The sequence below is a fragment of the Convolutriloba macropyga genome, chromosome 5, assembly GCF_964194025.1.
Source record: "Convolutriloba macropyga chromosome 5, txConMacr16.3, whole genome shotgun sequence".
Lineage (NCBI taxonomy): Eukaryota > Metazoa > Xenacoelomorpha > Acoela > Convolutidae > Convolutriloba > Convolutriloba macropyga.
The window spans coordinates 75,119,212-75,263,390 of record NC_134472.1 but is presented as its reverse complement, the minus strand read 5'-3'; the positions used below and the strand labels follow the sequence as shown (position 1 = coordinate 75,263,390).

General features: G+C 36.1%; 2 protein-coding genes across 3 annotated transcripts; both read left to right on the top strand.

Moving 5' to 3' along the window:
• The first annotated feature begins 45,267 nt into the window (after positions 1 to 45,267).
• Positions 45,268 to 103,206, top strand: LOC142339654 (rab3 GTPase-activating protein non-catalytic subunit-like). Of its 2 annotated transcripts, none has more exons than XM_075389847.1 (14): positions 45,268 to 46,109; positions 46,499 to 46,711; positions 47,008 to 47,257; positions 49,639 to 49,770; positions 61,810 to 62,128; positions 62,557 to 62,739; positions 74,790 to 75,160; positions 75,612 to 75,950; positions 90,004 to 90,238; positions 94,798 to 94,985; positions 98,201 to 98,339; positions 98,661 to 99,414; positions 99,908 to 100,246; positions 102,462 to 103,206. In XM_075389847.1, exons 1-14 carry the CDS (start codon positions 45,339 to 45,341, stop codon positions 103,038 to 103,040), a joined length of 4,812 nt encoding a protein of 1,603 aa, XP_075245962.1. In that variant the 5' UTR covers positions 45,268 to 45,338; the 3' UTR covers positions 103,041 to 103,206. The 2 variants fall into 2 exon arrangements, with proteins under 2 accessions (XP_075245962.1, XP_075245961.1); XM_075389846.1 differs by having other exon boundaries at positions 98,159 to 98,339; positions 102,462 to 103,205.
• Positions 103,207 to 115,662: 12,456 nt separating this feature from the next.
• On the top strand, positions 115,663 to 128,651 carry LOC142339653 (uncharacterized). The gene is made up of 6 exons (XM_075389845.1): positions 115,663 to 116,623; positions 118,371 to 118,586; positions 120,750 to 120,962; positions 124,896 to 124,984; positions 125,673 to 126,118; positions 128,418 to 128,651. Exons 1-6 carry the CDS (start codon positions 115,664 to 115,666, stop codon positions 128,552 to 128,554), a joined length of 2,061 nt encoding a protein of 686 aa, XP_075245960.1. The 5' UTR covers position 115,663; the 3' UTR covers positions 128,555 to 128,651.
• The last annotated feature ends 15,528 nt before the right edge of the window (positions 128,652 to 144,179 follow it).

Here is a 144,179-nt window from a genome sequence, read left to right as displayed (position 1 = left end):
CGTTGTTTGAGTGAAATTCCCAATCAATTGCTGATGTTTGACATAGTTTTATCCCCCCGTTGGCTATGTTACTTGTTTACACGGACCAACTGTGAATGGCAGCTGTCTTTAGAACATATCAAAACCCTAGAAAAAATGTGAGAATGGCATTTCAGGAGTTTATTTCCTGAGAAAATTGTGTTTATATTCATTTAATTCAAATTTTCTGAAATTTTGTGTTCCGAATAACGGCGATTTGGCATTTTTTTTGGAGCAAGCAGTTAAGACCTTTCAACATAGATTACTAATAGACGAGCTAAGAAAAACTTAAAAGTAGCGTGAATTGTCTGCGTGTGAATATTGAATTAGTAGGCCAGAAATACGGAGCTCCTTTAAGAAAAGATTTAGCTCACTTATTTTTCAATTTCGTAACAAGGTTTGATCTTTGATAGAAAACAACTAAAAAAAGTTTGAAACAACTGATTGAAAAATTGTCCCATTGTCAAGATAGACCGCCAAGAGACAACGACGACGACGCAGTCAAAAGCCTAGTCGGAGTAGAGCTAGCAGTATTCGTCAGAGAAATTCTATTTTACGAAACCAAAACACCCAATTAGGCACAAAATTTTTTTTTGATAACCCATTTTTTGTTGACTTTAACAAGTTGGTGTGTTTTATGCAAAATAACAGAGTTTGCGATAAAGTACTTTGTGATGCAGAAGCACCTTCCAAATGGTACAGAAAATTTTTAAGATTGGGAAAAGATGTCAAAGAGAATGAACTTTTAGTTGTATCTTTTGATAAGCGTAATTAATTTTGTATCATGAAGAAAACAACCTATCAATCAAACATGAAGAAAATACTCTATGAGAAACTGCAGTAAACTGAAGTCATTTGGCATCACAAAGACAACCCAAAGAGCCTGCTCAACAAGCGAAGAAGGAAAACAATAAATGGGTAAGAACAAACGTAGAGCAAGACAGAAACGTCTTGCAAGGAAGAAACATTAATACCAACGGGTGTAATTGTCCTTAATTTGAGTGAAATTACCAGCAATGGCGCTGATTTCCGTCATAGTTCTAACCCCCAGTTGGTTGCTCTACATGTTGAATTGGAGTAGTTTTGAAAAGCAGTTTATTATAAAGCAAATCAAATATCTTTACAGACGCGAGAATGGCCGATGAAGAGTATACTTCTAAAATTGTGTAGATGATGATTTAATTTCTTTTCTCTAGTTTTGTGTTGCAAATAATGGCGTTTCCTCTGAGCAGACAGTTAAGACATATCAATGAATGTTACTAAAATACGATCAGAGGAAAGATAAGTATAGCGTGATTGACCTGCGTGAGAAAGCTGAGAATAGTATGTCAGAAAAAAAAGGCTCTATTAGGGCAAAAAATTTGGCAGCAGTAGTTATTTTGTACAAAAAAAAAGATTTGCTCTTGATCGAAAAGAATTTAAAAAATTCTATCAAAATCCGGAAAAAGTGTCGCATCATTAAGATAGACAGTTAACTGAAAATGACAACGCAGTCAGAAACCTAGAAGGGACAGAACCACTAGTATTTGTCGAAAATTAACTGTGTTAATTACCAAATTACTAAGGAGACACTTAAGGAAACTACTTTTGTCAGACATTAAAAAGATAAAGAGTAGTATGCTAAAACATGGTGCTTGAGGTGAAAAGATTTGTGAGGGAGAGGCATCTGCCAAATGTTACGCTAAAAATTTAAAAGAGACCCAAGCGGAAAGAAAATTATCAAGGGTGGCAAAATTTTTTAAAGAGGATGAACTTTTTAAAAATTAGCAAAAAGGCAATGAAAGAAAATGACTGGTGGACTGAATATACTAAAAAAACTGCCTGCCACAAATAAATTTTCCATTAAAACTTCTTGAACTTCGAACTCCCCCGGTTTTGATCAGTAAACATGCATAACGTTTCTTGAAAGCGGAAAATCAGATCAACTTTTCTTTGGTAAGCTCAGTTTGATCTTCTTTGTACATATATATATATATATATATATATATATATATATATATTTATATATGTATATATATATATATAAATATATATTTATATATATATATATATATAAAAATATATATATATATATATATACCTATATATATATATATATATATAAAATATATACAAATATATATATATATATATATATATATATAATTTTTTTATTATTTTAAATTTCATTTCATTTTCTTCTCAACAATTCTCATGCTGGGATAAGAGTTTTTGGTGGGTAAACTTATCGAAAGCTTTGCTGAACTCGCTACATAGGGCGAGCATTTCTCCGCATTTACTCGTCCATGCGCTTGAAAATCTCATCTAGAAAGAATACTAGTCGAATGACTACTGGTCGTGCAGGTCGAAAACAATATTGTTCGTCTTTGAGTAAGGCAGTAAGACATTGATGGAAACTGACTTGTGAAGTGAAATACCTTAAAAAAAACTGCCTATCCCAAGTTGGTCTTTGCTTACAGCTTCGTGAACATCTCCTTCCCCAACTTCTGAAAAAATGCATAAAATTTCTGAAAGCGCAAAATCGGATCACCTTTGGTTGATAAGTTTAGTTTGATCTTTTTTGTATTGATATATAATAATTTTAAATATTTGTTTTATCATTTTATTTCTCGAAACATCTACGCCTCAGCACCGATTAACATCAAAAAAGCAGAAAAAATGTTGAACAATCAGCTAAAACAAGATCAGGCGGATTTTTGATTCAATTTTTTAAGGTATATTTCCTAACATACAAAAGTACCTGAAATCTATATTCACATGCAATATATATTCGGAAACAATATCTTAACCGAATAACTCAATATTCGCTGATAGAGTGACCTACCGTTGAGTCCTTTTTTGATGCTCTGCAATCCAAAACACTTTGAAACTGTAGAAGAATTGAAATTTTAGCAGCCAGTTCACTCTTTCACGCTATTAAAACTTTTTGACAATAAGCGGTATCTGCTATCACGCATAACAGCGGTAGCAGGCTTGAACTTCACCCATACGCTTATAATCATCTAAGGGCATCAGAAATTGGAATCAAGCAACTAACTTAACAGAATAGATCTGGTACTCTGGCAACAAGCAGCCACCAACACCCTAAGAAAGCACAGATCGAACTCTAAACCCCGCAGCACCAATGATCTGTGCGAGTATTTGAAAGCAAAAAACTTTCCGATTCAAGCGGCTGTGTGCTGCCAGAAGGAGAACACAGAAGACATAATCAAGAGCAAACTGAGCACTGGCGTATTGGTCCTCGAGGCGACGAAGCACATTATCTTCAGGAGCGAGCAGAAGTCTGTATTTATCCTCAAACATTATCATCAACTCCGTCAGGAGGGGGGTAGAAAACTGCACACACTGATAGTTGTTTACTGAAGCAAAGACAAATTGAGGAGCCTGCACAACAAGGGAAAAGAAAAACCAAATTGGGTAAGAACCAACGTAGAATTAGACAGAATAAAATGTTAGAAAAGTAGTTGTCCGCTGTTCGAGTGAAATTGTTAATCGTAGCGCTGATGTCACGCATAGTTCTACCCCCGTCTATTATGTTTAATTAGTTTTTAATTAGTTGGAGTAATGAAAAAAGGAAACTAATTTCAAAAGCTATCAAAAACCAAATAAAACGTGAAACGGCAATTCAAGAGTATAGAAAACCAGAAAAAAAATTTTTATATAAATTAATTCCCAAATTCCTGCAATTTAATGTTCCGAAATTTGTTTTTTGGCATTTTTTTTAGCAGGCAGCCAAGTCCTTTTCTCTTATATTACAGAGAGACGAGCTGATAAAAGCTAAATATAACGTGATTGAACTGCGTCAGAGAACTGATATCTGTAGGTCAAAAATAAGGAGCTCCATTAAGGAAAAAAAATTAGTGCAGTAGTTTTCCTCGTTCGAAAAAAGATTTGCCCCTTGATAGAAAACAACTCAAATTGACCAAAAAGCTTGAAAAAACGTCGCATCTTCAAGATAGACTAGTAAAAGAAAACAACAGCGCAGTCAAAACCTTAGACGGAACAGAACTACCATTGTTCTTCAAAAAATTTCCAACTTACTGACCAAAATATTCAATTAAGGCCTATTTTAATGGAACTCATCTTTTGGCAGATATTAGGAAATTATCGATCAGTATGCAAAAAGTGGTGTTTGAGATAAAACCTTTGCGATGGAGAGGCATATGCCAATTGGTACGCTAAAATTTTAAGAGATACATCAGTGGTTAGAAGACTATCAAGATTGGCAGAAACTTATAATTATGGACAATTTTGTAGTTGTGCATTTAGACAAAAGTTATGGATTGTTTTTGTGTCACGAGGAAACCAATATATTAAATTAAACAAATTACACCCAACATCCTAAGAAAACACAGATCGATCTCGAAACCCCTCAGCATCAATGATCTGTTCAATTTTTTGAAAGCAAATAGTTTACGGAGTCAAGCGATTGTGTACTGCCAAAAGGAGGACACACCAGACATATTCAGGAGCATACTGAGCACTGGCCTATTGGTCCTCGAGGTGACGAAGCACCTTATCTCCAGGAGGAAGCAGAAGACTGCATTTATCCTCAAACATTATCGACAACTCCACCAGAACGCGGGTAGAGAACTGAACACACTGATAGTATTTTTCTGACGCAAAGACAACCTGAAGAGCCTGCTCAACAAGGAAAAGGAATACCAAATTGGATAGGAACCAACGTAGAGTTAGATGGAGTAAAATGATGGAAAAGTGGTTGTCGGCTGTTCGAGTGAAACTGCTTATCGTAGCTTTGATGTTCCGCATAATTCTACCCTCGTTGGCTACGTGAATTAGTCGGAGTGATGACAAATGGAAATTAATTTTAAAAGCTATCGAAAACCAATAAAAACGTGAGAACGGCAAATCAAGAGTCTAAAATCCCAGAAACGTTTTTATATAATAAAATAATTCCCAATTTCCTGCAATTTTATTTTCCGAATATTGTTTTTTGGCTTATTTGTTTAGCAGGCAGTTAAGTCCTTCCCTTTTAGATTACTAGGAGACGAGCTGATAAAACCTATATAAAAAGTGATTGAACTGCGTCAGAAAAATGATATCAGTAGGTCAAAAAAAGAGCTCCATCAAGGAAAAAAAATAGCGCAGTAGTTTTCTTAGTGAGAAACAAGATTTGCCCCTTGGTCGAAAAAGACTCAAAAAGGTTGACTAAAAAGATTGAAAAAATGTCGCATCCTCAAGATGGACCGGTAACAGAAAACAACACGCTGTCAAAACCTTAGACGGAACAGAACTACCAGTGTTCTTCAAAAAATTTCCAACTTACTGGCAAAAATATTCAATTGAGATCTATTTTAATGAATCTCATCTTTTGGCAGGTACTAGGAAGTTATCGATCAGTATGCGAAAATTGGTGTTTGGGATAAAACCTTTGCGATGGAGAGGCATCTGCCAATTGGTACGAATTATAGAAGAAAACCAAATACGAACGTATTTGTCCGTTACTGGAGTCAAATTCCCAATCAAACCGCTGATGTTTGGCATAGTTCTACTCCGAAGGTTGATACATTTTTTAATGTGACTGAATCTTGGGGAATGGAAGCTAATTATGACAAAAATCAAAAACCTATACAGACGTGAGAATGGCAACTCTTAAGTTAAATTCCCATAAAAAGTAAAATTAACAATGGCGATTTCTCTGAGCGGGCAAATATGACCTTTTAACGAAGATTCAAAAAAGACGGGCTCAAAAAAAATGAATATAGCATGATTGACCTGCACGGTTAAGCTGAGAACATTAGGTCAGAACTAAAAGGCTACAATTGGAAAAATACTTGGCGTCACTAGTTTTTCCTGTACGAGAAAAAAATGGTTATCGATAGAAAAAAATCAAAAAGATGGAATAAAAATCTAAAAATATTGTCACATCGTCAAGATGGACTGCCAATAAAAGCGACAAATCAGTCAAAACCCTAGACGGTACAAAACTACCAGTATTCGTCACAATAACATCTATCTTTTGGACAATAACACACAAACGAGGAAAAATTTAAGGAAACTAGTCTTTTGGCAGACATTAACAAATTAGTGAGTGGTATGCGAGGAAATGGTAATTGAGGTGAAAACTTTTTGAGTGAGAGGCATCTGCCAAATGTTACGCTGAAAAATTAAGAAAGACAACAGCTGATAGAGGATTATCAAATATGGCACAAATTCTTTAACGAGGATGAGATTTTAGCTGTACATTTTGTCGAGGGTGATGGCTTTTTGTCATGAAATAAACAACATATCAACCTTAAAGTAACAAAATGAGAACTGCATACACTGGAACTCATTGGGCGACACGAGTACAATTTGGGGGGTCTGCTTAATAAGGAAAGAAGAAAAACATATTGGCTAAGAAACAGCGTAGATCGATATAGAAGCGTCTTGCGAGGGAGAAAACTCCTAACTACGGACTTCTTTGTCCAATATTTGAATGAAATTCCTAATCAATCTGCTGATGTTTGGCTGAATTCTACACTCAATTGGTTACGATACAAGAAGAGTTGGAGCAATGGTGAAAGGAATCTGCTTATAAATATTATCAAAAATTTATCCAGACGTGAGAATGGCAAAACAAGAGGATACTTCCTAAAAAATGTGTAGGAAGTGATTTAGTTACCAATTGTTTGCAAATTTGCGTTTTATTGTTTTTTCTGAGCAGATAGTTAAGACCGTTCAACAAAGTTTACCAAAGTGCGGGCTGAGGAAAACTTAATAAAGCGTGATTGACGTGAGTGATAAAACTGAGATTAGTAGGTCAGACATCTAAGGCTCCATTAGGGAAAAAGTTTTGCACTCAGTAAATTTTGTTGTACAAAGAAAGAATTTTTTCTGATAGAAAACCATCCAAAATATTGAGTCAATGCTTGAAAAAGCATTCCATGGTCAACATGGACTGTTAAGAGAAAACGACAACGCATTCAAAACCCTACAAGGAACAAAACCACCAGTATTCATAAAAAAACATCTATCTTATGGACCAAAACACCCAATTAAGGACAAAATTAAGGAAACTCATCTTTTGGTAGACATTAAAAAAGTGAGTAGTATGCTAGAAAATGGTGTTTCAGCTGACTAACTTTGTGAGGAAGAGGCATCTGCCAAATTTTACGCTAAAAATCGTAAAATTTAAGATAGACGCCGCCAGATAAAGGACTATCAAGGTGGAAAATTTTTTTTTACGAGGATGAATATCTAGCTGAGCTAAAGATCATTAAAGGATGAGCTAAGAATTTCTTAAAGATAAAAATAGCGTGACTGAACAGAGTGATAAAGCTGAGAACTTTAACTCAGAAATGAAAAATTCCACTAGAGAAAAAATATTGCCTAATTAGTTTTTCTTGTACGAGAAAAGTTTGCTGTTTGATAGAAAACAATTCAAATAGATTGGATCAAAATCTTGAAAAAATGTCCCATAGTCAGAATAGACTGTTAAGAGAAAACAACAACGCTGTCAAAACCCTAGACGGAAAAGAACCAGCATTGATCATCCAAAAATTTTCATCATACGGAATAAACACGCAATCAAGGAAAAATTTAATGAAACTTGTGTTTTGGCAGACATTAAACAATTAATGAGTAGTATGCAAAAAGTAGGGTCAGACTGCATCTGCCAAATGGTACGCTAAAAATTTAAAAAATTATAGAGACGCCAAAAGATAGAGGACTATCAAGGGTGGCAACTTTTTATTAACGAAGATGAAATTTTAGCTGTACCTTTGGACAAGGGTAATTAATTTTGTGTCGCGAAGAAAATAACATATCAATCTAAAACAGATTATACTATACATAACTGCAAAACCTTGAACTCATTGGGCGACACAATAACAATTTGGGCAGTCTATCATTAAAGAAAGACGAAAACCATATTGGTAAAGATCCAGCGTATATCGATACATACGCGACTTGCAAGGGGAAAAAACGTGTAATTACGGACATATTTGTCCAATTTTTGAATTAAATTCCTAATCAAGGTGCCAATGTTTGGCAGAATTCTAACCTCGATTGATTACGATACATGATGAGTCTGAGTAATGGCGAACAGAAGCTGATTATGAAACATATCAAAAGCCTATGCAGCCATGAGAATGGCAGCTCAAGATTATACCTCCAATAAAATGTGGACATTATGATTTTTAGCCAAATTTTCTGCATTTTCTTGTTCCGAAAATTGGCAATTTCTCCGGTCAGGCAGTTAAGTTTTTTCAGCAAAATTACTAAAGGACGGGGTGACAAAAATTCAATATGGCAAAATCGAGCAGCGTAATAAAGTTGAGAATATTAGGTCAGAGCTAAAAAGCTCCAATGGGGAAAAATAACAGGCCTGATTAGTTTTTCCTGTAAGAGAAAAGCTTGGCTTTTTGATGTAATAAAATTCAAAAAGACTGAATCAAAATTTTTACAAAGTCGTCAGGACAGAATGTTAAGAGAAATGCATTCAAAACTCTACGCGGAAGAAACACGCCAATATATGTACACGGAAGTAAACACCTATCTGATGGACCAAAACACCCATATAAAGACAAACTTAAGGAAACTCATCTTTTGGCAGACATTAAAAAGTTAATGTGTAAAATCCTAGAAAATGGTGTTTGAGCTGACGAAATTTGTGAGGGCGAGGCAACTGCTAAATTGTACGCTAAAAGTATTAAACTTTAAAAGAGACGCCGGCTTGTATAGGAATATCAAGGGTGGCAAAAATTGGTTAACGAGGATGAATTTCTAGCTGAACAAAAATCACAAAAGATTGAGCTGAGGAAATGTAGAAATAGCGTGACTGACCTGAGTGATAAAGCTGAGAGAATTAGGTTATAAATAAAAAATTCACAACAAAAAAATATATGGCCTCAGCAGTTTTTCTTGTACGAGAAAAGGGTTGTTTTTTGATAGGAAACAATTCAAAAAGATTGAATCAAAATCTTGAAAAACTGTACCGTCGTCAGGATAGACTGTTAAGAGAACACAACAACGCTGTCGAAACCCTAGACGGAACAGAACCGCCATTAATCGTTAAAAGCTTCTATCATACAGACCAAACACCCATTTAAGGACAAAATTAATGAAATTTATGTTTTGGCATACACTAAATATGTAATGAGTAGTATGCAAGAAAATAAGGTTTGAGTTGAAACAATTTGAGAGGGAGAAGAATCTGCCAATTGGTACGCTAAAAATCTAAAAAATTATGGAGACGCAAAAATATAGAGGACTATCGAAGGTGGCAACATTTTATAAGGGAAGATGAACTTTTAGCTGTACCTTTGGAAAAGGGTACCCGATTTTGTGTTGCGAGGAAAATAACATATCAATCTAAAACTAACAACTTACTCTAGAGATAACTGCAAACCCTGAAGCCTATTGGGCAACACAAAGACAATTTGGGGAACCTGTTCAACAAAGAAAGAAGAAAACCACCTTGGTTAGGAGCCAGTGTACATCGATACATACGCGTCTTGCGAGTGAAGAAAACTTTTAATTACGGACGTATTTGTCCAATGTGTGAATGAAATTCATAATCAAGGCGCTGATCTTCGTCAGAGTTCTACCTTCAATTGGTTACGGTACATGATGAGTTGGAGTAATGTTGAATGAAATTGGTTATAAAACTTATCAAAAACCTATCCAGATGTAAGAATGGCAACATAAGAAAATAATTCCTAGAAAACTTGTAGAAGGTGATTTAATTAATTGTTTGCAAAATTGTGTTTTCAAAAATGGCGTTTTGGAATTTTTTAGATAGATAATAATTTAGATTTTTTGGTCAGTAATATAAGGCTCCATTCGGTACAAATTTGTGCACTCAGTAGTTTTTCTTGTACGAAAAAAGAATTGATTTTGACTTTAAAAAAACACATTCAAAAGGATTGAGTGAATTCTTGAAAAAGTGCTCCATCGTCAAGATAGACTGTTCAGAGAAAACGACTTTGCATTCAAAACCCTACACGGAACAAAACCACCAGTATTTGTCAAAAAACATATATCTTATGGATCAAAACACCCAATTAAGGACAAACTTAAGGAATCTCATCTTTTGGCAGACATTAAAAATTAGAGAGTAAAATCCTAGAAAATGGTGTCAGAGCTAACAAACTTTGTGAGGGAGAGGCATCTGCTAAACTGTACGCTAAAAGTATTAAAGTTTAGGAGAGACCCCGGCATATATAGGAATATCAAGAGTGGCAAAAATTTATTAACGAGGATGAATTTACAGCTGCGCAAAGATCACTAAAGGACGAGCTCAGAAAAGCTCAGAAAAGCATAACTGACCTGAGTGATAAAGCTGAGAACATTAGGTCAGAAACAAAAAGTTCCACTATAGAAAAATATATGGCATGAAATCTTTCTTGTACGAGAAAAGTTTTGTTTTTTGATAGGAAACAATTCAAAAAGATTGAATCGAAATCTGGAAAAAGTGTCCCATCGTCAAGATGGACTTTGAAAGGAAAACAACAACGCTGTCAAAATCCTAGAAGGTACTGAACCACCATTAATCTTCATAAAATTTCAATCATACGGACAAAACACCCAATTAAGGACAAATTTCATGAATTTTTTGTTTTGGCTGATATTAAAAACTTAATTAGTAGTATGCAAAAAAATTTTTGACTTGAAAAAACTTCCGAGGGAGAAGCATCTGTCAAATGGTACACTAAAAATCTAAACATTTAAGCGAGACGCCAAAAGACAGAGGAATATCAAATATGGCAACATTTTTAAAGAAGATGAACTCTTAGCTGTACATTTGGACAAACGTAATGGATTTTGCCGCGAGGAAAATAATTTATCAATATAAAACTAACAAATTACTCTAAGGAAAACAGCAGACACCGGAATTCATTGGGCGACAAAAAGTCAATTTGTGGAGCCTGCTTGATAAAGAATGGGGAAAGCCATATTGGTTAAGAACCAGCGTACATCGGTATATAAGCGTCTTACAAGGGAAAATTTGCAATTAAGGACGTATTTGTCCGTTGTTCGAGTGAAATTCCTAATCAAGTCGCTGATGTTTGGCAGGATTCTACCCTCAATTGGTTATAATACATCGTGAATTGGAATAGTATTGAATGCAAATGGTTTAAAAAATTATTTATAAAAACCTATAAAGACTTGAGTATGGCAGCTCAAGAGTATGCGTCTAAAAACTGTGTAAAAAATGATTTCCCTACCAAAGTATTGCAAATTTGTGTTTTAAAAAAGGGCGTTGTGGCGTTTTTTCTGAGCAGGCAGTTTAGAGTTTTCAACAAATATTACTAAAGTACGGGCAGAGAAAAGTTAAATATAGAGTGATTGACCTGCGTTATAAAACTGCGAATATTAGGTCAGAACTGAAAGTTTCCAGTGTGGAAAAACAAGTAGCCTCAGTAGCTTTTCCAGTACAAAAAATGATTTCCACTATGATAGAAAAAAATTCAAAGAGATGGAACCAAAATCTTGAAAAGTTTCCTATCGTCAAGATGGACTGTTCAGAGAAAACAACAACGCTGTCAAAACCCTAGATGGAAGAAACCACCGTTATTTGTCACAAAAATATCTATCTTATAGACCAAAACATCCAATTGAGGACAAATTTAGGGAAACTCATTTTTTGGCAGATATATACAAGTTAGTGAGTAGTAAGCAAGAAAATGGTAATTGAGGTTAAAGCTTTGTGAGGAAGAAGCGTCAGCCAAATGTTATGCTGAGAGTTTAAGAAAGACACCAAGCTGATAGAGGAGTTTCAATGTTGGCAAAAATTCCTAACAAATGTGTAGAAATAGTTTAATTCCCAATTTTTGCAATTCTGTGTTCCCAATAACGGCGTTTTGGCGTTTTCTATGAGCAGGCAGTTAAAAAACTCCCACGTAGATTAATAATGGACGAGCTGATAAAAACTAAATATATAGCGTGGTTGACCTGCGTCAGGAAAACCCAGATTAGTAGGTAAGAAATAAGAAAAGCCATTCAGAAAAAATATTTAGCTCATTAATTTTTCTAGTAAGAAAGAAAATTTGCCCCTTGATAGGATATAATTCCAAAAGATTTAATCAAGATCTTGAAAAAATGTCGCATCGTCAAGATAGACTGTTAGGGAAAAACGACAACGCTATCAAAACCTTAGATGGAATAGAAATACCCTTAGCGGTCAAAAATCTTCTATCATACGGACCAAACAGCCAATTAGGGACAAATGTTAGGAAACTCACCTTCTGGCATACATTAAAAAGTTAGTGAGTAGCATGCAATAAATGTTTGAGGTGAAAAATTTTGCGAGGGAGAGGTGTCTGTCAAATGGTCAGAAATAAGGGGCTCAATTGAGGAAAATTTTTTAGCTCAGTAATTTTTCTAGTACGAAACAAGATCTGCTTTTTGATGGCAAACAACTCCAAAACATTGAATCAAAAGCTTGAAAGTTGTTGTATCGTCAACATAGACCGTTGAGAGAAAACGACAACGCAGTCAAACCCTAGAGGAAACAGAACCACCAGAAGGAATTTTAGAAAATAGAGCAAAACTCTCTTAGGTTTTGTCACATTATGCTTTTGTGCATGTTTAATACATATAATCAACTTTGCTGATTTTTTTATTTTATTGATTATTTTATTTCATGTAGTGTATTAGAGATTTTCAATTGCTGCGTTTAAGCAAACTATAAATTTATTTGGCTATGGCTTTTAATAATGATTGAAATATAAGCATTATCACATCTTGCGTCAGAGCATACTTATCGCATATATTTAATAATGCGTAATAACATTTTATGTAGTGGGTTCAAAAAAATCACATACTGCTTTATTGAGTTTTAATACATATAATAGAAAAAATCTGATTTTTTTTGAGGTTTAACATTGTCACATCCTGCGTTAGTGCAACACTAATGCATGCAATTGATTATTCCAAATATTAGTAAATGTGTTGTTTTAAACAATTTTACATCCTGCGTTTGTGCAAAAGTAAGACATGTAAGCGACTATGCCTAATAATATTATATGTTTTTGCTTTGGGCAGCTCAACTCTTTGAACCTATCGTGTGACGTCAGAGACATCTGTAGTGCTTTTTAGATCTCAATGTCGTTTTTTGTTGAGCATGGCTAGCAACATTAGAACATCGTGCACTTCAATATAGAGACAGCGATAAGAGGTTCAGTTGGACTAATCTTTTGCTTGGTCCGCTTTTGGACTTTTTCAAGTTGCTCAGAGACTACTTTGTTTCTCAGCCTTGTACGTGAGATGCAGGTTACAATGGGCTCTTTATAGCAGTTATAGGTGTTTAGTTTTTTTGTAAATTGAGCAGTTCTGTGAGAAAAATCTGTAAGAAGTTCTGTAAAATGGAAAAAAAACCAAAATTACTAGATGAAAAAGGTGATTTGAGCTATTTGATGGATATCTGCCATAGACATTTTAACCATTGTACGCTTTATCGTTAGTTTTATGAACAAATTACTTAGCTAATCTAGTTCGCTCAATGCTTTTCAGGAGCAACTTTTGTCTGAATTTCCCTCTTCTCTATAATTTTTAACTCCCGATAAAAGCCCCTTTGTATGACCGACAACAACAGGCAAAACATTGAAAGAACTTTTGTCACGTGTATTGAAACCGACCTCAAATTATTAGGTGGTGGTCAGCAACTTTCTTTAAGAAAGAAACGAAGAAGCCGTTCTTTTTTGAGAAATGAGTTTGAAAGCACAAATTTGTTAGCGAATTTGATATCGACGCCAAAGACACTTTCAGAATTCACAACCGTGTTTTTGCTTTACAAAGCATTGAAATTTTGTGCCCGTTTCTCTATTTTTCCATAGGTAATTCATATCGTGAACCATCTTATTTGCTTATTTACAAACGAACAAAATTCTATCAGAAATGTACAATCCAAGGTGATCCCCTTGCGACGTTGATGCGTGGAATTGCCACAATCCCTGTAGTTGAATTTCTTGACGGTTGCTTCACAATTTATAATTGGTATGCAGACAATGGTCACGCTGTTAGCTCTCGTAAACCTGAAAGAATTTTTCTGACTCCTTGAAGAAGTATGGTCCTGCTTTCGGATACCACCATACCAAACTCCATATATTTACCAAAAACATCACTTTGAAAAAGCACGGAAGATTCCTGTTTATGACAAAATAGAAACAGTTGACGGTAGTAGAAAACCTGGTATTGTAAAAGGTTCTGATAATGCAGAAGAAAAACTTGTAGGAAGATCAATAAAACAACAAACATTTTTTTAAAAATAATTTGTTGTTCATGCCAATGTTTCAACTGAAAGTGTTCATGAATCTCTCACTGCATCGATTAACTTTCTCGTCTCGTACAACTTCTAATAGTGAAGAACTGTAAAAAGAATGTGGGAAATCGATCAGCGTTGAGCTATTACCAAATCTATTAAGGAATCCCGCCAGCAAAAAAACGGAATATCATTTCACTGCGATGAGAGAGGGTGGTCTGAACATCCTGAAATCTGAACACCGATTTAAAAGAAATGAACCATCAGTTGAAATATCAAGTAACTTATCCCAATTTCTGCCATAAGCCGAACTAAAGCAACCAAAAATCATACATGAAAGAAAAAAGGAGGAAAGCGCGAAATCAAATCAAAAAAGAAGAACGTAAAGAGCGAATTAAGTAAAACCGAGATTCGATCACTTGAGTTAGCTGGTAAAAAAGGACGCATCAAGAAGCTGTGATGAGTTTGGTGATGGCATTGCCCTTCGCTAAGCTTGGGACCCAGAGATGTCATCACTATTAGATGCAATGAAACTTCGCTATGGCAAATGCCATCTTCTGACCGGAAGAAGGATACACCCATGGTGAACATTCAAAAATGCTTGTAAACAAACAAACAATATTATCTCAGGAAGGTACAACCCAATGCGGCCTCTTTGTGATGTCGATTAATGGCTTTGTCATGATCACCTTAATTGAACTTCTCGACAATTGATTCACAGTTAAAAAGCGGTATGCGGACAATAGTAACGCTGTCAGCTCTCTTGAATACCTGAAATAACGCTTGTCAATGGTTCACCTCAAAAGAATTTTAAATCATTTACTTCATCGGTTCAAAATAAATTGACATTCTCAGCTCGTACAACACATGATATTGAAGACGTGTAAAAAGAATTTGAGAAATTAATCAACAATGGGCTATTTTCTATTTTTTTCAAGAATCCCGCCGACAATCAAAAATAACGCAACATATTTTCGTTTCCTATAAGGATGGGTAGTCTGAACATCTTTAAACCTGAGGACATTTTTTGTTATCAACGATCAGTTGAACTACCAAGTCCTTTTTCCTTATATCTACCCAAAGCCCAACAAAAGCAACCAGAAATCATACATGAAAAGAAAAGCCGAAAGAGTTTGATATCAAATCGAAAAGGACTAGAATTGAAAAGGGAGCATCAAGCTCGTGGAAGGCTATGCCATTGAAACGATATCACTTTGATCTAACGAAAACCGGGTTTCGTGATGGTATTGTCCCTTGGTTTGGTTGGGACCATAAGTAGATGCCATCACTATGCGCATGCAATGAAAACTTCACAGTGGGACATGTCAGAAAAGCGCGAAGCTCCTACATAGACATAATGAACTTGGCGATTCACTTGCAAAATTGTTAAGTGGAGTCTGTCAGTATATAGATACCGAACCTCATCTTCAGCCGTTGCAGGAGGAAAACTTTTGATATTAAATCAACGGAAAGTGATAATGATGCAAAATTAGATATCAAGGACAACGGATTTTGGGAATCGACGCTCAAAGTTTTTTTTTATGTGAAAATATAAGGCGCTGCAGGGCGTTGCCCTGAAACCAAAACCGCAGCCTACAAGTACCATGAATCTATGAAAAGAACAAATATGATTAAAGAATAGTTGGTGTTAAGAACTAATTGGTTTTTTGAACTCTTGTCTGAGCATGCACTGTCGGAGCTGGCCCATAAGCTTCCTAAACGCTGGCTCAACAGCTTCAAATTGGTAGCAAAGCTCTCTTCGCGAAAGAGGACAGCTACACGGACATCATATATGTAGTAGTAGTAGTAGTAGTAGTAGTAGTAGTAGTAGTAGTAGTAGTAGTAGTAGTAGGAGAGTCTTTAGTGTCGGAGCCCTCGGGTGTGGAACCCTTCAGTTTTCGTTTGGCACGAGTTTTTTCATTGGTTTGCAGATTCCACAGTTGCATAGAAGTCTCCAGGTGCAGCTGTCGAGTTCGTTGTAGCTTCTGTGGAAATAGTTTTGGTACATCTCTGTCAGAAGTTTCTTCGTCATTGGCTTCTCCGTTGTCCTACTGATGATGTTGAATAGCTTTGTGGCTCTGAAGAAAAAATTTTCGTCTGATTTATGTAGTCGGTGTTTGGGGAGTTCAAATTCCTGCTTTTGTCTTGTTTCGTTTTCTTTTCGCTTTGGCAGTTTGTCTTCGGGGACGTAGTAATTGCCTTCTAGGATTGAGAGGAGATAGAGGACATCGTGCATTTCCATGTACATGGAGAGTGGGAGTATTTTCAGCGTTTCGAGTCTTTGATGGTATTCGTCGTTTCCACCGCATATCCACTTTGTTGCCTTTTGCTGGATCTTCTCGATTGATTTCATGTCAGTCTTCGAAGGGTACGAAGGGTATCTAAGGACAAAAATCAGTTTTGCTCTCCTAAGGAATTCCATCCTCTGCATACGAGGCTCAGGGATGCTTAGGAGGCGCGAAATTGTTAATGCCTCTATGGGAGCTGTGGTTGAAGAAGGAAGGCTGTTGGTTTGACTCATCTACTTTCGCCATTGTTTGATTGTTTTCTAATGCTGTCTGTCTGTTGTTTCCCTTTTCTCTCAGCTGTTTGTATATAGCAATTATTTGATAGATTTAAACAATACGAATTGCTTTATGAAGACGGTGTGCTGGGAGTGCCCCAGACCCACCAATATTCACCCAATGCTGAGGAGGGGCTTTTCTTAATTTAGCTTTCATTTTTTTCAAAGATGTTGCAATTTCCACATTTGCATAAGAGTCACCATGTGGATTTGTCTGACTCGATGTACGTCCTCTTGAATATGTTCTTATAGACGTGAGTTAGAGTCCGTTTAGCGTCTGCTTCGTGAAAGCTGGGACCGGCTCCGATATGTGCCACACTGAAGTTAGTTCTCAGTTCGTGCGAAGAATTTGTCAGTCCCTTGCAGTCTGGTTTTGGCTATTGGGATCTTTTCCGTTTGTGCCCCCCCCCCAGTACGTTATGCGCCCCCCAGTTACAGAGCACGTGCCATTACATAGTAAATCATTATGTAAAAATATGGCACGTGCGTCTGGGGGGTGCAAATAATATGCGCCCACTAAGCTGGGGGGGCACAAACGGAAAAGATCCGGCTATTGGCAGCTCACCTCTTTGAACCTGTCTTGTGACGTCATAGGCATTTGTAGAGCTTTCTCGATGTCATATTTTTCGTTGAGCATGGCTAGTAGCATTAGATCATCGTGCATTTCAATGTAGAGACAGCGGTAGGGTTTCATTTGGACTAATCTCTCGTATTAGCGTTTGTCGGGCCCGAAAACCCACCGGGTGGCCAGCTTATGGACTTTTTCCGGGTTGTTCACAGTTTGCTTTGTTTGGCAGCCATTTCTGTGAGGCGTAGGTTACGATAAGCAAAACGTAGCAGGTATATGTGTTTAGTATTGTATAGATTGAGCAGTTTGTGAGAAAAAGTCTGTGAGCAATTCTATCAAATGGAAAGAACCAACATTACTAGATGAAAAAGCTGAGCTATTTTATGGATGTCTGCCACAGAAATGTCAACCATTGTACGCGCTTTAGTGTTAGTATTATGAACAGAATAAATAGCTAATGTAGTTTACTCGTTGATTTTCAGGCTGAGCCATGCGTAAAAGACGATATAACCGTAAGAGGCCTCTTGAAAAAGAAAAGACATCTAACTGCAAAGACATTTTACCCTTCTGGCTACACGAATTTGAACCGAAATATCACCGTTCCTTAATCTCACAAGATCAGTGTGGTTTTCTCAACATGGACCTTCTCACCGTTGAACGTTCTGTCAAAATTGACAGAAAGCGGAACATGGATCTTTATTTCGAACCTCGACGCATTGTTGGTTACTTTGTACCAGTAGAGAGCCCAGACAGAGAGACTAAACCAGAGCCCATTAAAACAAGGAAGGGGCCCAAATATGGATATAGAGGGTATAGAAAACGTGGATATAGAAAATATCCGAAAGGGTCAGCATCCTTGACTCCTGCTAAGGTACTTACACCAAAAGAAGAACCCGCAAGTAAAGAAAAACTGCCATTTGAATTAAGCAAACGATCTCATTTCGAAATCAGTTCCTGCTCAATCTCACTTCCGTGTAGTCCAAATCCGGAGATGGACCCAAAATTGCGTTGTTCAGAACGAATGCGACTACGGAAGCAAGAGGAGGCACATACCGAGTTTTATACAACCAAATTTTTATCACCCCGAAATTCATCATCTTTTTTCTCATCTCGCAATTCTCTGTGCAAAATTTGTCTCTTTTCACCTCAAAGTGCCTTGCTGAGCTCAAAATGTGGGCGATGTTCATTCGACAGCAATTTCAATGTGACAAAAACTAGAAGTCAGTCCTTTTCCCCAAAATGCTTGACACCTTGCTTAGTGGTTTGAGCAGTGGTCCCCCAAGTCCTTAGCCATTAACAATAAGTCGGGAGGATCACTGCCTGACATCGCTTATGAGACTATTAAGTTACTTGGCATTTATTGATTTATAGATGACTTTTGCATTTGAGTGCTGTCATATATTGACCTTCGGTAGCATCTTTTTTTAATGGTGTTAAGTAGTAAGATGTTCATTATTGAAAATGATAGGCCAAACTATGTTCCTATCGCAACATCCTCGGCTGAGTTCAGAATATAGCTAGGTTGTTCTAGGGAGAAAAAACAGCGATATCATGTGATCCAATCGAAATCAATTTTGTTGCAGCGAGTTCACATCAGGGTGCTTTCTCAAATTCAAACTTTCCAAGGGCATATATCAAAAGCCCTGTTATGCGTGCAAAGCTAGTCTTACTTGCGTTAAATTGCCAAATTTGTTGTTAACTATTGAATTCCGTTTTAAAATCAACTACTGCTACTTGTTTGGATTGAGAATCCATGCATTTTGCTTAAATTTCTAGACGACCAAATAGCCTATAGATTGGTTGGTTGAGGTATGGTATCATTAATTCTCTATTTATACAATTTTTGAGATAGTTTTGTACAGTTTTCACAGTTTATATTCCAAGTTCTTTTAATTCCAGTAATCGTTCTATTTCAATTCTATATACTTGTTGTATCGTTTTAGTTCCTCCTTTTCCTCTGTTAAAGCTTTTAAACATCTATCCTGTCATTATTTTCGTATTTGTACATACTATAACTTTTTTCTTGAGTGTCTCATTTTGTCATGCATATGTCACCGCTGCTATTTGTTGATCTATTTTGTGACTGTGACTTTGTTGTTATCGATAAAAACTAGATGCTCATTTGAATCATTTCAAGTTAATGTATAATACATTGTTTTATTTTAATTGATATAGAATTCGTTCAATTTTTTTTATAAGAGGTAGGCGAGTGTGAAGAGCAAGTTGGGGGGCTGCATAGTATGGGAGTTTTGCAGAAATTATTGTTGGTTATTCCAAGAAAGTTCTGTTGGGCAATTAAAACTAGCTTAAGAATCCTTTAATCGAGCTCTTGATCGACTGTCAATTGAATTTGGTTTCTGTGGTAGTCTTCTGCCCCTGAAGATTATCAGTTTTTTTAGGTTTATTAAAGACAGATATAAACCGCTTATTGTAGACGCAACCTTTAGAATACACTCAACACATTCAGATTATTAATTGCTCTGAAACGAAGTCTGTGGCAATTATATTAGTCCTGTGGTTGTTTTCACGGGAGTTTTCGCTTCACCAGTTTGTCGTGTGATCTTTTTGACTTTTTGTCCTCAAACGGGATAAACAGGTAGCGCCCGAAGAGCATGAAGCAATGGTTGCGTGACTTGAAGTCATTGAGAACTTCTGGCGTTTATCGAGAACCGCGAAGTGGTTCGAGATATTAAGTCAGTATTTCGAAGTGACTTCTACATAGTCACGTAACCATGCTTAAAACTCGAAACGCTCACGTTTCAAAATGTCGGAAGGGAACTTCTGTCTAAGTAGGAACTTCTGGCAGTTTAAATTCTGGCAGTGCAGACTTTCGGCTTTTTAATAATGTGCACGTGAGTGTTTTAAGTAATGGTTAAGTGACTCTGCTTGAAGTCACTGAGAACTCCTGGCGTTTATCGAGAACCGCAAAGCGGTTCGATATATTAAGTCAGAATTTCGAACTGACTTCTACATAGTCGCGTAACCATGCTTAAAACTCGAAACGCTCACGTTTCAAAATGTCGGAAGGGAACTTCTGTCTAAGTAGGAACTTCTGGCAGTTTAAATTCTGGCAGTGCAGACTTTCGGTTTTTAATAATGTGCACGTGAGTGTTTTAAGTAATCGTTAAGTGACTCTGCTTGAAGTCACTGAGAACTCCTGGCGTTTATCGAGAACCGCAAAGCGGTTCGAGATATTAAGTCAGAATTTCGAAGTGACTTCTGCAGAGTCACTTAACCATGCTTAAAAGACGAAACGCGCACGTTTCAAAATGTCGAAAGTCGACGAAATTCAACTTCTGGCTAAGTAGCCACTTCTTGCATTTTGACTTCTGGCACTGCAGACTTTCGACATTTTAAAATGTGCACGTGAGTGTTTTAAGTTCTCTTAGAACTTTTCGGCTTATTTACTAGAATGTATGCGATTCACCGAAACGTTTGGAGTTTTAAGTCCATGGTGTGAAGGACGATTCTTAGAGTTTGACCCCCCGACCTACTTCACCCCCCCCCCCCAACACATCCCAGCTTAACCCCCGCCCACTGCACATCGTTCCACCCGTAACCCAACGCGCTCGACCTCACCCCATCAACCTCACGCCCCTTCATTTAAGCTGTAGCTAGCCTATCTCAACCGTAGCGAGCCACAAACGAAGCCAACCGCTCGACAGTCTTTTGAGAAGACTTCGCCGATGTTTGTCGGTTATATTCTTATTTTGAAACAAGATTGAAACAAGTCGGCTTAATTGAGTCCTTGAATGACACAAAGTGAGATCATAGCCATTCATTGAAAAAGATCTCATTTAACAGATTTTGACAGCTTTTTCTTGCAAGAGTTATTATTTGTTGGGTTATTGAAGAGTAATTTTGAGATATAATTTAAAAGCTTGCTATAGAATTCAATTATTGGATACTATTTTGCTGATTTCTTAAATAAAATTGGATTTTCACACACAGAAAAAAAACTGGAAAAGATATCAATTATTTAGTGAAGAATTTTTCTGACCTCCTTTTAAAACAGAGAAAAAAAACTGTAAGAAAGAAAACCTCGTCTAAAGTTAGCAAAATTGGCGCTGTTTTTTGAGCATGTGAGTGAAAAATTTGGTTTTCAATTTAAAAAAGGGTACAAATTGCATTCGCGTTGTTAACGAGCTTTAACATCGTTGCCTATATGGTAAAACATCAATTGGAATCGAAAAACGAGGTGACAAAATTGACCAATTTAAAGGCCAACAGAAACAAATTAATCAAACAAATGTGTAAAGAATGTGTTTTATTTATGGAGCCTTGAAAATTCTTTCTAGAATTTAAATGAAATCTGCGTGTCATAAGTTTTTTTAAGGTAAAATTCTTACCTAATTGTTCCGACCCCTCTTGAGGGGGGAGGAACTATATACTCAAATGGTTTTTTTGTTCAGAGAATTTTCGCCGCTCGATATATTCATCGTAGAGAGTTGTGAGTGGTATCGTTAGAAAGCTCGTCCATTTTAGAATCTGGAATTAAAAAGATTTTTTTATTTTCGTTTTTTACAGGGTGTTATCGAGGTTTCAACTTCTGAGAAAAATAGAGTGGATTCCGGTGTTTTTATTCACATTTTTCAGAATTTTTGCCTAAAAGTTTGTCAGTTTTGCTAAAATCTTGTTGAAACTTTGAATAATAGTGTTGTTGATTTTATTTCTAAAGACAAAAAAATGTTCTCGACTATATTGATTTTGGCTAAAAATTTCAAAATTCAACCTTTTTCCATAAAAAACTGCACGAAATAAGCTTCTTTAGTTCACTTTGATTAAATTTTCACGTAGTACACCCCAAACGCCACTAATACAATCTTTGTAGACTGAAAAGGGGGCTCTTCCTTCTTCAACTTCTATTGAGGTAATTAAAATTTTGCCGTTTTTTTTTTTAACTATACTCGCTGATTATCATAAACGCAGCTTTTAGTTTTCATTTTTTAACTAACAAATTATCTTTTTTCTGTAACATTCGAAAATGTAAGTGTTCCTAGTGGACGAACAGCATTTGTAGTGCTAGCTTTGGGCCAAGCTTGGACTGTTACAACCAAGAAAGAATTCGGAATATAATCAGTCTGTCCTCTTTTTAAAAAATTGGATCTTTTTCGTATTAATTAAACAACAGAACGTTTCAAATCAGAACTCAGTAGTGATACGTCTAATTGGCGTCATAAGCAGCTCCAAACTAGTGCATCTAGTTTTTTACTCGAAAGCTTATGGTCTTATTGACTTTAAAAAAATATTTCTTTTTTTTAAATAAGTAATGGCTTGTTGAACTTTGCCTATTTTCCTAATTTGGTCAACTTGTAGCTTAGTGTCAGCAAAGAGAGAATGCTTCTCCTTTGAACTGATTTAAAATTTAATGTTTTCTGCGCTTTTAAGCCGTATGTTATGGTTTTCTGGCTCCGCTTTTACTAGATTTCACATTTTTAGATAATTGCTCGTTTTTCACGTTTTCTAGTTTTGTCACATAATCACATTATTGACATTTCACATATCACATTATTGGCGTTCAAAATAAAGCACAATTGAACATATTAAAAATTTTGAAAGATGTCCATTTTAGTTTTATCGGCTTCGACATTACTTTCTTGAAGATTTTCGTTTTGGTCTTCAATTGTCATTTTTACTTGGTCTCTTTAGTCTTATGAAATTTCCTATATATGACAGGTTTGATTAGGCTTTTCAATGAAGAATAGATGAGCTGATATTCAGATATCAGTAGATAGCTGATCTCTTTTATGACTTTGAAAACAATTGTTTTCCAAAATAAAAAACTCTTTAACTTAAAAATTGTTCTTTTTTGTCTATTTGTTACCTAGTTTCGTTAATTACAGGTCTAATCTTTCATTATTGATGTCAAAAAACGTTTCAAATGGGATTGGTGTAACAAATGTTTTTTAGAGTTCGTTATGACTTTACTGGCTTCGACGAGAGTTTTGTCACGAAAAAAGTCAATTTTTTTAATTTTGTCATATTTGACGTTCTTTTGTAGACGTAAAACATATTCTGGATAATTGCAGGTCTCATGGGCTTCCTGTGGATGAATAAGTGAACCTAATTAATTATTTCATTTTGTGATTGATGGCTTTCATGACTTTTGAAGTAATTTTGTTTCGAAAAAAAAAACAAGTTTTTTTTTTAATTTTGCCCTTTTTTCTTTTGTCTGCAAGTTACCCTGTCTCCTTATTGAGAGGTCACATTCTGCATTATTGGCGTTTGAAAAAGGCGCAATCAATTATATTTCGAGGGCCAAATTAGCTTTACGGCTTCGACAGCGTTTTCTGGCACGTTTTAATTGAATTTTTGTTATGTTTTTGTTTCTTTAACCGCATAAACAATTGAGAAAGGACAGGTCTTAAATTCCTTCTATGAAAGCATTGGTAATGGTAAACCTATTGGATATTTTAGTTGATTTCTATTCGTTTTCATTACTTCAAAATTCAATTAAATATATAAATACTTTACTGTTTTTCTTCTTCAATTGTTACCAAGACTTAATATGGACTGGTCCCATATCTTGCCTGGTGAATTGCGAGTTATTTTGATTAGTTTAGGTTTCATCTGACGCTATGTTGACTTCTTTATTAAGTTTTGTTTTTTTAAAAAACGGACATAAAGTTTTCGATGTAATTATTGTTTGTTGTTGTTTGATTTTACTGTTCGTCTTATTTCGCTTTCTTAATATTGACATATCTCATCAACCTAGTGCCTCATTTTTTATTCCCATGAGTTGTTTGCTTTGGAGGCTATCTTTTCTCATACACTTTTTTGTTGAAAAATACTTGACTTTTGGGGTTTTTCTATCTGTTCCTCATTTGGTAGACAATTATGTCGAATGCGGATGAGCGGGCTCGGAACTTTATGTGCGATTGCACATCAACGAGCCTCCATGTTCTATTTAGAATTGAAATCTGCGTTTCATAAGAAGGTAAAATTCTTAGCTTTTAAGAAAGCGTTTTGAATTTTGTTCGGAAAGAAGCCGTTCTCTTAAATAGATATTTCCACTTTCATTGAAAGTGATGAATAATGATTTTTGATCCTTTGAAAAACTTTATTTCATGCTTGAATGACGAATTTGAGCTATGAGTTTATGAGCTATAAACTCTAATGTTGTTCTGTGTAATTTTCCAATCAAGTGCTCTGAGTAACGAAATTAAGTTTGGAAGAATGGAAGGAATTGCATAATCATAAAGGAATCGTGGCATGTGTTAGCGATCTGTAGTTCATATGCAGTTTCTGAAGCTGCGAATACTACAGTATGGTTTGTATTTGTCTTTCGCTTGAAATAAGTTAGCGGAATAGATAGCTTGAGTTAATATATACACCCAGGCCTACTGCTGCAGGCGGCATCAAAATAAATCCATCGAATATTTTTGAATGAAGGCTTGAATCGTCTGGGAGAAAGTATGATTTTAAGTTTGTTCTACTTGCCTACTTCTATGGGTCGCAAAGCGAAGTGGACCGATGCCCTCGCTGGTGACATGATTGACTTTTTGTCATCTAAATTCTTTCCAATTTGTCGCATTTCCTAATATACGAGGATCAATTTTTAGAGTCGTGCAATGGGGTAGTGGAAAAGAAACGAAGTAACAATAGCAAAATTGGCACAACTTTTACCGCCTTGTTGCAATTTGACGTAAAATTGCTCACAAGTTTATTACAAACGTATGAACACCCATGTATTGAGGGACCCGCATTATTTCTCAATGAGATCTTATAACAACTAGCGAATCAAAGATGGTTAGATTAACTTTTTTGAGAAGCCAGCTGGGTGCCGTTGCAACTGATAAGAACTAATTGGTACCCGAAAATTTGCATTTTTCCTTTTCTATCTTCTGTCAGCAAATTATTTGCAAAAAAAGCAATTCTAGTGCCGGATGGCAAATTTTTCTTGTGGAGCTACAGAACAGAAACGTAAAAAATAGCCGCAGTAATTATCACACAGCCAAATTTTTCACGAAACATTTTCCTTTGATTTTAGTCAGAACGCAATTGCAAGCGGAATATTTTCTCTAATAAGAATCATAGCAAAAAACAAAAGTCGAGAGTTGTTTTGGTTAATTAGGTATCAGCAAAAAATAACTGGCCAAAAGAGTGACGTGTTCCCTGAATTTTGTATCAAATCAACACACAAGAATAAGAAGGAACGTGCAAGACTGCGTAGCTTCCAACATACGTCTCGAGTTTGTCAAAAAGCTCCCTTGACAGGGTTTCGCAAAGCTTAACAAGGAGCAGTTTTTTCCTCAGCAACCTTGAGTATGACCTACTTTAATTTGGAATCTGAAAAATTCAGCAACTTTGTGATTTAATTTTACCTGATGTAAAAACATGAATTGTCAATTTTTCTTCAAAAATAAAACATTAAAAAATTCAACTAAAACAAACAATGTAATTTGCAAAACAAACTGCTGCGATCAATTGACACAAGTTAATGGAAAGCATTTGCTCAAGAACTCAAAACGAGAAACGAAAAAGTTGAAATTGCTTTTCTCAATAGACGTTTGACTTATTTTCTTTCGTTCGAAACATGCCAGATTGATGAAATTTTTGGAGTCATGCAATGGGGTAGTGAAAAAGAAACCATGTAGCACTAGAAGAAACGGCACAAATTATATACCGCCTTGTTTCAATTTGACGTAAAATCGCTCACAAGTTTATAACAAACGTATGAACAGCCATGTATAGAGTGACCCACATTATTTCTCAATGAGATCTTTTAACAATTAGCGAATAAAAGATGATTAGATTTTTTTGAGAAGCCAGCTGGGAGCTGTTCCAACTGATCAGAACCATTGGGTATCCAAAAATTAGCATTTTTCTTTTCCTATCTTATGTCAGCAAATTATTTGAAAAAATTTCAATCCTATAGCCGGATGGCTAATTTTTTTTAGGGAGCTCCCGAATAGTAACGTAGAAAAATAGCGGCAGTAATTATCAGCCAATTTTCACGAACTATTTTCCTTTGAGTTTAGTCAGAACTCAATTGCAAGCAGAATGTTTTCTCTTATAAGAGTCATTGCAAAAACATAAAAAGTCGTGGGTTTTTTTTGGTTAATTAGATTGATTGGCCAAAAAGTGATTTGCCAAAAAATCGACGTTTTCCCTTTAATTTCTGTGTCAACTCAACACTCAAAGATAGGGATACTAAGAAGGATGGTGCAAGACTGCGCGTAGCTTCCAACATACGTCTCATTTTTGTCAAAAACTTCTCTCAAAGGAAAAGCTCCCTTGACTTACGGAAAGCTCAAGTGGAGCATTTCTTTCCTCAGCAACCTTTAGTGTGACCTACTTTAATACGGAAACTAAAAAATTCAGCAAATTTTTTTTCGATGTAATTTTACCAGATGTAAAAACATGAATTTTTTTCAAACACTTTCAAAAATGAAACATTAATTTGCAAAACAAATTGCTGCGATCAGTTGGCACAAGTGGACAGATATCATTTGCTCAAGAACTCAAAACGAGAAACTAAAAGGTTGAAATCGCCTTTGTCAATAGACATTTTACTTATTTTGTTTTTTCGTTCGAAACATGCCAGCTTGATGAAATTTTCTCTAACCGATTTGATTCAAGATCCAGTTGCAACTTTCTAAAAATTATCGAACAAAAAACCAACAAAAGAGTTCAAGATTGTCAAAATTTTTCTCTTTGGCCAAAATTTTCAGCGTTTTTTATGGGCACGCATCCAGCGACCTGTATTCGGAAAGTTTTCTATTTAAGGAATTTTTCACCATTCAAATCGAAACTAGCAAAAAATTCTTTACTTTCTGTGTTAGATAAGTGATTGAAAAGCTGGTACATTCTGTAATTTGTTAATTCAATCAATTTTGAGTCAATTCGAGATTGTATGTTTTAAAGTCACCTTGAACCAATTGAGAGGAACGGGGGAAGGTTAAAAGGGGTATAATGTTTATCGGTATCCCAAATGACTGGTTTTTTTTCTGCCCTGCTGGTTTCACTAAATTAATTTTCTGTTATTATTTAAAGTGAGAACATAATAATAGGACATCTATAGAATGTGCGTTTAGTCAGGCTGCTTTTAAAACCGGGCTCAAAATGGACAGTGGAAGGATGAAATTTAGGTAACTGAAGTCAAGGTAGTTGAAAAAGAAAATTATTTTTCTTTCATCGAGTGGTTCCATTGCCTGTAGATTTGAATATGTTTGAATAAACCACCTGTTATTTTACTGTCCATTGAATCCTCATAAACTAGGTGATAGGTTTAAAAAATCAAATGTAAAATTTCGCAATAATCTAAGTGAAGATTCCGATTTTCTACTTGATTGTATATTTTGAAGTTTTTTGATTGTATATTAGGAAGTTATACTGCTGGCCTGGTCATATTTTTCTGTTGACCAGAGGTGGTAGCGCGCCAATGGAGACCTGAAATTTGAAAGTTATTGATCCTTCACGAACGAGAAATGGCATACAATGTGAAAAAAATGTTTCTCTCGAATTTTCGTATTCTGTTGTCGCACCTCCCAAGTATCACATATACAGTCAATCTCTGAAGCTCAATCCAATCTTTTTTAAAAAATTAATTAGATCATGTGGGTAATAGTTTCAGGATAACGGCCCACAGAAATTTTCAAATCAAGTTTTTAAGAAACTGATCTTTTATCTCGTTCAAACACGTTGCTATAATGATCCTATTCATTTGCGTTCAATCAATTATTACATAATACAAAAGTTTTTTAATACACATAAAATAGTTGGTTCAAGAAGCTAGTAAAACGAGCAACGTGATGATAAATTATTTCAATTTTTTTGGTTTTGTCCTCGTTCTCTGGAAAAATTATCTATTCTTTTTCATTTCAGGATTTTCACTTTTAATCATTTGGATAGCGGTTTAAGACTAATAAAAGCAGATAAAAAATTTAGTTTTCAAGAAGATTTTTTAGTTTTCGATTCCGATTTTTGATTTTTTTGTTTTTGTGGGAAACCTAACTGAACTACAAAAAATCTGAAATGGGTACTTAGAGGAAGAGACCGTGAATTTTTTGTTAATTTTTTCAGTTTTCAGTCCGTTCAATATTGTTTTAAAACATTAAATTTGTTTTTTTTGAAGCGATATGGTATAATTGATATAATTTAATATCATTTTCAAGTTATTAAATTGCAGTTATTGTGAGTTCAAATAAAGAGACCCTCCCCACCCTCAACCCCCTGCCCACTCTCGCCCACCCTCCCCCCAAGTGCTGATGAATTTTTCAACTCCTTTGTTTTTTATTGTTTTTAATTGCTCTCAAACGAAGTTTGTAGCAATTATATTAGTCCTATTGGTCTTTTTTATGCGATTTTTCGTCTGACCCATTTGATTTTTCGTCCTCAAAAATGGGATGAAAAGGAAGGCCCAGCGGGCATTAAGTGCCTTTTATCTCACTTGTCTCAGCTCAAAGTATGCCATTCACAGAAACTGTTCTGGAGACTTATAATTATGGTGTGGAGGGCGGTTCTTAGAGGTTGACCGCCACCCGCCCACCCGATGCACCCCCTCTGCGCTCACCTCACACCCCTTCAATTAAGCTAAAACTAGCCTCACTAAACAGCAAGCTACTGACGATGACAATTCGCTCCGACGTTAGTCGGTTGTGTTCTCTTTCCTTCACCTGTTGTTCTGTTTTTTAAACAGCTCCCCCATTTCCTGCAATAAAATTGGTGGGTTTTATAATAACAATCAAAAGTATGCTGACTTTAAGGGCTGTAAAATGATGTTTCTCTTTTTTCCCCTACGATACATGAATAATAAGTGAAATTTTGACGGAAAAAAAGCCGGCTTCGCATATATATATATTCCTCCATTTTGAAAAAAATGTTGGAACAATAGCATAAAATCACTCAAAATATTACATAACTTAACTCAAAAATATAACATCAGCGACATCTGTAAATATTCTGCGTAAACCTTTTGAATCGGAAGGCGAGACCTGTCAACATTTCAGACACATTTTCAGTGCCCGTTCTGATTCCGTTCCAGATAATTTTCGAGGCACAATAATCCTTTTGAAATTATATTCGCTCAAGATCAGTGAAGCAATAGGATAAATTGATAAAAGCAAATAACCTGATGAAACATCTAAAAGCTGCAGTAGTTAAAAATGAAGTAATGGCTCCCTTTTTCCTGCTCACTGCATAGGTAGGAAGTCACGAGAGTTCGTTTTGAAACTATAGAATTTGAGGAACGTAGAAATGGTGAAAATTCTGGGGCTGTTTAATCTGAAACTGATAATTTTTTTGATTGATCTAACATATTCAAAATTGTCAACTTGATCTGAACTTCTAGAAAGCTCGGGTTTTTCGTGTTCCGCCAAAAAAACTTAATTGTTTCACGTCTTATGAAACAAGAATTTATCATCAATTGTTTTAAATTGATTGTACAATATGTGCCAATATATATCCAAAATAGCTTCGGTTTCATTGAAAAGAATTGGCAACTTTTGAACTATCAACAAAGTAGGGCTTCCAGCAAGAGACTGTCCCGGTAATTTCTCGATTGAAACTTCAGACATAATCTTGCTTTGTATTTCATATGCACCATTAAAAGTCAATCTTGAAAAATGTTTGAGTTTTATCAATGTAGAGAATGAGTTTGAAGGATAGTGACAGCGGCACATGCAACGTCATCGGTGAAAACAAGGTTTAGATTTATGGGAAAATTCTGGGAAGTATTTAAAAGTATTAAGTAAAAGGATAATTGCAACTAAAGTTTTTAACATTTTTTTAATTAAATCAGCACAGCAGCTTTTTTATGAAGAACTGCTTATCTGCACTTGGTAAAGTTTAGGCGATGACTTGAGATCTGCTTTTGCGGCTTATTTATCAGGAAGGTAACGTTGTCTTTTTAGAAATAACTAGGCGATCGACAGTTTTAGCTCCTTGTCGATCACGCTTTTCGCTGTTTTATTTCTAAGATATGTAACTTAGACCTATTTAGTTATACCTAGAAATATCAAAAGTCATCGTTTTTTTCCTACCCTTGGTAGTGTAGGGACTATATACTCAACTGGTTTTTTGTTCAAACAATTTTGGCCGATCGATGTATTTGAAGTAGACAGACAAGCGATATCTGGCTTAGAATTTTAAATCGTAAGGGCTGTTAAAATTTCGTCTTTTTTGATGAGTTATCAAGGTTTAACCTTTTGAACAGGCGGCTGATTTCATTCTTCGTTCGTTTTGTTCATTTTGATCAATTTTGCTAAAAATGTTATCATTGCTGACGATAGTGACTCCTTTAACCTTTATAGATAAAAGAGGATTGTAAAATTGTTTGATTCGACTCTATGGGCTCAGAATTTTTGCTGATTGTTGAAAACTTTCATTAAAAATGGCACAAAATGATTTTTTTAGCGCACTTTGTTTCAATTTGCTGGAAATACAGAACTTCGAATGCTGACACATTACTCATAAACTAAATTGAAGGCTATGTTTACTGTCATTTCCTATTAAAGTGTTCTGGAATGAAATTACTGCCGGCTTTTTCTGTCCGCTTGTCTCTGGTCTTCAATTTGCAATGGGGTAGTGAAAAAGAAACCATGTAGCACTAGCAGAAACGGCACAACTTATATACCGCCTTGTTGCAATTTGACGAAAAATTGCTCACAAGTTTATGACAAACGTATGAACAGACATGAATAGAGTGACCCACATTATTTCTCAATGAGATCTCTTAAAAATTAGCGAATCAAAGATGGTTAGATTTTTTTGAGAAGTCAGCCAGATTTTTTTTCTGTCCGGTTGTCTCTAGTCTTCAATTTTGCTTCAAGGATATTGAAGTTTTTCGGAGGCAGATGGGAGATTTTTAGGTTTTTATGGAATTGTTTTCGAGGTTTTCTCCTGCTTTGTTTTTCTGATGATCTGTTCAAAATTTTGATGTCAAGGAGTAACTAAATTGAAGCAGTAAAGTAAAAAGTAATATTAGGGCTTTATATTTTCAGACAGTCTTTTTGAAGTATATTGAGAAATTGTGTTCGAGCACATTTTGGTGAGAGAGCCGTTTTATAATTTTGTTTTAAATGCGGTACTTTGACTTCTGCTTTTATAGTTTTTTTTTAATCTGGGCTAATTGTTCATCGAGTGTTTTTGAATCTAAAAAGTGTTCTACTGGTGCTATTGTTTGAATCAACTAATGGATAGCAATTTTTTTTGCATCACGCTGTTTTTTATGAAGTTATGGTTTTGCCAGTAGTTTTTTTTATGTGTGTATTGCCTTTTACTGTTTTGTTTTTTTTGTGTATATTGTCTCCTTAACCGAAACTCCATTGAGTATTTCCATAATTTGTGTTTTTTGTTTTTTTAAATGATTTTGTGAAATTTTGTTCGATTTTTTTCAACGATCTTAGTTTTGCTCATATTTTTTGTTCCTTGTTGGCTTATTACTCTTGGTGAATGACAGGCTTTTGAGCTTCTAAGAAAAATGAGTCTTGATTTGCAGGTTCCTAAGATCGTAGCTAATAAATTTAAGATCTGCAAAGTTATATTTTGATATTTTTTATTTTCGCGCTTCTTTTCGACTTCTAACTTAGTCTCCTTAATGACAGGTCGGTTCTTTTGCGTTTGTGCTCCCCAGCTAAGTGGGTGCCTATTAATTAGGAGTGCATGCCATATTTTATAATGATTCACTGAGTGATGGCACGTGCTATGTAACAAGGGTATGCATAACGTACTGGGGGGGGGGGTGTACAAACGGAAAATTCCAGACAAGTTGCTTATTTTTTCTGTGACTTCATTGCTTTCGTTAAAACGGGAGGTTGTGTCAGGGCCCCATTCTGTAAAAAAACAGTAACCTATAGACACAGACAAAATTTGGAGCCCAAATGTTTTAGTGGAGTTTTTGATATAGAGTCTCCTTCATCGGTTTTGTTAGGAAATTTTTAAATTTATGTGTTCTTTTTTCGAGTTTATTTTTTGTGGCCAAATATTTTTGATGTTTTGTGACATTTGGAGACATTGCTCATAAAAGTAAGAGATGAGAACGTTGACTTGCAGGCTGGTTGGGGGAATGTAATTAAGTTACTTTTAAATTTTCAGAATTCCAAATTTTTGTCCATTTTTTTCGAAAACTGAAAATATTATTTGTCCAAAATAGTTTAATTTCTCTTAATATACATATTTACCTGCCATCTTAAGATACTTTCGAGGTATTAAAGGTTCTCTTCTCAATTTTTTGCAGAATTCAACCTTTTGAAAAAACCCAAAATTGTTATAAACAGAGTTTGAATTGAGAGCTGTTTTTCATTCTATTGCCTTGAAAGAGTAATGATCTTCTGTGAAACGTATAGGAGAGTCCTATGATCTATTGATGGACCAGTCTCTTCGAAGGAGGGTTAAACTTCGTGCGAAAATCTCTAACTTAAAACTTTACCTGTACAAAATTCTTGTAACTATTAAATTAAAAAAAAACTAAATTTTTTCAAGAAGCTAGAAATTAGCTTTTAGTCATTTTCGTTCTTTTTGCGAAGAATCACTTTGGATGTTTGAATATTATTTCAAAAGGCTTTTTTCTTAAATCTTGCATTTTCACTATTATTCGGGGACATGCATGCTCCAATTCATGCTCCAGCCACAAAATTAAAATTATATCTCTAATCCTGAATTTTTAGATCATTCTTGAGAGATATATAATTTAAAATAGGAAAATTCGCAGGTTAAAACGCTACCATCGTTACCCACTTTTGTCACCGTTAAATAATCAGAATTACGGTTGCTTGCGCGTATACACTAATGACACAGACCTAACCGTATGGGGCCCACACCTGACTAGATGCTCTTAATTGTAACAAATAATAAAATTACTGAGAAAAACTAATTACAATACTAAAACACATTACCAATGCATAATTTCTTCGCTTTCAGTCACAAGACGAAAAGATTCCATCAAGCTACTAACGAGAGCTAATCTATTTTAAGTGGCGTCAGATTGCAACGGATGTTGCTGATGCAGACTAATTTTTATTCAATTTTTTAAACTTTATTTGTTATTCACTTGCCACATGTTTTTCTTTTATTGGAAATAAGAAACGGCGTTGGCTGGACTGTACCATCAAATCATAAGTAGCTTGATTAGACTTATTAATTGCTCATGAACGAAGTTCATTGCAATTATTGTAAGTGTGTTTTTTAATGCAAAGTTTTCGCTTGACCGTTTTTTATAATAATAATAATAATAATTTATTTCCGAACTAGTGTATAAATATACAACACATTCGAGAGGTCACCCAAAAGGCCTGAGCCTGTCCATAGGATGGTGCCTCTATTAAGCTGGCAGAATAAAGAAGTTACCTTACGCTACTGATCAATTTACCAGAACTGTTTCGTCAGCACTTCGTTTCCCTGTATGTAATTGTGTCTTAATTTATGTAGGATATTAACTAGAGCAGATTCGCTTACAACTAAAATTTCTCTTACAATGTTTTTGTCTAGAGTAACTAAAAAATTTAACAATTTTCTTGTTCGGTACCTTAGAGGTTTTTTTTGTTGGCACGTCGTCAACCTCATGGTTTTTACGGTTTTTAGTCTTCTCTCATCAGACTGAATGTTGCGGACTTCTTCATTGCTGAAGATCTGTGATCCATAGCCACAGTCAGAACTTTGTCTCAAACTCTTACTCATTAATTTTAACAACTCGTACAGATGAAATTCCATTGGTGTCAGTAATTTATATTTCTCTCTGACATCGCGGACGCTGTTGAATTTTTTCAGTCCGAATATTATCCTGATTGTGATTTTTTGACCAGTTAAAATGTTTAAGCTCCGATTTGCCTGGCAACCATAAATTAGTACACCATACTGAAGAACTGGTTGGACATAGAGTTTGTATAACTTAATCAAAGTATTCCTTCTGAATCTATTTTTGTATTGGTAGAAATATAGATTGTTTTTTAAACTTGCTCTTGATTTCTTCTATGTGCGTTTTAAAGCTTAGTTTTTTACCAATGTGTACACCAAGGTTTTTTGTATTCTCTTTGTCATACAACGTTATTCATTGTATTTGTAATATTTTCACAGTCTCTCTTTTTGCAAAACACGTCGTTACAGTTTGGGAAATTTACTGTCAACTTATTTCTGTCAAACCAATCGCACAACCTGCCAAGATCGTTTAGCAAGTCATCATTGTTAAGTTTAGTAGAAGAGTAAATAGTTATCGTCCGCAAAAAGTATGATTTCGCTTGATTGGCAAACTCTCTCGATATTTTTTATGTACAGCAGAAAAAGAATTGGTCCTAAAACGGACCCCTGTGGGACACCATATTTAACATCTAAAACGGCAGACTTCTTGTCGCCAATCTGGACAAATTGTTTGCGATCAGATAGATACGATTTCAAGCGATGATAAACACAACCTCTCAATCCATACCTTTTGCATTTTAATAAAAGAAGATTGTGGTCAACAGTTTCAAAAGCTTTTGTCAAATCTAGGAAAACACTGCACGTTTCATTCAAAGAGTCGAGACCTAACCTGATATTGTCAGTAAGTTTTGCAATGACTTCAACTGTACTTCTTTAATTTCTAAATCCAAACTGTCTCGCTCAATATAATATGTTGAACCAGGAAACAATTTATTCGGGCATAGATTAATTTTTCAAATACTTTTCCTATTACTGGGAGTAGCGATATAGGTCGGTAGTGTAGCGATATAGGTCTTTCTCTCCTGATTTGAAAATTGGTATTACTTTTGCCGTTTTTAAAATTTTGGGATTGTAAGTTCTACGCATTTGTTGAAAACTGACGCCAATAGTTCACATGTTGCCGTATTAACGTTCTTCAGCAGGCTACTACTTAACTGAAACATATCACAAGAATTTTTATTTTTTAACTGTCTGACTTTTTCAAAGACTTATCCGCATTTGTTTCCTGCAAAACCATTGTTTTTGTATTGGAATATTTGTTAAATCAGCTGATTTGCTTTTTGTCACAGCTAATTTTTCTCCAATTGTAGTAAAAAAAATAGTTCATGTCATGGCAGTCTACGGTGCCCTGTGGTTCATTTTTTTTATCACCATTTAAATCTTTGACTATCTTGAATAATGTCTGTGACCTATTTTTACTGCCAATTTGTTGTTCATAAAAATTTGTATTGGCTAACTTGAATGCTGCTTTTGTTTTACGACAGATAATTTTGTATTTGTTTTTGTTTCGGTTGTATTATCTCTTAGATATAATCTTAAGAGTTTATTTTTTTGTTTGCGAGGCTACGAATAGTTGCTGTGATCCATTGTTTAGTCGATCGTGGTTAAGTTTGTTGAACGGTTGATATAACTGATTCCTTGGAAGAAATAATTGTCTGTTGAAGCCACTCAATCGACTGATCAATATCAAGAGACTCTATCATTAAATGCTGTTCTTTAATTTCAAGGTAGACTAGATAATTTTTTCTTTCCAAATTTTCTCTTTGAGTTTCTTAAATTGTGAATTTAAAAATTCCGAGGCCGCGGTCGTGTCTAGATTTGCAAAGAAAGTTGCTGAGAAATAGACTGTATAATGATCAGAAAGAGCGGTTTTGTCCACATTGCACACACCTTCAAAATTAGAGAAAAATAGATCAATGCAATTTCTGCTACATGTGGTTTCTCTGGTAGCCATTCTGTTGTTTTTCAGCTGAAATCCAAAATATGACAACATTTCTATCAGTTTGCTTGCTTTTCGGTCCTTTAGGAAGACGTTTATATTAAAGTCACCGCAAATTACATGTTTCGTAGCTTGTTTTGATTTAAGTTTTGTCATGTGATTGCCTAACAGAGCTAGGAATTCGTCTATAGGGTAATTAGGAGACTTATAAACTCCTGTTACTACTAGCACTTCAGGACCACTCTGAAGAATAGCACTGAGAATTTGCACATTTTTAATACTGCTTCTAATAACTTTTAGTCGTTTAGTATGAGTAGCATAGAAAATCCCGACCCCCCACCTGTATTATCTCTGTTGCATGTTACCAAGGTAGACAGATTCGGGAGTCTATATCCCTCCAAATTGCTTTCATCCGAACATCTGGTTTCCGTGAGGACTAATGCTAGCGGTTCATCTGGTAATTGGTTAAGGTATACTTCAAGTTGATCGTAATTCTGTCTCAGGGACCTAATCTTCTGTAGGTATATCGAGCGCTCCATTGCTTGTCCTGTCATTTTCTGTGCACTGATGTTCTAATTTGATTGTTTAATCAGCATTTTTCTGCGTTTTTGTCCTAGCAAAACCAGAAGGTTAAATAAACCTTAAAAACGCTGTGATTAGAGCAAGGGTTCAATAATTATACGTAATTTCCGCAACAAATTTTCTTAATGGTTTTCGATGCTCAAACAACAATGTTAACAACATCAATAATTATACTACATCAACAATGCTCAAACAACATCAATAATTATACGTAATTTCCCCCAACAAATTTTCTTAATGGTTTTCGATGCTCAAACAACAATGTTACAGAATTTCCTCTCGCGGACGTGGCAAGAGGAAAAAATAGATTCCCTAAACTGGCAGAAAATGTCGCGGAAGTCTCAACATACTGCACAAAAAATCTACAAGACAAGGCATGCATATGATCTCCTTTCGCGGAAGTCGCAAAAGGTGATTAAAGGACATCACGAAAGTTTACGGAAGATTGTCGCGGATGTCGCAACAATCTACGTTGGTTAAAAAATTTTTTAAAAAATTCTGTCATTTCGAGTACGAGTTATCCTATAATATCCGCCCGTTGGTAACTTCTATATTCTTTAGCTCTATGTACAAATTTGTTAAACTCAAGTGTTTTGTTTCATAGAGTAATATAACCAAGACTTAGTTAATTGTCAGAACCTTGGATAGTCAATAACAGAATGTTTACAGCTTCAAAACAAATTCGAGCAATTCAAAACCATCAATGAGAGAACTGTGTTGTCTTTTTTCTTCAGGGGACCTTGCCGCAAATTCCCTTTCCTGTTTCTCAAGCTGTCTTTTTTGAGCCACGACATGGTTAGCTTTGAGTTTTACAGCGTTAGCACCAGAAAAGTTAGGAACATCACGAATCACTGGGTTTTTTAGATTATTAACATCTAGAGCATAATTAACCCTTACAAAGACATTTTCACCCTTATTTTTCTTACACATCACTGAAACTTTACAATTATTCGTAACTGCAATTAGTTTTTTACTGCGAGCCAGTTTCTCGACAAAGGCATCTAGTGGCAAGGTCTCTTTCATCCAAATTTTGCTATTGTTAATTGGATTAAATATGTGTTTAAGCATCCTTCTATTTTTGTACACCTCGTCTTTGTCTCGAAAATAAGTAAACTTAACAAGCACTGATGGAGTAATACCAGGAGGCGTTTTTTCAGGGCCCGGTAATATGTGAAAAGCAATTAGACGGCTTTCCGTTATAGTAACATCACGAAGTTCATTTAGTTTGTTTAAAATTTTAGCAGCTTTGGTAACCATTCAGCGGTTGGCTTGGCCGCATCAAAGGGAGGGTTGTCTATTATCACTCAGTTTTGCGTGTATACCTCTCCTGCTCCCTTAACCTGGAATCCAGTTTCTCGGTAAAATCGGCCAGGTCTGCAAACCTCTCATCTGTTTCTTTCATGGTCCACAAGGCGGTCCAGTACTGATGCACTGCCTCTTTTGTTGCCCCATCTGGGATGCTCTGTTTGAGTTGCTTGAGGTCAGGGGTATCTTTTTGGTTGGCCATTATAATTGAAGAAATCAATATGATTCAAGAATGAGCTAAGTTAAAACGCAACAAAAATGCTATACAGTTTTGATTTAAGAACGCACAGGCAGAGAATTAAGTTCACTCAAAAGAGCAACTGCTTATCATGGCGTCTGTTTCGTCTGTTTCTTTTTGACTTTTCGAGTGATTTTTACGCCCTTGACTTTCTGCGCTTTGCGCCGAAACTGGTGCCATTTTTACTTTAAATCTTAATAGTGGTATGTATTAACCTCTAATGAGGTTATTTGAAGCCCTTTATTGAACTTCTTAGTCCCATTTAGACCTCCCCCCCGACTGAAGCAGGCTGAAATTGATTAGAGTTCCCACTAGTCGTTGGAGAGCAATTCTTCCGACGTTTAGTCGGTTATGTTTTATATGGTTGCGGGTTGTATCAACTTTGGTGTCATCGACTTTGAAAACGTTTATTTATGCAAAGTGTTCTTTTCCCCGTTACTGTCTCATTTGTTCCGCAAATTGATATTTTTTTTATAATTTTGGAGCTCCTGTGATGCGATTTTAGTCCACATGTAATTGGTTGATAACATTAACAACAATTTTTTCGAAAAATTGCGTTCTCATGGTTTTATTCTCTTCTGTTTGTTTCGATGAATTTCAGGAATGTTGCGTCGTATATTTTGTTACTATAAATAGCTGTTTTCTCAGTAGATGATATTCATCTCATTATATTATTTGTTCTTTTTTGTATTTCAAGACCTGTACTGATATTTTTACGACCAAAAGTTTGGATTGTATTGGTTTTGATGGTCTTTGCTATGTCTTTGAGTCAATTTGCGAAGTCAATTTGTAGTAATGACTTTCGTCAGCTCAGCGTTTAAAAAAGTTTTCAATTTCTTGTTAACCAAAAGTGGGCAGCTGATGGTTTAATGCTAGCTGTCTTGAATCATTAATGAATTTTTGATTATTGGTGTCTTCAAACTAATTTTCCTCGACGACTGATCCCATTGTCTCTTTATTAAGGTAGAAACAAAGCTATTTATTGTTTCGAGTTGGTAACTTTTGTTATCATTACTTTTGTTATCACTATGTAGTTTCGTGAAATATTAGGGAGTTTTTGAGTCTCGCCCCTGTTTTTTTTAATCTTTTTGTTGTGTGTTCTGTTTGGCTGTATAATGAAAGGTCCCCTTGGCTTTCCAATGAAAATTGGTTATTTACTTTGATTGTTTTTTGATACTGCTGCTTTATCACTTTTTCCTCTTATAAAATTTTAAAGTTTGAATTCTGTAACTTTTTGACTAGACAGATGCCATTGGCCCTCTTGTGGAATGTAATTGAGTCTTTTCAGTGGTTTCCATATCGAATGGTTCTGAGATCTTGGTCAGTTTCTTGTCATTTGAGATGTGCCTTTTGGAATTCCGTTTGAGGTTCTGTCACTCCTTCTCATTAATGACATGTCTGCCAGGCACTCTAATGAAGCAAAATTGATTTTCTGCTAGTTTGCAATTCATATTTATCAATTTCGACAACTTTGACACCATTTATTTATTTTCAAAGAACTCGAGTGATTTATGGGCCTATGTTTGTTGTTTTTCTGTTAGTCTCATTTTATCTCATCGGCCTTATAATTTAGCTAACATCAATCCGTTTGGTTTTTAGATGGCAGTAGTCTGAAGTCTAACGTAGCATATTTTTGATTGTAAAGAATCGGCCATCTCTAAATTTCTCGAAAAAAAAAATAGGAAAAGAGCTTTTTTAAATTTGTGTGTTCGTACATGCTATTTTGACTTTTGGTTACGGTTCCTCTGGTGAGGCTGATGGAAAGGCCTTTAATTTGTCCAATTGTTTGGAATGTGTTTCACGACTTGTGCTGTCATTTTTTTGTTTTGTTGTCTTACTCCATTTTTGCTAAGACCATCTGCTAACGCGCCAAGAAGTTGGGATTTTCCTTGACCCGTACTTCTTCCCAGCAGCTGAATTTTTGTGTTTGCAAAATCATGTTTGACGAGAAATTTTTTTGACGAGAAATTGCAAGTCAAACGTTTGGATCATTTTAGTTTTTTGTGCATTTAGAGAAAGGAAAAATGTAACTTCACTGGTATTAACATGATGTATACAATCTGTTGGATTACATCAAGTTTTAATTTAAAAAGCATCAATTACTCTTATAATTTGAAAGTTTCTTTTCTGCCTCGTTTGGTACACAATTAAGCTATTGGTGAGAACACACTATCGATTCAATTCATATAGATAAGCAACTGTATCCAACATATCAAGGCGAAAAAGCGTCCTTAAGCTTACAGGCAAATCTAGCTTAATCTTTTTTAGCAGGTAATTTGTCTGAGCTCAGATTGGTCACCAATACGTTTTCGAAACATAAAAATATTAAGCCTAAAAAGAGCGCAATTGATTTAGTATATTAGTAGGCTCAACGAAATTTATGTTAAACGAACTTTTTCTGTGCTTTGCACGCATTCTGTAAAGCGAACGCAAACAAAATGACGTAATCCTTTCTCGCTTTGTTTAAATAGCGTTGCTCATTTAGTTTACTCAGTAACATCCTCCTGCCCGGAAGAAAGTGTTGGGAGGATCGGTACAAGCTTAACGAGTGGGCGGAGGAGCGATTCGGACGACGTGCGTACGACGGCGGAGCGGGCGACGCTGTCGGAGCCGTAACGGAGTTCTTCAATCCGAGCAGTTGGATAGTAATCCCTAGGGTTGCTTTCTTCAACGATCCAAACTAAATCACCAACCTTGAGGTGCTGCTCGGCAGGCGTCTGCCACTTAGATCTATGGTTCAGCGCAGGTACATTCTCCTTAAGCCAACGTGCCCAAATTGCATTGGCGTAGGACTGTGCACGGGCGTACCGCTTACGATGACTGAACTCGTCGACACCAACGATAGACGGAATTCTGGTAGCTTTGTTACAGAGTAGAAAATGGTTAGGTGTTATTGCGCCTAGGTCGGACGGGTCGGCGCTTACGGGCGTTAAGGGACGTGAGTTTAGTGCGTATTCGACCAGACAAAAAGTAGTGTTCAACACCTCATCTGTGAGGCGACGCGTACCTAGGGTAGTGTACAGTACTCTTTTAAAACTACGAACTAACCTCTCCCAGAGGCCACCTTGGTGTGGCGCATTGGGTGGATTGAACCTCCACTTAATGCCCTTACGTGCAATTTCGGCGGCAATGTTAACCGTATTCCATTTTTCCATACATTCACGGAGGAGCTCTCTCTCCGCTCCAATGAAGTTCGTACCATTATCCGACCAAATCATAGCAGGAGTACCCCGACGGGAGACGAACCGCTCCACTCCCATTTCACAGGAACTAGTGTCCATGGACGGGACAACTTCAACATGGACAGCACGATTAGTGAGACAAGTGAAGAGAAATCCCCACCTCTTCTCGGTAGTCCGACGAACTGTGACGTAGAATGGGCCGAAGTAATCAACACCGGTGTTGGTAAAGGTAGGAGACTGGTATGCGAGTCTCTCCTTTGGGAGTTCTGCCATGATGCCATGATAGGTTGAATGGTTGCTGCACGGAACTTTCTACACAAGACGCAATTTGATTTGATGGAACGCAGTGGGGAACGTAGTTTAAGGATGGCATAACGTTCCTGTACCTTTGACCCTAAGTAATTGATGCCCTGATGGTGGTTCTTCAAATGAGCATGCCGCAGGAACAGTTTACAAAAGTATGACGCGCATCCAGCATGATAGGATGCTTGGTGTCAAAGTCAATTTCCACTATGCGTCGGAGTCGACCAGAAGAACGGATGAGACCATGAGGCCCAATAAACGGAGTAAACTGAGCAATGCGGCTGCTCTTAACGGATTTGTTGTCAAGAAGATCCTTTCTTTCGGTATTAAAGGACTCTCCTTGAACCAGGTACTGGAGATGACGCTCGGCTTCGTCAAGCTCAACAGGGTCCGCTATGCTGCCGTCTACGGTACGGTAACTTTCATGAGATGGTAAAAGACTGAGCACATATGTGGTGACACGAAGTAGTTTCTGATAAGGACTGAACTTATCAAACGGGATTAGATTAATGCTTTGTTCCTTGGGGGGCTTGGTTACGGATGCGGCTAGAGATGAGATGGAGTCATCATCTTGTTCCTTGGTTGCAACGCCGAGCTTGATGATATCAACGACGTCGGTATATGGCACGAAAGGGAATCGCTTAGTTCTCAAGAAGTCAGGACCCCTCACCCAGCTACTTGATTGCAGAACTTCAGCGGACATACCACGCGTGCCAGCATCTGCCGAATTATCGCAAGTTGCGACGTGGTTCCATTGGTCAACGCTGGTGTTCTCCAGGATTTCACTATCATGATTTGCAATGAAGATGGGGTGTTTGTTTGTTGATTTTATCCACTGCAAGAGGACGGTACTATCTGTCCACATAAAGACTTTATCCACAGTAACCGTTAATGCTTGACAGATTTCCTTTTTAAACGGGCAGCGAGGAGAGCAGCTTGTAATTCAAAATTAGGAACTGTCATTACCTTCATTGGTGCAACGCGGGCCTTGCCCAGGACAAACGCCAGCTCTGTTGTAATCTTCACAGAAGTGCAAGTTACTTGGACAGTAAGAAAACCTACTCCACTGAATACGTCTTGCGAGCTATCACCAAACATGTGGAGTTCAAGATGTTGGAATGGTCCTGAAAAGTAACTTCTCGGTATAGTGATCTCAGCTAACTGCTGCAGTTCAACACGCCAGGCAAGGAATCTGTCAACTGTGTCTTTAAGTAACTCGTCATCCCAACTTTGTCCATTGACACGCCAAATGTCTGTCAAGATTAAACGAGCACCAACAGTAAACGGTGCACAAGACCAATTGGGTCGTAGACCTTTGACACAAGACTTAAGACCAAGCGCTGTGTTAAACTTTTTGTGATGGTGCTGTTAGTACCCCTACTCAAAACCAGAGTATCGTTGTTGTGATCCCACTTAAGCCCAAGCACGTGCATTGATTCCTCCTTGGATGAAACGATGACCTTCGGTTCAGTGGATTGAGCAGACCCATCAATTCCGTCAGCCAGATCTGGTACATTGCTTACCAACTTAGTAAGCTTGAACCCACCTAGATGGAGAAGATGTACCAATTCCTTCGACCTAATGAGGGCCCTCTCGGGGGATTCCACTGAGTCTAAGTAGTCGTCCATGTAGAAGTTCTCAAGGACGGCTTTCGCAGCTTCTGGGTACTCCTTAGCATTATCACTTGCCGTGCGTTGAAGTGCGTAGTTGGCGCAGGTGGGCGAATCTTTTGCCCCAGAGATGTGGCGTGTATACTGGTGTACCACAACATTTGATGTGGGGTCCTCCCGCCACAAAAAGCGCAATGATGGCTGATCACATGGTAACACTCCAACTTGGAGGAACATTCCCTCGATGTCGGCGGATACGGCAAATGGATGTTGATCTTTTCTAGCTTGATCTTTTTTAGCAGGTAATTTGTCTGAGCTCAGATTGGTCACCAATACGTTATCGAAACATAAAAATATTAAGCCTAAAAGAGCGCAATCGATTTAGTATATTAGTCGGCTCAACGAAAATTATGTTAAACGAACTTTTTCTGTGCTTTGCACGCATTCTGTAAAGCGAACGCAAATAAAATGACGTAATCCTTTCTCGCTTTGTTTAAATAGCGTTGCTCATTTAGTTTACTCAGTAACATAAGCCAAACATTAGGATGATCAATATTCATAGAAAAAATGCAGAGATGCAATCAATCAACAAAATCCTGCTTGTGATTAAACCGTGTCCAGATTAAAATTTAGCTTTTTGGAAGAAGTTGATAATAGGTATTTTTCAATGGTAGTGGACTGATTCCTTGGGCAGAAAAATCTTGTTTATCCGATCAGAGAAACTTTAGTCTTTGTCGGCTTTCGTATATTGATCAATTTGGTTTCATCCGTATATTGAAATTCATCCTATGTTCAATTATAGTGAGCATACTATTTCCACAGTTTTTGAAGTAGCTATGGGCAGCTGTCTTAGTTTTTGAGTTTATAATAAACTCAAGATAAATGAATGAAAGAAAAACAGTCAATACCCTCCGTGGCTGTGTTTTTTAAATCATTGTGGTTTTTGCTGTGACACAAGTCTTTAAGTCGCTATCTATTAATATTAAGGGCTAATATGGGCGCAAGTATTATATTGGAGCAAATTATTTTGCAACCTGTTGAACAAAAAATGCACAGAGGCGAAAATGCACAAAAACCTATTTAATATTATTTGTTTTTGCTGCCAATTGCAATTGAGAACTTTCTCTGCCACGCACAGAAATTGAATCCTCTTCTTATGTTTTTGACACTTATTAAATTTTACAATTTCGACGAAGATTAAGAGTTGATTTCGAACTGCAGCTTTTTAAACCAACAGGGTGAACAAATCGTTGACTTATATAATAATTATTGTAAATGTTGCATTACGTTACGTAACGTTTAGGTGATCATGAGATACATTAGAGAATCAAGCATCATAAGGAAAGACTATACTAATAAGCTGATAAAAACAATCAGTTAAATCTTCTGCACGTTTTTAATTGGATGTTATTAGCCAATCATCACTCTTTTATCGATATCTCAAAACTTTTTTCGTCATGCAAGAAAAAATACTGCACATTTTATCTTTGGATTGGGGAACTTAACGCACTTGATTCATTGTGAGCTGTTTGTTCTTAGCTATCCTACACTACAGGAATAGTTTGACAGAAATGTTTGAAAATTTGGGGCAAATGCTAGGACCTATATTTCAGTTCACTGACCTGATTGAACAAAACACTTTGCCACCAACGCAGATCATTTCAAATTATAGGGGGTTTTACCACTGTCATTTTATGACCGAATGTTTATGGGTCGTCATTAAAAAACTGGTTCACTATTTCAGGTAAATTTATCATGATTTTTTAAAAGTGTTTTGCTCTGGTACGAACATTTGGTTGTAAAATCACCGGTTCTTTTTGGCGTAAGAATGGAAAACGATTTTTATATTATTATATGTCGCAAAAAAATGTTTGAAATGCTCTCTGGGTTCAGTCTTTATACAGGTATTTCGAAGGAAACAACAGCTACATTCTCCATCAAAGAAGTTTCGAGTGGTCAAAGTTGAAAAACAGCACCCTAGCATTGAATCGTTCCTTCACTTTATCAGGTCGATACCAGAGATTGAATATTTTATTTTGTTTTGGCGACGGCTGGTTGTCAAATTTTATTCGGTTCCTCAAATGAGAACATTTGGTCATGATTATTTTTCGGCGCCTTTGAAAGTGATTTTAATTTCAGATAAAAATGAATTGAAACAAGTTGGCTGAAACATAAAATCTCAGGTCGACATGGCTACCAGTTGTCTCCAAAAAGTAGCAACTATTCCTAGGTTGCTTGAAGTTGGAATCCACGACCCACCTGTTAACTTACATTCTACTGTTCATTTTGTAGCCGGACGAGATTCTGTGGGAGAGGAAGCCGAACTTATTTTAGCCCACACTGACAGCTTCGTTTGGGTGTTCAAGCTTAACAACATTAACAAACGAGACAGTTTTGCCAAATCGAACGAGCTATCTGCAATTAATCGACAATTGCACGAAGATACGAGAAGAGATTCGCAAAATGTAAACGACGTTGAGAAATTGTGTAGTTATGACCTTCTGTGTGCGTCGCAGATTACACAGGAGGATTACATAACTACTGTTGAAGTCTTAAATGTTACAAAAGGTAGTTCAAGGTTAAGTGGGTTGACTGGCGATAATACGAGTACTGATATTTTGACCTTGAGTGGTTGGAATTGTATAGCGGTTGGGTTTCGAAGTGGCATGTTAAGGTTTTACTCGGAGTCATTGCAACCTATTGCGCAACTGAGTTGGAATGTTGAAAGCGCTGTTATTAGAATCAGAGTTGACCCGTGCCCCTCGACGACTTTGTTTACAAACAACGAAGCTGAAAATACGAGTGTCAAAGCTCCCGAGCAGCAGAACATTGATAGTAGAAGTAAACGGTCTTCCGAGTTGATGATGTTTTCGATGTTGTCCGACGATCAGAACTTGTTCATTGTGCCGTGGTCTGCTATGAACGATTTTCTGATCCAGTCTAAGCTTCACAAAGCGAAGGTTAGCAGTTAACCATCATGCTTGTTAAAACAGTTGGACAGTTGTCTATGCTATAGCACGCAGACGTATGAGTCTGTTCAGGTTACAAATGGTTATTTACGGCCCGATGACTAATTTTTCTCGCTGAGGGACTGCGAAAAAATGATTTTGGTTGCCTTAAAGTGAATTGGGTTTTTGGTTTAAAGAGTAATCATTTTCGGTTTCATGTTTAAATAATGGTTACGTGACTCTGCTTGAAATCATTGAGAACTTCTGGCGTTTGTCGAGAACCGCGGGGCGGTTCGACACGTTAAGTCAAAATTTCGAAGTGACTTCTGCAGAGTCACGTAACCATGCTTAAAAAAACGGAAAAGATCCAAGGGAGGTCATTGGCATTCAGGGGGTTTCAGGTTGCTGCCTATGCCTCGGACGGGCATATGGAAACATTGACAGCATGTGACATGCAGAGTGTGTCCCAGAGTGGACTGGGAGTGGCTAAATGGAGTCTGTTAGACCAAGACACATCAGTGGGAGTGTGGATGTTGCCACAAGTGATCGAGCCAACTGCCTTCGAACACTTGCAAACTGCATCAATTCTAGGAGGACACAATGCCACTCCTAAGGTGAGATGGTGGGATAGATGCTTAGTTTTGTAGATTTTGAGGAAGATTTTGTACTAGAAGGAAACTGTTTTTTGTTGCCTGCTTTATTTGATGTTCTTTCTCTTTGATTGCACACTTTTTTTTAAAACCTGAAGTAGAAAAGTGGCCGCACCCAAGTGGTTGATTAATATGGATAGTAATTTTTTTTACAAAAAATGTGAATTAATTGTAATATGTTGCTTTGAAAAGACCTCAACAATATTGAGTTCCCTTACACAGTTTTTTTCCGTACAATAATTGAGTGCTTTGTCTTTCAGACCAATTGTCCGCGTTTTGTGCGCTTCGTATCAGCAGGCTGTGGACCATATTTAGCCGTGTATGATCACATTTTGCCCAATCCCTCCTCAGCCCTTGTGAACCCGCTGGCTGCCCTCAATTCCAGTGTTAGCAGAGTGGCATCCGACTATGCCCACAGACTGCGGAACTCTTTCTGGTCTGCTGCCTCTAGTGCACTTGCAGGATATACTGGTCAGCCACAGAATCAAGAACATCAGAAAACAACAGCAGGTGGGTTGTTGTTGTTGCTGATAATGGAAAAATCGACCTTTTTTTTCATTCAAGATCGAAGTTCTTATTATTTTACAATATTGAAGCTGTTTAGAGGCATCACTTGAATTGGCACTTAACAAGCCTTTTGGTGACCAGACAAACCTAAGTGCGCTTTATTGAAAGGAGAATGTGTCCTTAGATATGTGATCAACTTTATTATGATCAGAAACCGTTCCTAATTATTAATAGCCGCACAGCGATATCTGGGGCTATTATTGGCCTTCTCTTGGTTTTTTACAATTCAAAGAATTTGAATTGTATTGGGGCGCTGTTTTTTTAAAGATGAGTTCACACATTTTTCAATGACTTTGATCTTTCAAAACGGGATAAACAGGTAAAGCCCAGCGGGCATTAAATTTCATTGGAGGCCCAAAGTGGGCTTTAGTAGTCCTTCAAGTGCTAATAGTGGTGCAGCTGCTGGGATGGCCTCAGTTTAAGATTAAAAGGTCTTTTTTAGGAGTTTTTGGTCTCAAAATGGTGCAATTTCTCATGTTTTTGTTAAACTTTTTTTAGTTGTTTGATTGGTCTTAGGTTGAAGTTTTTAAAAAATGGTGAAGGCCTTTTGCGAGACAAAATTACTTGCTCTGACCATTTAATGAGCTATATGTTTTGGTACTACAAACACGCAAAATGATACTAATTTTTGCAATTTTTTTCAAGTTTTTTGAAATTGTTTGTCATTTTTTGAGTTTTTCCTGCTTAAGTAGCCACGGAATTGCCTTTAAGGTTTGATAACAGGGCATTGTATAGTTTCTAGTAACAATGGATTGATTTTCAACATTTTAAAGTCTGGAATTTTAGCATTTTTTGATATAATCTGCAATTTTTTTTTAAATTTCCTAAAGTTTTTGTCAATGTTTGATGTTTGTCCATTCTCAAGAGCGAGGGAACCTATTCCACGTTCGGCAAAAATTTAATGCATGGCTGTTAGTTTCAATTGATTTGTTTTCAACAATTTAACCTTTCGAATTTTAAAAATTTTCTGATAAAATTTGCAAATTCAAGTTTTTTCAGAACATCTGTCTTTTATTCAGTTTTTCTTGGCTAAGTAGCCAGATAACCTCATACAGGGTTTGATAGTATGTTTTATTAATTAGTTGCTAGGGGGCAATTGAATGGTTTTCAATATTTTAATAGAACAAATTTCATTTTTTTGAAATTTTTAATAAAAATTATTGCCTATCGATCTTTGAACCAATTAATTTTTTAAGGCTTGGAATTGGCTGACTGGATAGCCTCTAGAGACACAGAAATGATTCTTAAGATACTAATATCACAATCTCCAGCAACATTTCCTTAAAATTTGCAATTGATTTCATTTTAAAAAACAAATTTGGCCATTTTCGAGTTAATCGATCTTCAAGGGGCAGTGAATTTTTTCAGGCCTTGTGGATATAATACTGCAGCAATTTGAGAATCAAAAATTGGTTTTGAACATATTTTTGAAATAGGTTTATTTAAGGTCATCAAATTTTGCCTTAGGGATTAAAGCTTCAAAGTTTTAGCAATGATTATATTTTTGTTTTTTTTTGTTTGTTTGTTTCTCAATTTTTTGAAATGGTTTTTTGTGTTTTGGTTGGCATTGCTCAATTGATCTGCTGGTCAGGTAGAGTACTTCTAAGTTTTTCATTCAATTCTGTGAATTTTGTTTCGGGATTTGTCCTGCTATGTTTTTTATTTCGTCGCGATTTTTGTTACGACCATATGACGTCACAACCACTTCAAATCTGCTTTTTGTTCATTAGTTCATGCAATTTCAACTGAAGTGCATGTGTGACGTCATTTTTCGCTCTTAGTGGTGCAAGTTTTTTTGTTCATTCGCGTGATTAAATTTTTGGTCACATGACTTACCTCACTCTTTAAAATGACTTCCTCAGATAATGTCAAATGGGTGTGTTTGTCTTTCTGAATATTGGTTAATAGAGAGCAGCTAATAGAGGCAGCAAAAATTTATACAGATTTTTAATCAAAATATAACATATCAGCCTTCAATGAAAGAACGAATTTTTTGTCTGTCTTTTTTACTGTTTTTTTTGGGACTACAGATCTATGAAGATTTTGCGGCTATTTTCTGGCAATCTGCCAGCTATGTTTTGGAAGTTTGTTTGCAAACGGGCGCCGTTCTGTATTTTGAATGCAAGAGAACAAAGCAGTTGGAATGTGAAAAAAATTGTTGACATTTCACGGCGGAGCGATTTATTTGAAAAGCTTCAGTGTTTTATTCTGCGTCGTAATGGCGTTAAATGATGAAGATTTAAGAGACAGTGCTATATTATCACTGGTAGATGACATCTGTTATGACGTCGTTTCTACGATGCCCCATTTGAATTCCCATTTAGAAGGTGATAATGAGAATGCAGTGGCTAAGCCTTCTGTCAGAATGAGAGAAGAGAAACTGAATCTGAGGATGTGCTTCTCTGATGGATCAAGAGATGCTCAACACGCAGTCTTCTCTCCTATCGGAAATCTGTGTTAGTGCCAGTACCATAGTGTCTTATCAGCATGTTCGTATAAAAATATATTCATGGATATCAGTTTCAATAAGCCCCGGGCATTTAAACTGCTACTTGATGTTTCTGGAATACGATTTTCTACAGAGTTGAGATTTTTTTGGAGCTCTGACGTTGCATCGAGTCCATCAGTAATTGACATCGAACAAGAATCGGCCTTCTATTTTTCGTATTCCTTGCCTTGCAGTTTTTGCAAATTCCACCTCACCCCTACCCCCCTCCTGGTACAATATGAATAACAGATAGTTTCACCCCTTTCCATGCCCCCGCCCCCCCAAGGAACCAGATCCCTCTTTTCTCTCAGGTACCGTACTTTTCTTTTGGCTATTTCCTCATCTTTGGTTCAGTTTTTACAGTACTTTCAAGTTGTAGCTCATCAGTTTTTGTTAGCAACTGGAAATAGGTTTTTCGGTGTACCAAACTGAAGACGAAGAAGTTTGTTTTTGCATGACGGTCAACGTCTTGTCATTTACAGAGTGAAAAGTAGAGTTTATCACTTGATCAAATTGGAGCAACCCATTTTGGTTAAGCTTTGGTCTCTTTTGGCACAATCTAATTTATTAAATGTAAGTCGCACTTGAACGCAATGGTTAACAACGCTCCTATCTCCACATGCTTTAACGATCCTTTAACATGCAGCCTACACGACCATGCTTAAGTGACTGATCTGCAAATGTTTTTTTGCTCATTAAGCACACAGCTTAGAAAAAACAAGCGAGACTGAAAGCTATCGACCAATATTTTTCGTATGTAGCCAATTCAAGAGACAGCAGGAACAGGCGTCGGTAGCGCAAGGGATTAGACCTGTGGCGGTGAAGCGAGGGGCATGGGTTCGAGACCGAGTCGATGCAAAAAAAGCCCTCTTTTTTGTCTCAAAAATGGTGAATCTTGTTTTTCATCCACTGCTGTGTTTCCTTCTTGCTCCCTTCTTTATTTCCCTTCCTATTTATTCTTCTATATCTAATTTATTAAATGTAAGTCGCACTTGAACGCAATGGTTAACAACGCTCCTATCTCCACATGCTTTAACGATCCTTTAACATGCAGCCTACACGGCCATGCTTAAGTGACTGATCTTCAAATGTTTTTTTTGCTCATTAAGCACACAGCTTAGAAAAAACAAGCGAGACTGAAAGCCATGGACCAATATTTTTTGTATGTAGCCAATTCAATAGACAGCAGTAACAGGCGTCGGTAGCCCAAGGAATTAGACCTGCGGCTGTGAAGTGAGGGGAATGAGTTCGAGCCCGAGTGGGTGCCAGAAATGGCCCTTGTTTTTTGTCTCAAAAATGGTGAATCTTGTTTTTCATCCACTACTGTTTCCTTCTTGCTCCCTTCTTTATTTCCCTTCCTATTTATTCTTCTATATCTAATTTATTAAATGTAAGTCGCACTTGAACGCAATGGTTAACAACGCTCCTATCTCCAAATGCTTTAACGATCCTTTAACATGCAGCCTACACGACCATGCCTAGTGCCTGATCTGTAAATGTTTTTTCTTGCTCATTAAGCATACGGCTTAGCAAAAACAAGCCATCGACCAATTTTCGTTTGTAGCCACTATGGATAGACAACAATAACAGGCGTCGGTAGTGCAAGGGATTAGACCTGTGGCTGTGAAGCGAGGGGCATGGGTTCGAGCCTGAGTCGTTGCCAGAAATGGCCTCTGTTTTTTGTTTCATAAATAGTGAATCTTGTTTTTCATCCACTACTGTGTTTCCTTCTTGCTCCCTTCTTTATTTCCCTTCCTATTTATTCTTCTATATCTAATTTATTAAATGTAAGTCGCACTTGAACGCAATGGTTAGCAACGCTCCTATCTCCACATGCTTTAACGATCCTTTAACATGCAGACTACACGACCATGTTTTAGTGCCTGATCTCTAAATGTTTTTTTGCTCATTAAGCATAGGGCTTAGCAAAAACAAGCGAGACGAAAAGCCATCGACCAATTTTCGTATGTAGCCTTTACGGATAGACAACAAAAACAGGCGTCGGTAGTGCAAGGGATTCGAACTGTGGCTGTGAAGCGAGGGGCATGGGTTCGAGACCGAGTCGGTGCAAAGAATGGCCTCTGTTTTTTGTCTCATATATGGTGAATCTTGTTTTGGATCCACTACTGTGTTTCGTTCCTACTCCCTTCTTTATTTCCCTTCTTATTTATTCTTCTATATCTAATTTATTAAATGTAAGTCGCACTTGAACGCAATGGTTAACAACGCTCCTATCTTCACATGCTTTAACGATCCTTTAACATGCAGCCTACACGGCCATGCTTAAGTGACTGATCTTCAAATGTTTTTTTTGCTCATTAAGCACACAGCTTAGAAAAAACAAGCGAGACTGAAAGCCATCGACCAATATTTTTTGTATGTAGCAGATTCAATAGACAGCAGTAACAGGCGTCGGTAGCCCAAGGGATTAGACCTGCGGCTGTGAAGTGAGGGGAATGGGTTCGAGCCCAAGTGGGTGCCAGAAATGGCCCTTGTTTTTTTTGTCTCAAAAATGGTGAATCTTGTTTTTCATCCACTACTGTTTCCTTCTTGCTCCCTTCTTTATTTCCCTTCCTATTTATTCTTCTATATCTAATTTATTAAATGTAAGTCGCACTTGAACGCAATGGTTAACAACGCTCCTATCTCCAAATGCTTTAACGATCCTTTAACATGCAGCCTACACGACCATGCCTAGTGCCTGATCTGTAAATGTTTTTTCTTGCTCATTAAGCATACGGCTTAGCAAAAACAAGCCATCGACCAATTTTCGTTTGTAGCCACTATGGATAGACAACAATAACAGGCGTCGGTAGTGCAAGGGATTAGACCTGTGGCTGTGAAGCGAGGGGCATGGGTTCGAGCCTGAGTCGTTGCCAGAAATGGCCTCTGTTTTTTGTTTCATAAATAGTGAATCTTGTTTTTCATCCACTACTGTGTTTCCTTCTTGCTCCCTTCTTTATTTCCCTTCCTATTTATTCTTCTATATCTAATTTATTAAATGTAAGTCGCACTTGAACGCAATGGTTAGCAACGCTCCTATCTCCACATGCTTTAACGATCCTTTAACATGCAGACTACACGACCATGTTTTAGTGCCTGATCTCTAAATGTTTTTTTGCTCATTAAGCATAGGGCTTAGCAAAAACAAGCGAGACGAAAAGCCATCGACCAATTTTCGTATGTAGCCTTTACGGATAGACAACAAAAACAGGCGTCGGTAGTGCAAGGGATTCGAACTGTGGCTGTGAAGCGAGGGGCATGGGTTCGAGACCGAGTCGGTGCAAAGAATGGCCTCTGTTTTTTGTCTCATATATGGTGAATCTTGTTTTGGATCCACTACTGTGTTTCGTTCCTACTCCCTTCTTTATTTCCCTTCTTATTTATTCTTCTATATCTAATTTATTAAATGTAAGTCGCACTTGAACGCAATGGTTAACAACGCTCCTATCTTCACATGCTTTAACGATCCTTTAACATGCAGCCTACACGGCCATGCTTAAGTGACTGATCTTCAAATGTTTTTTTTGCTCATTAAGCACACAGCTTAGAAAAAACAAGCGAGACTGAAAGCCATCGACCAATATTTTTTGTATGTAGCAGATTCAATAGACAGCAGTAACAGGCGTCGGTAGCCCAAGGGATTAGACCTGCGGCTGTGAAGTGAGGGGAATGGGTTCGAGCCCAAGTGGGTGCCAGAAATGGCCCTTGTTTTTTTTGTCTCAAAAATGGTGAATCTTGTTTTTCATCCACTACTGTTTCCTTCTTGCTCCCTTCTTTATTTTCCTTCTTATCGATTCTTCTATATCTATTATATTAAATGTACGTCGCACTTGAACGCAACGGTTAACAACGCTCTTATCTTCACATGTTTTTTGACGATCCTTAAACATGCAGCCTACACGATCATGCTTAAGTGCCTGATCTGTAAACGTTTTTTTTCTGATTAAGCATACAACTTAGCAAAAACAAGCGAGACAAAAAGCCATCGACCAATTTTCGTATGTAGCCACAACGGATAGACAACAGTAACAGGGGTCGGTAGCCCAAGGGACTAGACCTGTGGCTGTGAAGCGAGGGGCATGGGTTCGAGCCTGAGTCGTTGCCAGAAATGGCCTCTGTTTTTTGTTTCATAAATAGTGAATCTTGTTTTTCATCCACTACTGTGTTTCCTTCTTGCTCCCTTCTTTATTTCCCTTCCTATTTATTCTTCTATATCTAATTTATTAAATGTAAGTCGCACTTGAACGCAATGGTTAGCAACGCTCCTATCTCCACATGCTTTAACGCTCCTTTAACATGCAGACTACACGACCATGTTTTAGTGCCTGATCTCTAAATGTTTTTTTGCTCATTAAGCATAGGGCTTAGCAAAAACAAGCGAGACGAAAAGCCATCGACCAATTTTCGTATGTAGCCTTTACGGATAGACAACAAAAACAGGCGTCGGTAGTGCAAGGGATTCGAACTGTGGCTGTGAAGCGAGGGGCATGGGTTCGAGACCGAGTCGGTGCAAAGAATGGCCTCTGTTTTTTGTCTCATAAATGGTGAATCTTGTTTTGGATCCACTACTGTGTTTCGTTCCTACTCCCTTCTTTATTTCCCTTCTTATTTATTCTTCTATATCTAATTTATTAAATGTAAGTCGCACTTGAACGCAATGGTTAACAACGCTCCTATCTTCACATGCTTTAACGATCCTTTAACATGCAGCCTACACGGCCATGCTTAAGTGACTGATCTTCAAATGTTTTTTTTTGCTCATTAAGCACACAGCTTAGAAAAAACAAGCGAGACTGAAAGCCATCGACCAATATTTTTTGTATGTAGCAGATTCAATAGACAGCAGTAACAGGCGTCGGTAGCCCAAGGGATTAGACCTGCGGCTGTGAAGTGAGGGGAATGGGTTCGAGCCCAAGTGGGTGCCAGAAATGGCCCTTGTTTTTTTTGTCTCAAAAATGGTGAATCTTGTTTTTCATCCACTACTGTTTCCTTCTTGCTCCCTTCTTTATTTTCCTTCTTATCGATTCTTCTATATCTATTATATTAAATGTACGTCGCACTTGAACGCAACGGTTAACAACGCTCTTATCTTCACATGTTTTTTGACGATCCTTAAACATGCAGCCTACACGACCATGCTTAAGTGCCTGATCTGTAAACGTTTTTTTTCTGATTAAGCATACAACTTAGCAAAAACAAGCGAGACAAAAAGCCATCGACCAATTTTCGTATGTAGCCACAACGGATAGACAACAGTAACAGGGGTCGGTAGCCCAAGGGACTAGACCTGCGGCTGTGAAGTGAGGGGAATGGGTTCGAGCCCGAGTGGGTGCCAGAAATGGCCCTTGTTTTTTGTCTCAAAAATGGTGAATCTTGTTTTTCATCCACTACTGTGTTTCCTTCTTGCTCCCTTCTTTATTTCCCTTCCTATTTATTCTTCTATATCTAATTTATTAAATGTAAGTCGCACTTGAACGCAATGGTTAACAACGCTCCTATCTCCACATGCTTCAACGATCCTTTAACATGCAGCCTACACTACCATGCTTAAGTGCCTGATCTATAAATGTTTTTTTTGCTCATTAAGCATACGGCTTAGCAAAAACAAGCGAGACAAAAAGCCATCGACCAATTTTCGTATGTAGCCACTATGGATAGACAATAATAACAGGCGTCGGTAGTGCAAGGGATTAGACCTGTGGCTGTGAAGAGAGGGGCATGGGTTCGAACCTGAGTCGGTGCCAGAAAAGGCCTCTGTTTTTGTTTCATAAATAGTGAATCTTGTTTTTCATCCACTACTGTGTTTCGTTCTTGCTCCCTTCTTTATTTCCCTTCCTTTTTATGTTTTGCATGCATTTTGAGCGCTGCGAGGTGGATTCGAACCGGGGTCTGTTGAGTTCGATCAGGGTATAAAAACGTTTGCAAACCACTAGGCTAAATCCCTTGCTGTTCAGCATCTATTAATTCAACGTCGACAGAGAACCACTGAACACCATGCGCCACATCGTTTTGCATGCATGCTTGCTATTGCCAGAATAGTCTTTGACCGAAAGACTACCTATGCCGTAAAGGTCAGTGACTGATTAGCCGTGGATGCAAAAATAGGTCATTGACCGAAAAGCTGCCAATGTCCGAAAAGCTGCCTGTGCCAAAAAGGTCAACGACCGAAAAACTGCGGATGCAAAAATAGGTCAGTGACTTAAAAGCTACCTATGCCGTAAAGGTCAATGAATGATTAGCCGTGGATGCAAAAATAGGTCATTGACCAAAAAGCTGTCCTAGTCCGGAAACCTGCCTGTGCCAAAATAGGTCAATGACTGAAAACCTGCTTATAAAAATTTATTCCATCGCCGAAAAATTTGTCACACGAAAACGGTCCTTGAATGAAATGAAGTCCGAAATGAAATCGAAGATGAAAAATTTTCCATTTAAATGATGAAAAATGATGATGAAATTTTGAATTACCTCGATAGAATTGCAACACGGTCAAGATTTTGTGTAGCGTTTTTGAATTCTCAACAAAGATTGCGATTTCTTTTCTCTTTCTTTTGTCTTGTTCTGTATCTTTTCTCTTTCGTTTTTCTTTTCTGTATTTCTTTTCTCTTTCGCCCTTTTTTTTCTCCCCCTCTCTTTCGTTTTCCTTTCTTTTCTGTTTTTTCTCTCTTTTGTCTTTCTTTTCTATCTTTCTTTTCTCTGCTTGTCTCTCTTTGTTTTCTGTTCTTTTTATCTGTCTTTCTTTTTCTCATTCTTTTTCTCTTTGTTCCTCTTCCGCTTGTCTTTAGTTTCTCGTATCTTTTTTTTCCTTTCTGCTCTTTTGCTTTTCAGTCGTTCGTTTCTCTGTTGCTTTTTTTCTGTCTTTCTTTTCTCTCTTGCTTTTCTCTTTTTTTTTTCGTTTTTCCTTTCTGTCTTTTTCTCTCTTGTTTTTTTCCTTTTTCTATTCGATTTTTTGTTGTATTCGTCTGTCTGTCTATTATCTTCTTTCTTTTTTCTCTTTCGATTATTTCTGACTTTTCATTCTCTTTTCTGTGTTTCCTCTCTGTCTTTTGTGTCTTTCTTTTCGCTTTCTTTTGTTTTTTTCTCTTCCGTTTTTCTTTTCTGGCTTTCTTTTCGGTTTTGCGTTTCTGTCTCTTTTCTCCCTTCTGTTTTTTTTCTCTTTCTATTCGCTTTTTTCTGTTTTCTTCTGTCTGTCCTCCTCTTTCTTTTGTATCTTCTGTTTATCTCTTTCCTTTGTTTTTCTCTCTCTTCTGTATTTCCTGTTTGTCTTCTCTGTTTTTTCATTTGTCTTTTTTCTCTTTCGTTTCTCTGTCTTCTCTCTTTTTCAGTCTTCTTTCTCTTTCTTTTGTCTGTTTCTTTTCTGTTTTTCTTTTTGTCATTCTTTTTCTCTTTGTTCCTCTTCCGCTTCTCTTTAGTTGCTCGCATCTTTTTTCCTTTGTGTTTTTCTTTTTTGCTGTTATCTTTCTTTTCTTTTGTGCTTTTTTCTGTTGCTTTTTTCTGTCTTTCTTCTCTTGCTTTTCTCTTTCGTCTTTCTTTTTCTTTATGTACTTCTTCTTTCGCTCTTTCTTTTCTCCCCCTCTCATTGGCTTTGCTTTCTTCCTTTTCTGTATTCCTTTTCTGTCTTTTCTCTCTCTCTCTCTCTCTGATTCTTTTTTCTCTTTGTTCCTCTTCCGCTTGTCTTTAGTTTCTCGTATCTTTTTTTTCCTTTCTGCTCTTTTGCTTTTCAGTCGTTCGTTTCTCTGTTGCTTTTTTTCTGTCTTTCTTTTCTCTCTTGCTTTTCTCTTTTTTTCGTTTTTCCTTTCTGTCTTTTTCTCTCTTGTTTTTTTCCTTTTTCTATTCGATTTTTTGTTGTATTCGTCTGTCTGTCTATTATCTTCTTTCTTTTTTCTCTTTCGATTATTTCTGACTTTTCATTCTCTTTTCTGTGTTTCCTCTCTGTCTTTTGTGTCTTTCTTTTCGCTTTCTTTTGTTTTTTTCTCTTCCGTTTTTCTTTTCTGGCTTTCTTTTCGGTTTTGCGTTTCTGTCTCTTTTCTCCCTTCTGTTTTTTTTCTCTTTCTATTCGCTTTTTTCTGTTTTCTTCTGTCTGTCCTCCTCTTTCTTTTGTATCTTCTGTTTATCTCTTTCCTTTGTTTTTCTCTCTCTTCTGTATTTCCTGTTTGTCTTCTCTGTTTTTTCATTTGTCTTTTTTCTCTTTCGTTTCTCTGTCTTCTCTCTTTTTCAGTCTTCTTTCTCTTTCTTTTGTCTGTTTCTTTTCTGTTTTTCTTTTTGTCATTCTTTTTCTCTTTGTTCCTCTTCCGCTTCTCTTTAGTTGCTCGCATCTTTTTTCCTTTGTGTTTTTCTTTTTTGCTGTTATCTTTCTTTTCTTTTGTGCTTTTTTCTGTTGCTTTTTTCTGTCTTTCTTCTCTTGCTTTTCTCTTTCGTCTTTCTTTTTCTTTATGTACTTCTTCTTTCGCTCTTTCTTTTCTCCCCCTCTCATTGGCTTTGCTTTCTTCCTTTTCTGTATTCCTTTTCTGTCTTTTCTCTCTCTCTCTCTCTCTCTCTCTGATTCTTTTTTCTCTTTGTTCCTCTTCCGCTTCTCTTTAGTTTCTCGTATCTTTTTTTCCTTTGTTTTTCATCTCTGTTGCTTTCCTGCTTTTTTCTTTCTTTCCTTTCTTTTTCTTTTCTCTCCTACTTTTCTTACTTGGTCTTTTTCTCCCTTCTGTTTCTTTCTTATCTTTCTATTTGTTTTTTGTTTTCGTCTGTCTGTCTACTCTCTTCTTTGATTATTTCTTGTTTTTCTCTCTTGATTTTCTCTCTTCTGTTTTTCCTGTCTATCTTTTGTCTTTCTTTTCCCTTTCTTTTGTTTTTTCTCTTCCGTCTTTCTTCTCTCGCTTTCTTTTCTGAATTTCGTTTCTGTCTTTCTTTTCTCCCTTCTGTTTCTTTCTTTTATCTTTCTTCGCGCTTTTTTCTTTTTTCTTCTTTCTGTCTGTTCTCTTGTTTCTTTTCTCTTTCGTTCATCTCTTGCTTTTCTCTCTTGCATTTCTCACACTTTATTGTATTTCCTGTCTGTCTTTTCTGTCTTTGGTTTGTCTTTCTTTTTTCTTCCTTCTCTTTTTTCTGTTCTTCTTTTCTGCCTTTATTTTCTCTTGCGTTTTTTGTTTTCTCTCTTTTCTTTCTTTTTCTTTTCCGTCGTTTCATTTGTCTTTTCTTTCTTTCGTGTCTCTGTCTTTTCTCTCTTGTTCAGTCTTTTTTCTCTCTTTCTTTTGTCTGTTTCTTTTTCTCATTCTTTTTTCTCTTTTTCCTCTTCCGCTTCTCTTTAGTTTCTTTGTATCTTTTTTAATTTCGGTTTTTTCTCTTTTGCTTTTCTTCTTCTTTGCTGTCGTTCCTTTCTGTTTTTTTTCTATCTTTCTTTTCGGTCTTGCTTTTCTCTTTCTTTTCTGTCTTTTTCTCCCTTCTGTTTCTTTTGCTTTCTATTTATTTTTTTCTCTTTTCGTCCGTCTGTTGATTCTCTTTTTTCTTTCCTTTATTTCGATTATCTCTTGTTTTTTTCTTTCTGTTCTGTGTTTCTTCTGCCTTTTCTTTCTTTTCTCTTTCTTCCTCTATCTTTTTCTTTTGTCTCTTTTCTCTGTATCGTTTATTTTTCTCTTTCTTTTCCGTCTTTTCTTTGTGCCTTTTTCGCTTGCTTTTCTCTTTCTTCTTTCTCTATTCTCCTCTTTTCTGGTTTGTTTTTCTCGCTTTCTTTACTCTCTTTTTCTTTATTTTCCGTGTCACTACCTATATATTTTCTGTCTTTTTCTCTTCTTTTTTCTTTGCTTTCTTTTTTCTTCCGCTTTCGACTTCTCTTTTTATCTTCTTTTATCTTTTTATCTTCTTTGCTCTTTCTTTACTGTCTTTCTTTTCTCTTTTTTTCTCTTTTGGTTTTCTCTCTCTTGTCTTCGTTTCTGTATTTCTTTGCTCTTCCCTCTTTATTTTGTGTTCTTTTGGATTTTGCTTTTCTGCCTTTCTTCTTTTGCTGCCTTTCTTCTCTTTTGTTTGTTTACTTACTCATTTTTTCAGCTTCTTTTCTGTTTTTCTGTTCTTTTTGTTTTTACCTTTCTCTTCCATTCTTCTCCTTCGTTCCTGTTTTCGGTTTTTTCTTTAGTTTTTTGTTATTTTCTCTATCCTTTGTTTTTTTTTACTTCTTGCTTTTCTCCTTGTCAGCCCTTCTTCTTCGTTTTCTCTCTCTTTTCTGTCTTGCTTTTCCACTTTCTTTTCTGTCCTTTGTTTCCGTCCTTCTTTTCTTTTTCTTTTTTGTTCTTTTTTCTATTGTTTCCTTTTCTGCCTTTTCTTTTCTTTCTTTCCCTTCTCTCCTGCTTTTCTTTTCTTTTCTTAACTGATTTTCTCTTTCATTTCTCCGTGTTGTATTTTCTTTTTCATTTGTCTGCCTTTTCTTTTCTGTCTTATTTCTTTCCTTTTCTCTCTTGTTTTTTCTCCTTCTTTTCTCTTTCCTCTTTTCTTTCCTTCTTTTTATCTCTTGCTTTTCTCTTTTTTTTCCGTCTTTCTTCTCTCACTTGCTTTTCTCTTACTTTGTTTTTCTCTTTGTGTCGTTTTTTTCTGTCTTCTCTTTTTTCCCTCTCTCTTTTCTGCTCTTTTCTCTTCCTTACTTTTCTCTCTCGTTTCTTTTCTGTTTTTTCTATTATTCTGGCTTTCTCTTTTTTGTTTTTTTCTCATGTTTTCATTCTTTTCTCTTTTTCTCTTTTGTTCTTTTTTTGCCTTTCCTTCGCATTCTTCTCTCTCTCGATCCTCTTTTTCGTTTTTTATTTAGATTTTTTGTTTTCTCTTTTCTTTCTGTTTTTCCTTTCTCTTGCGTTTCTTTCTTTTCTGCCTTTCTTTTATGCCTCGGTTTTCTGTCTTGCTTTTCTCTTTTCTCTCTGTCGTTTTCGCCTCTCTTGTCTCTCTCTTTCTTTCCTCTTTGATTCCCGTTCTTCTTTTCTGCTTTTCTTTTTTCTGTTCTTTCTTTTCTCTCTTTCTTTTCTCTTCTTTTTCTTCTGCCTTCCTTTTTCTTTCTATCTTCTTTATTTCGTTTCTTTCTTTTTTTTCTGTATCGTTTCTTTTCTTTTTTCCTGTCTCTTTTCTCGTCTCTTTTCTCTCTTTTTTCTCTTCTTTGCTTTTCTCTTCTTTGTTTTTCGCTGTGTCTTTTCTCTCTTTTGTTTTTCTATTTCCCCCTTTTTTGTTCATTTTCTGCATTTCTTTGTCTGTCTTCTCTCCTTTTCTCTTGCTTTTTCTCTATTTTCTCTTTTGCTTTTTCTCTTTTTTCCTTTTCTTTCATTTCTGTCTTTCGTTTCTCGATTTCTTTTCTCTTTTTCTTTACTCTTTCTGTTCTCTTTTTCTTTTCTGTCTTGGTTTTTTTTTTCGTTTGTTTTTCTCTTTTACCACTTTCATTATTTCTTTTTTGTGTTTCATTTCTCTGTCTTTTCTCTTCTGTTCTGTTTTTTTCTATTTTCTCTCCTTTTCTCTCTTTTGTTTATCTCTTTCCTGTTCTTTTTTTCTGCGTTCATTTTCTTTCTTTCCTGTCTTTCGTTTTTCGTTTCTTTCTTCTCCCTTTTCTCTTTTGTATGTTTAAGCTCCGTTTCATCGCATGTTATAAACGCTCCTTATACATGCAGCCTAACGTAGAACATGAGTTACACTATGCCACCATGTAGAATATCGTTATCTATACATGTCTTAGCGCTCCTTAAATATGCAAAATGGTAAAGCAGAAAACGTGGTTGAACAAAAAATTGTTGGCACGTAGTGTAATATACTCAAACTAAACACATCGGTGACGAAACGTAATACCTATTGCTTTTGAACGAGGGGCATAGGTTCCAGCCCCAGGTGGTGCAAAAAACCGATTTTTTAACCTTCTATTCTTTTAGATGATTTTCTGGTGATGCTTTTGCGGGCCTGCTAGTATTCTATTAAGATGCTGTGCCATATTTTGCGATTACGTATTATTCCCGCTCATCAGTGAGGAATAAAAGTTTGAATGTTGTGAATCCAATTTCAGTGGCAATTGCGGATAACCTGGGAAGAGTGATCATTGTAGACGTGGATCATTTCCAAGTTGTAAGACTGTTCAAAGGATACAGACAAGCAGCTTTGGCTTGGTACACAGCTACCCATTACAGAGAACATTCTAGAAGAAACCAACAACATGCCCAGAGGAGATCGAAGAAAGATCGACAGGTTGCGCTGTTCCTCGTCATCCACGCTCCTAAGAGGGCTTTAGTTGAGGTGTGGCCTATAATGTGTTTCAAAGGAAGCCGAAGCAAGAAAAGTGTCCCGGTGCAGTCTTCACAGCGAGCAGCTGCATTCAATGTCTCCAAGTATGTACTCAACTTAGTCCGCCAGAAAATGAACTATTTGATCATAGTGAAATTGTCAGTTGTTGTAAGCCGCTGTTTGTCAGTTGACAGTGCTTGTCTAAAACTCAATTTTCATTTCCATATCTACTTCAATTTTGTATATTTATGTGAAGAAAACGTAAATCAACGTGATATGAGCTCACTGGAGATGATAGTTGTCTCCTGATGACTGGAACAACTAAAAGACGTGGAAATTTTTCACCCCAGACAAATTTTGCTGTGTATCGTTTTTAAGACTGAGTTTCCCGTACCAATGATCAATACGTTGACTGAATGGGATTACTGACGTGTTCAATAAATTTCTCCAGAGCTGTTTAGAAAAATACCGTTGACCTATTAACCCACAGTTGATGTGACAACTTAGTTGAGTAGTGTCCCTTATGATATAGGAGCAGTGTTCTGGTGTCCTGTGGTGACGGTGGCAGTGGTTCTCAATTAGGTGGTGAGGACCAGGTCTTGTTGCTGGATGTAGTGTCTGCTAATGTCTCGAGACTAACTGTTCCCTTCCACCTCGCTTTTGCTGATCATTCATCAACTACCTCTCGACAAAAAGACCAACTCATATCAAAACAGTAAGCTACACATTCCTTCCTCTTCTTTCCTGCAAGCTACAGATTCTATACTCATCTTTGTTGCAACATAAGAACATGCGTCAGACAATCAGTACGTCTGTAGAAATGAATTTTGTGTTAGCGCGTCCTTGTCAATACAGAGCACAAACTATCAAAGCCAACAGGGTGCTTTAGCAATTATTGTAAACGTGTGTGTCTTTTTTATGCAAAATTTTTGCTTCACAATTTAGACTTTTCGAGTGACTTCTACGCCCTTGACTTTTTGCATTTCGCGTGATCTAAAATTCTCAATCACAATTTCAAGCAGCTGAACTCAATTGGCGGCAATTTAATACTCAAAGTCAAATGAAAAGTGCGCTAAAACTGGTGCCATTTTTTTACTTTAAATCTTAATAGTGGTATTTGTTAACCTCTAATGTGGTTATTTGAAGCCCACTATTGAGCCTCTTAGTCCCATTTAAAAGCTCCCTCCCTCCTCCCCCCCTGACTGAAGCAGGCCGCAATTCATTTAGAGCTCCCAATAGTCGTTCGAGAGCAATTCTTCCGAGGTTTAGTCGGTTATGTTAAAATTTAGGTTTCTCTAAATTTAAGTTTGTATTTAAGTGGTGGAGCAATTTTTTGTAGTTACCCAAAAAGGGGGCTTTGGGCACCCTCAAAAACAAAAGAATAATTTTTCTGATTGTACCAGAAGTGTATGAAGAGCGAGTGAACGTGTTTTTAATGAGGGACTAATTGTTTCGTTCTCCTACGGCAGTTTGAAAGTTGTCAGGCTTAACAGAATCGCCCTGAACTGACACAACTTTTCTCTACACACAAAAGTAAATGTCAAAGTGTAATTTCATTTGAACGATTTAACTGATTTAACGAATTTTTTGTTAGTGGTGATGTCTGATTCGTCTGGTTTCGTGGTAGCCTCCTAATGAGTATCTCTGCATTCCATTGGACTTTGTTCGTCTCGGTCAATAATGAATCGTTTTTTTGCCTTTTTTGTCTTTATTTTTCCATCTTGCCCTCTTCATTCTAATTAATTAATTCCAAGTTTTAGCCATGATATTTCTGATCTCGTTGTGATGATTCTTCAGTCCATGATTCTTGCGACCACTTGAGTTCTTCTTTGCCGTGACCTCCACTGCTTTACAGTTGAATTTATGTGCGTGACGTCATTTGAGTTTCTTCGGCGTCAGATTTTAGGTCATTTGTGTTGTAATTTTTTGACTTACTTCACGAAAAAAATGACTTTTTTACGCACTTCATGAACTTTAGAATTTAAAAAACATATACTACTAATTGAAGATAAAGAGAGTGCAGCTAAACTGGGCTAAAATATAGTGCTCTATTGTTGAAGATTGGAGGTTTTTATCCCGATTGTTTCATTTTAACACAGCTCTAATCTTTTGTAGCTTTTCCGACCATATGTCATATAACAATTTTGTCCCAAAGTCTAACTCTTGGAATTAATTGAATATTTGTTATTTTGAAGAATTTTAGGAGTTGGATTTGGGGTGTAATTGCTATATGGTACATGCAGGAAAAAGCTATAAATCAATAAAGACCGCAGATCATGCAAAAAAATGATTCGACAAAAATTTAACAAATTGCTCCCAAACAGGGTCTGAGTTTATTTTGTTTAACTGCCGCGAATTATCCATCGGATCGAGAAACACTTTTCATGCTTAAACTGAGCTGCTTATAACATTGAGCCAAAAAAGAATTCGATAGAAAGTCTGTGAATACTCATGAATCAGCAGTTTAAAACATGGATGGAAATCACGATAACCGGAATTGATAAGCGCTTTTCAATTTTAAAAATGTGGTTCAAAATTTAGTTCAGCGCTTTTTAATTTTAAAAATGTGGATCAAAATTTAGTTCAGCGCTTTTTTTATTTTAAAAATGTGGTTTATCAAAATTTAGTTCAGCGCTTTTTAATTTTAAAAATGTGGATCAAAATTTAGTTACGCGCTTTTTAATTTTAAAAATGTGGATCAAAATTTAGTTCAGCGCTTTTTTTATTTTAAAAATGTGGTTTAAAATTTAGTTCAGCGCTTTTTTTATTTTAAAAATGTGGTTTAAAATTTAGTTCAGCGCTTTTTAATTTCAAAAATGTGAATCAAAATTTAGTTCAGCGCTTTTTAATTTTAAAAATGTGGATCAAAATTTAGTTCAGCGCTTTTTAATTTCAAAAATGTGAATCAAAATTTAGTTCAGCGCTTTTTAATTTTAAAAATGTGGATCAAAATTTAGTTCAGCGCTTTTTAATTTTAAAAATGTAGATCAAAATTTAGTTCAGCGCTTTTTAATTTTAAAAATGTGGATCAAAATTTAGTGTCACGCCCCTATTTCGTTCCTTATAGTTTCGTGATGATATCCTTTAAATATCCATAAATAAGTGCTATAATTTAGTTCATATTCAGTTAGTTTCAAGGCCATATATAGCCAGTATTTCCATCTAGGCCTGTAACCCCTAATTTGCTTATGTTTATGAAAAACAACCGCAGATTGACAGTTTTACTAGCAAACATTTCAAGTGCCTAAAAGCCTCAATATTTACTTTTTTGAGTTTCTTGAAGATAAATTCACATAATCAGTAAATAACTTCATGAGAGATTATGTACTTGGTGAAGTAATTATTCTGATAAAGTAGGTGCTAATACGGAATTGTATATGTACTGAACAAACACCAAGAGACGTACAAAAGCCGGAAATCGCCCTACTTGAAAATCAGTAAATATTTGCGATGGACCAATACAACTGAAGGCACAGTCCTGAGGAACCCACTATCACCAGACCACCGGAGAATCAGCCTGACAATCAGTTGCCTATCATCTTATAAAACTTGATAAACTTGAGAAACTTCTTGTTAAATTATTAAACAATTCTTGCTAAAAATAATTAAAGATTGAACTGGAAATTCTCTTGAAAACCTCCAAGTTTGGTAAACTTAGTTACAGAAGAAATAGCGACTAACTTAACACTAAAATGCAAGGCAAACTAGTGGATATATCACGCATCCGAACCGCTCAATAAAAGGCTATTACTAACTAATTTTATTCAAAATATATCTGCTAAAAATCGCACTGTGAAACACCAAAATAAGTCCTTGTAAAATGCCAATTATTCAAGTTAATTACTTCTAATATAGACCTCAATAACACCACGAGGAACACTACTATAAATCAGTGCGTAACATGGTGACAGGAGTTATTAACTGTTTTCCAGTTTAACGGACCGATAATTCGATTAATTCCTTGATATTTTCGATATTTCCTTTCTTTATTCTGTTGTTTTCTTTCTTTTCTTCTTCTTCATTACCTTAAGAGCCTCCAATCATCCAGAACCACATCCATCACTTCCTTTCCGAGCAAGATGATAACACAAAAAGCAGTAACAAATGAAAGAATGGGTGGAAACTGTGTTTGTGTCTCTGTGGACTAAGTGTAATAGTAATACAAAAGTGTTTGAGTGGACAATAACTGGAACAAACTCAACCACAGCCGCCACAACGGACAAAAACAACACAGGGTATTTGCAAGCGAGGATATTGTGAGTAAATGAATTTGTAAAATTAACTTTGGTGCTTTATTTATGTCAATTTATAAAGAACAAATTCTCCCCGCTATTAATAATTGTCGCTCTTCCCCCAATTTTGTTGAACATATTGAAGGAAATAACATCAACTACACCCATAACAGCAATAAAACACAAGCTCAGATAGTAAGCGCTTTTTCCTCTTCAGCTTATAAATCCATCGTTATTTATGTGCTAGATAAAGATGATAAACGTGTTGCAATCTATTGGACAGCAAAAAGTCTAAATCAAAAAGCTCGCAAATTTGGCCTTATTCGTAACAAACTTCAATCTGACAGAGATATTAACCTTGACAACCTCATCACTGATTACCAGATAACATCAGAATAATAAATTACTGAAACCATCACTTAATTATTAACTAAAAAGAGGGCAAAACAAAGTTTAAACAAAAAATAAAAAACAATTATATTTTATTTCCCCGCCCAGCTCCGGAGGTTAATGAATCAAACAGTGACTTCGATCAATTATGCTGTTGCCTATTTGAGTGCAGCTTCCACAAGGCCTGTGCGGTCGTGGTCCCCACGAATTTTCCTAAACTAAGGGGCACTCTTTAGAGGTGAGACTTCGGCGGCCCATACGGCTTCAACGATATAAGTCTGACGATTCGACCGGAGCTTTAGGAATAGGTTTATAAGCAGCCCATCTTTATTATTTTCTGAACGAATGGTTTCAGTAGTTTCTTTTCTGATATTCTTGTGCTACTCACTTAACTGTTTTCATCTCTTAAAACCCCTTAATCTCTCCATTAAGTTAAGTTAAGCGTGCTATTTAATACTTTAGAACGAAAATAAGACTGATTGAACGAAAAGTATATAATCTAATCGGGTAAAAAGCAAAATGGCACACGCGCAGATCAACATCACACCTTTTTCCGGATCCGAAACGGACAATTTTAACGAGTTTGAACAACTAATAACAGGTGCAATCGGAGTCGCAGCAATCGCAAACGCACAACAAGCGAACTTTTTGCAATTACATTTAAATGGAGATGCTTTACGATACTTCTTAACCCTACCAGAGGCTACCAGACTAGTCTTCGAAGACAGTATAACAGCTCTAAGAAATAGATTCACGCAGGATGACTTGAGAGAGATCAGAATTATAAAGTTAGAGAATCAAAAGTTTAATCCAAAAACAGACACTGTTAAAAATTTCTTAGTAAAGTTAAGAACTGAAGCCAATAAAGCATATCCAGCACCTGAAATAGTAGTAGCGCCAGCAGGAGCAGGTGACCCAGAAGCTTGTAGATTCGAAAGAGAGACAGCAGCAAGAGATTCTGCCCTTCAGATGTCAGAAAATCGAAAAAATGAGCAAATAAAGCGCTTCTTTATTAAGTCTATGCCAAACTGGCTTAAGCCTAAGCTCTTAGAAAGGCCAGAAACAGATACAATAGATCAGTTATGCACCTTAGCTAGCCAACAAATTGCAATTAGGGAGATGTGCAACAGAGAAGAGTACTTCGACGACGGATTTAATGAAATAACTGAATCAAACACAGATAAAATGCTAAAAGCAATAACTGTTATCTCCAATAATCAAAAAGAACTTGAGCAGAAACTTGAGCACAGAATAGCACCTAAAAATGAGCCATCAGAACAAGGCCCAGCAAACATTTTTACACCACATTACCCTCAACAAGTCTATAGACAAAGTTATAGGCAAAATTTCCGCCCCCAATATCAAAATTATCGACCAAATTACCCCCAATATCAGCCTAATTATCGTCCAGTTCAGCAAAACTATCGGCCCCAGCAACAGTATGCCCCTCGTGCTAATAATTACCGAGAGTTTAGACCGCAATTTAATGCCCCTAGACCATTCTATTATAATCAACAGCCACAAACCCAGAATTATTGGTCCGAACCTTCAGATAGCCCTCCATTTGTTCATCCAGCTTATGTTAATAGACCAGTTTATCGGTTTCCAACAAAAAATACCCCTCAAAACCTTCTCCGACAGGGAATAGTTTATGATAGCCCAGCACCAGCACAAAACCGATATGGTAGTCAACAAGCAAACCAGTTTAATTGTGCATGTACTCCTCAAAATAGAAATATTAGAGGTATGAATTACCCATTTAATCAACAAAAAAACTAATAAAGCCACCCAACTTTAAAAAACAAAATAAAAATTATAAAAACTCAGTTAACCATTATAACGAAAGCACGTCTAGTCCTAGTTTAGATAAAGTAATAGATCCAGTTTATAACAAAAGTAACAAAAAGCGTAGAAAACGCAAAAGTAATAATAATAAATGTAAAGTGAATAAAACTGTGCAACTCCCAACACAAGTACCCCAATCCACACTAAAGCCAACACCACATGTTCAGCAATTATTCAGCATTGTCCCTCTTTTAGGCAGAACATTGTCCTATGTTAAAGTTAAATTTAATGGAGAATTAGGAAGACGCGCACTAATCGATACAGTAGCATTTGCCAACGTGATAAGCCGTGAGTTCTACAAGGAGCTAATTAATACAAATATCAATTCAATAACAGAAATAGAAAAGCCTGATCTAGATAAAGTTAAAATGGCAAACGGAAATATAGTTAAAATTGACAAAGCAATTAAAGTTACATTTAAATTGGGCACACAAACATTTACAGAAGATTTCCTTGTATTAATTGTCACAACTCCCGTAATCCTAGGCAACCCATTCTTCGTTAAACATAAAGTTAGCATCTGCCCAGGACAAAGTTACATTAAATTCCCTGATCAAACACTACAAATAAATGAAATAAAGCCAGAAAAGCAACCCAGAAGAGTTGTAAAACGTAAAAAATTCGGAGTTTATACACAGAAAAAGCAAGTCCTACAGCCAAATCAACAAGCAGTATTAGAATGTAAGCTTTATGATAAACTAGAATCATTCACTGACCTCTGTGGGGTAATAATTCCAAATGAAATCTTTGAAAAAGACAGCGAAGTAATATTAACGTCTTCATTAAGTAAAGTTGCTGAAAATAATATCCTTTACATCTACGTCCTGAACATTACTGATCACCCAATTACCATAAATAAAGGCGAAGAAATAGCCAAATTTTCATTCTTAACATCAGACCAAGCTGAAAAGTTGTTAGAAGTAGATCCTCAATTAATAAATGTTGCAAAAATGAGCGAAAATTACTTAACAGAAATAAATCAATTAATTCAAGTTACAGACACCCCGAAAAGAAAATCTCAGCCAGCGAAACCGGCCCCGGAATATGAAAAACTATGGTTCCCAACGCCTGAAACGTGCCCAGATCCGACAAACTTGTCGCCCTTGCAGAGAGATATCTATGAGCAACTGCTAAAACTGCAAGAAATGGAGAAATTAGATCCTAAGGGTAACCATCAGGATAAAATAACCTTTTTGAGCAAGTTTCCGTGGGAAAAATCAGCCCTCAATGATGAGCAAAAAGCAGTAGTAGGTGAACTACTAGTTGAATTCAGTGATATCTTTGCGAAACACAGATTTGACGTTGGATATAATACAGATTTAAAAATAAAGTTAACTCCAGAAAGAAGCATACCAATTTACGAACAAGGCCCTCCAACGCCCGTCCATTTGAGAAATGAGTTACAAGTAGAGCTCGCACTAATGCATTATTACGGACTGATAACAACCTTGTCTCAATCAAGATATAGTAGTCCACTTTTCGCTCAAAGAAAGAATTCAGGAAGACTCAGACTATTAATTGACTTGAGAAAAGTAAACCACTTGTTGAAAAATGACTACGTGAATACCAATTTCCCGATTTCCAACATGAGTGACGCAATAAATTACTTTGCCGGGAAAAAATTGTTTACCAAACTCGACTGTTCTCAAGCATATCACTGTGTGCAAATGGCAGACGATGTATCAGTGCAGCTGCTAGCATTTAACTTTGCTTCGAGAACTTATGCATATAAATGTCTCGCACAAGGATTGAATAAGTCAGTAACTGGATTCAGCTCCTTCATTAGACATTATTTGGACCCATGTTTAGCATCAGGAAACTGTACCCAGTTTATGGATGATATTGGAAATGCAGTAACAAACTTTGAACAATTGGTACCCTCTTTACGAGAAATCTTTACATGTATACGTCAATCCGGACTGAAACTGTCGCCCGAAAAGTGTGAAATAGCAACCGATACAATGAAGTTTCTTGGAAATAACATCAGTGCAGAAGGAATTTCACCGGAAAAAGCGAAAATAACTAAATTTTTAGATAAATTTAAAATGCCAAAGACAACGAAACAAGTAAAACGATTAATCGGCTTCACGCAATTCTTCCGAAATTACATCCCTAACTTAGGTGAGAAACTAATGTCATTTTACAAGCTCCTGAAGAAGGATGCAGTAATAGATACCACAGAAGAACATGTAAAAGCATTAGAAGTAATAAAGAAGGATTTAATGGAAGCAACGAATGTAACATTGCGATTGCCAAAACCAGGGCTACAGTATGTAATTCTTTGTGACGCTAGTTACCACGGTGCAGGTTTTGTACTAATGGTGGAAGACTACGTAAACGAAACAGGAAAGAAAGAAAAGAAAACATACGCTCCCGTATCGTTTGGATCGCATTTGTTTAATGCAACGCAATTAAAGTTTTCAATCTATTACAAAGAGTTCCTAGCTTTGTACTACGCGCTGGACTACTTTTCGCACTACATTTGGGGATCAAGCAAACAAGTAATTATACTCACTGACAACAAAAGCCTCACACAATTCTTTCAATCAAAAGTAATACCGCCATCTCTTTGGAATTGTTTAGACAGAATACTCGCCTTTAATATAGTAATTGCTCACATTCCTGGACGCGCTAATTACGCTGCAGATTTCGTCTCTCGAATGGAGAACGACAAAACAGCAACAATGTCTTTGAAATTAACAGATAGAATTCCAGTCAGAGAAATCGAAATTGATACTGAAGCACAAAACCCTGATATAGAAATGAATGCCTTATTTGACGAACACCAAACACTTGGAAACCAAGTTACTGATGAAACCCTTCAACAATTAAAAACCCTGGGATTATACGAAGAGTACAAAAAGAAGCACCTCAATAACGAATTAAACGAAATTCAAGGGCTATTAAAACTAAAAAGAAAACAAGAAATAAATTCAATTGAGTATCCAAATCCATTAGATCAATTCCCAGATATTACAGACAACTTAATTAGCCAAAATTACGAAGAAATTACATGTAAAAATTAGTACCAAATACTCTTCCAAACCAGTTCAAATTACACACAAGTGCTGCTAACAACCAGATTAAGTATCTAGAACCATTAGAACCAGTCTATGATCAATAATTGACAAGTAAATTAAAGTTAATGCCCAAAAATCAAAAAAGTTGTTATGTCACCAAAATTTCACTTTCACAAATATGTCATTATAAAGTCACACACTGCAATTAAAAAGTTACCACATGCTCACACACACTACAGCTTCTAGTTCCACCAGTAAAAACCAACCACAATTGTTGCAATCCAAATACATCTCTGAAAAACTTGCCCATAACTGAAAGTACATTACATGATAATCAAAACAATTGCACTGAAACTAGTTCATTTTCCATCGACGTAACCTTCTCACTCAGCAAATTCAAGCACTAATTGTTCACACGCGCACCAAACAACGCAGCAAAGCCATAGACAACTGGTCACTACTATCATCGACATCTATTTATTAGTTAAACACTCACTAACTGTCCCATTTTCCCCTATTTACTCTCTGAAAAACTCGAAAAAACATGTAAAGACTGCACAATTCGACCACCCAACCACTATCCCCATCATCACACACCCACAATTCAACCAAATAGCAACACTTCAACATGTTTAAACACCATATTTAGTAGTAATATCAATAAACATACACATCAACACACATGATCACCAAATAAAGTACAGCTGAAACAAGTAAATATCACATAAATAAGTGCCACATTGAGAAAACTAGACCTAGAAGCTTGAATCCAGTAGACAAACGAAAGAAAGGAACCACCCTAACATGTGATAACAGCAATAGTTGGTCATAAAACCAAAAATATTGCAAAAGTTTCACAAAATCGAGTTCCATTTGAATATTTGACCACTAAGGGAAACCTTCAGCCAAACATTCAGAGAATAAAACATATTACTGTTCATGAACTGCACATACAGCACCACAGTTTTCCGTTCATTATATACTCGAGAGGCAGACAAATTGCCAAAGCTAGTGAAAGACAATGAAAATCGAAACTGAAGAGCTCGTGCAAAAAGTGATGAAAATTGTTTTTCTCAGACATTTTTCCTTTCTCCGCGAACAGGACCTCAGGCGTCCAAAATGAAGGACAATAAAGGAAAGAAGCTCCTGGTCTTGCTCAGAGTGAGCAGCCTGACCTAAAACATATCATCCAGCAAAGAGTGAAGTAATTACCATGCATCGATACAATGCAGTAATCCATAAAGGCTTCAAGGAAAGCCAAAAGGCGGAAAAGTATTGCACGAGTAACATGCATCTCTGTAGTTCCTACTCCCGACGACAGCATTACGATTGACAACCACCTGGACAAAGTAATTGACGACCAGAAGAGAAAAACTTCAGACTTCTCCGCAAGAAACATGAGTTTTGTTCATAGGGAGAGCAATCTTCAAGTTTTCCTTCAACTGTCTAACTGTCCAACAAAAAGCGCATCTTCCATTTGAAACAGACAAACTTGATATAGAAGAAGAACAAACTACCACAGAAGACGAAAAGGACTACAACGCTTTAACCCAAGAGGAGAGTACGCTTTAAGCTCTTGAAAGTCTTAACTTGTTCGACAAGTATTAATCCATTAACTGACCAAGTATCCCTTCACTCATTAAGTTCTAATCACAAGTGCTTTAAATCACCAAACCAGTGCTTCAATCCCAGCAATTAACCAGTGCTTTAAACCATTCATTCAATCAGTATCCTTCTCCTAATCCTTCTCAAAGATTAGAGCCATTATTTAACGAAATAACCGTGATTATTTTCAGTGCTAATTCAATGTCTCCTCTTAATCTTAACTTTCAACTTATGTCTTCACTCTTTACTCTGAAATAAGCGCACTTTCACCTCTTTAACGTTCCTTCACAGCTCTTAATCTTGTCTTAACTTTCCTCACTTTAATCTTTATCTCAATTTGTCTCAACTTAAACTTTGTTCCTCCTAACTTCATTAATTGTCTTTAACTTAAATGCTTTCGTTCAAAACTCTTTTCTAAGAAAACATAAATTGGGTGGCTCCAACAAAAATATGTCTATAACCTCATATTCGTGCAGATTATATGTTTTATAGAAAAATTGTAAAACCCCAGTTCTTTCACTAAAATTTTCATGGAAAATTTTCATAAAGTCGGGTAGTGTCACGCCCCTATTTCGTTCCTTATAGTTTCGTGATGATATCCTTTAAATATCCATAAATAAGTGCTATAATTTAGTTCATATTCAGTTAGTTTCAAGGCCATATATAGCCAGTATTTCCATCTAGGCCTGTAACCCCTAATTTGTTTATGTTTATGAAAAACAACCGCAGATTGACAGTTTTACTAGCAAACATTTCAAGTGCCTAAAAGCCTCAATATTTACTTTTTTGAGTTTCTTGAGGATAAATTCACATAATCAGTAAATAACTTCATGAGAGATTATGTACTTGGTGAAGTAATTATTCTGATAAAGTAGGTGCTAATACGGAATTGTATATGTACTGAACAAACACCAAGAGACGTACAAAAGCCGGAAATCGCCCTACTTGAAAATCAGTAAATATTTGCGAAGGACCAATACAACTGAAGGCATAGTCCTGCGGAACCCACTATCACCAGACCACCGGAGAATCAGCCTGACAATCAGTTGCCTATCATCTTATAAAACTTGATAAACTTGAGAAACTTCTTGTTAAATTATTAAACAATTCTTGCTAAAAATAATTAAAGATTGAACTGGAAATTCTCTTGAAAACCTCCAAGTTTGGTAAACTTAGTTACAGAAGAAATAGCGACTAACTTAACACTAAAATGCAAGGCAAACTAGTGGATATATCACGCATCCGAACCGCTCAATGAAAGGCTATTACTAACTAATTTTATTCAAAATATATCTGCTAAAAATCGCACTGTGAAACACCAAAATAAGTCCTTGTAAAATGCCAATTATTCAAGTTAATTACTTCTAATATAGACCTCAATAACACCACGAGGAACACTACTATAAATCAGTGCGTAACATTTAGTTCAGCGCTTTTTTTATTTTAAAAATGTGGTTTAAAATTTAGTTCAGCGCTTTTTAATTTTAAAAGTGTGGATCAAAATTTAGTTCAGCGCTTTTTAATTTTAATGTGGTCCAATATATAGTTCATTAGAAGCCCCGTGTTGAGATAGTTAACCGTCATATCTTTCAAGGGCAATTTGTTTATTGGTTTTGTTTGGGTCTATCTGCGCTTAGTTCTACATGTCAATTTCTAACTTTTTGTTTGTTTAGAATATCCGAGTGCCTTTCCACTCCTGAAATAGCTTCGAAAAGTGGCCAGTCTCATGGTGATTATCTCTCAGCCTGCTTCGCCCAACTAAACAGTGCCTCCTGTGTGATCGAATGTTTGAACAAAGTCTCATTGTATGAACAACTCGATGTCTCCACTTTCTCCCAAGTACTACACACGGTGGAGCGCTTCCTATTAAAACGAGAAGAACAGACAGAAGCCCTTGATCTGGATTTCCCTGGAAGTGAAGATGTACTTAAAAGGTCTTCAAAAATGAAGAGTGAGCCTCTGGTGATCTTGAGGCAATTGTTTGAGCGATTGTCAAAAACGAACAAACTCTATCATAGCATCTGGCAGCTTTATGAAGCTCAAGGTATCTTTTTTGATTACATTATCAATCACTCTTACACGAAGTATGTATCAATTATTTCGGTACTTTCGGTCTTTGTATGACATTTTTGCTTGATCGATTTCTCGTCGGACCACTCGGCTTTTCTTCCTTAAAAAATCCTCGATCAATAGGTAATGCTTCATGACATACAGTTCTCTTAGAACCTTAGTTGACTCTAATTTTTAAGTGCACCTTTTGTAACCCCGCCACCTCAGTGAGCTTAAGCTGCTACCCACTCGCGAGTGGTTTCAGAGCAATCTGTTGTTCTACGTGGTGTAGTTGCCATAGTTTCCACTCTTTAAATTGGAACAGTCTATTTTGCCCTTCAAGAAAACGACGTGACCTTCAATTAACGAATACTTCTTTGAAATGGGCTATGAAATTGGTTTCTGTGTCAACTATTGGATGCCTAAATCTGGTCATTGTAATTTAGGAACTTCGTATAATGAGTCGTCGGAGGACCTTGGGACACGAATAGATGCCAGTGAGCTTCTAGAACAATTGCAGTTACTATCTCACTCCACATTCAGCGAAGACTTGGTTCTCAACATGTTCGAATCCAATCGAGAAGACGAGGAGGAAGACAGAGCCGATCAATTGCGGAGCCGCGTGATGGATTCGGAAGCGTTTGTACCTCTGAATCAGTTCTTGCCTCTATTTGAAGCAAGAGAAGAAGAAAGTGAACTCGAGTGGCACTTAGAGCATATTGGACCCAAAAGGAATCTGACCACCCAGTTGAAGGCGATGCTCGGCTCTTTTCTTTACTTCCCAGGTACGCCAATATATAGCACATATCAAGTGTGTACTTAAAATGCCTCCCCTATGATTATCTAATATAATGTGATCGTCGGATGGCAACTTTTAATAGAAATGGAGCTATATTGCAGTTTCTCTTTTTGTGGTGAAAGTGGTGTAGATTGTTGCGAAGCGATAGCGGCTATTATTGAGGATATCGTGGTTTTTTACAATTCAAAGAATTTGAATTGTATTGGGGCGCTCTTTTTTAAGATCTGTTCACACATTTTCATGAAACCACTCACAGCTTTTTAAAATGAATGTCGATCGGCCAAAATTGACTGAACAAAAAACCATTTTAATATATAGTTCCTCCCCCACTAAAGTGGGTCGGAACAATAATATTGAACAAGGCGTTGAGAGGGATGAATTTTGTAGTGAAATTGGAGTAGTGATTTTGGTCATGAATTTTGAAGTCAAATTGGAGTAGTGATTTTGGTCACGCCGAAACAGGAAGTGGAGCGAAAGAGCGAGTGGTTTTGCGGCATGAACTTTTTTAACTCTAATTTTAAAGTAGAGTGAGAAAACAGTGTTTGAACAAAAATTCGCTTTCTCGCTAGTGGTTTTTTGTTCACATGGGGCATTTTGACATTGATTTTCTTTTTTTTAATAGCCGCGTCGTCAATTCCAGGCGGCTATTATAGCGCTCCTAATTTTTACGTCGTCTAACCGATTTTTGTGTCGTCTTACCCTGACTTCTTGGAATTGACTGTTTCAATGACTTATCTCACTCAAAAAAATGACTTTTGAACTCACTTATGGAACTTTAAATTTTATGAACATTTACTTGTTAAAGGTCAATAGTGTGCATCTAAGTAGTGCCAAACATATATGCCCTAATTCCTGATTATTAAAGTCTTGAGTTTTTGATTTTGATTGTTAATTTTGGGATCTTCTCCGTTTGTGCTCCCAGTAAGTTATGCGCCTCCCAGTTACAGAGCACGCGCCATTACATAGAAAGACCTTATGTAATAAATATTGCAGGTTCATCTGAGGGGTGCAAATAATATGCGCAGACTAAGCTGAGGGGGCACAAGGGGAAAAAATCCTAATTTTGAAAATACCTATTAGGGCTCTCTCCTTATAGAGCTTATGTGTCTCATAAAAATGACAGTCCAAAGCTAACCCAAAAAGTCTAGTGTTTTATTAAAGGACTGGTGGTCGATCTGTCTATCTAATCTCTTTAGTTGTTTCGATTCCTGGAAGGCCCCAGGCGTCTATCGCGGCTATTTTCCGGCAATCTGCCGTCTATATTTAAATTTTCTCGGCAATCTGCTGGCCTTGTTTTTCAAATTTCTTTAGCTGATTTTTTTATAAATGGTTTTCCCAGTTCACTGATAGTCCAACTAGGTCGTCTTTTGTTTAGTCAATGAACGTTTTTTGAACTGTAAGTCAGCACTTGTCCTGCTATGTTTTTTAATTCGTTGTCTCCATCCATGATTCTTACGACCTGACTTCTTGGAATTGACTTTTTCAATAATTTCAGTGACTTCTACAGCTTCGCAGTTAAAATTTGGGTGCGTGACTTCTTAACTAACGTATGGAACTTTAAATTTATGAACATTTACTAGTTAAAAATTAATAGTGCGCTTCTAAGTAGTGCCAAACTTATATGCCATAATTGCTGAGTATTAGTCTTGAGTTTTTGATTTTGAAATTCAATTTTGAAAAAGCTCCCTTGGGACTTTTTCCTTATAGAGCGTATGTGTCTCGAAAAACCAGTCCTAATCTAAACAAAAAGTCTAGTGGTCTATTAAAAGACTCTTGGTCAATCTGTCTGTCTTATTTCCTTAGTTGCTTCAATTCATGGAGGGCCACAAGAGTCTTGCGGCTATTTTCCGGCCGGCTATGTTTATGTAATCAATTCTGGTGAAGTAGAGTTAGTGTTTTAGGACAAAAGATAATGGTTTCAGTTGCAATCACGGATTTCTTTGTAAAGTTTGACAATTCGAGCCGCTTCCGGAATTCTTCCGGCTATGTTTCAATTCGTGGAACAAAAATTTATTTTGCTTTACCTCATTTTGCCGCCTTTTCGACTTTTGCTTGAAATCAGTAGGCAATCTGATAAGATCTATAAAATGTTTCATAAAAATAAGCGGAAATGTAAGCGGGATAAACGCATAAAGCCCATTATTAGGTGCCCGCTACTTGAACTTTGTTCTTATAAGTCTAGCTATTATCTCTTATGCATTTTGGAATTGAATCTAGTGCCTCTATCTTCAAAATTGGAAACAGGAGTTTGTCTCACTACTAAATCCGATCAAAGTAAAGCGCACTTTAAAATATTTTGTAAAGCAATATTTTTCAATTCTCCTCTGTTATTTCATTCCCAATCTTGATTCTCAAGAGCGGAATAATCAGGTAAAGCCAGGATGGCATTAAATTCCTGAGCAGTTTTCTAGGAGCCTTACAGGTATCCGATTTGCAGAAACTAATATGGAGAATTTGTAAATTATGTTTTAGTTATGCAAACCCCTTTTTTAATTATGAAAATCTGTCATTGTGTTGCTTAATGGTGATGTAGCTGCAGAATAGCAATGATAAGAATTGGTAGGCTGAGATGTATTCTTTCGTTGCTCTGAAACATGATTTGAAGGAATTATTTTAGTGATGCGGTCTTTTTTAATGCAATTTTTCGCTTGACCAGTTTTTTTGTCTGACCGTATTGACTTTTTTCCTCGAAGATGGGATAAAATGGCAGAACCCAGAGAGCATCAAGTCGCTGAGCGCCACTCTTAGAGATCCGCTAGTCTGTAATTATATAATTCAATGAATCTGCTGAAGTTGATGAGGGGCTCTTTTTTTAAATTGATCTCAAACGAAGTTTGTAGCAATTATATTAGTCCTGTCGGTTTTTATGCGATTTTTCACTTGACCAATTTTCGTCTGACGCTTTTGACATTTCGTCCTCAAAAACCCGATAAACAGGTAGTTCCCAGTGGGCATTAAGTGCTCTTAGAGCCTTTCAGCTCTGTTTCAGCTCAAACTGTTTTGAAGACTTATAATTATGGTGTGAAGGGCAGTTCTTAGAGGTTGAAGACCCCTCCACTGATGACCCCACCCACTTTTGCCGCCACCACCCCGCTGCGCGCTGTTCCCCCACCCTGCTGTTGCCTCAACCCTCATCAGCCACCTATGCCCCCCCCCCCCGTGTTTAGCTACTTACGAACAACCGCTTGCTAAAAACGTAAATTTATACTAATTTGCAACTTTTCAAGCTTTTTGGAAAATTTTGAAATTGAGTTTTATTTGCCCTAGGTGTCAAGGAACCTCAACTATGGTTTAATAATAGATTACTGCATAGTATTTAGTGATAATGGAATGGTTTCAGCATTTTAACATCACGAGTTTTAGCATTTTTTTTTTTACAAAACTTGCAGTTTTTTTCAAATTTTTTGACATTTATTTTCCCTTATTCGATTCTTTCTAGACCCAGAGGCTAGAAAACTTTTTTAGGGGTTTGATAATAAGCTACTGACGAATTTTCTTGGCCATGGATTAGTTTTCAACTTTTTAATATCACAGATTTTAGCGAATTTAACAATTTTTTTTAATTTTTCTGTTGTTTGTAAGGTTTTAGTCTCAAGATCCAATGAACCTCCCCTAGGGTTCGACAATTGGTGTTTGTATAATTTTTAGATGTAATGGATTGTCCTTCAAGATTTTAACCTCACGAATTTTAGCATTTTCATTGACAAAACTTGAATTTTTTTCAGTTTTTTGATATATAGTCATTATTCAGATTTTTGATCCTCAGGGGCCAGAAAACCTACGTTAGGTTTTGATAATTAGTTGAAAAATTTTGTTGGCCATAGATTAGTTTTCAAATTTTCAAATTCCCAAGTTTTGGCTATTTTTAAAATAAAACTTGCAATTTTACTGTTTTCAAGTTTTTTGAAATTTTTTTGACATTTTTTAGGTTTCTACAGCCTCTCTTATAAGTCTTGTTTTTATCTCTTATGCTTTTTGGAATTGATTCTAGTGCCTCTATCTTCTCATTAAGAAACAGGAGTATTTCCTACTACTAAATCCGATCAAAGTAAAGCGCATTTTAAAATATTTTGTAAAGAAATATTTTTCAATTCTCCTCTGTTCTTTCATTCCCAACCTTGATTCTCAGAAGCGGAATAATCAGGTAAAGCCGGGAGGGCATTAATTTCCTGAACAGTCCTCGTAGAGCCTTACAGGTATCCGATTTGCGGAAACTAATATGGTCAATATGTAAATTATGTTTTAATTATGCAAACCCCTTTTTTAATTATGAAAATCTGTGAAAATCCTGTCATTGTGTTGCTTAATGGTGAAGTAGCTGCAGAATAGCAATGATAAGAATTGATAGGCCGAGATGCATTCTTTCATTGCTCTCAAACATGATTTGAACCAATTATTTATGCGGTCTTTTTTAGGCAATTTTTTGCTTGACCAGTTTTTTTGTCTGACCGTTTTGACTTTTTTCCTCGAAGATGGGATAAAATGGCAAAACCCAGAGAGCATTAAGTCGCTGAGCGCCACTCCTAGAGCTCCGCTAGTCTGTAATTATATAATTTAATGAATCTGCTGAAGTTCTTTTTTGGGGCTCTTTTTTTAAATTTATCTCAAACGAAGTTTGTAGCAATTATATTAGTCCTGTCGTTTTTATGCGATTTTTCGCCTTACCAATTTTTAATTTTGGGTCTGACGCTTTCGACATTTCGTCCTCAAAAACGTGGTAAACAGGTAGTTCCCAGTGGTCATTAAGTGCTCTTAGAGCTTTTCAGCTCTGTTTCAGCTCAAACTGTTTTGGAGACTTATACTTATGGTGTTAAGTGCGGTTCTTAGAGGTTGAAGACCCCTCCACTGTTGACCCCCATTATTGCCGCCACCACCGCTCCGCGCGCTGTTACCCCCACCCCAGTGTTACCTAACCCCCTCCCCTCTCATCGGCCCTCGGTGCATGCCCCCGTTTCTAGCTACTGACGAACAACCGCTCGCTAAAAATACGCAAGTTTATATTATTTTGCACAATTTTTTTCAATCTTTGAAAATTTTTGACAATTTTGGTTTTTATGAACCCTATGTGTCAAGAAAGCTTCTCTGTTTTTATAATAGATTACTGCATAGTTTCTAGTGGTAATGGAATGGGTTCAACATTTTAACATCACGAATTTTCTCAGCATATCAGCATCTTTTTTGACAAAACGTGCAATTTTTGTACGTGCAATTTCTCAGCATATCACCATCTTTTTTGACAAACGTGCAATTTTTTAAAAATTCTTCCATTTATTTTTCTTATTCGGGTCATTCCAGACCCAAGGGCAAAAGAAAACTCGTAAGGGGTTTGACAGTAAGTTACTGACAAATTTTCTTGGGCGTGGAATAGTTTTTCAACTTTTTAATGTCACTAATTTCAGCAATTTTTTGATAGAACTTTCTTTTGAATTTTTGTCGTTTTTTCGTTTTGTTTTTGTCTTGTTTTGTTGTTTTTATCGTTGTTGTTTTTGTCGTTGTTGTTTTTGTTGTTTTTTTCTTTTTTCAGCCTCAAGAGCCAAGGAACCTCCTCCAGGATTTGAAAATAGGTAACGGTATAATTTTTAGATGTTTTAGAATGTCTTGCAAAATTTTAACATCACGAATTTCAGCATTTTTTGATATTTTTACAATTTTTCTCCAACTTGATATTTATAGTCATTATTCATGTTTTTTGAGCCTCAAGGGTCAAAAAACCTTCGTTAGGGTTTGATAATAAGTTACTGGTAAATTTTTGTTGGTCATGGGTTAATTCTCAACTTTTTAATGTCACAAGTTTTACCAGTTTTTTATAAAACTTGCAATTTGAAGTTTTTAAGTTATGTCATTTTTTGGTTACTCTAGCCTCAAAAACCACGGAACTTCCTCTAGGGTTTGATAATATCTTACTGCATAGTTTATAGTTGTAATGTAATGTTTTTCAAGATTTCAATATAACGAATTTAGTGAATCTTTTTCAGGCTTGAAACGGGGATTGTAGATAGTCTCTTCAGACAATGAAATGGTTCTTAAGATATTAGTGTCTTGTATTTTAATTAGATTTTGTTCAAATTTTCATTTTTTTCCTACTTTTTTGAATTTTTTTGTACTTTTCCGAGTTAAGCGACCATTACTGGACAACGAAGTCTTGGAGATGGGTTACTTGACAAAACTTTCGAGACAAAAAAAGGTTTTGAGATTTTTTTACTGCGAGGTTGAAAACTTTCGTTTTTATGCGATTTTTCACTTGACCAATTTTCGTGTGACGTTTTTGACATTTCGTCCTCAAAAACCCGATAAACAGGTAGTTCCCAGTGGGAATTAAGTGCTCTTAGAGCCTTTCAGCTCTGTTTCAGCTCAAACTGTTTTGAAGACTTATACTTATGGTGTTAAGTGCGGTTCTTAGAGGTTGAAGACCCCTCCACTGTTGACCCCCATTATTGCCGCCACCACCGCTCCGCGCGCTGTTACCCCCACCCCAGTGTTACCTAACCCCCTCCCCTCTCATCGGCCCTCGGTGCATGCCCCCGTTTCTAGCTACTGACGAACAACCGCTCGCTAAAAATACGCAAGTTTATATTATTTTGCACAATTTTTTTCAATCTTTGAAAATTTTTGACAATTTTGGTTTTTATGAACCCTATGTGTCAAGAAAGCTTCTCTGTTTTTATAATAGATTACTGCATAGTTTCTAGTGGTAATGGAATGGGTTCAACATTTTAACATCACGAATTTTCTCAGCATATCAGCATCTTTTTTGACAAAACGTGCAATTTTTGTACGTGCAATTTCTCAGCATATCACCATCTTTTTTGACAAACGTGCAATTTTTTAAAAATTCTTCCATTTATTTTTCTTATTCGGGTCATTCCAGACCCAAGGGCAAAAGAAAACTCGTAAGGGGTTTGACAGTAAGTTACTGACAAATTTTCTTGGGCGTGGAATAGTTTTTCAACTTTTTAATGTCACTAATTTCAGCAATTTTTTGATAGAACTTTCTTTTGAATTTTTGTCGTTTTTTCGTTTTGTTTTTGTCTTGTTTTGTTGTTTTTATCGTTGTTGTTTTTGTCGTTGTTGTTTTTGTTGTTTTTTTCTTTTTTCAGCCTCAAGAGCCAAGGAACCTCCTCCAGGATTTGAAAATAGGTAACGGTATAATTTTTAGATGTTTTAGAATGTCTTGCAAAATTTTAACATCACGAATTTCAGCATTTTTTGATATTTTTACAATTTTTCTCCAACTTGATATTTATAGTCATTATTCATGTTTTTTGAGCCTCAAGGGTCAAAAAACCTTCGTTAGGGTTTGATAATAAGTTACTGGTAAATTTTTGTTGGTCATGGGTTAATTCTCAACTTTTTAATGTCACAAGTTTTACCAGTTTTTTATAAAACTTGCAATTTGAAGTTTTTAAGTTATGTCATTTTTTGGTTACTCTAGCCTCAAAAACCACGGAACTTCCTCTAGGGTTTGATAATATCTTACTGCATAGTTTATAGTTGTAATGTAATGTTTTTCAAGATTTCAATATAACGAATTTAGTGAATCTTTTTCAGGCTTGAAACGGGGATTGTAGATAGTCTCTTCAGACAATGAAATGGTTCTTAAGATATTAGTGTCTTGTATTTTAATTAGATTTTGTTCAAATTTTCATTTTTTTCCTACTTTTTTAAATTTTTTTGTACTTTTCCGAGTTAAGCGACCATTACTGGACAACGAAGTCTTGGAGATGGGTTACTTGACAAAACTTTCGAGACAAAAAAAGGTTTTGAGATTTTTTTACTGCGAGGTTGAAAACTTTCGTTTTTATGCGATTTTTCACTTGACCAATTTTCGTGTGACGTTTTTGACATTTCGTCCTCAAAAACCCGATAAACAGGTAGTTCCCAGTGGGAATTAAGTGCTCTTAGAGCCTTTCAGCTCTGTTTCAGCTCAAACTGTTTTGAAGACTTATACTTATGGTGTTAAGTGCGGTTCTTAGAGGTTGAAGACCCCTCCACTGTTGACCCCCATTATTGCCGCCACCACCGCTCCGCGCGCTGTTACCCCCACCCCAGTGTTACCTACCCCCCTCCCCTCTCATCGGCCCTCGGTGCATCCCCCCGTTTCTAGCTACTGACGAACAACCGCTCGCTAAAAATACGCAAGTTTATATTATTTTGCACAATTTTTTTCAATCTTTGAAAATTTTTGACAATTTTGGTTTTTATGAACCCTATGTGTCAAGAAAGCTTCTCTGTTTTTATAATAGATTACTGCATAGTTTCTAGTGGTAATGGAATGGGTTCAACATTTTAACATCGCGAATTTTCTCAGCATATCAGCATCTTTTTTGACAAAACGTGCAATTTTTGTACGTGCAATTTCTCAGCATATCACCATCTTTTTTGACAAACGTGCAATTTTTTAAAAATTCTTCCATTTATTTTTCTTATTCGGGTCATTCCAGACCCAAGGGCAAAAGAAAACTCGTAAGGGGTTTGACAGTAAGTTACTGACAAATTTTCTTGGGCGTGGAATAGTTTTTCAACTTTTTAATGTCACTAATTTCAGCAATTTTTTGATAGAACTTTCTTTTGAATTTTTGTCGTTTTTTCGTTTTGTTTTTGTCTTGTTTTGTTGTTTTTGTCGTTGTTGTTTTTGTCGTTGTTGTTTTTGTTGTTTTTTTCTTTTTTCAGCCTCAAGAGCCAAGGAACCTCCTCCAGGATTTGAAAATAGGTAACGGTATAATTTTTAGATGTTTTAGAATGTCTTGCAAAATTTTAACATCACGAATTTCAGCATTTTTTGATATTTTTACAATTTTTCTCCAACTTGATATTTATAGTCATTATTCATGTTTTTTGAGCCTCAAGGGTCAAAAAACCTTCGTTAGGGTTTGATAATAAGTTACTGGTAAATTTTTGTTGGTCATGGGTTAATTCTCAACTTTTTAATGTCACAAGTTTTACCAGTTTTTTATAAAACTTGCAATTTGAAGTTTTTAAGTTATGTCATTTTTTGGTTACTCTAGCCTCAAAAACCACGGAACTTCCTCTAGGGTTTGATAATATCTTACTGCATAGTTTATAGTTGTAATGTAATGTTTTTCAAGATTTCAATATAACGAATTTAGTGAATCTTTTTCAGGCTTGAAACGGGGATTGTAGATAGTCTCTTCAGACAATGAAATGGTTCTTAAGATATTAGTGTCTTGTATTTTAATTAGATTTTGTTCAAATTTTCATTTTTTTCCTACTTTTTTGAATTTTTTTGTACTTTTCCGAGTTAAGCGACCATTACTGGACAACGAAGTCTTGGAGATGGGTTACTTGACAAAACTTTCGAGACAAAAAAAGGTTTTGAGATTTTTTTACTGCGAGGTTGAAAACTTTCGTTTTTATGCGATTTTTCACTTGACCAATTTTCGTGTGACGCTTTTGACATTTCGTCCTCAAAAACCCGATAAACAGGTAGTTCCCAGTGGGAATTAAGTGCTCTTAGAGCCTTTCAGCTCTGTTTCAGCTCAAACTGTTTTGAAGACTTATACTTATGGTGTGAAGGGCGGTTCTTAGAGGTTGAAGACCCCTCCACTGATGACCCCACCCACTATTGCCGCCACCACCCCGCTGCGCGCTGTTCCCCCCACCCTACTGTTGCCTCAACCCTCATCAGCCACCTGTGCCCCCCCCCGTGTTTAGCTACTTACGAACAACCGCTTGCTAAAAACGTAAATTTATACTAATTTGCAACTTTTAATGCTTTTTGGAAATTTTTGAAATTGAGTTAATGGTTTAATAATAGATTACTGCATAGTATTTAGTGTTAATGGAATGGTTTCAGCATTTTAACATCACGAGTTTTAGCTTTTTTTTTACAAAACTTGCAGTTTTTTTCAAATTTTTTGACATTTATTTTCCCTTATTCGATTCTTTCTAGACCCAGAGGCTAGAAAACTTCTTTAGGGGTTTGATAATAAGCTACTGACGAATTTGTTTGGCCATGGATTAGTTTTCAACTTTTTAATATCACAGATTTTAGCGAATTTGACAATTTTTTTTAATTTTTCTGTTGTTTGTAAGGTTTTAGTCTCAAGATCCAATGAACCTCCCCTAGGGTTCGACAATTGGTTTTTGTATAATTTTTAGATGTAATGGATTGTCCTTCAAGATTTTAACCTCACGAATTTTAGCATTTTCATTGACAAAACTTGAATTTTCAGTTTTTTGATATATAGTCATTATTCAGATTTTTGATCCTCAGGGGCCAGAAAACCTACGTTAGGTTTTGATAATTAGTTGAAAAATTTTGTTGGCCATAGATTAGTTTTCAAATTTTCAAATTCCCAAGTTTTGGCAATTTTTAAAATAAAACTTGCAATTTTACTGTTTTCAAGTTTTTTGAATTTTTTTTGACATTTTTTAGGTTTCTACAGCCTCTCTTATAAGTCTTGTTATTATCTCTTATGCTTTTTGGAATTGATTCTAGTGCCTCTATCTTCTCATTAAGAAACAGGAGTATTTCTTACTACTAAATCCGATCAAAGTAAAGCGCATTTTAAAATATTTTGTAAAGAAATATTTTTCAATTCTCCTCTGTTCTTTCATTCCCAACCTTGATTCTCAGAAGCGGAATAATCAGGTAAAGCCGGGAGGGCATTAATTTCCTGAACAGTCCTCGTAGAGCCTTACAGGTATCCGGTTTGCAGAAACTAATATGGTCAATATGTAAATTATGTTTTAATTATGCAAACCCCTTTTTTAATTATGAAAATCTGTGAAAATCCTGTCATTGTGTTGCTTAATGGTGAAGTAGCTGCAGAATAGCAATGATAAGAATTGATAGGCCGAGATGCATTCTTTCATTGCTCTCAAACATGATTTGAACCAATTATTTTAGTCATGCGGTCTTTTTTAGGCAATTTTTTGCTTGACCAGTTTTTTGTCTGACCGTTTTGACTTTTTTCCTCGAAGATGGGATAAAATGGCAAAACCCAGAGAGCATTAAGTCGCTGAGCGCCACTCTTAGAGCTCCGCTAATCTGTAATTATATAATTTAATGAATCTGCTGAAGTTGATTAGGGGCTCTTTTTTTAAATTTATCTCAAACGAAGTTTGTAGCAATTATATTAGTCCTGTCGTTTTTATGCGATTTTTCGCCTTTTTCGCAATTTTTAATTTTGGGTCTGACGCTTTCGACATTTCGTCCTCAAAAACGTGGTAAACAGGTAGTTCCCAGTGGTCATTAAGTGCTCTTAGAGCTTTTCAGCTCTGTTTCAGCTCAAACTGTTTTGGAGACTTATACCTATGGTGTGAAGTGCGGTTCTTAGAGGTTGAAGACCCCTCCACTGTTGACCCCCATTATTGCCGCCACCACCGCTCCGCGCGCTGTTACCCCCACCCCAGTGTTACCTACCCCCCTCCCCTCTCATCGGCCCTCGGTGCATCCCCCCGTTTCTAGCTACTGACGAACAACCGCTCGCTAAAAATACGCAAGTTTATATTATTTTGCACAATTTTTTTCAATCTTTGAAAATTTTTGACAATTTTGGTTTTTATGAACCCTATGTGTCAAGAAAGCTTCTCTGTTTTTATAATAGATTACTGCATAGTTTCTAGTGGTAATGGAATGGGTTCAACATTTTAACATCGCGAATTTTCTCAGCATATCAGCATCTTTTTTGACAAAACGTGCAATTTTTGTACGTGCAATTTCTCAGCATATCACCATCTTTTTTGACAAACGTGCAATTTTTTAAAAATTCTTCCATTTATTTTTCTTATTCGGGTCATTCCAGACCCAAGGGCAAAAGAAAACTCGTAAGGGGTTTGACAGTAAGTTACTGACAAATTTTCTTGGGCGTGGAATAGTTTTTCAAATTTTTAATGTCACTAATTTCAGCAATTTTTTGATAGAACTTTCTTTTGAATTTTTGTCGTTTTTTCGTTTTGTTTTTGTCTTGTTTTGTTGTTTTTGTCGTTGTTGTTTTTGTCGTTGTTGTTTTTGTTGTTTTTTTCTTTTTTCAGCCTCAAGAGCCAATGAACCTCCTCCAGGATTTGAAAATAGGTAACGGTATAATTTTTAGATGTTTTAGAATGTCTTGCAAAATTTTAACATCACGAATTTCAGCATTTTTTGATATTTTTACAATTTTTCTCCAACTTGATATTTATAGTCATTATTCATGTTTTTTGAGCCTCAAGGGTCAAAAAACCTTCGTTAGGGTTTGATAATAAGTTACTGGTAAATTTTTGTTGGTCATGGGTTAATTCTCAACTTTTTAATGTCACAAGTTTTACCAGTTTTTTTTATAAAACTTGCAATTTGAAGTTTTTAAGTTATGTCATTTTTTGGTTACTCTAGCCTCAAAAACCACGGAACTTCCTCTAGGGTTTGATAATATCTTACTGCATAGTTTATAGTTGTAATGTAATGTTTTTCAAGATTTCAATATAACGAATTTAGTGAATCTTTTTCAGGCTTGAAACGGGGATTGTAGATAGTCTCTTGAGACAATGAAATGGTTCTTAAGATATTAGTGTCTTGTATTTTAATTAGATTTTGTTCAAATTTTCATTTTTTCCTACTTTTTTGAATTTTTTTGTACTTTTCCGAGTTTAGCGACCATTACTGGACAACGAAGTCTTGGAGATGGGTTACTTGACAAAACTTTCGAGACAAAAAAAGGTTTTGAGTTTTTTTTACTGCGAGGTTGAAAACTTTCGTTTTTAATTTTGCCTTTTTGAGTTTTTATGAATAATTTTGTAACATCGCTAGAAAAAATACAAGTTGCACAGTCGAATCGCATCTTGTAAAATATTCCTATCTCTCTTTCTCTCTCTGTCGGTTGGGGTTTCTTTCTTCTTTTTCTCGTTCACGTTTTATCTCTCTCTCTCTCTCTCTCTTGTTGATGCCCCACTTCAGCTGCTGTTGTGGCGTAATGTCGTCATCTCTGATTCTCACTAACAATGAGTTTTAGTAGAAATGTTTCTGTCATAAATGACTTCACAAGCACTTTTTAGGAAATCATTGTTAATTGCTCTCAAAGCAATTTTTAGCAGATATAATAATCCTGTTTGTCTCTTTTATGCAATTTTTCGCTTGGCCGATTTTTCGTCTGACTCATTTGACTTTCGTCTTCAGAAACGGGATAAAGAGGTAACGCCCAGTTTGCATAAAGTTCTCTTAGAGCCTTTTAGCCCACTAGTCTTCATGTATGCGATTAACAGAAACTGTTTTGAGACTTAACTTATGGTGTGAAGAGCGGTTCTTAGAAATTGATCCCACACACCCACCCACCCACCCAGTGCACCGCAAATTGGTCCCCCAATCCGCTTTTGTGCCCGCGCTGAGCTCACCTTACTCCCCTTCAAGTAATCTAACGCTAGCCTCATTAAACCGTGGCTAGCTACTGACGAAGCCAACCGCTCGCCGGTTGTTTGAGAGTAATTCGCCCGACGTTTTTAAAATTGATCTCAAATGAAGTTTGTAGCAATTATATTAGTCCTGTGGTCTTTTTATGCAATTTTTGGCCTGACCAATTGTTCGTCTGGCCCATTTGACTTTTCGTCCTCAAAAACGGGATTAACAGGTAACGCGAAGGGCATTAAGTGCTCTTGGAGCGTTACGCTTAACCAGTCTCTAAGAATTTTGATTCACCAGAACTTTTGAAGAGACAATTTCATGGTGCATAGAGCGATTTATAATCTTGAAAGTTGTACCCCCTTAGTCACAATCCCCCCTTTTTTCCCACCACTGAATCACCCCCCTCTCCCCAGTCCTCCTCTACCTAGCGGTTTCGACCCCCCTCTCGTTCAGCCCTCCCAACCGTACCACCCCCCCCCCCCAATCGCTTGACACACCCACTCAGTCCTCTCCCGCTCCAAACCTCCCTCAGTTTAGGCCCCCCTTCTAATGCCCGCACCCCTTCTCGACTCCTTTTCTCCCTCTCTGAGTTAAGCTTAAGCTAGCCTCGGTAAGCCCCATCTAGCTACTGAAGAAGCCAACCGCTCTGTCGTTTGAAACCAATTTGCCCAATGATCCATGGCTAACAAATTGTGAGTTTTAGTGCTGAAAGGCGAGGTGAATTCAGACCGTCTCATAGAAGTATTCAGCGAGCATGGACTTGATAAGGAGAGGTCAAGTAGTCTGTTGGATGTGCTGCTCTGTCACTGGCTGAGTGAACACAAGTCAATCGAGGCCAACTACCAGGACTCAGTTGAGATGCTGCATCTTCACTCATTAGTCAACTGGATGCTGCTTATTAATGATGACAACGAGGCCGAGAGCCAAAGTCATCTACGGTAAGAAGAAAGTTGGTTCGCTGAGCTTTTGTGTTACAATTGTTATAATAGTTGACTATACGCATTGTATACTTTTGTTTACTTTTGCTACGTGTTTGAATTACGAGCATTGATCATGCTTCAACTTTCTTGATTTGAAATAACGATTATGAGATCCAAATAAGTTGATTGAATTCATTTGGAACAAATTATGTCAATATTAAATCTGTTCAATCAATTTATTTGGGTTTTCAGAATCGTTATTAATAGCCGCCCTCATCTGTTCAGATGGCTATTATAGCGGGCCTATTTTTACTACTCGAAGAGGTGTTATGGTGATCTATTTTTATGACTCGCGGAGGATAACTGGGTGGAGCGTCTTTTTTTGGTTGGTAAATTTTTGGAGTGTTTTTAAAACAGGATGTAAAAATCAATGCAGCATGTAAAAAAATAAGTGTTTAGGTCACACTGTCAAACGAATTGAAGAGCAGAGAGAAGATAAACTGGTTTAATGTTCATATCGTTTTTCGAAAGAGATCGAGAAAAATAGGTGCGAACGAAATTTTTTGATCATATGCCACGTGTTCAAACCAGTTTTTAGTTTTAACCTCAATGTTTTTAGGCAAAGGGGTTTCTCTCAATTATCTAAACTAGTAATAGTGTGTTTGGATGCTTTTTGACCATCTGAAGCAAATATTAGACTTTTAGTGGGTTTTGTGGTCTTTCAAATTGATAGCTAAATTTTTGAAGACAATTGTGTCCACTTGACCAAATTTTTGTCAATTTTCGTCTGTTTTAAGTCTTTCTCACTAAAGTTTTTGGTGGGTTGTCAGTTAAGAGCTATTCTATAGGTGTTGCCACCATGAGGTGACACTTAAAGGCTAGATATGACTTTGTTCTCTTACATAAATTATACAATTTTTGCAGTTTTTTTTTTACTTGTCTATAGGTGCGAAGTTTTAAGCTGAGCGGAGCTATATTGCGGTGCTCTTGGATTTTATGGTCGTCTGATGCTCTTTTTTCGTTCTACATTTTATCACACAGCAAAGCTGAAAAAGTAAAATTTTCTGAATGATTTTTTCCTCTCACTAATGGCAATTGTTCGCTTGGCGTCATTTCTCATTCACTCTAGCAAAAAATTTTAGGTCATTTGCGTGATCGGATTTTGATCATAAATGACATACCTCACTCAATAAAGGGACTCTTAGACTTTAAAGTTTTGAATTTAGTCTGAATAGTTTAAGGTCAAAGGAACTCAAAGTGTAATGAAGGTCCCTAATGAAAAGGCTTCTGTGGAATGAATTTTAAAGCTTTATCATTTTTTGTTGAATAGATTTTTAGCAGTGTCGATAACTTTTTCAACTTGTATTTGTATCTGTTTCTATCTCTTTTTATACGGCACGCAAGTCTTTTTTGTTGGCAGCTATTCCGCCAATCTGCCGGCTATGTATAATATATCTTAAATAAAATTCATCTTTAATTTTTGTTTAATTTTTCTACCATTATTTGGGGGACTGATGTACCAGAAGATGTAATTGATTTTTTTCCTCAGAATGATGTGTAGTTGGGAAGTTGCATTTTGGGATTTTGTAGAGAATGTTTTTGCAAAATTCTCAGTTTTGTCCATTGTCATCGCCTTTCCTTTTCCTCGTTTTTTTTTTCGTGTTAAGCCAGTTTGTGAGGTTGTCTGCTAGTTAGTATTATTTTGTTGCAAACTACCTGTGTTGCAGGCTCTTTTACCAATAGTTTTTTTGGAGTGGCAACTAAAAGGAAATTTTGTCGGATGCTATATTTAATGTTTGTCAATTCATTTTCATGTTCTTGTTTCTGCAAATTGCTTAGTATATTAAAGTAGAATGTGCAATGGTTCAGTGAGGATTGTCAGCTTCCAGTCGTTTCCGTATTTCGTCTGGCGATATTTTTTAATCGGTCGAGTGGTACCGAAACAAGATGTAATGCTTCTTTCGTTTCGATCCTAGCGGTTGTATCCTGTCATTGAGAAAAAGGGGTGTGTCTAATTACGAAATGAATTCATAAAAGGTTTTTATTCAACGATCAATCTTCTTCCATTTTTTTGTTTTTTCAATCCCAATCGGGGCTATGGGAATGAATGGTGGCTATTTTCCGACAATCTGCAGGCTATGTTTTCAAAAGTGATCTGGTTTTGTTTTGATTTTTTTCTTGGACTTTTTCAATCCAAACGGACAATTCTTTTATCGGGCTTAAGCGACAGAACCTGTGAGAAAAATGCACAGATAACGTCAATCATAGTGGACAATTGTTTTGAGGAATTCTTATGTTAAAATGCGTATTTGTTCCAACCCTAAAATTTATATAGCTAGGAGGATTTATGCTACCTTGGCTTTTTAAAGTCAAATTTTCCCAATCGATTCTTTTTGCAGCGGATCAAAAAAATTGGTAACAATGAGAAGCTCATGAATCAAAGATGAATCAGTTTTTGAGGCGAAGTAAGTTGTTTCATTTCCCGAGGAAAATCTAGGTTTAAAATTTTTACAATTCACATTTCTGAACTTGCCACGCTTCAACTAGACTTATGTTCTTAAATGACTTTTAGATAAAAGAAATAAGGAATCAATTATCTCGTGAAATTTTTAATAGAAGTTTTTTGGGTATCAAGATATAGTTACTTTTTATGACCATTTTCTGAGCTATTACTTTTGGTACTGCAAACAAATTTTGAAATTTCTGTCGCTTTTTGAATTTTTCCTGACCCTGGGTCCAGGAAATCTCCTCAATGGACAGATAATAGGTTTCTGCATAGTTTTTTTTGGTACTGAAACTGGTTTCAACACTTTGATATAATTAACTTTAACAAATTCCCTAAATTTTATTGAAACTGCCTACAAAATTAGGACACTTTTTGAAAGAAGACTAGGCTGCCGTCAACTTTTTTTCGTGCTTTAAGGTATGAATGTTTCTTAGAGTATACTGCTGACACGCGGCGTTAGTATTAAGCATTCTGTTCTCTAATTTAAAGGAGAATTCACCATATTTATCTAATCTAATGAAACTGTAGAATAAATTAGAACACAGAAAAAATATTAGATTGTCGTCAATTTTTCTCTATTTTTTTCTCACAGTTTCAATCCCAAAGGCGGTCAGTGAGGTCGACGGCTGCTATTTTCCAGCAATCTGCAGGCTATGTTTTAACGACAGCTGCTACTTGATAGTCATAGCTCTAGGGTATTGCTAGTGGTCTGAACCGAAGGAAGTGGATGACCAGTTTTCATATCTTCCGGGAAATTTAGACCAATTTTGTTAGCAAAAAAATCATTTTCACCTTGCTTTATAACCATGATTGTTTTAGTCGTCAGTTGTAAAAGGTAATCCTGTATGAGAACCGGAAGTTCCCATGAGAAACAGCCGCGGTGTTTTTCTGGTATTCGAATGAGTATGTTTTTTATGAGTGAAGGAATGACTGTTCGAATTGAACTCAAATTTTTTCGAAGCGGAGCTTCTATCAGCATCTCTACGGTTGAGCCAATGTTCCTGGGTCATCTAAAGAGCAATTTCCTTTTTGATAACTTAAACAAAATTTTATCTTTTCACTCCGATTCGTTATTTTTTCAAAATTCAAAGTTACTAGTCCATGAGATTGCGGCATTGTTGGTGCTAGGAAGCATAGATCAAAACGTTTTTCAATTGTGAACATGGGAATGTAAATTTTTTTAAATCTACACCCTTTTCAAATTAATGCAAGAAAGAAAGAATTAATTTCTCCGGATTTAAATGAATATATCAAATCAATATAATAACTCAATAATAACTTTATCAAGAGACCCAGAGAGGACAGACAACGGGACAACACAGTCCACACGATTCTGTCCTTATAATTTACCAATTTACCACCTTCAACAAAAAAAGAAAATATAAAATTTGTGTATTTTTCAATTTTAAACAGAAAAGGGTGCTTATAGGTGTTTCCCCTTTAGATGCCACCTCCCCCAACCTCCTGGTGTATTTGGTGAACCAGTTACTGATTTTTTTGTAACAATGCTCATTGTTATTGCCTGCTCTGCGCCCATACATTTCCCCCACATACACCCATGGTAATAAATGACTATAGAAGACTTCCTGTGATAAGCGGAGCGAATGAAAGTATGAGTATCCAACAAAAGTTAGATTCAGCATGATGTTCTTTCACTCAAAATGCTGTGGAATATCAAGCTAAAAGGACTGCGCTGAATGTTATGTTTTAAATGCGTCCCACTCATTGCAAACTCTGTGTCGTGAGCAATAAATAACCACTATAGCAGCCAAAGTTAATTAGGATTTGTTCGGCTTGGCTGAAAGAAGTGGACCTCTCGTTGACAATTTTAGATTGAAAGATTAAGCGACCGACCTGTGACAAAGGTAGAATATAGAGATGTATTCTAAAATATAATTTTTTGATACCCCAGGCGCGTATGGTGTTTTTTGCTTGTTTTTTTAAATGTCGCGTGCTATATAACAACACATAGTTCATAAAAGCTATGAGAAACGGCGCTGGGGAAAAGGGGCACATTTTTTTAAATAGATAGGGATAATGATAGATGATGATAGTAAATGTTTATTTTCAGGAGTGACAGTTGGCAGTTTGTGAGATCAGCCCTGCAGTCCACTTTGAACGTGAGTGCGGCTCTCTCGGCTGCCATAATGCTCAGGGGAATATGCATATCACAGCTCACCACCAACGACAAAAACAGTCTCATCTCAGGGACTGGTGACAGAGCTACAATCAGCCAGCATATTCTCGAGGATTCAACAGGTAAATTTCAAGTCTGGTTGTACTTCATAGATTTCGGGGATCTATTGTGTTTCGCCCCCCCCCAGTGTTTTTTATGACCCCCAGTTACGAATTATATGTTATATAGCATGTTACTATGTAAGAAAACAGCACGTGCGCCGGGGGGGTCATAAATGATTTACGCTCACTTAGCTGGGGGGGGGGCAAAACAGAATAGATCCGATTTCGGTAATTGCTTAATATTAAGTCATCAGTAACGAAAAGATTTGAGTTATTAGTTGAACTTGATTTGCAGTCAAAATATAGAAAAGGGTGAGCTGATGTTCCCGCAATCGGAAAATAAGCAATCAGAATTCATATTTTGCTCATTCTGTTGTTCAAGCCTTTCTTACAGTTTGTGGTTATTGCAAAGGTTCGCTGAAACTACTAAACAAAGAAACTGATCTGAAGCTCAGAGCTAAATTTTAGCCAACTTCACAAATGTGTAAATTTTTTGCAAACTGGGAAATGTACTCTAGTTTATAGTAATGGCTGTAATTAATTGCTCTTAATTGAAGTTCATGGCAATAATGTCGGTCTTTTTTATGCAAATTTTTCGCATGCCCGTTTTAGTGTTTTTCTTCTAGAACATTCTTTGACTTCTCAAGTGACTTTTTCACGCTTTCGTTTTTCAGTTTTGAGTGATCTCTTTTGCTCTCACGCCGAAGTTGCTAATATGAAGTCGGTTGCAGCATAGCAACAGGAAGGACTTTACAGCCGAGTGGGCAGTGCTTCTGGTTAGGGATCGGGAGGTCAATGGTTTGAATCCCGCCTGTCGTAAACATTAGTCGGTTTATGTTTTTTATAGCTGCGAAGCTGTAAGCTGAGCGTAGCTATATTGCGGTGCTCTTGGTTTTTTTACGACTCGAAGAGGAGTATTGGTTTTCTCTCGGTTTTTTTTTTTTACAGGAAGTAGATTTGTTCACGCGGCATTTTGACCTAAAAGCGAAAGTGAGAAAAGCTGTCTTGGTGAACAGATTTTCGCTAAGCGAGAGAAGTTTTTTGATCATGCGCTGCGTCTAGTGAATGAATTTTTGACTTTGAAAAGTAGTTTTTGACTGAATTGCACATATAGATAACCGTTTTTAGCCGTTTTTTCGTCTAAGTGGCCCAATTTTTTTGCTTTTAATTTGGTTTCTTGTATAAATAAATTTTATTGGATACTGTATTGAAATTTCAACGTCGGAAATTGATACCACAGTGTTTTGCAGAGCCGGAAAATGCGTTTCAAATTGAAAATTGACACATAATTTTTGATTTTTTAGTTAATTTTTGGCTTTTTTTTATTAATTTCGTCATTTTTGGATTTTTTAACCGTCTTTTTGTCAAAAATCAGTCAATATGGCAACTTCTCTTTGATAATTTCTGTACTCAACGCCTCTTTCTACCTCGATTATAATTTTGTTTCATAAAATTGTACATATGCTAATCCGATTTTGGTAGTTTTTTTCCGATTTTCGTCAGTTTTTCGTTTGTATTTTGGTTGTAGTTGCTAGAAATAGTTTTTCTGCAACATGAGGGACTATAAGTTCGTTTCAATAAGCATTCAATCATTTTTTAGCGTTAAGTTTTGAAAAAACAGTTAAAATTTTTTCATTTTTTCAAAAATGCAGTCTTAACTTAATTGTTCTTTGACCATTTTTTTGCTAAATATTTCAATGTTTCGTATATATGACTTCTGCTTTTTCCTATATTGTTGTTTGTTATTGTTGTTTTCTTCAGGAGGATAGAACTTGGTATCGGATGACTAGTTATATTTTCTATGTCTTGAATGCTGAACAATGAAATGTATTCGTTTTTCTTGTATTTTTTAAATTTTAACTTTCAAAAATCAAGAAGAATGTCTTTTTGTTACGGTGTTCCTTACATTGTGTCCATATTAACATTCTAGTTAGTATCTTTCTAGCTTTGTCCTGGCACCTACATTTCTTTTCGGTATATTGATTTTTTCAGTTGTAAAAAATGAAAGATTTCAGCTTTTCTTAGATTTTCGTCTTTTTTTGGTTTGCAATTGATTTCATTCAACATAAGGCGGTACCGGGAGTTTGATAGCAAGCGTTTTCCAAAATGTTTACTGATGGCTAATAACTACAGCTTTTTTCCGGCCTTGGCAATAATTTAAACTTTTTTTTGCCTTTGAATATTCTGCTACTTATGTCTTTTCTATGATCAATTTTATTTTTGAATGAAATCATGTTGTCTAGCTTATGTACAACAAGGAACAGGTGTGTGTTTTTGTCTTAATCGCAGTGATATGAAGTGTAATTTTAGGTTTTTTCTGGTTCTCGAATTTGAACTTTCTTTTTTGAAAAGATTTAAACTTAGTAAGATTTTCTAAGATTATTATCTGCCGTTTACTTTCGCGAACTTTTTCAGATTAGTGTCATGAATTATTTGAAGGCTGTTGATAGCCTTTTCAGTTTTTTGAGACAATCAGGTTTTTGAGCACTTAAATTATTTTGGATTTTTTTAACGTTACCAAACGTTTTCAATAATATAAAATTTTGCTGCATTTTGTTCCTCTTGTTGACAGTGGTTTAAATTTCACCAATTTTTAGAGCAGACCTGGAGAGGTAATGAGCTAATGGTTTAATACAAAAGGTAGTGGCTTCCGTTGCAATTACATTTTTGTTAGTGAGGTTCTGATGCTTCGAGTCGCTTCCGGAATTCTTCCGGCTATGTTTTTTGTTTCGTCGTCTGACGCTCTTTTGTTTTACATTTGTTCACACAGCAAAGCTGAAAAAGTCAAATTTTCTGAATGACTTCTTCCTCTCACTAACGGCATTTGCGCACGTGACGTCATTTCTCACTCGCTTTAGCGAAAGTTTTTAGATTATTTGCGTGATTAGATTATGATCATACGTGACTTACCTCACTCAATAAAATGACTTTTAAACTTTAAAACTTAAGTTTAATTTGAGTTTGTTTAAGGTCAAAGGAACTCATATGTGTAATAAAGGTTCCTAACGAGAGGCTTCTGTGGAATGAATTTTAACAACCTTTATTGATTTATCGCTGAATGTTTTTTAGCCCAATTTTTTAAACGGCGTCGATTTTTTTTCAATTTAGATCTGTATCTGTTTCTATCTCTATTATATGGCACGCAGGTCTATTCTTTCGCAGCTATTCCGGCAATCGGCCGGCTATGTTATAAGGTGCTGTAATAATCTCGAACTCATCGTCATCTGCGATGTCAGCTCTTCTGCGGAATAACAGTGGAGAGCAGGAAGAGGCAATGGAGGGGACAGAAGGAACTGACATGAGTCAAGGCATGAAAAGTGAGAAGTGGCTGAAGTTGTCTTACGATGTAGAGGCATTCAATCTACTCATTAACAGGTTAGATTATTATAGCCAAGGTTAATAGGTAGTGTTAGTTTGCAAACACTTTTCAGTTATTACGACACTTTATAGAAGAGTATGTTTGGTGCTATGGAATCTATGACCGGAATTAGCCACCCATAAATAGTTGAAAGGGTTGTATGGGTTTGTTTTTGTTATGAATTTAACAAATTGGAGACGAAAATAATAATTGTAACTATAAGGAAAAGTCTTTTTCTGGTCACAATTATGCTCTGCCATTGTATGCTCAATGTTTCGGATTATTGTAGTATTTGCCGTAATATATCGCAGCGATAAACACCTTTCTTTTCTATTCAGACTAGAAGACTGTGTCCTTTTCGTGGGACTGATCGGATCAAGCAGTGCTTTGGACGCTAGTCAGAACCTCCCCGTGGTGTCCGTTGATTCTATCTTACAACAAGGCAAAGGCGCACTATCAGAATTGATGGCTAGGTGGATTATTGAATTGAGCATTAGTTGCTCTCACTACAAACTCGTATCAACAGCATCATCATCATCCTTATCTGCGTCATCATTGTCTCTCAATTCGATGTCTAGAATCGAATCAATGCCTACGATCAATTCTCTCCAATGTACTATGCTGTCAAGTCTGCACAAAAAGCTGCCGTTATCATTGCGCGATGATTATGTATTTTCACAAGTAGCATGGCTTGCAGCAACAAAATGGTCCAACGAAAGTTCGAAGTCTTCAAAAAGTGAAAAGGGAGCCAAGAACTTACTGGATCTGTCATTGGATTACCTCAAGAAAATTCCGGATCCGGTCATGCGTGAAGGAACTGCTCAGTTGATCTGGACAAAAATAATTCATAGATTAGTTCTCACTGTTTGGGATTACATGAACAGTCGGCAGATGTCATCCGCTGAGAAGAAGTCGCTTAATTGGGCTGCAGCTGCTCCGCTTGACAGTGCAGAAAGTGTGATGAAGTTCTTAGAGTTCTCATTGGCCCTGATCGAGAATGTGCTTCTGTCAATTGAGACTGCAGGTGATGGGATGTCGCCTTCCGCAGATATGTCAACGAACTTAGGAGGATCTTCATCTCCGTCGTTTTTGGTAATTCTGTCCAGAATTTGTCATTTGGTTATTCATCAAGGTTGTTAAGGAGGTTGGTGGTAAAGTTGAAAAATGGTGAAGAATATGAAAGGAAGTTCTTATTTTAAACGTGGCTGGCATTAAGACTATTCAGGAAACAAGACAAATGAAAAAGTTCCCAAGATAAACTCGAGACCCGATGGGTATGTAATTCGCAAGCCAGCATACTAAGCTGAGAAGTAAGGGATTCTGATTTGAGTCCTTTTTGCCCCTTTTTGTGTTTTTAGAGACGTTCTCTTTTTTAGTGAGCCTTACAGTCGTAGTCCAGATTGTTTACCATATCATTTTAACTGAGAAATTACTTTTAGGCTTGGGGTGACGAGTCGAAAATGACCGAGCTTAAATTTAATGATTTTGACCTAACATATATCAGCCCTCCGCTATTTTATGAACACAGCCACTGTGCCGAGTGTGTTCACGTTATTGCTCCTCTTAAAACCTCTCGCGCTCTTAGGTTCTAAGTGGAAAATTGGGTTTCACGTGCGAAGAACACTGGATGGTGCAACATCAGAACATCCGTCAATCCTCCAAAGGAAGAGTATCTTTAACAAACATAAACAGTGTCAGCAATCATCCGTGCATTCCGGAACTGAGCCAAAGACAACCCAGATGCAACTACTCACTCATTACTCACATGAGGCTACTTTGCACAGTGTTACGATTGGCAGTGAAGTTGACTTTGACAGTAAAATTCAATTTCAAACCAAGTGACTTGTTTGATCACGTGCAGCAACATGCCTTTTCACAGCCTCTTCATTCGTATCCTTTGACCAGCAGTCGGGACACGACCCCGGTAAGTTGCATACTTTATCTAATTACTCAAGAGGACTTCGGAAACAATCTGTGAACTTAAGTGCTGACAATATCGAAATTCTTCGAAATAATTGAGTGAATTGATTAACACTTTAAACCAAATTGAACACAACCTTTCCCCGAAGTACATCTTACGGTGGATGTTTCAACTGATAGTTATATTGATATTTGTTAAAATTTGGGCTTTTTAAAATTTTCAAATTGCTCACAAGACTAAATTTTCAAGGTCATGCGTCGTTTTCGAGACTCAGAAATAGTGACTTCTCATAATGTTTTTGCTAAATGTTAGCTGAACTTGAAATTTGAGAAGGTTTTTATAGCTGCGAAGCTGTAAGCTGAGTGGAGCTATATTGCGGTGCTCTTGGTTTTTTTACAATTCAAAAAATTTGAATTGTATTGGGGCGCTGTCTTTTTACGACTCGAAGAGGAGTATTGGAGAAGTCCTTTTTTTAATCTATTTTATTGGAGTGATTTTTGAAGCGGGAAATGAAACGCGTGAAAAAATTTGGAGTGATTTTGGAGCTGAACAAAAGTGAAGAGCGGAGCGAAAAGCGAGTGGTTTTTGTTCATAGCGCAGTTTTTGAGAGAGCGAAATTGATGTGTGAAAAAATTTTCTCTAAGCGAGCGAATTTTTTGTTCACGCGCGGTTTTAATTGCAGTTTTTTGCAACTTTTGATGGTTATGAGGTTTGATTATGATATTGTATTAGTTTTAGCCTTGCTTTGTTAGGAATTGAAGGTTTCAAGTAGTTAATTTGAGTTTGATGCTTATTTGGAGGTTTTTGATCAGTTTTGCTGATTTTTAGACAAAATTTCATGATTTTTTGCATGTTTGTTTGTTTTACTGCTTTAGGTGGGATTTGATTGGCAGCTTGTTACTTGAGGAATTTTCAGATACCAATTGATTGAAGAATTGTTGGTATAAAACATTTTTTGCTAAGGAAAAATGACAGAAAAATTGAAAAATTTTAAACCATTTTTCCTATTTTTTTGCAACATTTCTTTTTTTTGAATCGTAGACAAGTTTCTTAGCCTATTTTGACTTGTCCATTGCTTTGCGAGATTTTCATTGCTCTAATTGCAAAGGGACTTTATTTGGCTTTATGTTTCCTTGTACTATTAAAAAAAAACTCATTAAATTTTTCTAGTTTTTTTTGTTCAATTTGTTTTTGAATGCCGTTTCTATTCTTGCTTACTTTATTATGGCATTTGTGAAGGTTTAGGCTTCATAATAGTTGTTCTAGTTGTTAAGTCACTATTATGGGCAATTTTCTCCTTCGAGTCGTTTCCGGAATTTTTTTTGAAGATCTGTTCACACATTTTCATGATTTTTGATGTCGAATTGGAGTGGTGATTTTGGTCACGCCGAAACAGGAAGTGGAGCGAAAAAGCAAGTGGTTTTGCAGCGTGAAATTTTTTCACTCTAATTTTAAAGTAGAGTGAGAAAACGGTGTTTGAACAAAAATTCGCATAATCGCTAGTGGTTTTTTGTTCACATGCGGCAATTTCACTTTGATTTTTACTGTTTCTTCAATTTTTTGGATCGGATTTTTTTTCTAAATGGTTTTTCCAATCCATTCATAGTTCGTTCTATGTCTTGTTTTTTGTTTAGTCAAGTCAGGATTGGTCCTGCTGTTTTTTGTTTCGTCGTCGGACGCTCTTTTTTCTTTTTACATTTGTTCACACAGCAAAGCTGAAAAAGTCAAATTTTCTGAATGGTTTCTTCCTCTCACTAACAGCGTTTGCGCGCGTGACGTCATTTCTCACTCTCTTTAGCAAAAGTTTTTTGCGTGATTAGATTTTGATCATACGTGACTTACCTCACTCAATAAAATGACTTTTGCACTTTAAAACTTAAGTTTAATTTGAGTTTGTTTAAGGTCAAAGGAACTCATATGTGCAGTAAAGGTCCCTAATAAGAGGCTTCTGCGGGATGAATTTTAACAACCTCTAATAATTTATCGCTGAACAATTTTTACCTAGCTTTTTCAGCCGCGTCGATTTTTTTTTCCATTTAGATCTGTCTCTGTTTCTAGCTAATAGATCTATCTCTATTATACGGCACGCAGGTCTATTCTTTCGCAGCTATTCCGGTTATCTGCCGGCTATGTTCATTGAACTTGTAGTATTTCGAGCTGTTCAATTAATAACTGTGTTTAAAATTTTAAAAAAAAATTTAAATTTTTATTTAAAAAGGAGTTGATGGCAGCCCGTCAAGACTTCCTGCAATGGTGCTTCATGGAAACGCTCTTAGTTTCTACAAACAGTCCATCAATCTCTTCGTCTGATTCTACAGAAAGCCTTATCGAATCTCTCTTCTATTGCGGCTCCGTCTTGAATCTTAGCGATGATTGGCTCTTACAAACGCAAATAGTCTCTCTCTATTGGTTGTCAATTGACCAATCAGCATCGGAGGTGTCGCAATCCCTCTTATCAAGAGTGAAAGACCAGCACAGTCTCGCATTGCGATTGATGGATGTTCTGGCATTCAGAATTGAACGGGTTCTGTCATCGAAAAGTGGATCTTATGGTGCTGTTGTTGTCCAAGCAAGATTACCCGCAAATCTGTCGATGTGGCTGCAAACGAATTCAACACCACCCTGGATTCAACAAAGAGTAGAAACATCAATGAAAAGAAAATTGGGTTCTGTAGACGATTTAGCCAAGTGTTCTTCCCTAGCGCAGTTGATAATGAGAATGCTGCCCGAAAAGCACTCTCTCTACTCAATATGTTTAAATTGTATTGATGCAATTAGCTTACTCAATGATTTGTAATTCGTTAACCGCCTTTAGTGTTGGTCATTATTGCAGGGGGAAGTCACTGCGTATGAAAAGCTTACTGTTATAAATGATAAACGAATCAGTAAGCGTTTGTGAATTGATTTTTCTTTTTTTTATATATAACCCGATAATTGTAGCACCGACCAAATTATATTGTGTGGTATAATTCTCAACAAATGACTGCTGTCTTCAAAATCTTTTAAGAACCAATATTTAACCCCATGAGTTAAGCCGTTTTGGTAACAATTTATTTCTTAAAAATTTAAAAGACGATGTTGGACGTTGTTTACTAAGAAATGAATGATCGGCAAAAAATCATGTTAAAATCTGCTAAAATTACTGAAAATTTGGTAGTGAGATGAATCTAAGTTGCTATAGTTGTCCATAACTGATCTTTACAGAAAATTACTTATAAGTGCAGATATATGAACTATAAGTAGATCGTGTCTACTATAAACAAAGCAGTGACTTTCCGATTTCATGTGCGGGCTATAGTTAATAATTGAATAGAAATCTAGTAATAAATTCTTAACTAAAATTTCCATCTTGTACAAATTGAGAGCACTGTACGCCAGATCCACTTTTTCAAGACATGTTTTCAATTTTTCAGCGTAGTACAGACCAAAATATGTGGTACCATTTCAAAGCTCTGTGTTTAAAATCCAATTGCAAAACGTTTTTAAAAATTAATATTTTTCGACTTTTTTAAATATTTTTCAGAGACTCATTACATTGTCGCCCTGTTTGGACATTTTTGACCTCTTTGTGAAGATTTTTGTCTGCTTTGTATCTTTCTGTAATCTTTTTAAGAAAAAATGACAGTTCAGGAAGAAAAATTAAATATTTGCAGAACATCCAGAGTAAATATTGTATGAAGTAACAAATAACACTGGCTATTATTTAGGCGCTCTCCTTTTTTCGACAAATATAAGATATAAATTTAATTGTATTGTTACTGTGAAGTAAATCTTAAATAAGTAAGCTAGAAATAATAGTTTTCTTTAAATAAAGTTATGCAAATTTCTATTTTTCCAGGTTTTTGATTAATAGCCGCCCTCATCTCAGCCGGCTATTATAGCGCTCCTATTTTTTACAATTCAAAGAATTTGAATTGTATTGGTGCGCTGTGTTTTTTTTTTAAGATGTGTTCACACGTTTTTCAATGACTTTGATCTTTCGAAACGGGATAAACAGGTAAAGCCCAGCGGGCATTAAGTTTCATTAGAGGCCCAAAGTGGGCTTTAGTAGTCCTTCAAGTGCGTATAGTGGTGCAGCTGCTGGGATGGCCTTAATTAAAGGTTAAAAGGTCATTTTTAGGAGTTTTTCGGCTCAAAATGGTGCAATTTTTCGTGTTTTTTGTGATTTTTTTTTTGAGATTTTTGTTTGATTAGTCTAAGGTTGAAGTTTTTAAAAGCTGATGAAGGCCTTTTGCGAGACAAAATTGCTTGTTATGACCATTTTATGAGCTATATGTTGTGGTACTACAAACACAAACACACAAAATGATACTAATTTTTGCAATTTTTTTCAGGTTTTTTGAAAATTTTTGTCATTTTTTGAGTTTTTTTGCCCTAGGTGTCACAAAACCTCCTCTAGTGTTTGATAAAGGGTTGGATGATAGGTTACTGCACAGTTTCTAGTGGTAATGGAACGGTTTTCAACTTTTTGACATCATGAATTTTAGCATTTTTTGACAAAAGTTGCAAATTTTTCATGTTTTTTGACATATTTATTGTCATCCTTCGAGTTGTTTGAGTCCCAGGCAAGAAACCTATATTAGGGGTTGGATAATAAGTTACTGAAAAATTTTTAGTTGCCATGGAATAGGTTTCATCTTTTGAATATCACAAATTTTAGCAATTTTTTTGAACAAATTTGCATTTTTTTCAGGTTTTTGAAAATTTTCATCATTTTGTCAGTTTTTCCTGTTTCAGGAGTAGGCAATCTCCGTTGAGGTTTGTTAATAGGAAACTGCATAGTTTCTAGTAACAATGGAACGCTTTTTAACTTTTTAATGTCTCGAATTTTAGCGTTTTTTTGATAAGATCTGCAATTTTTTTAATGTTTCCTAAAGTTTTTGTCAGTTTTTGACATTCGTCCATTCTCAAGTGCAAGAAAACCTATTCCACGTTTTGATGAAAAGTTAGTGCACGGGTTTTAGTTTCAATGGATTTGTTTTCAATAATTTAACCTTTCGACTTTTAGAAATTGTTTGATAGAATTTGCAATTTTTTTCAAGTTTTTTTTAAAATATTTGTATTTTATTTATTTTTTCTTGCCTCAGTTGCCAGGTAAACGCATCCTCCAGGGTTCGACAATATTTTATTAAATAGTTGCTAGGGGGGCAATTTAATGGCTTTCAACATTTTAATAGAAGGAATTTCTATTTTGAAATTTGAAATTTTTTCTGAAGTTTATTGCCTATCGATCTATGAGCCAATGATTTTTTAATGCTTGGAATTGGGTTATTGGATAGCCTCTAGAGACACAGAAATGATTCTGAAGATATTTATATCACAATTTCAGCAACATTTTCTTATAACTTGCAATTGATTTCTTTTTTCTTAAATTTTTTGGTCCTTTTCAAGTTAATCGATCTTCAAGGGCCAATGAATATTTTTCAGGTATTGCAGATATAATACTGGACCGATTTCAGAAACAAAAATTGGTTTTGAATATATTTTTGTAATAGGTGTTTTGAAAGGGAAAAAGTTTTGCCTTAGGTTTAAAAGCTTCAAGAGTTTTAGCAATGAGTTTGATTTTGTTTAGTTTTGACTCTTTTAGTTTCTCAATTCTTTGGTGATTTTTGTGTTCTGGCTGGCATTGTTCAAGTGATCTGCTGATCAGGTAGAGGTCGTCTGAGTTTTTCATTCAATTGTTTGAATTGAATTTCAGGACTTGTCCTGCTATGTTTTTTTACTTCGTCGAACTTTTTTTCGCTTTACCATTTTGCCGCTTTTTCAACATTTTGCGTGAAATCTTTTTGACTTCTCTAGGCTAGTTTCTCTCTTCTGTCATTCTGCTAAAAGTGAATTTGAACATCAGTTGCTCAGCAAAGCAATTCAAAATGAACAGAGTCAGTATTAAAAATTGAAGTCAGAAATAGAAACGGGATAAACCCATAAAGCCCATTTTTAGATGCCCGGTACTTGAACTTTGTTCTCATAAGTTTTAGTCACTATCTATAATGCTTATTGGTATTGATACTAGACCATGTAGCATCTCACTGAGAGACAGGAGTATGTTCAATTACGAAATGACATCAAAATAAATCGCACTTAAAAATGTTTTTATACAAAAATCAATTTTTTTGATGTTTTTTCTTTCAATTCCAATAGAGTTATGGGAATCAACGGCGGCTATTTTCCGGCAATCTGCCGGGTATGTTTGCATATTTTTAAAAGTTGTTTTTCAATATTTTTCTGCCGAGTATTTGGTGGGTGACTGATCTAGCAGATGCCATTAAAAATTTTTGCAGAACTACGTTTGGGAATAAATTGGAAAGCCAGACAGGTCACTTTTCACTGAAATAAATAATTCAGTTTTCTAATTTTTGCAGGTATTTTGTTGTGTGCATTTTTATTGTTTAATGTTTATGCATGGTGTGCGGTGGATGAAAGTTTGAGCCAAAGAAGTAATGAGCGTTTTGGCAGGCAATGGTTGGCAAGTCGCGTCTTAGCATTTTGTGGATAATTATGTTCGAGATTTTTGTAGAATTTATTTTGTCCATATTTTCCTTTCCTTTCCCTGTTTTTTTATTTGAACTATTTCTGTTGGTTTTTCTCCCAATTGGCAGTTGCTTTATGAATGAAAAATCACAGTGTTGCAAATTTATTGGATGCTTCATCAGTTCTATATTTTCTAATACTTTTCTAATATTATTGTTACATTTCCGGAATGATTATAATTAAGTAGAATGCTCTTTTTCTTTTAGGATGGTTAATTTGTTTACATGCAATCGTTACTAGAGCTCCTCTGGCTATGTTTCCGGAATGATTATAATTAAGTAGAATGCTCTTTTTCGTTTAGGATTGTTAATTTGTTTACATGCAATCGTTACTAGAGCTCCTCTGGCTATGTTTTTTAAGATTGTCCACCTATTTTCATAATTTGTGAAGCTAAATTGAGGTGTGAGTTTGCTGACGCCGAAACAGGTAGAGCTAAATAGGAAGTGGTTTTGCGACCTCAGTTTTTCACTCTATTATAAAGTAGTGTGAAAAGAAGTGTTGGATAAAATTTTGCTGTCTATTGTGGCTTTGGTTCTGTCTATCGGAAAAACCATTTAGTAAAAAGTCCGATCTCAAAAGTATCGAAAATTGCGGTAGAAAAGTCAAAATGAAGTATGTGATTTTGACTTTATTTTTACAGCAATTTTTGATACTTTTATGATTGGACTTTTTTCTAAATTGTTTTTCCAATCCGTTAATTGTCCGGTTGAGGTCTGTTTTGTTTTCAGTTAAAAAATTCTTTGTATTTTCTGCCAGGACTTCTGCTACGTTTTTATTGTAAGAGGTGTTCACAAAGTTTGTCATTGCTTTGAGCTTTGAAAACGTGATAAACAGGCAACACTCAGCCTGCATCAATTCAGTTAGAGGTCCTATGCTGATTTTACTTGTATTTAAAGGGCTTAAATTGTTAAAACTGCTGAGAAGGCCTGAGTTCAAAGTGAAAATTGTTTTGTATTTTTGAGCCCAAAAGGTTCCAATTTCATGTTTTTCATTTTTTTTTGAGTTTTTTGTTAATTGGGTATTAAACTAACGTTGTTCGGTATTCATAAAGGTCGTTTGCAATCCGTAATTGTTTTTAATGTCTGTTTTAAGCGCTATGTGATCTGGTAAAGCAAACTTAAACGTATTTATTGTGAATTTTGAAGTTTCTTGAATTTTTGTGTCGTTTTTAATGCTCCCAAACGAATTTTTGAGTATTATTACATTAGTCCTGACGTCTTTCATGCAATGTTTTGCTTCACCAGGTTTTTGCCTGAGCCATTCGACTTACCAGTCTCTAAGAATACGATTCATGGTGTGAAGGGCGGTTCCTAATCTTATAAGTGTGAACCCCTCAGTCACCCCGCCCCCACTCATCCATCCCAATCCCCCAACCCCCATTGCACCCCCTCCCGTCCAAGCATAACAGCCGTCGCTTCACCCACTCCAATAACCCCGACTCCGCTCACCCCATGTTTTCATCTCTAAGCCCCGGCTGAGCACTAAGGAAGCCAACCGCTCGCCTTGTTTGAGAGGAAGTTGTACGACGTTAGTTTTGTCCTTTGGATGTCAATGAAAAATTTTTTGGCTTGAAATTGGTTGCTTGCTAGTTTATGGAGACAGCAAAGTGGGTATGAAGATAATAATAATAATAATACAAATATCAGCAACTCGCGAAAGACTGCATTTAAAATTTCTTCAGTTTTTTAATTTGGTTTTATGATCTCCTAGGGCCAGTGAAACTTTTTAGGGCTTGAAAATCGGTTACTGGGCAGATTATAGACAAAGAATAGTTTTGAAGATATTGATATCACAATTTTTTTGCAACTTTAATAAAATTTGCAATTTTTAGTTTTTTTGATGTAGCCGTAAATGTTTGCTATAGCCCCGAAGCTGTAAGCTGAGCGGAGCTTTATTGCTTTGCTATTTTGTTCTCGATTGTCTTCTTTCGTTGTCTGGCGGTCATTGTTCGTTTTACATTGTTTCTAGAACATTCTTTGCTGGACTATTTCCCGCAACTTTTTCAGGCTTCGTTTTTTGCCAAGTAGTTAAGGAATCTAACCGTTATCCAGGGATCACGTGTTCGAACCTCTCCAATGCACCCAAAAAAGATATCTAGGATACATTTCCGTGAGTTTAATGCGCCTCCTGTCGTGATTAGATTTTGATGATTCCACGCAGATGCCGAGCAGATTCCACGACGATATTTATTATCAGTAGAAAAAAAATTCGCCAGTTTTTTGTTTGTTGTATTCTATCACTAAGTCTCACAATTAACGATTCTCTCTGGTTGTTTTTTCAGTCAAATTGGAACATATTTGGTTGCTTCTATTAATCTCTAACTTTTTTTCATGATTTTATCTCAACTTGTTTTTAGAAACGTGATCAATTTTTTTGAAAAAAATTTTTGCCCGTTTTTGAATTTGTGGTGTTCGGTGCTTATTTCATAGGTCTCAATTGCACTCTATTGAGGAACAATTGCATCTATTTAAGGATGTCAATTAATTTGTAATTGTTGCCTGTTTTTGTTGTTTTTGTTCAGCGGTCCATGAAATGTTTGATTTAAAATTGATTTATTCTTTCTATTGATGGATAGTGCATTAGGTTATAAGAATTTCAGTGCCAATTATTTGCATAAACGTTAGTAAAAATCGATATTTGCGAAATTTCGTTTGCGTTGTCCTTTTACTTTGTCCCCGTGGTTCTCTATAAAGTTGATAATTGCTGTCTTACGCCAAAATTTTTAAATTTTTTTTGACGTGGATGTTGTTGGACCTAGTAACTTTCATAGCCAAATTTTTTGAAACAGAATTGAATTAAGTTTTGGTTGTGTGGTTGATTTTGTGGATGTCTGGTGTATGATTTGTTTGATATTGGATGTAATTTTCGGGATGCTGATAAATTTGTATTTAGTTTTCTCAATCCTTTGATTTGTGTTTCATGACTGGCCCTACTATGTTTTTACAATTCAAATAGTTCGAATTTTGTTGATGAGCTGTCGTTTAAGATCTGTTCACATTTTTTTGGCTTTTCGTGTCAATGAGAAGTCAAATTGGAGTAGTGCGTTTAGTCAGGCTGGAGTAGTAAGAGGAACGAAAAGCGAGTAGTTTTATGGGGTCACATTTTTTCAAAGCTATTTTTAATGTGAAGTTAAATTGTTTTTAAATGGACTTTACTTTTTCGGATTTTTCTTTTTCTGCCCCCAGCTCAGTAGATGTATATTATTTGCACCCCCCCGCCCCCGAAGCACGTGCCATATTTTTACTCAATGAATTACTATGTAAATATTCGTGCTCTGTAACTGGGGGTGCATAAAGTACAGGGGGGCACAAACCGAAAAGATCCTGTTTTTAAGTGTAAATGTTTTTTTTCACGTGCGGCTATTTGTATTTTTTCTCGCTGCTTTTGTTTCTGTCCGAATACTTTTAAAAGGCAAAAAGTGTGTTCTAATAATGCATAGTTGCACTTGTTTAAACCCGGCAAAAGACCACTGATGGTTTTTCAAAGACTTTAACGTTATTTGTCTTCTTGATGATTCACTTCGGATTTTTCCAGTTTTTTATTCCTTTCTTTTGTTTTGTTACTTAGTCTCATCAATGATTGGTCTCAATGATTCTATTGATGCATGTTAATTTGAACTTTTCGATTCGAAAATAATGATTTTAACGACTTTGGCACCAACTGTTTTCGCAATAAAGTAGCGATTTTTTGGACTTTTCCATCTTGTGGTATTTTTTAAATCCGTCACTTAGTCTCATTATGACAACTCTCATATGAGTCCCATTACTACTTCGACGCGGCTTGTTTTAGTATTTAGAGACTTTTTTTCATTGACCTTTTTGTATTTGTTTTTCGTTGTACTATCGGTTAATCGCTTTAATGATAGGTCTCATTTGTTTTCCCTTAGAAATAAATAAGCATAATTGAGTCTAATGAATGGTTTAAGTGCAATGCTTATAATTTAATTGGCTGTGACAGCATTTTTTTAATCGAAAATATTTGATCTTTTAATTATTCCCTGCATTTGTTTCGTGGTCCACCAATTGTTTTCATCATTAAAAATGATATATGCTTTCTATTGATAGATTGTGAAATAGATATTGAAAAGTTCAAGTTCTATGTGGAGTTTCAGTGGCTTTAATGCTTCTTATTTTCATTAATATCGTAAAAATTTTATATTTGCCAAATAACTTTGATGACCTTTTATTGTCTGTAGTGGTTTTCTGCAAAGTTGGTGTTTGCTGTCTATCTTACCATTGTGTAGAGAGAGGGCTTTTACCATGGTCTCAACTGAAATGAATTTAGAATTGATTCAGCAAATTTACGCAACAACGTTCCAGTTCAAAAAGTGAAAAGAAGCGGGATAAACCAATAAAACCCGGGCTTTTATACTTAATATTTGAAGACTTAGTACATTACGTTATCAAAGTTCCTGAGAGTATAAATCCTATTAGTATTGAGCTTTTTGTTCTACAGCATAGAAGCTGAACACGCAATGTTTATTGAATCTGATGGAACTGTGGAGCAAATTAGAATACTTCTTGACACTTTGAAAATTTTTTGGCTGTCATTATTTTTTTTTGCATTAAGACTCGAAGTTCCTTGTGTTTACTGCTAACTGATATTAGTGTTAAGTTTATTGTTCTCGAATTTAAAAGGAGATTTCACCATAGTTATCAAATGAAACTGCATAAGAAATTAGAACACTTGTTGGCAAATTGCCGACAACCTAAAATTTAGGTTATCAGCAATTTGTTTTATTTTTTTTCTTACGGTTTCAACCCCAACGTGGGGTCAATGCCGGTTAGTGGGGTCAATGGCGGCTATTTTTTGGCAATTCGCCGGCTATGTTGACTGATCTGTTTATTACCTGAGATACATACATTTGAACATTGTCCTTGGAAGTCCTAACGTAGCTCTGAGATTGTTTAAACTGTTTTTCTCTGTGACAAATGTTGATTTTTATTGAAATCCATTTGACCATATCCATTTGTGTATGTACAAAAATTAGTGTGGCCTTAGTTTTTCACCGATTAATATAAAAATTGAATTTCTAAACACAAAGTAAGTACCGATGGCATTATGTCAAAGGAAACAGAGAGAGGCAGATATTCAACCATGATATCGAATTTCCAAAAAGAGCTAATGTCATTGCTAGGCTTGATTGCTGGCCCTAAAAATAATGCCCAACTTGGCACAACAAAGGCTGCGATCAGGGAATTCCTAAAAAAGAAAAACAAGAATCTTGGAGAACAAATTAATGGTTTATATTTTATTTAAGACGGGAGACAATTTTCTAGATTGTTTCTGATGCCAGTCACCAAGGTTTAGAAACAGTATTAGTACAAAGAAGTAATGCTAGCGAGATTGGGACAATTGTTATTTTTTTGCCTCATGACTTTATATCAAGCCGAAACCAAATGTTTTAATAATTTGAAACCGATTAATAATTTAAAGTTAGAAGAGTAACAAATATGAATTATTGTTTGGCAAGGGTTGAGGACGAAAAGCCATTGTCAGAAGACGCAAGCATCAAGATGGCTCATGACCATTCATTTTGAAAGCATCCAGTCTCAGCGAGAGAAAAAACAACTGGCAGAATTAGTACGGAAAAAAACTAAAGCGGAATTTATATCCCGTAACAGATCAAACAGTGAAAAGAAAATTTTTTTCAGCGGTTCAATATCTTCAGAGCCTGCCATGCAGAACATGAACAGTTTACTTGGGGATTTTGGGGACAAATTTGAATGAGGAAATTTCAACAGATTAGCATCGAATCAGTGCATGAAAAGAAATTTACCAGGCACAAAAAATTGCGCAAACAGCCCCAATAAGGGATGCTATGGTCACAAAATGATGGACTGTCAAAGTGGAATCACCATTAAATGTACAGTCTTAGCCGATTTGGAAAGAATCCGTTTTGTGGGATGTGGACAAGTTATTTGACGAACAGCCAACATATCTGGAACCAAAGATACGAGAAATGAAGTTGTACTAAAAATTCAAAAAAGAAGATCAAGATATTACTTTTTCGATATGTATATTCTAAATTAGGCCCCCCGAGAAAATATTTGCGGACCATGGCGCTGCGTATAATCCATTTGAAAATTGAAACTAAAGTTATAAAAACGCGATGTAGATATTGGTTTTTCCTACATAAAAGTCTAAAGAGCTACAGGCATTTTGAAAAAAGCCATTAACTCCATTAAATATTAGTGTGGTATGCTCAAAACAAGATCGCTTACTTAGATTTACCATAGATATAGCGATCAAAGCCATGAAATTTGCAATTTGTGATATCTGAACTCCCAGCGTTTAAGCAATGTTTCGGTTGATAGATTTCGATCTCAAACTGAAGCATTTTTGTCTTTTCATACATTTTTAAGTGCATTTTGTGAGCCCAAAAGGTTATAGAAATTCGACGGTTTGATAGCGGTGCTTGTCATACATTCTACTTTCAGAAATATGTTGCGTTTAGATTACTTATAATTTAAAAAAAATCGATGAGTGGCTTCTTTTTCAAAAAATTTCTGTCCGCAGAAAATAATGGCAATTTGGAAGTCGATTATTTTTTAGTACCGGTGTCACAGGCAGATCTTAGATAGAAGAAATAACCACAATATCACGATGGAAGGTTTACCAAAAAGATAAGTTTGTTTAGTTTCAAATATTCTAATTTTAATAGCAATTCAAGGAACCAAATGGAAACGGCAAACAAGCGATATTTGTTCTTGCAGGTTTTGTAAAATTATTTTTTAATGTGTGACCTTTTTTCATCTAAAGCATTTCTTTGGGACTTCAGGATATTTTAATTACTTTGATTTTTTAAAAAAAACTTTGTTTCCAGCAACAATTTTGCATTACAATAGTGTCCAACCGTTAGAGTAACCGTTATCCAACTTTGAAGCCAGTGGAAATTTGAACCACCTGCAAGCGCAACAAAAAGTTGTTCTTCGCAACAATTACTGGCTGTGTAAAAATGTCTGACATCAATGACTTACACTACGAGGGTGAAATGCTGCCTGTTAAAACTCACGTAGAAATGTTAGCAGAGCAATTTCTAGTCGGCAATTATCAGAGCCATCGTGCTAATCATAAGACAACTTCTTCAACCAGTTTTCGTCCCATGAGACCGACACTAAATGATGTTTATAGAGACCTCGTGAAACAAGACATAAAAAATAAAGAGCAATTAAATCGCCACAATTACAAAACAGCGCTCAAAAGTATCCACCGACACACGGTCCATACTCAGTTAAACAGAGACAGCAGGCAACTAGGTACAACTCCCACAAAGATAGCAGAACAAACGCTACCACGAATTGCACGTATCCGATTATCACAACTGATAACTGTCCTCTGATAAACTCTTACTGGAGTAGGATCTGTGACAATGTTGATAACCGCTGTCACCAATGTGAAGTGGCACCACATGACGTAAAGTACATTTTCCACTTCACTAAGAACACCACGGACCTGAAAGTGATTGACCTGTGGGAAAGACCAGAGGAGGTAGCCAAATGGCTGGACTTTTGTCTACCACACTGCACAGAATAATCCGCCACCTTGCACCTTTCCCCCGAAATTGACGATGCCCCTTCTGGTCCCCCTAACCCGGGACCGCATGTCATCCGCCATGTTGTAGATGCAGAATGGTCGCCGCACCACAAACAAGTTGTGGATAGGCAGTCACGCACTACTACTAATATATCTAGTTTTTGTAATACAAATGCAACTGGGGTACCAGTTAAAAACGGCAATAAGCGCCGGTATCCCGCCAAAATTACCTGCGAATTACAGCTCTGTGCGACAGCTACAACAACAACAAGCTAGTGGAATTGCCTCTGGTATGATTTTCACTTTATTCAAAAATTTGGCTTATCGGGAGCTACTGGCTGTTTATTCGTGTTTAGCACATTTTAGTCCTAATTGTTCACTTTTATTTCTCGGCAGAGAACTGCATTGGTTATTTCGTTTTTTTTCTAAAAAAATTACGTTATCCACTCTTATTCATGTCTACAATTTAGCATTCTTCAAACAAAGAACAGGTAACAATAATTAAACCGTCAGTAAGCGATAAGTTGCGACATGTAAACCAAACTACAGTTTTATTATTTGAACCCTCAATCTGTTTGTTATCCAAGCTCAATGCTAAAAATTGATCATTGGTTATATGAAGGAAACTTTCCAACAAAAGAAGGATTCAGATTTCATTTTTATTAGATTCCTAAATGTTCAGCTTTCATTTTGCAATTTATAAAGCTTCACATATTAAAATTTCGATTACAATATGTTATGTTAGTTAAAACGACATGTGAACTCAACAATTTTCATAACTTTGCTTGTGTCATTCTTTTTTTTAGTTTCTATACCACGGATAGGATGGATTCTTTCTTTCGGAGTTATTTAGGACGTTTTGATAGATCTTTTTATTTTAAAAAAAATATTGATAACCTATAATACTACTGAAAATTGTTGTGACAAAACTTTTTGCTGATCTATAGAGAAAAAAATTTTTTGCTGATCTATAGAGAAAAAAATTGTTCAATACATTTTTTACGCTAAATTCTTGAATCTAAAACTTAATGTTGACGTTGCATAAAACTTCTTGGCTTTGGAAGTTTGTGGATGAGAGGGATCGGACAATTAAGACCAAAAGAACATTACCGAGCTTTCTTGTTATATTTTACGTTTTTATCTTTTCATAATTTTTATATTATGAGAATAATATTTTTATTATATTAATATTATATAATTATTTATATTTATATATAATTATATATAATTATATATTTATATTATCTCATAATATTTAAATTTTGTGCTATGAAAAGCGAGTCTTGACCAAAAATGAGTTTGACCTTTTTAAGATACTATCAGTAATTTTAATACTACTATTATGCTTCAGATATGCATGAACAAAGAATGGTGTCGTGTCTGCGACACGTGAACAGAATTCACAGTCAAAACAGAAGACACATAGCTTTGTCCCGAGTTAGGAGAAGTAACGGTCCTCAGAGAAATAGCTCCCAAAGTGGAGCTGAAGAGGGACCCGGTTTCAATTTTATTCCTGTAGTTCTGGGAGGCACCGCCTTCGTGGGTGTGGGTGGTGCTCTTGTCTATTATTTTTTTCCTGATACTTTTGCGAACTTAAACAGAAGGAGGTTGGGTAGCAGTGATCAATTAAAGCCAATCGGAGGACCAGTAAAATCCACACAAGATTTTGAATCATCTACTCAGATGTCAGGTGATGTGATGAAGGAACTTGAGGCATCAATCGAAGACGAATTCAAGGCCTCTAAGAAAGGAAAAGACAAAGAGAAGAAGGACAAAGATAAAAAAGACAAGGACAAAGATAAAGACAAAAAGGACAAGGAATCAAAAAAGGACAAAGAATCGAAAAAAGACAAAGAATCGAAAAAGGATGAAGACAAGAAAAAAGACAAAGAATTGAAAAAGGATAAAGACAAGAAAAAGGACAAAGATTCAGATAAACTTTACAAGAAAATTGACAAGTTAGAGAAAAGTTTGGATAAATTCGCTCGCGACGAGAAAAAGATTTCCCAGTCATTAGTTGAATTACAACAGAAGATTAGAAACAGTACGAGCGTCACAAACGAAGAGTTTATACAGATGTCCGATGAAATTACACAAAGGGCCAGCGAGCTTGATTTATGTCTGAAAGAAGGTATCGAGTGTCAGTGTAAAGTTGAAAAAATGAAGAAAAAATGTGAGGAAGAACAGCTCGAGTTAGTGGAGCAAATTGAGCGCAAGTTATCGGATAAATGTAAATCATTAATATCGTCGTCGTCAAATTTGGTGTTCTCAGAAGCTGAAATGAGTAATGCTGGCAAGCTACACGAGTTGAAGGTAAGAGGCTATTAGTCAATTCTATAAATCAACAAGTATCAATGATATTGATTCGTGAGCCAATGAGTGACGCTCAAAGTTTGAGTTAATCTTATATATTTGGCTCTGGTTACGTTGGTTAATTGACTACGGTGGGGGTAAAGTAGCTCCAACTTCTGAGGACACTTAAGCAAATGACTTGTCTCGAAAGTTGATAATACTTTTCAGCTTTTCTGCGCCTGCAATTAATTTATTACAGTATTTTCTCGAAGATCGATCGCAGTGCGTTAAAATAGGCTCCGAGGTGTCTCAAAATTTTCTCATCAATCATGGTGTACCCCAAGGCACAGTTTTAGGTCCCTTGATTGTTCTTTTATACGTTAACGATTTCTCGCAAAAAAGGAAAGGTGACTTTAAAGCTTGCACAATTTGCAGGCGCTACTTGTATATTATATCGATGCTATTGTGCAGGAGAAAATATTGCAAACAAAATTCCTCGAACGAGATTATTCTATTGGAGACAGACAGTTGCTTCAAGGAAAACCAACTGACTTTGAATGCTGATAACATAGAGCTCTTTTTAACTATCAGGGATGAATTGGAAACAAACGTTATTTTGAAGGGGAATGTTATAAAATCTGCTGAGAGTTCTCGTTGTTTAGGAATACACCTTGACACAAAATTCTTATTCGAAGTACATCTAAAGGTAGTTTTAGGGAAAATGGTGGCTGCTTTTCGCTCGTTTTATCTGGGAACCTTTAGAATTAAGGTTATATTTTCAAATCTTTAGTCCTCTCTCATTTGTCTTTCAGTGGAGTTTTTTTTACAAATATTGTCGGCAAAGAATATACAGCGTATATATTGGCAGATTAAAGGGGACATAAAACTGTGCTGTAAACCGGGCATGGGTCGTAAGTATGGTTATTGCCGTGATATTCTTCTCAAATCACATGTCCTACGAGCTGAATTAATAATTTCAAAGTCTTGTCTGTTAAAAGTTAACACAGACTTGAGTAGGTGGGGTAGATCGGAAATTTTGAAAAATGTGCAAACCGCATACAATTACAGTATAGCAGACGGAGAAAAGAGCTGAAATCAAGAACGCAAATGCATATTAAGCACAGTAGAAGATCTTTTATTTTGAGGAGCATCCAAAAGTGGAATAAGCTACCTTTTAATATAAAAGCGAATAAGAAAAATACATTTCAAAAGACGCAGTTCTTGCAATGTCAGCATTAAAATATACCAATAGACAGACAACTAGGATCATTCGGTTTTTATATCTATATTAAGGAACGAACATCTTAATGGGAATAGCATTCGGTAACCTGAAAATCATTAATAGATTAATATATATTTTTGATTTCAATAGAGTTTTGTGATTATATTCTGAAGGCAGGTGAACTTCAACGTATCGCTTACATTATTATTTTATATGTTTTGAAAAAATAAAATCAAACACTGACAACCAACGGAAACATAATTGATGTTACAAATTTTTATCAGACCTATTTGATTTCTGTGCTAATAGAAGGATTAATTGAGGAGGGATACTCTAGCATGGATGCAACTGAATGTTGTTTTAAATGGCTCTCGAGGTTAATGTTTTTCTCTTGGTCTTATGCAATTTTTGGTCATACCGAGTTTGAATATCTTGTTTGAAACCCCCAGCTGAGGAAGTCCTTTAATATGAGCTCGACTGGCTGTTTTAGAAGAATTCGTTCGACGTTAGTCGGCTATGTTTTGATGCTAATAAAGTTGATTTTAGCTGAGCGAGGCGTTGTGGAGAGAGGAGAAGCTGGACTTGAGTGAGGTGTCTGGGAGTGAGTTGACTGAGGCATATGAGGAGGCACAGAAGAAACTAAAGACGATGAAATGCCTCTTGATAAGTCAGTTTCTCAACCAAGAGAAACAGAGGATCCTAATTGACCAGTACAACACATCAGTTACTGGCCAAGAGAGAACTACTCCTACTCTTGACATGGTTTGTAAACACGTCACACGTAGCTCCTGAAGCCTCCAAGTTCATGAGCTGTTTCGAGGCGTTAAATTGTTAATTAATATAACTTGGATTTGATTATCAAACATCTGGCCTCTTTTGATCTTTTCAGTTTTTTCGACTTTCTCGTAATTTTTTCGACTTCAGTTTCGAAATAAGCACTGTTTAAAGCAATTCGTTATGTGTTCTAATTGCACGTGCACTTGAGGGTTGCAAATGATATGCATTAAGCCCGATGTATTGTTATTTGGGATCTTTTCTTTTGCCCCCCCCCACAGCTTAGTGAGCATAAATCTTTTATGATCCCCAGGCGCACGTGCTATTTTCTTACATAGTAACGTGCTATATAACAACATATAATTTGTAACTGGGGTTCATAAAAACACTGGGGGGGAACAGAATAGATCCGTTATTTGTGTGTTTTATTGTCTAATGGTTCTTGTTCATTCTCAAGTGCGACTTCAGACAACACGTTATCTAAAAAAAAACAGCTCCAAGCTGTATCTAAAGCATTTTTCAGCAAAAGACTGCTAGGTTTTGTAGTTATTTACGACAAGCAAAAGTATTGTAATTTATTGTTCAGAGACCATATTTAGGAACAAACTTGAACTAGTTAATAGCCGCCCTCATCTTCTCAGCCGGCTATTATAGCGCTCCTATTTTTTTACTTCGTCGAACTTTTTTTCGTTATACCATTTTGCCGCTTTTTCGACATTTTGCGTGAAATCTTTTTGACTTCTCTAGGCTAGTTTATCTCTTCTCTCATTCTGCGAAAAGTGAATTTGAACATCAGTTGCTCAGCAAAGCATTTCAAAATGAACAGAGTCAGTATGCAAAATTGAAGTCAGAAATAGAAACGGGATAAACCCATGAAGCCCAATTTTAGATGCCCGCTATTTGAACGTCGTTCCTATAAGTCTTAGTTACCATCTCTTATGCTTATTGGTATTGTTAGTAGCCCCTGGAGCCTCTCTCTAAGAAACAGAAGTATGTTCAGCTACGAAATGCCATCAACATGAACCGGACTTAAAAAATGTTTTTGTACAAATCTTTTTTTTCAATATCTTCTATTTTTTCAATCCCAATCATGCTTATTGGAATCAACGGCGGCTATTTTCCGGCAATCTGCTGGGTATGTTTTTTTTACTTCGTCGAACTTTTTTTCGCTTTACCTCATTTTGCCGCCTTTTCGACATTTTGCGTGAAATCTTTTTGACTTCTCTTTGCTAGTTTCTCTCTTCTCTCATTCTGCTAAAAGTGATTTTGAACATCAGTTGCTCAGCAAAGCAATTCAAAATGAACAGAGTCAGTATCAAAAAACGAAGTCAGAAATAGAAACGGAATAATCACACAAAGCCCAATTTTAGATGCCCGTTACTCGAATTTTGATTTTAGTTACCATCTCTTATGCTTATTGGTATTGTTAGTAGCCCCTGTAGCCTCTCTCTAAGAAACAGAAGTATCTTCAACTACAAAATGCCATCAAAATAAATCGGATTTTTGTGCAAAATTTTTTTGTACAAAAATCTTTTTTAATATATTCCATTCTTTCAATCCCAAGCATGCTTATTGGAATCAACGGCGGCTATTTTCCGGCAATCATCCGGGTATGTTACATTTCTTTAGACTAAATGACTAGTCTTATGATCGAAAAACCGCGAACGTCATTAAGATTTATTTGTTTTATCATCGATCCATCTCCCAAATTTTTTGATCATGTGCTGCGGAAGAAAATAGATGGGTCGCGGGTGTCAAGGCAATATACCTAATGAGCCAAAATACCTGAAGTTTACCCAATAATTTACCCTTGAGTCGAAGACTATTCAATCGCGCCTTAAGCGAAATAAATTATAAAATCACCACGGAGATGCCTTAGCGATCCGTGACTTGATGTGAAACTTTTACTACCGATTAAGAGAAAATTTAGAATAAAATTAACCGAAGAAGATTGTGATAAAAAACTAACCAGGTTAATACCAACATGCTTGTGATAGCAACTGCTATTTTGTAATCGTACTATTGAACGCAAGGGTCACCGGAAATATTTTTTGTGGGGTATTATGACATTGGACATTTTGGCTCATTGTGTATTTTGACATTGGGTAAGAAGTCATGAAAAATCGTATCTCAATTTACGTCGGTTTTTAGGAGTTCCAATCTAAGCTGCGAGCTCAACTGGAGAACGAAATGCAGCAAAAGCTCACAGAGCAGAAGGCGGAGCTTGAAAGTGAAATGGGTGCAATTGTGGAAGCTGAGAGGAACACTCTGAAAGAGCAATTTGACTCTAAACTATCAGAAGAAGTGGAAGAGTTGCGCAAACAGTACGCGCAGAAATTTGCATTGTTCACAGCTAAAATTAAGGTTTGTCTCATTGCGATTAAATTGGAGAATGATGCATAAAAACATTGATCCTAAGCTTGATTTTGGTGTTTTTGTATTTTTCAATTGACACTTATTTGTATGATCGCTTTTAAATAATTTTTGAATTGTATTTGTAATTACTTTGTTATAGTTGTTTTTAATAGCCGCCGTCATCTTCTCAACGGCTATTATTTAGGCGCTCTCCTTTTTCACGAATCGAAGAGGAATATTGGTTTCCTTAAGGTATTTACGACTCGAAGAGGAGTATTGGTTTCCTTAAGGTATTTACGACTCGAAGAGGAGTATTGGTTTCCTTAAGGTATTTACGACTCGAAGAGGAATATTGGTTTCCTTAAGGTATTTACGACTCGAAGAGGAGTATTGGTTTCCTTAAAGTATTTACGACTCGAAGAGGAATATTGGTTTCCTTAAGGTATTTACGACTCGAAGAGGAGTATTGGTTTCCTTAAGGTATTTACGACTCGAAGAGGAGGAATATTTTTTTCGTAAGGTTTTTTTTACCGGACGTACTATTTGTTCAGGCGGCGTTTTGAACTAATTGTGAATGTGAATACAATCGCCGTGTAAACTGACTTTTTCTGAGCGAGAGAAGTTTTTTGTTCATGGGCTGCTTTGAGTGAATGACTTGACTTTGAAAGAGTTTTTGAGAGATTAGCTTATATAGATGACAGTTTTTAGCCGTGTTTCCGCCCATTTTGCCCATTTTTTTGTAAGTTGGTTTTTCGTATTTACGACTAGAAGAAGTAAATTTTGCGGCTTTGATCAGAAGTAAATTTTGATCAAAGCCGCATGATTGTGCCACCATCTGAAGTCAATACTTGTTTTCGATCTGTTTTTGAGAGCCTAATCGAACATGTTTTTAAGAGCCTAATAATGCGTTTGAAATGCAAAATTGGCACATTATTCTGTTTCTTTTTGGGCAATTTTTGCCTTTATTTCCCATTAATTTCTTCATTTTTGGATCTTTGATTGGACTTTTTTTCCAACCAAATTAGTAAATATGGCAACGTCTCTTCGACAATTCCTGAGTTGGATGCCTCTTTTTGAAGTAAGGTATTTTCGTTTAGAATTGTATACATATTAATACGATTGTTTGTGTTTGTACTTTGAGTTTAATTACAAACGTCTTTGAAAAAGTCAATTGGTGCTTCGTTGGTGTTTTTGGTTTCGTTTTGTTCCTAATTGATTTTTTTGGCAATAGCTCTCTGAAGTTCGGTGAAAATTTTCACCATTTTTCGAACATTTTTTTTCAAATTATTTTACTGTTTCGCACGTGAGCTGTTTTCACTTTCTTCTTCGACAGGTGATTGTAGATGTAATTATCTTAAAACCTCGATTGCTGAATAACAAAAAAATTCATGTTTTTTACATCATTTTTTTTCTAATTAGATTTTCCAATTTAATTTTTAATTTGATTTTTCAGAAATTGCGACGTTTTTTTGTTTATCTTTTCCGCATTGTATGTATGCTCCACATTATAGCATATTAATTTTTAACAGTCTTCTAAGACCTATAGTTTTATTCGCTCTGTCTTTATTGAAATGATATTATTGATTTGAACTATTAATTTTTGTCTTTTCTTTTGATTTTTTTAAAGTTTTTGTTTACCTTTGATTCTTATTTAATATAATATGGCACTGAGGTTGTGCTAGCTTCGTTTTTTAAACGACACTCTTTTTCCGCGAAAATTTTTAGGCCTTGGTTTTGGTTATATACAATTTTTTGCGTTTAAATATTGTTGTCTCGTTAGTCTTTTTCATGATTCATTCCGATGTGATTAATTTCTTGGCCATTGTTTAGTTTTATTGCGTTCATTGTGATTTAATGCGACAACTAATGTGCACCGTTTATTTACCAATGGATTAGTGTTTATATATTGTAAAATAATGCTTAGACAGTATTCAAATTTTTGGCAATTTTTTGCAATATTCAAATTTTTCTTAAATTAGAAAGTTTTATGAGCCTAAAATGGCGTGATTTTTGCTGCTCGCGCAGTTTGATGTTTTTAATTTTGTGCAAAAATTTTGTTTTGTTTTATATATAGGATTGATGGGCTATTTATCATTTTTTGATGATTGTTTTTGGTTTTAGTAGTCACTTTAGTAGGTGCCAGTTGATTTAAGATTTAGCGGATGTTGTTTTTGTTCAAGCGGCGTTTTGACCTAATATTGAAAGTGAGTAAAATTGCCCTGTGAACTAACTTTTTGAGTGAGAAAGTTTTTTGTTCATGCACTGCGTTGAGTGAATGACTTTTTGACCTTGAAAAGAGTTTTTGAGAGATTGGCGCATTTAGATGGCCGTTTTTAGCCGTGTTTATGTCTTTTTGGCCCTATTTTTTGGTTTTTCTCACGTTTTAACTTGGTTTTTTTGTAGAAGTAAATTTTGATCGACGCCTCATGAATATGCAACCTACAGAAATCGATACCCTAATGTTTTTGAGAGCCTAATAATGCGTTTCGAGTGTAATTTTCATGATTTTTTTTGTCTCAAGAAACGGGATAAACTAGTAAAGCTGGAGAGCATTTAGTTTTTGAGCAGTTCTCTAAAAGCTTAAGTAGTCTCTACGTATGAGATTCAATGAAACTGCTGAGCAGACATAACTTCATGTTGTGAACGCCAATTCTTTTGAGCTTTAGACCCGCCTAGCCTCACTCCACCCCTCCCCCGTACTCTCCGCAGGCGTATATTCAGAGTGCCAACATTTGCTTCTCAGTTTTCTGATTTGTTTTGTTTAATTTTAAAATTTTCTTTATCTTTTTTTGTTAATGCTAATCTGAATAGTGTCGTTGATCTGAATAGTTCAGTTGATTAATTGCTCTCAAACGAAGTTTGTAGCAACTATATTAGTCCTGTTATCTTTTTCATCCCGATTGTCGCTTGGCCGATTTTTTGTCTCTTTTTACCTCTCAGTCCTCAAAAACAAAAGGATAATTGCATTAAGCGGCGGAGCAGCTCGCTTAGAGCCTTACGCCTTACTAGTCTCTAAGTGTGAGATTCACCAAATTGTTTTGAGGAGAGAATTTCACGGTGTGAATGGCTGTTCTTCATCTTAAAAGTTTGACCTCCCTTAATTTTTTTCGGAATATCCGGACGCTTCGAGTCGTATCGGGAATTCTTCTGGCTATTCTTCTGTTTCGTCGTCTCACCCCAATTTTTGTTTTACATTTTTCACACTGCAAACCTCAAAGCACCAATTTTGATCTTTTGATACTGCTCTTTTGTCTTTTTTGTACTGTGCGCGTGGCGTCATTTCTAACAATCGTTAGTAGTGATTTTTGCTCTACTCTCGTCGCTATCGTGCTGTTTTTTGTGCTGAAAGTCATATCTCAAAATGAGTTTTAGGTTGAATTGTGTGATGCGTTTTCGTAACGTAAATAGTTTACCTCGCTCTCTAAATGACTTTACCAATAATTACGATCAATTGAGGTCCTATCAAGGTCAATAAAGGACTACTGTATGTTGAAGGTTGTTGATAATGTCATCATTATTTTTGCATGCAAATTATTTTGGCACATTTTGTTTATGGAAATTGGGAATCTTACCATTGATTACCATCATTCAGTTCTGTGGAATAGTTTCAGTGGTTTGTAATTTTCTGGCTACCTCAGCTACGAATTACACTTTTTTTCAATCTTCAAAAATTTAAACTTAAAGTTATAACCACAACAAAAACGTTTGGTAAATATTTACATCTTCAAAATCGCCTCGTAAATATATGAATAGTTTGCTCTTTATGCTTCAGTAGAAAAAATTCCTAAAGCCTCTTACTTGTCTATCTATTGGAACACGTTCATGCAGTTTGGCCATTTATTATGTAATCTTTCATGATTACACACAGGATAAGGATACACACAAAGAGAGTTGATTTGCTTTGTTATCTGTGAATTAGGGTCGAGTACTTTTTTCTTTCAGGGTATTGAGTCTGCGGTAGATGTGAGGGCAGATTCACAGAGGAAAGCACTCTACTCTCACTACATGTGGCTGGCTTCAGAGGCATTCAGGTTATTAATTGCTCTTGAACGAAGTTCATAGCAATTATTGTAAACGTGTTTGTCTTTTTTATGCAAATTTTTCGCCTGACAATTTTGACTTTTCCAGTGACTTTTACGCCCTTGACTTTTTGCGTTTCGCGTGATCTAAAATTCTCAATCACAATTTCAAGCAGCTTAACTCAATTAGCGGCAATTTAATCCTAAAAGTCAAATGAAAAGTGTGCCTAAACTGGTGCCATTTTTTACTTTAAATCTTAATAGTGGTATATGTTAACCTCTAATGTGGTTATTTGAAGCCCTTTATTGAACTTCTTAGTCCCATTTAGGCTCCACCTCCCTCCCTCCCTCCCCCCTGACTGAAGCAGGTTGCAATTGATTAGAGCTTCCACTAGTCGTACGAGAGCAATTCTTCCGACTTTGAGTCGGCTATGTTTAATTTTATTTGACGCTTTTCCTCAAAGAGTGTGTTAAGTCAATTGTATCGGAATTAGAATGCATTGAAGAATTTCTAAGTCCGCAAATTGACTTGAACTTTTCACATCTTGATTAGGTTTCCGTTAAGAAAATAAAACAGTAGGATTCATCAATTATACGGAACAAAATTCCGTAGGATTGATAAAATCGTGAAACTTTGGTTAAAAACGTTAGCTCGAAACGTACCTCATAATGACTTATAAATATTATAGTCACGTTTCAGAAATCAACTCACGCGTGAGACTGAAATATCGTCAGAAAATGCGAAAGATTTAGAGAATCAGTTACAACCACTGCACCAGTTTGCAAGACGAATCGAAATTGTCAACTCATCAGAAAATGACCCTCTTGTTTCAACAGTCGTTAATTCAATGTCCCCAATTGCGCGAAGACGTGGTGTTTACACAGAAGAAATGTTGAAAAGCAGATTCAAAAAAGTATCTAAAATTTGCTACAGATTGGGCAAAGTTGACAACGCAACAGGGCGCGATTCAATGTACAATCATTTTTTGTCATTAGTGAGGTCAGCTTTTACAATGACAGTGAGTTCGATTCCTGCTGAGGTCGATTTGGAGCAAGTGGACAATTATTCGCTGTTGAGTTATGCTGAGTTGGCTTTGGAACGAGGTGACGTGGCTATGTGTGTAAAGCTGTTAAATAATTTGAAAGGTGAGTCCATAATAAGGAATCTTAAGTGATTCCAAATCAGGATCAACTGCAAAAGCTAGCGGGCATTAAGTGTCTGAGCTGCTCTTCTAGAGTGTTCTTGGGCTCTAAGTGTACGCATCAACTAAGCTGTTGCGTATGCACAACTTCGAGACATGAAGGGATGATTTCGAGACATGAAGGGATGATTTGAGTTATTTTCATGCTTGAGTTATTTTCATGCTTGAGTTATTTTCATGCTTGAGTTATTTTCATGCTTGAGTTATTTTCATGCTTGAGTTATTTTCATGCTTGAGTTATTTTCATAAGAGTGTTCTTGGGCTCTAAGTGTACGCATCAACTAAGCTGTTGCGTATGCACAACTTCGAGACATGAAGGGATGATTTGAGTTATTTTCATGCTTAAGTTATTTTCATAAGAGCATTTGAATGGCCGCCCTTAATAAGGAATAATAAGGAGTCCATAATAAGGAATCTTAAGTGATTCCAAATCAGGATCAACTGCAAAAGCTAGCGGGCATTAAGTGTCTGAGCTGCTCTTCTAGAGTGTTCTTGGGCTCTAAGTGTACGCATCAACTAAGCTGTTGCGTATGCACAACTTCGAGACATGAAGAGATGATTTGGAAGGGATGCTTGAGTTATTTTCATAAGAGTGTTCTTGGGCTCTAAGTGTACGCATCAACTAAGCTGTTGCGTATGCACAACTTCGAGACATGAAGGGATGATTTGAGTTATTTTCATGCTTGAGTTATTTTCATAAGAGCATTTGAATGGCCGCCCTTAAATTTTTGAATACCCCCACCACCCACACAATGCGCATTTACCAAGTGAGAGTTCTTCTAGAGTGTTCTTGGGCTCTAAGTGTACGCATCAACTAAGCTGTTGCGTATGCACAACTTCGAGACATGAAGGGATGATTTGAGTTATTTTCATGCTTGAGTTATTTTCATAAGAGCATTTGAATGGCCGCCCTTAAATTTTTGAATACCCCCACCACCCACACAATGCGCATTTACCAAATGAGAGTTCTTCTAGAGTGTTCTTGGGCTCTAAGTGTACGCATCAACTAAGCTGTTGCGTATGCACAAGTTCGAGACATGAAGGGATGATTTGAGTTATTTTCATGCTTGAGTTATTTTCATAAGAGCATTTGAATGGCCGCCCTTAAATTTTTGAATACCCCCACCACCCACACAATGCGCATTTACCAAATGAGAGTTCTTCTAGAGTGTTCTTGGGCTCTAAGTGTACGCATCAACTGAGCTGTTGCGTATGCACAACTTCGAGACATGAAGGGATGATTTGGGTTATTTTCATGCTTGAGTTATTTTCATGAGAGCATTTGAATGGCCGCCCTTAAATTTTTGAATACCCCCACCACCCACACAATGCGCATTTACCAAATAATACAAGAGAGGATTTATCATTAGCATATTAGATGCATTGACCACTGTAGTATAATGTCAGCATTAGAACGAAAAACCAAATTGTCACGTTTTTAATTGCTCTCAAACAACAAAGTTTGTAGCAATTATTTGGGTTCTTTTTCAATTTAAGCCACAAATTTATTAACCATTTACCAACAAAAGATCTGTTAACGTTCGACACATACTTATAGAGCTTAAACCCTTAAACTAAACCCTTAAACCCTTACTATAGAGCTTAAACCCTTAAGCAATGATATTATGGCCTGTAGCACAAATAGAAAATAAAGTGAAGGGAATATCCAACCAAAATTATTGTCTCACACGATACAATGAACTCAATTTAAAACACTCACGTGCACATTTTAAAATGCCGAAAGTCTGCAGTGCCAGAAGTCAAAATGCCAGAAATTGCTACTTAGCCAGAAGTTGAATTTCGTTGACTTTCGTCATTTTAAAACGTGCGCATTTCGAGTCTTAAGCATGGTTAAGTGACTCTGCAGAAGTCACTTCGAAATTCTGACTTAATATCTCGAACCGCTTCGCGGTTCTCGATAAACGCCAGAAGTTCTGTGACTTCAAGCAGAGTCACAACCTACAACCTTTACATCAAGGCTATACGTGAGAAGTAGCAGTTCTTTGAAACATAGTAGACCCTTGCGTGTTAGAGTTTAACAGGGTAGAGTTTTAGATGTTGTTATGGACTCCACCCCCCCCCCCCCCCCCCCTCCACTTAGACCTACGCACTTCTATGATTTTCACATACACCCTCAACATTGATAAAAGAACTGAGAAATAGGCTCCTGACTGACGAAGGCTGTTCTGTACGATGATTGCTGATTTGTTAATGTTGATTCGATGTGGGTTTTAACAATACAGGTAAACCAGCTGAAGTGGCCCATGACTGGCTGAGGGAAGCGAGACTGTTCCTAGAGGCAAAGCAGGCAGCCAAAGTCATATCTCTGTTCTCAACTGCAACTGGCTTCGCCACCAGTCCCCTCTCTCCCTCTTCATAGAAGGGTCGCCAAAAAGGGGTGTGAACTCAAATGATCTTGTATAGACTGACAAATTAATGGATAATTATTTTGAAATTAAAGGTGCTTTTCTCTCTTTTCTGGAACAATGAATGTCAAGGTTTGAAATAATAGATCATAGCTGTCCTAAGTATATCTGCTAAAAGGCAGCTGAATGGAGTTATATATCACTCCAAGGGGCATCTATGCGGTCCCTTTTACGCGAAAATTATTTGTTCGGTGACATTTTGGCAGTGAAATCAAAATTGACGATTTATATAATGTGAGTTTTGACCACCAAGCAAAAAGAATGCGTCTGTTCATCTAGTCGTATTGGTAAGTTAATAATTTAGATCTAATTAGAGCTTTTAGTTTTAATGGAGCAACTGTTTTTTTGAGTGTTTACTTTGCTGCGACCCAAAAATAGTTTTCCTTTCACCTTTTTGTGCGCCATTAACGCAGCCAACTAATTTCACCGAAATTGTCGTGGTAACGAGGAAGCAAAGCAGAAAAAAATATGCTTATTTCGGACACACGGTCAAGCAACATTGTTAATCAATGATCGACAGCTGGGAAATTAGAAAGTTTTTCAAGCAACGTGAGGATGAAAACAAATTATTGCAACTGCATTTTACATTATTTCAGCATCTTTCTGGATTTTTGGCGATTTTGGTGCTACGCAATACTAGACATCTTAAGTGTTTGTATTACCAGTAATTATGTTCTGGTTGCACTCAAAAATCAATGCAATTATTTGGGTCCTGTTGGTCTTTCTGCAACTCGAAGAGGAAGATTGGCATTCGCAGGTCTTCGTTAGCTAGAAGATATTTGTTAACCAACTGTTGGTGTCTTGAACATTGATGAGTATAGTTTCTGGGTTTGCAACATATCCACGTATCATAGAAATATATCAGGTGCAATTTTGAAAGCTCACGCCGAGATTGTATTTTATTTCGAGCAAAACTTTTTATGAAGTTAGTTTGCATCTTTCAATAATCACTCAAACTTAAAATTTTGACATTTTTTCCCTGTTTGGACAATGTCTCATTTAGAAATTTTTAAAGATTTTCGTCAGAAAAAAAAGTTTACGCACAAAATTATTTCAAGATTTATAGTTACTTGTATTTATATCGAAATGCACAAGTTCAGACAAATCAGTGCACCATTAAGGAGTTTACATATTTAAATTATAGTTCAGTGAGCGGCGATGAGGGTTTCAGTTGCGCTCTGGTCTAATATTTTCGAGCTTCATTTCAATTTCTCAATAAGGTGCCAGTAGCAATTGCTATTATAGGAATCTAGGACAGAACCACTGCGGATCATATTACATTAGAATATTATATTACCCATTACTAGATTGACACAATTTTTGAAAAAAAAACCATAATCGTTAATTTTACTTCGATGATTGAAGAAACTAAGTGATGGTGTAGGACCATAAAAACCTGTCTGATAGGTGTTTTCTCTACCTCCTTCTTTTGGGTATTCTCAGTTAGTGGGAATTGAAGGTAAGCGGATGATAAATCAGTAATCAGTATTAGTGAAAATATTTGCAGCTATTCTAATTAAGAAGTTGAGCGGTTCCATGGGCCAACTACAGTTGCCTGTATCCGCTTTACTTTTTAGGTTTTTAGCATCAATGAATACTATTTATTGATGCTCGAAACCTAAAATCTCCAAGTCCATATTGAGTGGTAAAATAGCGGGTTCAATAAACCAACTATTGATATCATTTCTCAATTAGCACTCTACTCTTTTCTACCTGGATTAGTTCATCTGTTGGTTTCAGTAATTATTTCTGTGTGGTACAATTGGAAATTTTGTACTCGATAATTGACCTCAACTCACTGAGGTATGATATAATCGTGACTTATATACTGTTCACCTGATGCCATTTTTCCTCTAGAAAGGATGTAGATTTCTTCATGCCGCCCATTTTTGCTAGTCTACCTAACAGATTATCGAATGGCGCAGTTAGCACCAAAAGAACATGCTCTCTCGGGATTGAACTCTTTTGGGAAATACCTACTTTGGAACCATTACGATAGGAAAGCTGGCGAATCATTTTGAAGTTAGCTATTCTCGAGAAAGAAGGAACTTCAATCAATATTCTACGTGGAGCATCTCCGGATAAAGTAACCCTACCACCAAAACCGATCTATGAGGTGGATGTGGACAATAGCACGGCTCAAAACGAATGCGATAGCGAAATTTGAACTGAACAACTAAAGAACACATGGCTTAACAGATGTCAAAAAAATGAGACTGCGGGTATATTGTGTTACGACAGACCCTAAAAATTTTGTTACAGCGAAACAGTCTCCCTTTCTTATCTTAGTCAACGCACAGAAGGCCGTAAATTGCTCGGTCACAAGAACCCAGTGTCAAAATTGACCAGATAACAACAAAGGACTTGTGCAATATTCTTGACAATTTCCTCACAAAACGAAGAAACAACATTTGATTAATTTGATTTTTTTAACAAGAAAGCAACTCAAAGCAGAACCTGTCAAAAAATTGTATGGGTGTTTGCAAGAAGTTTCCTTTAATTATGACCTCGGTAGTCATGAAGAATCGATAATACGAGACGTTTTCATCGCAAAAATGCAGGTTAGAGAAATTCAACGAGAACTCTTAAAAACACGAACCCCTAACAGAGCACTAGAATTAGCCATCAATTTAGAAATGGGTTTACAAAAGCAACTCAAAATTTTGGGCACTTCTGCCTTCACGGACACCTGTTCTAACGCCTACCCAGCCGTAAAAATATTCGAAACGCGTGGAACAACCTTCGTACACGTCCACGTAGATTCAATTCCACTGGCTGTCACTAATTGTGGCAATACGTGGTATCTTGTTCATTACCAAAATTGGCCCGCTCGAGGTAAAGCTTGCAAAAATTCTGCTATAAACAATCGTTTCGCCAAAATTTGTTGAAAACCAAAAAAACTCTAGGAAACCGAAGCCCAGAGTCAACAATGTAGAGGACGTACAATCTGAAGCTGCCACAGTAGAAACATCGCCCTCGGTAGATGAACAAGTTAATCAAATAGGTAATATGCAAAGTAAAAACAATATTTATGATGCAAACTATGACTCTGATTACGATGATCTCGAAAACAACTGCGTAGCAGTTATCACACACGACCACAAATTTAGGGAAGTGGAGCCAGTTAATGTACAGGTTCACTTCGGCAAAATTGAGACAAAGCATTGGTTGATTCCGGCAGCGTACGCACGATTATCTATTAACACCTAGCAAACGCAGTGGTTATGGACGACAAAAACAGTTATTGGGGAAAGTGGTGAGTAATGCACGATTTAAAAACATTTTCGAGTGATATAACGAAGATAATTGGTGTCAACATCACTACAGTAAAATGAAAACGGAGGACGGCCGAAGATGTTAAAGTCATAGTAGTAGAAGACGGACACCGACCAATCATTGGACGAGACATCTCTCAACTAGGACTATCTTTGATTGTTAATCAAAATCAATGCCCAATTAAATTACAAATAGCTCTCGATTTTCCAGTTCTCATCTCCAGTATTGGTAAACCTGGCAAACGCGCTGACATATCAAGTTTTTACAAAAAAACTCATCCCAACTTAGCAGAAAGGACATGAGTACCAATTAACATTCAACTATTAGGAAATACCAAACTTAAAAAATTTATTGACGAGAATCACATCTTAAAATTTTTCAAGCTGTTCCGCTAGTTCTAAAATATTAAATAAAGAGTTCTAAAATATTAAATAAATAAACTAATAGAAATATTTATCAGATGCGTAACATTGACAATTTAGTGGATACTGTTAAACAAAACATTAATGCAAACGCCTCAAATAAAACAGCATGTTTTACTACTCTGGATTTGAAGTACGCTTACATTTAATTAAATTTAGACCCGCAACTTCGTTTTTTTTACACTTATGACATCCCTTACGCCCACTCTTAAAAAAGAACGCAAAAATTGATTGGAGTGATGAGTTAGAATATTACTTCCAAAACATTAACAATCAGGAAGCAAGTATAACCGAAAACACTCAATATAATCCGCACCTGGTAACCCGTATCAAATAAGACGCATCATGCACAGGTTTAGGTGCTGCATTAATACAACGGTCACCAACAGTCTGGCACACAATAGCATTCGCATCTTTTTTCCTCAATAGCTACGAGGAAAGATATATTGTCAAAGAATTAGAACTGTTGGGGGTAGTCTGGTCTGTAGAATACTTCAATTATTATCTACTTGGAAATTCATATACTATCATCACTGATCATAGGGTATTATTATCTACCATGAATGAACATCGATCAAAAGAATCATTTAATAGTCGTTTAACACTTTTAATTTTGTTATGGAACTCATACCAGGTGCTAAAATGAGACTGGTAGATAACTTCTCTTGCTAACCAAATCAAAAAGCAAAAGTTAAACAATTGTGACGACGAATTTGCGGTTGCAACAATTACCCGCATTGGTGACGCTTTCGCAGCAATTTATATAATTTCCGCACCATAAAACTGCCAATCACAGCAGGTTAACGCTTAAATAAGGCACATTACACTCGTGTCACTAATAATCAGGAAACAAACAATTCTGAATAGCTTTTGGACTTGCATCGTTGCACTGAACAGTTGCTTCATTCTCTCTGCAAACGCAGCACAAATCCAACCTCAAAAACTCAACAACAGGAGCAACCCTGTTCCATCAACACAAAATTCGTCTGCAAAACAAGGACGCGTTACATTTCAATCAACCCCCAATTCAGACGTCATTACGACACGCTCTTCGGACGAAGGACAAACAACCCCCAGTCTTGAACTCTCAGAAGAGGAAGCGTTTGAGAATAAGTTCACTCAACTCTTCAAGAAAAGCTCCCTGCGGTGCTAAATCTAAAAAATGCTGTTCTCAGGGAGGTACGTGATCAAATATTGCAAAACAACAAGCAACGGTGCAAAGACTTCAATCCATATATGCACTCGTACTGGCGCGACCTTCACGTAGGATCAATGTGCGTTTGCATTGACGAAAGGGTAGCAATCCCAAAATCAATACAAGAGGTAGTTCTGGAATCCCTGCATTGAACCCATCCAGTGAGCTGGGGTATAATTTCCTTAGGCCAGTGCCTCTTAGTAATTCATGCATCAAAATGGAAACCACATGAAAAATGTTCCCAACCTAACGAAAAAAATATAAATAGATTTTGGAGGTCCAGTAACAATTGACGAAGATTAGGAGAATTTTTCTAGCTTGTATAGATTGCTTTTCCAAATATCCGACAATAGAAGCATTCGAAAAAGCTAATGGCTCGAAAGTTGTTTATTTTATAGATGATTACACTCAAACTCACAGAGTACCACAAAATATTAGTGTAGATCAAGCACGATATCTAATAGGATTTAACGTTAAAAGCTTTTGCAAAACTAATAATTTTAACATAATAACTGCACCTGCAAATGTCCACCGAACCAATGGATTAGTAGAACGATTAACAAAAAACTATTAAAAAACACTTAAGTTGTATGAAATTGGCAAGTGAAACTAATACGTTCACGATAAAAGATTCAATAAAGTCAATATTATATCAATTAAGCAACTGTAAACAAAAAACAACAAAAATAACATCTTTCCAGGCACATTTTGGTAGAAACCAGACACACCACTAAGCAACATAAGTACAAGACCCAGTCAAAAAAATTTAACATATGAAAACATCTTAAATCAATATTTAGACACAGATACAATTCCAGTAGAAGATTACCTGGATGACAGCGGATGGTTCCTGGAAGAAAGAAGCGACAGCATGATCGGAGAAGCCATGACGCCATGAAGCCAGGTAGGTGCTTGAAGATGTTGCAACGTTGATCAAAATATATCAGTGTCTCGATTTATTTTACACTTTAAGCTAACTTTTCCCATTCCACTCCCAGAGGAAACATTGGAACTGCAAACCGCGAGAGAGCTGACCAAACGATCTAATAAAGTCCTTTGTAGTTTATTAGGATACTCTTGCCCAGAGCTAGGAGTTCGAGAAGTACAAGTACGGAACAATTATATTGCAAAATTCGGCACCAAGGCCGAGCGAAACGCTCCACTATGGAAGTTCGCACAATAGAGACCCCTTCCATATGAAAAAACAACCGAGGAAAAGATCGCCAGCATACAATTGATCTGAAAAAGAAGTAAAGAGATGACACTAAGATTCGCCACAGACATGCTGATAAATTTTCGGGTATTTCATCCGCAAACAGTAATACTTCTAAAGCAATGTCAACTTGCAAACCATCAAAGCCCCAATCACTGGTCACACGTGGAAAAGGTACTCCCACTCCAAATGCTTCTGGCGCATCTTCCGCTTCTACGCCTTCAACCTCAACTGATAAACGAATCAGAAAAGCCCCTTCAAAATATGGATTCGAAAGTTCCCTCCGTTTGGCCAGTTAGTCCGATTCAGTTCCCATTCCAAAAAGGCAACTGACTGAAAATTCTGTAATCGCAATTAGTTTACAAAATACGCAACCACCACTGGAGGAATTGAACTTCGAATTTCCTGTTGCTAGTCCTTCAGATCGAAGAATCTGACCAGCTACTGCTTCTCCCCGGGATTACAATTATTCGGACTATGAATGGGAGATCAGAACGTCAGCGTTTGACGCTAAAAATCAAATCTGATTTAAAACTAAAATTTTTAAAATCCAAACTCTTTAATTCATTTTCATTTACCTTTTTTCAACTTTAATTTCGTTCCGTTGCATACTAAATTCCTTCCAAATTTGGTGTTCGCAAGAAGTTCCTATCAAGTGCAATTTGTTCCAATTAATAAATATCACTAGTTATGATGACCAGCGAATATGCAAATTTAGATATGATAACAAGTAAAAATTGTTGATATTATATATTCATATTATGTTTAATTATTGATGAATTCTTAACACTCATATTTTGATTTGACTGCTGTACATAATTTTAACTTCTCTTTTAATTTTTGTTACTCTCAATAATTTGTCAAAGCGGCGGATATGTGGTACAATGGGAGTTTTTGTACTAGATATTTGACCTCAACTCACAAAGGTATGACAAACCTGTCAGTTATATGCTGTTCACCTGATGCCATTTTGGCGCCGTCTAAAAAGGGTGTAAAATTGTACATGTCGCTGCATTTTACTTGACTTTTCATTCTCTTCACTGACTTAACCTAACTCAGTTGTACTTCTCCAGCTCTTCTTTTGAGTCTAAAAATAATTCGAGTTGAAGCGTACCAGTCTTCCAAGGCAGATTCTTATAGTGGATTTGTTTCAGTTTTTTTACTACAGTTCATATAAACTGTGATTCTCGGCATCACATCTGAATGCGGTTTCGTGCCGCGAATTTAACTTGTCTAAATTAACCTGCACTAGCAATGCAATTGCTAGTCTACCTAAGAGAGTATTGCACTCTGAGATCAGTAGGTATTTTGCTAGGACGTAGTTTCTCAAGGGTAGCATATTTTTTGATGTAGATGAAACTTTCGTTTGTTTTTGCGAATATTTCTTTGCGATCTCAATAAAGGTCACTATTAGTTCGAAAAGTTCGTTATCAGTGAAACCACTTCGGTTGGAATTGATGTTATCTTAGAACTTTTTTAAATACTCTATGCCTTGAATAGTATCTGCCGTTTATCTCTAAATTTTGGAATTGGTCTTTGATTTAAAATCTTCACAGTAATTTAGCTTCAATTGAGAAATGTTTAGCTATCTCCATTCTTCTAACTGTTCTATTTCAATAAAATCAAGCAAGGTATCTCAAGATAGGGAAACAATGGATATTATTGTTGTTGATTGTTATTGTTAGGCTTTGTTAGTCTTTGTTGAACGCTGTTATTTGTATACGCGTTTTACGCGTTATATCTTGTTATTGTTGCTAATGATTTCTCAGTAGTCATTGTTCCAAAACGGTCTCAAAAACTCTACAAATTAACTGAGAAAACGACTGGTCATATGTTCCATTGAACCTACTCCCATAATTTTAATAGTTTTGTTAGTTGATTTTTATGAATCGAGGACGCTATTGTGAATAACCACCTCTTCGTTGATGTTGCAGGTTTTTAGGACCATTACATTTTGCGTTGCCTCAATAGTTTTCATCGATTTTTGTTTTTGTGCGCTTGGAGTTTGGATGATCGTTATATCTGTAATAATCACAATATAATTTTTTGACCACCTTACCTTTGTTCATTTTCCTTTTGTTCTAATAATAGCATCGCTTTAAACGCCTGTTAATGTTTCTCGCCTTCCTTTGTCTTCACAGGTTTTTTCTCGATGCACATAGTTCTTCATCAATTTTCCTTGACTAAAAGTATTTTCAATTTCTTGCTTAAATCGAAGCTGATCTCTACCCTCTGTGAATCTCTGAATGACTTTTCCTTTCAGTTTCTTCGGCTATGTGGCAACGGTTACTTCATTTTCAAATCATTCTAGCGCTTTATAATTTTATATTGAGCTGATAATGGTTGCAATCTTTCTCCAAAGCTGGGCTCTGCGGCGGCATTTGTTGACCTACTTCCTAATGAAAATAGTATTTCTACAGAGTTTTCACAGAACTAATAGAAGCATCCTGATTAGAATAATTGCCTGAGAAGCATACAAGTGAATGGTTAGGATATGTTGTGGGGTTTTAAGTTGGCGCGTGGGAGCTAGAGTAGTATTAGAACATGAGCTGGTGGACATTAGTTAAAGAAAAAAGAGAACGCTTAAATAAAATGAGTAGGCGTTTTTTAAAGTAATTAATATAAAAGTGAATTAGTCTGTTTTTCAGGGGAGATGAAATTCCTCTATGTTATTTCATTAAAATTGGAAGAAATAAATTCTGTTTTATTAGATGAGATACCATAGATACTTAAACGATAGAGTTAATCCTGAGACAACTTATATAACTTGAAAGTTTAACACTAGTTCCACTCATGGTATATAGTTGACTGTTAAAGATGACAGTTAAATACAGCATGAGTTTTATGTTTATGTTAAAAAAAATTAAATGTGAACAAAACATGAAGGTATTCTGATGAGTAAGTTAAATAAATTTAAGATAGCACATGTAGAATTAGTCTAAGTTGCAATGTAACCTAGAAAGATAGAGAAAATTGACTGATCTCAAATCCAAAAATTATGCGAAGTTCTGAATTTTTTATGAGTTAGAGACTTCTCGTTTACAAGCTCGCCCCAGAATATTATAAGTTAAAAGTATATCTCAAAGAGCTGAGATGTAACCAAATTAGATTGAAGAATGCGGGCGTACGAATGGTTTTTAAATTTGAAGGGGACCAAAAGTTTTCAGTAGCAGGAGTTGTTATGTAATTAAGAAGTGATAAGTGGATAAGTGTAGCAAAAAAAGGGTAGCTGATCTTGCAAGGTCCGTTTATATTTGCTGACACGGGGACTCAAGTCTCCTTTTGGATAGAGATAAAGATATCAACATTGGTGTCAGTATTAATTTAGTATTCTCCGTTTGGCGCTATTTTCAGATCGTTATCATATTATCAGTTCGTGTTTTCGTTCTAAAAAGAGCAGTTGTTCCAAACATCCCAGTAATTTGTTCCTCTGATGAAATAAGTTTTGTCCAAGCCAGGATTTGTGCTTCACGCACTATAACTTAGTTCTCAACCTAACAGCAGTATGTTATCATTCTCATGTTACTGAGTTCTGCGCACTTCAGTACACTCGGCCTTCGGAATCTTAGATATTTCGCATATTTCAACTTCCTGCAAGACGATAAAATTTTTCAATGAGGAAGATTGGTAGCGCCGATGATAGCTGCTTTTAACAAAATTACGAGACACGACAAGCAACAAAACAAAATATATCATTTCCCGTCTAACTAAAAATCTGTTTTCTTTTCATAAAAATCACTATTAAACTCAAAACACATCAAATAAAACTTAACTAAAAAAGTACACATGTAGTTCACCTCAGAGCAGATGTGACCTTCCCCTAATGAGGTTTTGTAAGAGGTCAAGAAGAACAAGAATAAATAAGCAACGGCAACCATAAGCTGTCAGCTACAAATACTTGATAGTCTTCTTTAACTCCATCGGCGTTGGGAGCTTTCGTTAACGAGAAAATGAAATAAATAAGGCCACCATGGCGAATAAGACAAACAACAAAATCAATTAACAAAAATAGTTGTTCATAACGATCACTAATCAATATCTGTTTTTCTAAACGAATTAACAAAATCAAAATGACAGCTGATAATAGCAGACAAAAGTCTAAATAGTGTCAACTAAAACGTCAAAAAATATTCAATCAGCAACAGAGAGAAACATTACGTCTCTTGAAAACATGGGGAACCCGTTCTTTCTGAGACTAGGTAACAAGTGGACAGAAAAAGAAATTGCAAAATTTGATATTTACTTTATATTCTTGAAATTGATTTCGAAGTAGAAAAAGTCATTGGCTCTCATATGAAAATACTGGATTGGTTCATTTACACAAGGAGCCATTGAGATCTTCCACGAATGAGAATTTGTCTTAAGACTACATTAGAAAGTGACAATAGTTCAAAAAATATAGCATTCAGATAAAATGTGGGAGAAAATGTTTCGACGGCAATAAAATTTTGTGCTATTCATTAAAACTATTATATATGAGTAACTGATCTCATAATCAAAGCCAATGAAAGCCGTCAGTAAAATAGCAGTATGACAATAATGCCAAAAATAATTAACATATAAATGTTCAAATACTTTTTTAATAAAATGTTACTTACTAATCAAATCTCAAAAGGTCCTTTGAAATATAGGAGCCACTAAAGCACCAATAAACAAATAGTAGTTATAATATAACGTTTTTTTCATATAAAGATGTAAACTGTGTTTACATTAGAGACTATGTTGCTTATTGTCAGAAATGAATTTCAAAAAAACTGCCGAATTTCAAAAATTTTGATTTTTTTTACAATATTTTTTTTCAAAATTTTAAGAAAAATCTATTTTTCCACTAAATTAAAGCATAAAAATTTTCAACTTAATGGCAGGCCAGTTGTACCTCAAATTAGTGGCAACTAAGTCTCAAGACAACAAATTACCAACGAGTACAGTCAGAACTCAAAATTCCACAATCAATGTTAAAAACACATTGTCAAGACGTTAAAATCATGAGATATTATCGAAACAGTTTTTGAAAGTTTAATTAAGGTCTTTCTGAACATAAATAAACCCTCAAGGAGAAATTAAAGGGAAGACAGCAAAAAATGAAATCAAGGAATGACAGGTATCAAAACTTGAAAAAATTTGAAATCAAAAACCGTCATAACCATCAAACCATCAGATGCAACATAAAAACAACAAGAAAATGACCACTTGCTCCGTCAAAATTGGTTGCGAGATGTCATTAATAGTATTACGGGTACAAGCTGTCAAAAAAAAACAGAAGGGGGCTGAGTTCAAAATACCGATCAAATTTTCCCGAAAATACTTCAAAGTGTTTAATACCATTAGCAATCAACTGAAATCTCAAATAGATTTTGTTAATATTCCCAAATGAAGCCATTGAGGACTGAAATTATCCAGAATTTGTGATAGCACTGCAAAAATACTACAGGCAAAGGAAAGATTTATTTTTTATTTCGGAAGAAAACGGTTTCAAAGCCGATGTAAGAAAATTCTATTTTTACACTTTCAACTGTTGTGACCCGTTATTGAAATATTAGTCGGTCAATGTAACAAAAACAAAACTCAAGATAGGCGAAATTCCTAAAGCCAAAAAAAAATTAAACAACAAACTCAGGCTAAGCACAAGAGTTCGTTTCGAGTTTACGAAAATTTTTGTTGAAAGCATGGAAACCATAAATTTTTCTTTGATAACATAATAATTGATTATAGGGCCTCATTTTAACAAAAGTCTGTGTGTGCGTAGTAGTTGAATTTAGATTGGAAATTTTTTCGTCTGAAATAAACAGAAAAAAAGAATATGCTAAATTAGTTTTTGAAAATGACATTGCCTCAAAGGAATCATGAATATTTTTGATTTTCAAAAAGCACGTGAGATCAAAACTGTCCTGTGTAACGCGACACGTTCAATTCTAATAGATGATATTCCATTTGCGACCATACAGATACTTTGGCACAAAATGACATTATATCAAAATTGAAATGTTCATTCTGCATAAGGATTGTTTTAGGTTAACAAAAAACTGGCAAACTTTATTCACCAGAAAACTCTTAACAAATACGGAAATCGAACCGGCCATATTTTGAGTTGAGTTGAAAGTACTTCAGCAGTTGGAGTTCTGTACTTCCGGCAATCTTGAAAAAAAAAGGGCCGAAGAAACATTTGGGGCCATTTTTGACGAAAAAATGCTGAATTTTAAAAAGCATCTTTTGCTAATCGAGAATTGTGTGATGCAAAGAGTCATTGACTCTCCTCTTGGTCTTTAGGCTAAACCAATAGCACTCTTGTCAACCAAATTAACGGTTTCATTAAAATTAACACAACGTCGGGCGAAAATTTCCTCAAATGTGATCAAAAACAACGTATATCATTTCATTGTTCACAAATTTTTCAGCCTCGATAACTGCCTAGAAAAAAAACAAATAAACAAATTTCAATTCTATATTCTACGATGTACGGGTTTTCTGATGATACCACTCAACTCTCTACGAAGCATATATCGATCGGTCAAAATTGTCTGAACAAATAAAAGCCATTTGAGTATATAGTTCTTCCCCCCACTAAAGTAGGTCTGAAAAATAAAACTATTAGACCCTATGGAAAGTTCTCAATTATCCATAAAAATTTATTGCAGTAAATTTTCTTTCTTAACTTAAAGTTTGATTGATTTTGCACATCAATTGGTTTTTTCTTTTAAATTTGTTTACTTACACATCTACAGGTCGTTTTGAGCCTGGACTGATGAGCAAGTGTTGCTTCGTTCGTTTTGGTTTTCTGGAGGTACAGTAATTGCTGACAGGTGAACTAACATAATTGAGATACTGAGTTCCTAATTGACTGATGGTTCTTCTCAACCTGGCCACTAACTACTTTGGTTTTTAACAAATCTTTCCTCTCCAAAACTTCTAAAATCGTTCCAATATTTAATTATTAGTGATCAGGATTCAATTCCTAAATACATAGATTAGACCTGAGAGGAAAAGTAGTGAAAAAAATTGGCAGCTCTTGACATTAGAAAATCAAAAATGGACGCTTCGAGATTTTAATTTTAACTTTGCCAGTTTAGTTAGCACGGCTCTTTTTTGAACTAAAATACGCTTTTTATCTTAAACCAATATCTCCAATATATTTTTCTAGCAATATTAGGCGCTTTGTAATGCTATTACACAATTATTTCAAAATCACCCTCAGCATGTCTTTATTTTTTTTTGAAGAATCTGGCAAAATATTTAAACCGAAACTGTAAGTCTGCAAAACGTGCCTTTTTAAAACTAACCATTGCTTTTGACAATTTTTTTTAGATCTGTTACAACAACTTGCATTAGGCTAAAATAAATTTTTCGACTTTTGTAAATAAATACTTATGATTCAATTTAGCAACAGATTGTCGCAACTGCCATATTATCAATCAATGCTAATTTGCAATTTGTCATCTTAATCAGTAATTAGTAGTGACAGGGACCGTTATGCAATTATTTAAAAATTAGGCCATTTAGTGTTCCATTTGCGCCTAACAGACACTTTGTTAACAGCTAGTTAATACGGAAAACAATGAAAAATTTGAGAGCGTTTACTCAATCAAAAAACGTTTGGGGTGTTTTCAAAACTGGTAGGTTTGTCAAAAGTTGAATAAAACTCCTTGTAAATCCAAGTTGATTGTAACGATTCATGCTGTTTTGCTAAAGATAGCATATTCTTCGTTTTCTTTGCCCTAATAGAAAATTTATAAATTAAGTTATCAGCTGATTTACTAAGAAAGCAGCTTATCCGCAAACCATTTTCAATTAAGTCATTTGTTCAAGTTTGTTGGCCTCACCTCCCCGAGGTGGCGCCTGGGTTAGTGGAACTGGGTGGTGCTTACCGCAAAGCAAACCTCATAATTGAATGCGGAACCAAATATGGAGCCTCGCTCGGCAGGAACCCCAATGAGCAGCTCGGGACCGGTCATCAACCAGCTGAAATCAGCAAGATGGTGCCGATCAAAAGAGGTGCAAGACAAGGCTGTGTACTGACACCTGATCTGCTTTCTCTTTTTAGCCCGATGAAGCACTTCCGTGGTCTGGTTGTTGGGGGCGTCAACATCAACAACTTGAGAGACGCCGATGACACGGTGTTGTTAGCCACATGCACAAGACTTGCAAATCCTGGTGACACAACTCCATTATATTAGCAAAAAATTTGGAATGGAAAAAATCAAAAATACTGAAGTGATGGTCATCTGAAAGAAAACGAGAAACCGTCTTGTGAAATAAAACCTTGAAACAATTTGATTATTTCAACTACCTAGGCTGCAAGATTTCCTGGGACTGTGGAGATGACATGGAAGCAACCATCAAAAACGTTCAAGCCATGGCAGCATCCCTGCAGCTGAGGGCTGTTTTTGTAACAAAAAACTGTCTTTTGAATGTAGGTGTCGTGTACTGAAGTGTTATCGAAGATTGCTTGCTTTGAAAAGTGGTGCATGCACAAAATGCATAGATTGTCCTTGACGGCCAGTAGGAGCAATTTGGATGTCCGACGATTAATGTGTGGACAACCGAGTCTCTTTAAAGACATCAAGGAAAAGCAACTTTGTTTCCGGGGGCACGTCATCACGAAACAGCAACTGGAAGAGCTGGCAATAACAGGGAGAAAGGAGGGGAAGAATCATGAGGAAAGCACAGGGCTCTGTTCCTACAACAGTTTCCGGGAAGTCCAAGCTCTATCATCCATGCTGCCAGAAGTCGAGAATCTTGGAAGCTTATTACAAATGAGGCAATCAACGTCTGTCAACAGATATGATGCTGAAATAGGAAGAAGTATAATGTTGAGATCTTTTGGGAGGAAAAAAACAATGGCGGACTTTACAAAAAGCAACAACAGACAAACTATTTTTAGATTTTTAATTTAGTTCCTGATGTATGACATTTTTCCCACGATTTCCCACAATGACATAATTTCCCCCAAATGTTTTTAACATGCCGTTTTTCCTAACTTGTTAAACTTACTAACATCTAAAAATGCGTTTCTAGGCATTATTATTTTAATGATATTTACCGTGTTTCGTCATGTAGTTCAACAAAATTTCTGTGTGTTGCCTTTCGCCATATTTAAACTTTTTGAAGGTAGTTATTCGAATAGCCGCAAAGTGATTTTCAGAGTTCAAAGAATTTGAGGATCTTTCCGTTTTGCCTCCAAGTAAGTTATGCACCCCCCCCCCCCCCGTTACAAAGCACCCCTGTCTTTTTTAAAGATCTGTTCGCACATTTTTATGATTTTTGAACTCAAATTGGAGTGATGATTTTGGTCACGCCGGAACTGGAAGTGGAGAGAAAAAGCGAGTAGTTTCTGCGGCGTGAATTTTTTTTGCTCGAATTTTACAGTAGAATGAGGAAATGCCATTTGAACAAAAATTGGCTCATTCGCTAGTGGTTTTTTTCCACATGCGGCCTTTTGACTTTGATTTTTACAGTTTGTTTTCGTTTTTTTGAGT

Coding starts and splice junctions, on each gene's coding strand:
- LOC142339653 (XM_075389845.1), top strand. CDS start 115,664: ATGCATGAACAAAGAATGGTGTCGTGTCTGCGACACGTGAACAGAATT. Junction 116,624..118,370: donor GCAAGCTACACGAGTTGAAG/GTAAGAGGCTAT, acceptor AGTTGATTTTAG/CTGAGCGAGGCGTTGTGGAG. Junction 120,963..124,895: donor TGTTCACAGCTAAAATTAAG/GTTTGTCTCATT, acceptor TTTTTCTTTCAG/GGTATTGAGTCTGCGGTAGA.
- LOC142339654 (XM_075389846.1), top strand. CDS start 45,339: ATGGCTACCAGTTGTCTCCAAAAAGTAGCAACTATTCCTAGGTTGCTT. Junction 46,110..46,498: donor CTAAGCTTCACAAAGCGAAG/GTTAGCAGTTAA, acceptor AGGGGGTTTCAG/GTTGCTGCCTATGCCTCGGA. Junction 94,986..98,158: donor TATTCTCGAGGATTCAACAG/GTAAATTTCAAG, acceptor CTATGTTATAAG/GTGCTGTAATAATCTCGAAC.